The 144179-nt window shown below is 40.4% G+C and overlaps 1 pseudogene; it reads right to left on the reverse strand.

Annotated features, from left to right (window-relative positions):
- Window positions 1-19333: 19333 nt before the first annotated feature.
- LOC132486906 (serine/threonine-protein kinase MARK2-like) lies at window positions 19334-95989 on the reverse strand (annotated as a pseudogene).
- Between the last annotated feature and the right edge of the window lie 48190 nt (window positions 95990-144179).

Below are 144179 nucleotides of genomic sequence, written 5' to 3' on the forward strand. Positions count from 1 at the left end.
CTCTTTGAATTAGTCTTTTATATTCTTTTATTGTGGTAAAAATATGTATATTATGTAACATTTACAATTTTTAAATGCACAGTTCATCGGTATTAAGTACATTCATATTGTTGTGCAACCATCACCATCATCCACCTCCAGAACTTTTCATCTTCCCAAACTGAAACTTGGTATCCATTCAATCCTTCATTTGTAACAGACAGCAAATTACAGATTTTGAAACCATCCATACCTTATTCACATGAGGAGTTATTGCAGAAATAGCACATCATTTATATTTTCTTATTCATTTACTCAGTTATTCAACAGGTAGTGACTGAGTACTGATGATGAGCCAGTACTATGCTGGGGTTGATGTTGAATAAATCAGATGAAATCTGGCCCTCAGATCTTACAGTCTGTTTTCTTCTTATTGTGGGAGGCGGAATAACGGCCTCCCAAAGATGTCCATGTCCTAATCCCTGGAACCTGTGACTGTGTTACCCTGCATGGCAGAATGGGGCTTTGTGGCATGATTAAATTAAGGATCTTGACATGGGGCGATTATCTTGGATTATTTGGGTGGGCCCAGTGTCATTACAAGCATTCTTATAAGGGAAAGAGGGAGGCAGGAGAGTCAGAAAAAGAGATGATAAAACAGAACAGAGTGATGGGAAGGGGACATGAGCCAGGGAATGTGGGCAGCCTCTAGAAGTTGGAAAAGGCAAGGATTGGATGCTCCCCTAGGGTCTCCAGAAGGAACACAGCCTTCTTGACACCTTGACTTTAGCCTGTAAGGCTCATTTTGGATTTCTGATCTCTAGAACTGTAAGATACTAAATTTGGGTAGTTTTAAGCCATTAAGTTTGTGGTAATTTGTTATAGCAGCAATAGAAAACTAACACACTTGTCTTTTTGCTTAGTCAGTTTTAAGTTAAAGCATTTCTTAACTGTGAGTTTTGCCTGGTTGGTTCAGGAAAGTGTGAAGTTTTTTCAGAACACAGAATTGTGTTTGCTCTAGAAGCCCTGCCTGCCTCATGTCATCAGGCCTGTGCTGGGCCTTAAACAGCTGTAGCTTGTATTTAACTCATCATAATTAATCCATCATATTTCATTCATTAATTCATCATTATTTAAACCATCATAATTCATTCATTTATTCTCACCCCCTGGCACCATGCTGGGTATACTTAATGCCTAGCACTCAATCTAGGAGACATCCTATACTTGGCTTGTGTCCCTTCTGAAACAGGGCAACTTTTAGACATGATGGTCATTCTATTACTTAGTAAATTTTCATATGTGTAACCACTTTGTCTATAGTAAAATGATCACTACCAAATGCTGGTAGTGTAGTCACATGTGCTCATTGCTAAACTATAAGGTATGTGATTTTTCTGAGACTTGGAGAAAAGGCATAAATGTTCTACACAGGAATCTTTCTTACATTAAAAAGAAAATCTTTGACAATTCTGAACTCTCAATGTTTACCTCCTCTGGTGCTTGTTAGAAACAGTAATCCTTATCCTTTTTGCTGGATAATTCTCTCTTGAGAATGAACAATGATATTTTTCACTCTGTGCCCTCCCTCTCCAATCTGCCTGGCAGAGAGATCAGGGCTAAGTGGGTAAATGAGTAAATAACTACTGGTCTTCAGAAGAAAAACACTTGAGCATGAGAATGGGAACTCCATGTTCTCTGTCTTTTTGATGTAAGACCAGGGAAGAACTGATTCTCTCATTATTCTAGATCTTCATAAAAGTGGATCTCTTAAAAACATTTCTGAGGCTAGTTGAACATGTCTCTTTTGCGTTAAAAATAAAATCTAGGGAATAGAAAGTTGAACCTCTTTAAAATGGCTTATAAAGCCCTCCATGACCTGACTGACCCTTTTCCCTACTGGTCCAGCCGTATCTCTCATCATTTTACCTCCTAATATTTCAACCAGTCTGAATGTTTTTAGTTCTTCTAACATTCTGTCTCTCTAGTGTCTTAGCGGTACCTGACTCAGCCTGAACCATGTTTTCTTCTTCCCCATGTTCCCTCCACCTTGGCCTTGCTGACTCCTACACAACCTTCAGCTTAGAGGCTGCATCCCTGGGTTAGCTTTCCCTGATCCCACACTATTCTGAAACACAGCTCTTAGGCATTGTGTTACTGATGCCCATTTACTTGTCTTTCTCCCCTACTAGACTGTGAGCTCCAAGAAGGCATGAATGTTGCATGGGGGCCTGTGTTTTTTTTATTCATTGTTTCCCCCACTCTGCCTGGCACTTTCTTCTAACAGGCTGGCACTCTGCCCACAGGCCAGATCTACCTCAGGCAGCCTTTTATGTGCCACCATTTGTTTTAATTGCACAGTTGTACATGACTGAGCAAACGATGGATGGGTACCTGTAATCAAACAGTCTAGAGATTTTAAGCACTTTCGTTCACTCCTGGAGCGGTCACTGAGCCTTGGCAATAGGCAATTTAAATTCTGGACAACGAGTTTTCAAGCCGCTTCAATGGCTACATTTTGAGAATAGCGGAAAAACTCCAACACTTTGATAATTAGACTGAATCAGTTTTCATATTTCTACTTTATGCACTAGGATAGTTAGCAAACTTCATTATCAGCAGCCTGATGAGAAAGCTTTTAGCTTCTAATATAGATCTTGTGAGTAATTTCGATTTGCAACCAAACTATGGCCACTCTGAACAGCAATGTTTCTTAGACAAGATGACGTATAGTTTCATTATAAATAATTTCAAAGTAGGTGCAGAACAAAGCATACAATTAGCATCTTGTCTATGTATGTTTGATCCAGAGAAAGGACAGCTGACTGCCACAGTTGAAAGCAGCCACCAAAAACCCCTGTAACCCAGAGAAGCCTGTGTTTGCTGAACCTGTAAATTTATATCTTTCTTTTGCTCTGTATGTCTGGAACAGAGCCAGAATCTAAAAGACTGTTACTAATTAAGGGGAATGTATCTTTAAGAAATTCCCAGAAAAGACATTTGACTTATCTGACAAAGCATCCTGGGCTTCCCCTTTTGTAACACTCATGAATTACTCCTTCATTGTCTCTCTTAACCCACAGTAGCCTGAATGCTCCATCAGGGCAGAGATCATTTCTGTCTTGACTACTGAATCCCCAGCACACAAAGTAGACGCTTCATAAATATTCGTTGGATGGACAGATGAATGACGTGGATGAATAAACTTCCATAGTGCTGTACTGCTTTATGTGCATTTTTATCTTTGGCAGCTCTACCTAACTGTTCTGAGTTAGAACTCCATAGCTTATTTGGAAAATTGCTTTGTATTCTATTTCAGTTACTATGACTACACAATAAACAACCCCCAAACTTATGACTTCACCCCTCAACAACATCTAACTTGCTCACAAATCTGCAGTCTGAACAGGGCTCGGTGGAAAAAGCTCATTTCTGCTCTACTTGGTGTGGGCTGGGGCAGCTTGGAGGCTGGAGAGGGGATTCATCTGAGAGCTGCTCCTAGCCTAGGCTAGGAGTCTTAAACAGCTGAGGGCTGGTCAACCAGTGCTCATCAGATACCTTTCTCTATCTCTTTGTTGTCTCTTTATATAACCTCTTCAGCATGGTGCCTTCAGGGTAATTGGACTTTGTGTATGAAGGCTCAGAGCTCCAGAAGTGCATGTTCTAAGGACAGAAGAAAAGCCAAGTAGACAGTGTATTGCTTTTTATTACCTGGTCACATGAATCTCATGGTGTCATGTCTACTGCATTCTATCCCTTTGAAGAAGTCACCAAGGCCAGCCTATCTATAATCAAGGGGAGGTTGAATTAGATTCCACATCTCCTGGGGGAGAAGTGTCAACGAACTTGCAAACATGTTTCAAAACCATCACTCACCCAGTCACTTTTCTGGAAGTTTTGCGACATCAATAAAGTCCAGACTTAACACTTACGCTGAGTGAGACAGAAACTCCTGCAGAGAAGTAAAACTTGAATATCATCATCACTTCTTACATAAAGGGATAAAGATGAGGAGTTTGAATGTGGACCCTTCTCACTCCAATGTAAGGTAAAGGGTTGTAACTCCTCCAAAGGGTAGAATTTTGGGGTGCATTTCTGTTCTTTGAATGGGTGCAAGTGGGACTTTTATAAAGGGAGAGGGAGAGGAAGTATAGCAGTCAATTTCAATGTAGACATTAGTAGACACAAGCTTTTCTGTACCCTCATTGCTTCCTTACTCTGTTCTAGCTTGTCCCCTCAGGCCAGGCTTAAAGGAAGGCTGGTTAGTGATTTTCCCCTGGTCCTCCAGTTACCCTTTCCAGACCTTTTCTTCCCCCGCATCTCCCACAATTGTGCAAAATATCATTTCTATAATAAACTTAGTAGATTTTATATTCCATAATACTGATAGTGGTTCTGTTACCTAATTGAATTCTGACTGGTAGAGAAGAATTCAACATCATATTATTTTATAAAAAATTATTTTTTAAAAAAATGGTATAATTCAGTTTGCCTATTTTTAAAAATTTATTTATTTACGTTTGACTGCGTTGGGTCGTCGTTGCTGTGTGTGGGCTTTCTCTAGTTGTCGCGAGTGGGAAGCTACTCTTCATTGTGGTGCACAGGCTTCTCATTGTGGTGGCTTCTCTCGTTGTGGAGCACAGGTTCCAGGCACGCGGGCTTCAGTAGTTGTGGTGCAAGGGCTCAGTAGTTGTGGCTCGCGGGCTCTAGAGCGCAGGCTCAGTAGTTGTGGCGCACGGGCTTAGTTGCTCCACGGCATGTGCGATCTTCCCGGACCAGGGATCGAACCTGTGTCCCCTGTATTGGCAGGCGGATTCTTAACCACTGCACCACCAGGGAAGTCCCCCAAAATTCTTTTTGAGTAAATATAGCTTAAATAGTTTATTATTTGCAATATGAAGCCTCAACTTCATATAGATGGCAGCTATAAACCATGTATATGGGGCCATTTAAAATCTAATGGTGCTCCCCAGAACACTTTGCATTGACCTCTATTTAAAGCATCACCCAAAGATGGATAGAGTACTGGTTAGTAATATGCAGTACAACATGTATTTTTCTTCTGCTAGACCGAGGGTTGGCAAACTTTTTCTGAATGAGACCAAGTAGTAAACATTCTAGGCTTTGAGAGTCCCTATTGCAAAGACTCAAATGTGCTGATAAGGTGCAAAAACAGCCACAGATAATACATGATTGAATGGGAGTGGCTGTATCCCAATGAAACTTTATTTACAAACACAGGCTGTGGGCAGGATTTGACCTGTGGGTCTTAGTTTGCCAATCAGTGCTCAGAAGCTAGTTGACATTCTGTAAATGGTCTGATAAAGGAAAAATGCTATATAATGGAAATGATTTTCTGGAGGACCAGAGGGGATGAAACAAGCAAATGTGTAAAAGAAACAAGAATTGACTTGCCTCAAGTATTGCAGCCTGTGCAACACGAACGATATCAGAGAACCAAGGGGAGGAAAGAGAGGAAAAGGTTAATGTTAAAGAAATTGAGATTAAAGTAAATTTATTTTCCTTGTGTGCTGATAGGAAATGTGTTGTGGGAAGTATATTTGTTTCATGAAGTGGGGCGCAAGCAATGCCGTGTTTTTACATATCCTAAAAATATTAAGCCTCGCTCAGGCCCCCACTTGTCACGGTTGACTAGGCAGACTAGCAGCGGCTCCCTTTCCTAGCCTGGTTGGAGATTCATGGCTTATACAGTCCAGGAAAAAGGCGAAGGTTTCTGGCCCTCAATTCAAAGTGGTCACCATGGTGCCAAGCCCTACTATGGGACTGTGGCTGAGGTTCCCAAGGTCACAGCACTGGGGACTCAGACCAGTGCCTCAGAGACCGTGAGTGTGAGGAGGGCCAGTTCTTCCTCATCCCCCAGCCACAGGCCTGAGGAATCTCACCTCAGATTACCCTCAATGCACCAAAACATCAAGTGACTACTCCTCTTCACTCTGGAACAACCTAATTGGTTGCAAGCTAGTTACCCCTAGAATGTTTTGCCCAAATCCCCTCTGGCCAACTGGCTGAGTATTTACAGCCCTACTAGAAAAAGTCTGTCTCTCCTGGAGGCCTGACCCTGGGTAGAGCCTTCAGAACTGACAAATATGATTTGGGTTGTAATTAGGGTCCTCCCACCCCCATCCCTTTTAGACAGCTTTCCTTTCTAGCCCTGGAAGAAAGGCCTTCTGGGAAGGAGTAAATACCATTCATTCCTTCCTGATAGATAAGAAGAAATAGACACAGAAAAATATCTCAGTAGATTATCATTCTACAGTAAATTCTCAATAAATTATCATGCTACATATGTGAAATACCTTTTGCTGTTAAAAGAAACTCATGAGAATCAAATGAAATAGTGTGTGGGAAATGTTGGTTTCTTTTTTTTCTTCATTGTTTGTAGGGCATGGAGGTGAAAAGTACATTTCCTGGATGGGGGTGAGGTTCACAGTTAAAACTAGGAGAGAGCAAAAGGGTTTTCAGGATGAGAGGAGTTACAGAAGAAATACTTGTCTCTTGCAGATCTGTGAGGGTTTTTTTTTTCCCCTCTCTGAACTCTAAATATGGTGTGTGTGTTCTGAGTTCCTGAAAATGGGCCAGCTGTTTGCAGAGTATTTAAAGAACTCAAGGGAATATTTCTAAGTTATGATGATCTCCAAAAGGGAGGCAGGGAAGATTAAGGAGCTGCTGAGTTTACATCACGGTTGCATGATTCACTGACCCTTGTTGTTAAAATACCTGATAAGGTAGAGCCTAGAAGAGCTGAGAATACATGACTGGACTAGACCCTGCTACAATCTGCACATTCTTCAAATGTGGGGGTGAAGAATAGGATTTTGGTATTAGAGGAAGTTTTCCTTGTAGCTCTTCTCTTTATTAACTGTGTGAACTTTGTGCCAGGGACTCCCTAAGCCTCAGGCTCCCTGTCTTTAAAATGGTAATAGCAGCATCTACCTCATAGGACTGAGGATAGTGTAGAGTAGTGGTTAAGAGTATGGATGCCAAGTTGGACTCTCCAGGCTCCATCAATTATCAGCTGTGGGTGAGCTTGGGCAAGTCCTTTACCTTTCCAGGCCCACTTTCCCCATATGGAGAATGGAGATACCAGGACCTATCTCTTAGTGTTGTTGTAATATTGGTTTCACCAAAAAGTTCCTTCAGGTTTTTCTGTAAGATATTATGGAAAAACCTGAACAAACTTTTTGGCCAACCCAATACTTTAGTAAGTTAAGAGAAGTAAACTATTTAGGGTGGTGCCTGTCACCTATTAGAGCTCAGGAAGTGTTAGTTCTTCATGATGTTATTAGAAACAGGAAAGAAACTGGGGGAGCCAATGTCAAAAAGCCTATGTGAGCCTCTAGTAGATACCCAGCATCATGGTGGATCCAAAGGAGATGCAAGGTGTAGGACTATCTTACATGCATAAGTTCTTTGCCCAGAAAGGTTCTTTGGATAGATATCTATACTTCACTTATAGACTGATGCTCAGAATCCAATCATTAATGAATAAATTCATTAGCCTAAGACAGTGTATTTTGGTTTCTACTGCTACATAGAAACTACCCCTAAAATTAGTGACTTAAAATAACAGCAACCATTTATTATTTTTCCCGATTCTTTGGGTTGACTGGGCAGTTTTGCTTCACATGGTGTTGGGAGAGGCTGCGGTCATCTGGAGGGCTCAATTGGGTGGGACATCCAAGATGGCTCACTCACCTGGCGCACAGTCAGTGTTGGCTGGGAGCTGAGCTGGGGATACCAAACAGAGCACCTCACTTCTCCTCCATATATCCTTTCCATGTGGCTTTGGCTGCTCATAGCATGTGTCTGGGTTCCAAGCAGTAGAAAGTAGAAGCTGCTAGTTCTCTTAAGAATTGGGCTCAGAAGTTGCAGAATGTCACTTCTGCAGCCTTCTATACTCAAGCCAATCACAGGGCCAGACCAGATTTAAATGGAGGAGAAATAAATTCCATCTCTTGTTATGAGAAGAAGTTATCAGGGATAGGAGGGGGCCGTCTTTGTAGACTAGCTATCTGTAATTTATTGCTATGTAACAAATTATCTCAAAACATAGCAGGTTAAAACAATGAACATTTGGGAATTCCCTGGTGGTCCAGTGGTTAGTTCTCGGTGCTTTCACTGCCGTGGCCGGGTTCAACCCCTGGTTGGAGAACTAAGATCCCACAAGCTTCGCGGTGCGGCCAAAAATAAAAATAGGGGCCTCCCTGGTGGCGCAAGTGGTTGGGAGTCCGCCTGCCGATGCAGGGGATACGGGTTCGTGCCCCGGTCTGGGAGGATCCCATGTGCCGCGGAGCGGCTGGGCCCGTGAGCCATGGCCGCTGAGCCTGCGCGTCCGGAGCCTGCGCTCCGCAACGGGGGAGGCCACAACAGTGAGAGGCCCGCATACCGGAAAAAAAACAAAAAAACAAAAATAAAAATAAAAAAATAAAACAATGAACATTTATTATCCCATGATTTCTGAGGGTCAGGGATCTAGGAATGGCTGAGCTGAGTGGTTCTGATTTCAGTCTCTTATGATGTTGCAGTTTCTGAAGGCGCTGGAGTATCCACTTCTAAGCTCACTCATGTGGCTCTTGGCAGGAGGCTTCAGTTTCTTGCCACAGAGTTCTCTCCATAAGGCTGCTCATCATATGGTTTCCCCCAGTATGAGTGATCTAAGAAAAGATAGACAGCAGGATAGGGAAAGGGAGAAGGACGGGGAGAAGCAAAGTGAGAAGGAGAGGGGGCGGGTTCAGGCGAGAGAATATCAAGGCATGAACTGCGATCCTTTTATAACCTAATATTGGAAGTGGCATACTGTCACTTCTGCTATATGCTATTAGTCATACAGACCAAACCTGGTACAGTGTGGGAGGGGCCTACAAAAACGGTGTAGCTTGGAGATTTCCGGGGGTCATTTTAGAGGCTGCTTACCCCAGTAGTTCATAGTGGTGCTGTGCATGAGAAGTTTCTCACAAGCTTGTTAAGTATGCAGATTTCTTGGCTAAGATTCCAGTGTGAACCATACTTTGGGAAACCTTGACCCTATACCACGGCTTTAATATTATTGACTGTGTGATGTCCAAAGGGCAGTTAATTGTCTGCTGTAAGCACACATTTACACTTTAGTGTGAATAGATGTGGGTTTCTCTTCTGCCTCCCAGAGGTTTTAATGCTTACTAAACATGCAGACCACAGACTTTTAGGTTATTTGGAGCAGATGCCACTGACAGATACATGGTTTTTTGGTTTGGGGTTCTTCAGTGAACTCTGCTTATTTTTTATTTTTCCTGAGCTTCAGATCCCTGCTATTGATTGACATACACGTTCTTTGAAGGTAAGTGTCTATATCAGTGGCTACTTACCTGTAGATACTCAACACATGCATATGTACAATGATGATGTCACTACCACTGGATTTCATGAGCATCCCCAGTAAGACACTAAGTTCCTAATCTTCTAGTTTCACTCTTATCACCATGAGGAAGCCCTCCAAATGTATTTGGATTTCTCCCCCCTCCTTCCCTCCCTTCTTCCTTCTTTCCCTCCCTCCGCTCTAGTCAACAGAATGTCTGTATAGGTGTCACCTTTTGGGCTGTCTCTTAGCTCACAATGATTCTTCCTTCTCTTTTGCTTCCTTTGCAGTGCCCCCACTAGTTGAATTTGAACCACGTAGCCCTGACCATCTAAACTTAGCAAGATGGGTCACTGTGGACACCTGATTCAAGTCAGGCAATCTGATTCCTCCCCTGGAATTTGGAATTGGGACCAAAGCGGAGACAACAAGGGATTCTTTTTATGTGGCTGGACTCTTGCCCTATAGGTACAAAAACTGTGGTGGAACTGAGTCCCTTCACCACCAACCTGCCCTTTTGTTGTGTAGGCTGTTAACAGTAAAGTCAGTCTTAGTGATTAAAGAGCAAAGCAGATGTAGGGACGAATGGGTGATGAAATGTGGGAGAGAGTGACCTTTGGATTCCAGATGGCTTTCCATTTCTTATATCTGTCTCTTCCTGAGTCTTGGCTTGGATTCCATGAGCTTCCCATGTAGGCTTTTAATATGCTCCCCATCTCCCCACCCTTTTAAATTTAAGCTAGCTTCTATAGATTTCTGTTACTTCATTGTTAACACAATCCATCTATGCAGTCACTGTGCCTATACCTATAACCTGGTGAGTTCAGACACTGAAAGAGAAGATTCTTGCTGAAGGCCACCTGTAGAACAAATGTTGCATGGATATAAGGTGGTGGGAACACCCAGGAGGGATTTCTAACTCCACCTGGGAGTACTGGCAAAAGCTTCAGAGAGCAGGTGAAATCTGAGTTGGGCTTTGAAGGGTGATAGGAATTTACTGGGAATGACAAGGGTCTAAGTCCGATGTGGCCAAGCCGGTATGTAAAGGAATAAGGGAGAGCACAGAAACTGGAGATGTCATTTGATGCCAGAAAATTCAAGGGTTTCTTATGCCATGCTAAAAATAACAAGGCATATTTTCAAAAGAGAAATGAAGATAATCTAAAGCATAATTTGGAAACAATTGGTCTGGAATATCTCCTCATTATGGATTCATTTGCTATGCACTGTAATAGAGCTGGTCCTTTTAAATGCATTTGGAATTCAAATGACTCTCACATATACCTTCTATAAGGTTTGGCCTATATTTTAGAGGAAGCTATTGGAAAGCATCCATAATCTTTCATTCTGGTTGTAATATATTTCTGTGGCATGGCAGAGGCATTAAAAAAGAAGACTTTCACACATCACGTTGGCTTAGGCCGACGTTAATTAGAAACAAAGGCAATTTGTGTTTAATTTAATGGTAGTGGGAGATTCATTATAATGTTCTTTGGTCAGACACAGTGCAATGAAGGTAGATTTCTGCGTTATTTTTCTCTCTCTTTCTATTTTCTTTGTCTTTCAAAGCTATGGTTTAATGTATTTCCTGGGAATTCCGACTCTATTCTTTTCATTTTCTCTCCCATTTGATTTTTTTCTATGTTGTCACTATTAAATTCGAAATTCAATTCTTTTCTGCTTCTAAGCTTACATTGGTTTGTTTCTGCATCCTGTAACTACACATTTCTAATCTTCTTTATGGTGGGCAAAGTCAACTGTGGATTATTCAGGGGTTAGTAGCCGGGTTACTGGTCACCTTCTTCTTCCTGTTTATGATTTTATAACCTCTCACTAACACATTTATTGATAATTACCCAGGGATGAAGGAGGAAAAGGAACTCGAACAATTAAAATTTGGTGATTTTGGGGCAAATTTGATGAAAGGTTGGTTGGGGAAGGATTTGAAACTCCTGGCTAAAAGCAAGAACTTTGATTGTCAGTAGAGCTGATATTCCTGGACATACTGACTTTCCTGGATTAGAATAATAGGTTGTGGAGGGAAAGGCTAACAGTATTCTGAGATTAACCCAGTTTTTTATAATACCTGTTTTTTGGAGGTAACTATAAGAGTTCAGGGCCCTCAGGCTCCTTTCTGAAGTTTTAGCAAGCTGGAAGAAAAGGTTTTCTTTTAAGAAGATAACGTCCTCTAGCCTACTCCTTCATGGGATAATTTGCTTCTCATGTGGGAAAGCAGAACAGCCAGAACCCCCACTCACTTTATTGAAAGGTGGATGTAGATAGTGTGGCTTTCAGGCCCATGGATGTGCATTCTAGTCCTTGCTTTGCTGTAATCTAGCCATGTGATAACAACAGAAGCAGTACAAATAATAAACATATCCGTATGGTTTATTGCTATATTGTTTTATGCCAGACATTTCTTCTTATACTTCGTTCTTGCAAAAACCTTATGAAATAGGAAAGGTTAATATCTCTACTTTATATACAGGGAAACCAAGGGGGAGAGAGAGAGGGAGAGAGAGATTATGCAGTTTGCCCGAGGTTACATGGAAGGAGACTGGCAGGAATCTAACTCCGGAGCCTTTGTTCTTAACTGCTACGTTGTACGTTCTTCTAACACTCAATTGCCTAGTCTCTCTGTTTGTTCTTACAAAAGGGAAATTCATGATTTCTCTGACACCCTCTTCCTATGGGGAGGATCAAATGAGAGTGTGAAAGGGAAAATGTTTTGAAGACTATAAAGCAGCAGAAAAACGCAAACAATTATTAAGATGGACAGGCTGAAAGAGAGAAAGAGAGAAGGAAGGCTCCCTGGAGTGAGAATTAGAGTTCGACCTTCAGCAAAAGGGCTGCCATCACTTAGTGACAGCCCAAGCTGGGAGCCTGGGTCCCTTCTTCCACAGCTGTCAGAATGGCAGGGGCAAGGGACAGACGCCAGGCCTGGGCATCCAGGCGTGATTGGCAAGGCCCTCTTCACCAGAGGCTCTGGGCAGATTCACTCAGAGGTTGACCTTTTGAATGTAAAACACTTGTCAGGTTGCCAACTGCCAACCAGCCAGGGGGTGGATTCAGCCAGGAGAAGAATATTCCTGTGGCTGTTCCAGGGATGCTCTCTCTCTGGACCCTGTAACCACAGGGTCTCTTTTGAAGAGAAATGGCCTCTACAGAGCTCAGGGTATACTTGGAAATTGGAACCTCTTTAGTATCAGGTTGGTGTTTCTCAAATTTAAAAACCATGCCTCCATTTTATAAATGTGATACATTCTGTAGTTTGTATTATAAAAATTAGTTATACATATTTTTCATTTTCTAGCTATAGAATTGTGTGGTTTATTTGAGTGTTTTCACCTCAAGTCTGGTAAGTCTCTCTAAGCGAGGTTCAAGGGGAGGGAATGCTTGTTCTCTTGGTAATCATTGATATAAATAGTTTATAGAAATGTCTCAGTTGACCCATTTGCATAAGAGATTGGCATAAGAGAGCTTGTGAAAGCAAAATCATGGATTGTTCTATAAACTTGTTATTGGTGGAAAAGCTTTCCTTTAGGAATAAAAAAAACAGAGAAGTCTAACATGAGAAGTTAGTAATTTATGTATTTGCAGTCACTGACTACCTAGAATATGCATTTATATCATGTTGTTTAAATGTTTACAGTTAGGTAGATTGTAAAATGGCTGCAAATTCCTCCCATTCCAGATTGCATTCCCCTTTGCCATGTGACTTTGCTCATCCTTCTGTCAAGAGATGATAGAGTCTGTTTCTCTACCTCTTGAATGGGGCTTGTCCATATGACCTATTTTGGTCAAAGGAACATTAAGAAATGTGATGCAAGCAGAGGCCTGAAAACTGCTTATGCTTTGGGCTTGCCCTTTCTTACTGCTAGGAGTCTTTCTGCCACCACTGACAAAATCCAGATCAGCATCCTGGAAGATGAAAACACATGCTAGAAAAGACAAGGGGCCAAGAGGAGGCCCCTATCCTGACTGTTCTGCCAAGCACCAGGCATGTAAGTGAACCACTCTGTCTTAGTCTGTTTGGGCTGCTGTAATGAAATACCAGAGACTGAGTGGCTTATAAACAAACAGACATTTATTTCTCACGTTCCTAAAGGCTGAGAAGTCTAAGATCAAGGTGCTAACAGATTCAGCATCTGGTGAGGGCCTGGTTCATAGATGGCCGTCTTCTGGCTATGTCCTCACGTGGTAGAAGGAACAAGGGAGCTCTCTTGTGGTCTTGTGATCTGTAACAAATATATAGTTGATTTTCATCCTGTTCCTGGCACAGAGCTCCTAAGACCCTTGAAATTTCCTAAGTAATGTGAGCATGCTTTTCAACCACACCTGAATTTATGTTATTGAGGTCACTTTTGGATAGCCCTTAAGGTTGGGGGCCGGTTGCCAAGGGAACCATTAAAGCATTAGAGGATTGGAACTTTCTGCCTCCCCTCCCACCCCTCTACCTCTAGGGAAGGGAGAGAGGCTGGAGATTGAGTTCGATCACCAATCATCAATGATTTTTTTTTTTTTCTTTTTTTGCTGTAAGCGGGCCTCTCACTGTTGTGGCCTCTCCCGTTGCGGAGCGCAGGCTCAGCGGCCATGGCCCACGGGCCCAGCCGCTCCACGGCATGTGGGATCTTCCTGGACCGGGGCACGTACCCGTGTCCCCTGCATCGGCAGGTGGACTCTCAACCACTGTGCCACCAGGGAAGCCCAATCATCAATGATTTAATCAATCATGCCTATGTAACAAAGCCTCCATAAAAATCTAAAAGGACGAGGCTCAGAGATTTTCCAGGTTGGTGAACAAGAATGTACCCACATGCCCAGAGGGCAGTGTACCCCACACTCTATGGAGACAAACTCCTGTGCTTGGGACGCTTCTGGCCTTCACCCTATGTATCTCTTCATCTGGCTCTTCATTCACATCCTTAATATTCTTTGTAGTAAACCAGTAGTGTATCGATAGTAAGTAAGCTGTTTTCCTGAGTTCTGTGAGCCACTCTAGCAAATTAATCAAACTTGAGGAGGGGGTCGTGGGAACTTCCGATTTACAGCCATTTTGTCAGAAGTACAGGTAACAACCTGAATTTGAGCTTAGCATCCAAACGAAGTTGGGGGTGGGCAGGGGGCACTTTTGTGGGACTGAGCCCTTTAACACAGAGGATCTGATGCTTACTCCAGGTAGATGGTATTAGAATCGAATTAAACTGTAGGGCACCAGGCTGGTGTCACAGAATTGCTTGGTGTGGGGAAAAGCCCCACACATCTGGTGTTAGATGTGAAGGCAAATGAAGTGTAGCTGTGAGAGAAGAGGAGATACTCAGGAGAGATTTTTCCCTAAAGAGGTTTCTTTTCCTTTCTTTTTTTTTTTTTTTGTTATTCAGTGTTTATTAAGTAGATTCAGTCTTACATATGATATACAGATTCAAAAGAAAAAGGATTCCACATACTTATGAAATCAGTGCATTTAGCAAGTAGTTCCGTGGAGATAACAGCTTGATTAACAGCTCATTGGTCTGTTGTTAAGTGAAGAGAGGGAGTTGGCCTGTGCTAGTCATTCCACAAACAAAACAGAATTTAGTTGCATCACATAGAGAAGACACATTCTTTTATTTTATTGTTATAAATTTATTTATTTTGTTTATTTTGGCTGCATTGGGTCTTTGTTGCTGCGCACGTGCTTTCTCTGGTTGCGGCGAGCAGGGGCTACTCTTCCTTGCAGTGTGTGGGCTTCTCGTTGTGGTGGTGGAGCACAGGCACACGGGCTTCAGTAGCTGCAGCGTGTGGGCTCAGTAGTTGTGGCTCATGGGCTCTAGAGCGCAGGCTCAGTAGTTGTGGCACACGGGCTTAGTTGCTCCATGGCACGTGGGATCTTCCCGGACCAGGGCTCGAACCCATGTCCCCTGCGTTGGCAGGCGGACTCTTAACCATTGTGCTACCAGGGAAGCCCCGAGAAGACACATTCTAAGAATTAAAATATTAAGCCACATTTACTGGAAAAACTCACTATATAGACCACAAATAATTTTTATAGAGCATTGAAGAGGAAGCCCTCACCTGCTTAGAAGAGCCACGTTAAGTTGCATAGGTGCATATCTGTAAAAATATAATTTAGAGGTGAAGCCATTGGTTAAGTAGTAAAGAGTCATCTTTAAAAGTTGGTGCCATCTGCTTTGTCTTAAGTGCCATATGCTTACTGTCTGGAGCCCCCTGCCCCTCCCCAGAGGTGATGCCTCATGAATGAGCTGCCTCCAGGGGACCCTGAAGAAATGCTTATACCGTCTGCATTGGAAAGTCTTAAAAGTCATCTTGGGTAGGGAACTTGTGCTCTTCCCCAAATGTGTCTAAATTATGCCAGGGGATTGGAAACCTCTTGGGTTGTCCCTAAATCTTGGTTGGCTTGACCCTGAAGCTCCCATGAATCGACATGACCTTCCCATTCCCAGGCTGTCAGGAGAAGAGCTATATCCACCCCCGGCTCTGCAGCCAAGTCCTGCTTTCACTTTCCATGAGTCCACGCAGTTTCCCACCTGCAGCCAATAGGAAGTCTCCCTTCTGAGCCCTGCTCCTAAATGGACCACATGACAGAGGCATATAGGCCATCTGCCACACGGAGATTTTTCTGAGATTAGAAAAGTATTTTTCAGCAAATCTGAGTTCTGTGTGGTGTAGGTTTTTTGTTTTTGTTTTTAGGTGGAAACATAGGTAAAAAGTGAGAGGTTTGTATTTTGTGGCTTTGCTAAGCAGATGAGCTTTGAGGTGCACATTCAAGAGGTTTCTTTTTGAAGGGCATTAATCCCATTCATGAGGGTCTACCCTCAAGACCTAGTCACCTCTCAAAGACCTCACCCCCAAATACCATCACATTGGGGATTAGGTTTCAACATATGAATTCTGAGGGAGCACAAACCTTCAGTCTATAATACAGCCTAAAACCTCCAGTCCCAGCCAACCTGCCAGTTGATAACAGAGATTTGCTAAGCTGGCCTAGACCAGAACAACTGCCCAGTTGATCCACAGGATCATGAGAAATAATATTTACTGTTTTAAGCCACCAAGTTTTGGAGTATTTTATCATGTAGCAAAGATGATACAAACTCAAATTTCAACCCCAATCCTTATGAGAAAGATTGGCAAACTAAGGCCATGAGGCTGGCCCCTCATTTTGTAATTAAAGTTTTATTGGAGCACTGTTAATTTGCAATTCATTTTTTCCAGCTTCATTGCGATATAATTGATATACAACATTGTGTAAGTTTAAGGTGTACAATGTGATAATTTGATACATGTATATATTGCAAAATTATTACAGTAGGGTAAGTTCACATCATCTCTATCACCTCATCTAATGTACTGAATGGTGACTGTTAACAATATTGTATTATAAACCTGAAAGTTGCTGAGAGAGTAAATCTTAAATTTTTTTATCACACCAAAAAAAAAAAAAAGTAATTATGTTATGTATTTTCTATGGCTGCTTTTGAAAAATAATGGCTGAGTAGTTGTGACAGAGGCCAGATAGTCCTCAAAGACTAAAGTATTTACAATCTGATCCTTTATGAAAAAGTGTGCTGACCCCTACAATGAATTGTTTGTACTTTTCTAATTGCTGTAAAGGAGGTTTTCTTGATGCTGATTCTTTGTTAGTTGCATGTACTGGGAATATTTGCTCCAAGTTTGTAACTTATTTCACATACTTTAAGGGGTCTTTTGATAACTAATAAGTTCTTAATTTTAAACAGTCAAATTGATAAATCTTTTTTTTTCATAGTCAATGCTTTTTATGTCCTGATTAGAAATCATTCCCTACCTCAAGGTTTAAAAAAATCCACTTAGGGCTTCCCTGGTGGCGCAGTGGTTGAGAGTCCGCCTGCCGATGCAGGAGACACGGGTTCGTGCCCTGGTCCGGGAAGATCCCACATGCTGCGGAGCAGCTGGGCCTGTGAGCCATGGCCACTGAGCCTGCGCGTCCAGAGCCTGTGCTCCGCAACAGGAGAGGCTACAACAGTGAGAGGCCCACGTACCGCAAAAAAAAAAAAAATCCACTTAATGTTTTCTTTTTAAAAATAAAGGTTTTGTTAATTCCATACTCCTAATTTGTCCCTCCTCCCCCTCTGGAATTAGCAGATTGTATCTGTGATTAATAGATACAAACAACTATACGTAAAATAGATAAGCAACAAGGATTTACTGTAGAGCACAGGGAGTTATATTCATTACCTTGTAATAGCCTATAATGGAATATAATCTGCAAAAAAAAAAAAAAAAAACAAACCTGAATCACTGTGCTGTACACCTAAAACTAACATAATATTGTAAATCAACTATACTTCAATAAAAAATAATAAAAATAAAAATTTTGTTTTCATATTTATGCCCTTAATACAGTAGAATTGATTTTTGGTTATAATGTGAGGCAGGGATCCAATTTCTTCCTTTTCTACATGGATTGCAATTTTTTTTTACAGCTGTATTTAATGAACAGTTACTCCTTTCCCTACTGATGTGTCCCCTCTGTCATCTATCAATATTACATAAGTGTGTGGGTTTGTTTCTGAGCATTCTATTCTATTCTATTCTATTCTATTCTATCCTATCCTATCCTATCCTATCCTATCCTATCCTTTTCTATATTTGTAACTCTTTTTCCATGGAGAAACCTGGTTTTCATTATCCTTGATGTATTTAACTATTTGCTCAATTTCCTCTGTATGTAACCAAATTTTTTCTGTGTAGGCCAAAATGCAAGAGGGGGAGGAGGAGGGGCAAGGAAAGGAAGAAGGAGGAAACAGGGAGGAGGAAGGAGGAAGAGTTTTGTTTTTTATCTTTATTTTACAGAACAATCTGCCCTCTCTCACAAACAAGGAAGAAAAGACCCAGAAGGGCAGGGGAGGGGATAAGTGCCCCAGGGGAAACAGACCAGTCCAGTCACTGCCTTTGGGGTGGGGCTAGGTGGCAGGCTGGCAGATGGAGCCAGCTGGCCCGTCTTTCTGTCTCCTAGGTGGTTCCTGGCAGCCTTTTGAAAAAACACCTTTTTTTTTAAAGAACAGTTTTAGGTTCACAGGAAAATTAAGAGGAAGATAGAGATTTAATATACTCCCTGTCCCCACACATGCATAGCCTCTCCCACTGTCAACATCCCCCACCAGGTTGGTACATTTGTTATAACTGATGAACCTTACATTGACATGTCATTATTATCCAAGGTCCATAGTCTACATTAGGATTTACTCCTGGTGTTGTACATTCTATGTTTCTGGACAGATGAATGTACAAGTATATGAATCTATGGTTAAGAGTATCATATAGAGTAGTTTCACTGCCCTGAAAATCTGGCAGCCTTTTAAAGCTTCAACTCCTTGGTTATTTTAGAGGCAATGCTTTTGAGGGCCATGGAGGTGCTGGCTGTGTGTTTAAATGACCCTGTTGAGGGACCATTGTGGGAGTTTGCACACCTCCGCCTCCCACTGCTGGAAGCCTTCTTGGCCCTGGGGTGCCATGCATGCACATTAGCACCATTTCTTATTCAGCTCATACTGGCAGCTTTTGTGTTGAGCACCTTGCTGAATTTTCATGCCATGTTAAAGTACTCCGTGGAGTTTGTGATCTTCATACTCCATGTAAAGTGCAGTGTGTGGCTTGGCCTCCCTAACTTTGAGTATCTCCATATGCTGTTTGCTTGCAGGTTTATGCAGGTTCCTTCTGGCACACCTGAAATAAGCATACCTTCATATAAACTTGAGGGAGAACTTGCTAAAGAAGCCGCCAGTGGCCCAGTGCTAGCTGTGGTTATTGCCCGAGGGAGAGGCTGGGATCACACTGGGGCAAAAATCTGCTGATCCCAAATGTACCGCCCAGTGTGTAGGGAATTTCCTTTGGATAAGCTGTGGAGGAAATTTGCTCCATCTGGGGTCCCAGCATCGCTGCTGAAGTTTTGGGTGGAGGAAGAGGCCGTAGGGACACACTGGAGGTTGTGCTCGGCTGCAGTGTTTGGCAATTAACCTAAGTGAGTCCTAGGATCCCTTTCTGTGTGTAACCTATGGATGCATCAGCTCAGTCTGCAGGGTCCTGTAGTTAGAGAGTGGCTCTACATAAAGCTTTAGCTTCTCATCTTCATGACCCACATTCGTTCATGAATCCTCCATGATTTACTCTAAAGTATCTCTCTTGCTGGGATTGAAAATGAAAGATTTCTGGAGCAGGTTTTCATATTCCATGCACAAGTCTAAGAGAATATGGCATATTCTGTCCAGTACTCCCTCTCATATCTCTTTGAAGTTCTGCCCATCAAAGGCAGGGATCCACTGACCAATATAAAGGATGACTCCTAAGCTCCACATAGCAATGGAGGCTCCATCATACTTTTGGCCCTGGGAGAGTTCCAGGGCAGCATAACAGGGGACTGCCACAGAGGGAATCCAGCTTATTGCTAAAGGTGAATTTGATGCAGAAGCCAAGGTCTGCAATCTTGGTGGTCATGTCAGCATCCAGGATAATAAACTTCTGGGGCTGGTACTTTATAGCAGACTCTATCTGGCAGAATTTGACTTGGATCTCTTTTTCTTGCAAACTGCCAAGAGCCACTAGGTACTCTCTTCCAGTAGCATATTCCATGACAAGGAGTCTTGTCCTCAGCCTCCATCACTTCAAATAACCTCACTGTATTGGGATGATGCAAAACCTTCATGAATTTTACTTTGTGGGATAGTCCCTGGAGACTGGAGGAATCCTGTTGACTTTTGTCAATGATTTTCACAGCTACCTCCTTCCCAGTCAGGATGTGTCAGGCCAACTTCACCTTGGCAAAGGTACCCTTGCTGTTGGTCTTGAGGAGCCGGTTGTTGCCAGCATGGGTCTCCTCCTCAGCAGAGATGGTGGAAAGCCCTGCAGCATGTTAGATTTGCTGCGGGGGTTGAAGGCAAGGTGTCCCAAGATCAGCTTAAACCTGGGAAAAGCTGGTGAGATTGGCCCAGGTCACCTCAAGAGAAAATCACTTTTCACACTACCTGATGAACTGATCTTTATAATGGAACCAAAACACAGTGGCAGGGACTTCCCTGGTGGCGCAGTAGTTAAGAATCCGCCTGCCAATGCAGGGAACATGGGTTTGAGCCCTGGTCCAGGAAGATCCCGCATGCCATGGAGCAACTAAGCCCATGCGCCACAACTACTGAGCCTGCGCTCTAGACTCTGCGAGCCACAACTACTGAAGCCTGTGCGCCTAGAGCCCGTGCTCTGCAACAATGAGAAACCTGCGCACTGCAACAAAGAGTAACCCCCGCTCACCGCAACTAGAGAAAGCCTGTGCACAGCAATGAAGGCCCAATGCAGCCAAAAAAAAAAAAAAAAAAAACCCACAATGACAGACTAAAATAAAAATACACTAAGTAAAAAAGAAATGAGAAAAAATAATAAGTAAAAAAGAAAAAAATGAGGGAAAGAAAAAAGAGAAAACTATTAAGTAAAAAAAAAAGAGAAAAAAGGAAAACAGTGAGAAAAATTAAAAAGAGAAAAAAATAAAATGAAAAAGTGAGAAAACAAAACAAACAACAACAAAAAAATAATAACAAATGGAATATACAGACAGCCTACAATGTAAAGGAGAAAACAAGCTAACTTTGGTCAAAGTTCCTCAGGTCACTGAAAAGCAGCTTCCCAAGCTAGAAGGACCACAAATCTAGGCCAACCAGGAACTTGTATAGGTTCTTAAAATTCCATAACAATGGCTCCTTATGAGGACATAGCAAGAAAGGGACCTATTACGGTTAGTGGTACTCCACAGTGGTTTCCTCATTTTTTTTTTTTTGAAAATCCCAAACAGCTTTTCATTTATATGGATATAGTTATCAATATTTATATTATTAAAATTTAAAACCTGTATGATGTTTCAATGGCTTTTTTATTTCTAGTTTGAAAAGTTGTAATAATTTTTGACTCAGTGTATTTTTGAATGTCCAAATATGTGGGGATTTTTAATTTGTCTCTTTATTAACTTCTTTTTTCATTTTATTCATTTTTTAGTTTGTATCTATAAAATAAAAATACTCTCTATAAGAAATATAACTTAAATGCCATTCTAAAAATAATGATTCCTCAATACCATCATCTAGTCAGTGTTAAAATATGTCTTATGCATTTTGAAAATTTTGGTTTTTCAGATTATCTGCTTGAATTAGGATCCAAAAATCATTTATAATTTGTGATTGATTCATATGAATTTAAACCTCTTTCAGTCTGTCACTTTCTACTCCATCTCCTTCCTTCCCTGTCTTGTTATTTATTTTTGATGAATTCATGTTGTTAATTTCCTACTGTTTGGATTTTCCTGATTGTATTCCTGTGGTGTACATTAACAAGTTCCTCTGTACTTCCTATAAATTGATAGTTAAAATTGCAAGGCTGATGAGATTTAGATGTGATCTTTTTGGTGAGACTCCTTCATGCATGGTGGTGTGTTCTTTTATCAGGAGGCTGATGGTCTTTCTTTTTGTGAGGTTAGTAGGCTTCCATGCTCATTACTGAGCAAATGTCCATTAAATCATGACAAGTAGCAAAATACTAAATCTATCATCCCTTCATTTATTAGCTGGAATACTTCTGCAAGAGAAATGTCTCCCAATTAGCTCAATTACCTTGTGTTCATAGATGATGGTCTTTATGATTCCTTTTCCTGAAATTTGTTGGAGGCTTTTTTATTGGGCTAACATGCATACTTTTTTTCAATTGTTTTTCATATAGGGCTTCCAGGTGAAATTTCAGTTGAGCAAATGTTTCTTCAGCAAAAAAGTTAGTTTGAAAGGTTCTGAACTAAGCCAAAGAAATAATGGCCAAGTGAGGAATTTTGGCATCAGAAACATCATTTTGGATATTTGAGGTCCTGCCTGAGAATATTTGAGATCTTGTTAGGGCTGAAAAAAAATATAAAGCCAACCATCTACAGCACTACCCACAGCCCTTACCAATGTGCCCAACATGCAATATATGGTCAATGTATGGTAGCCATTGCTAATATAGCATAATCTAACCATCTAATTTTATATGTGGGAAACTGGGGCTCATTCATTAGTTTGTTCATTCATCAAATGTTTCCTGGGCCCTTATGCTCTGAGGAGGCACTATTCTGGTTGCTGGATAAACTTCAGAAGAAAGTCCCTGAGTTTCCTGTGCTTTGTTGTGGGTTGGGGAAAACAACAAGTTAAATTAACAGTGGTATTGAGAGGATGATGAATGACATGAAGGAAATAAACATGGTGATGTGCTAGTGCTACTGGGTAGGACATTACTTTAGATGGGTACTAACATTTCATATGAAATTTCCTTGACAGGAAGGGACAAGATCTACGAAAAGGACTCTCCGAGCAGAGGGTACCACAAGGCAAAAGGCTCTGAGGAAACAAGCTTGGAATAATTGAATTGCAGAAAGTCAATCAGTGTGGCTGACATAGTGAGCAGGCAGAAGTGTGGAGGAAGGAGAGTCAAGAGAGGCAGGCGGTGGCAGAGACCAGAATCTAGCTTTTCCGGTCGATTCTGTCCTGATACATTTTGTGTTTCATTTTGCATGATTCTGGGGCACTGTAGCTGTGTTTCTTCAGCATAACACGTGCAGCTGCAGAATAGAATGTTTTAGAAATCACTTCTCTCTCCCTGTCTGCCCCTGCTCCCGTCTAGACCTGTCCCTTAGGTAGCCAATTCTGAAGGAAATCTGGTCCCTTGCTGCAGCCTGGGTTTTGTTTCTGGTGACTGCAGTCTCGGTGTTCCCAGGGACTGAGTTGTGAGCTGCTGATTTGAGCAGGGTTGAAGAGCCAGCTCCTGGACCATTCCTGCTTTGTGCTCTGCCCTGACCTCTGGTGGACTCAGCCTGCTAAGACATTGACCAAGCTAGAAGCCGGAAGCCTTTGCCTTCTATCCCTACCTGCCTGAATTTGGTTCGGAGTGTGCACTCTATTATGAAGGCTTTGTGAAGAGACAGAATTTCAGACACTGCCATGGGGTGGCCAGATGGCTTTTGACCATCCAACACCTCTTACGCTGGTATGACAACCATTCTTTAGAGTTTGGATGGCATCTATCCTGCCAGTACCCCAGGCACAATGCGTGGGCATAGGATCCAGCCTGACCAATGGGAGCATTTATTCCTTTGGCCTGAAGGATTGGTTCAGAAAGAGCACATGGTCCAAACTGGGCAAATCAGGTCTTCTTTGTGGCCAATTTTGTTTCATCTCTACTCCCAGTACTTTCCCTTCTCTATAGATTAAAAAAACAAACAACTAACTTTGAGATAATTTTAAACTTAAGGAAAATTGCTAGTATAGAGAATACCCAAATACTCTTTACCCAAATTCACTGATTTTTGACATTTTGCCACATTTGCTTTATCATTCTCTCTCGTTTTCTCTGTGTGTGTGTATGTGTACACATATACAAAAAATTTTTAATTTTTTGGACCATATGACAGGAGGCTGCATGGCTGAGGCCCCTTTATTTCATCATACCTCAGTGCCCGTTTCCTAAGAACGAAGATATTTTCTTACATAGCCACAGTAGAGTTATTAAATTTAGAAGTTAATTAATACAGTACTTTTATCTAGGGTTCATATTCCAGTTTTGTCAATTGTTCCAATAATGTTTTTTATAACATTTTTTTTGCCTCTAGCCCAAGATCTAGTCCAGGATCACATATAGCATTGAGTGGTCATGTCTCTTTGGTCTCCTTTAATCTGGAACTGTGTGTTTAGCCTTTCTTTGCCTTTCATGACTGACATTTTGGAATAAAGGCCAATTATTTTATAGAATGTTACTCAATTTGGGTTTATTTGTTGCTTTTTTTGACTATGCTCAGATTACATATTCCTTGGTGATGTCATATCTGTCTTAGCATATCACATCTGGAGGTACACAATGACCATTGGTAACGCTAATTTTCATCATTGGGTTAGTGTATTGTTGTTTCTCTATTGTATGACCTACTTAAAAAAATTTAGCTACATATACTAGTTTTATTTACGAAGCAAGAAAAGATAGACCCACAGCATCATCACTGTCACTGAAGGTTTGTTATTATGTCAGGTGCTATGCTAAATTCTTTACCTGCTTTAATTCTCACAACCACTCTCTGAATAAAAGTAAAGCGTGGCTGAGAGAGTTTAACCTGCCAAAGGCTGAGTGGAGCTTCAGACCTGGCTGGCTGACTCCAGAGCCTGTGTTCTTAGTCATGTACTACTGTTTATTTATCCAATTCTCTAACTTTGTGTGTTTTAATTATTTCTCAGTCTTAACTTTTTAAAAACAATGCTGCCATGAATATCTCAGAATAAACATTTTTATGAGTCCTCAAGATCTCAGCCCTTAGACCCCTAGATTTATTTCTTTATTCACAAGGAAGATATTAAATAAACTAGAAAATATACTCAGCAGCAGGTCTTCCTGTAAAACTATGTCAGCTGAGAGTTGGAAGGGAGTCTTTTGACTGATTTTTCTGTTCTGGGCAAGAATCTTCTCTAACAATGACCTAGTAACAGACGTGATTAGTAATACCATCCCTGAACACCTCGATATATTGCAACTACTGGGTCACGCCTTTTTCCTTTGTGATTTTCTTAGTCTTTACAATAACCCTGTAAGGTAGGTGTTATCCCTCTATGTTCAGATAAGAGCAAACTTCCTGTGGCATCCCTGACAGATGGGTACAGCCTCTGTTTACCCATATCTGTCAATGGGGAACTCTGTTTTGCAAAGCAGACCAGACCACTTATGAATCCCTGTCATTGCTTACTTACTACTGTAAGTAAGAATTCACTTAAAATCACTGTAGAATTCACTAAATCTCTTTTCACACAATAGAGCTTGTTTAAATATTTACAATGAACACAGCTGCCATTTGTTGGGCACTTGCAAGGGACCAGCATTTGTTCTCAGTGTACTTCTCACAGGTATTACCTCACTTATGCACAGTGACCTTGTGAGGGGGGTATGTTATTGTTTCCATTTTATATATGAGGTGACTGAGGCCTGTGGCTATTAAGTAGTGAGGCCAAGACTGTTCCATCTCACCTGAATGTACTTACCTGGTGGCTTTAGAACCTGACCTCCACAGAAAGCTGCCCAAGGGCAGGAAAGTAAAGCTGGTTACTGGGGTCAGCACAGAAGAATGTCAATTTAGAAAGACAGAAAACAGTTGGCCAAGTTCCTTCCCAAAACTTTCCAAAGTTTTCAGAGTTTCATACAGTATGCATGTGGGTTGGAACAAGGAAAATTTAGATGGAAGTCTAGCAAACATTAATTATCACATCAACAAACATATCTATAACATCTGTTGATGTTATAAGGGCTTACTGTAAAACCTAATGGTGGACACCTTGCTGTGTGCAAATTTACTTTAGAATCTATTTTGCTTATTCCTCTATATGGGTTGAATTGTGTGCACCGAAAAGATAAGTTTTAACTCTAGGTATATGTGAATGTGACCTTATTTGGAAGTAGGACCTTTGCAGATATAATCAAGTTAAGATGTAATTATTATTATTTTTTTATTAGTTTCTGCTTTATAACAAAGTGAATCAGTCATACATATACATCCGTTCCCACATCCCTTCCCTCATGCATCTCCCTCCCTCCCACCCTCCCCATCCCACCCCTCCAGGCAGTCACAAAGCACCGAGCTGATCTCCCTGTGCTCTGCGGCTGCTTCCCACTATCTATCTACCTTACGTTTGGTAGTGTATGTATGTCCATGCCTCTCTTTCGCTTTGTCACAGCTTACCCTTCCCCCTCCCCATATCCATCCTCAAGTCCATTCTCAAGTAGGTCTGTGTCTTTATTCCCGTTTTACCCCTAGGTTCTTCATGACATTTTTAAAAAAATTCCATATATATGTGTTAGCATACGGTATTTGTCTTTCTCTTTCTGACTTACTTCACTCTGTATGACAGACTCTAGGTCTATCCACCTCATTATAAATAGCTCAGTTTCGTTTCTTTTTATGGCTGAGTAATATTCCATTGTATATATGTGCCCCATCTTCTTTATCCATTCATCCGATGATGGACACTTAGGTTGTTTCCAGCTCCGGGCTATTGTGAATAGAGCTGCAATGAACATTTTGGTACATGTCTCTTTTTGAATTATGGTTTTCTCAGGGTATATGCCTAGTAGTGGGATTGCTGGGTCATATGGTAGTTCTGTTTTTAGTTTTTTAAGGAACCTCCATACTGTTCTCCATAGTGGCTGTACCAATTCACATTCCCACCAGCAGTGCAAGAGTGTTCCCTTTTCTCCACACCCTCTCCAGCATTTATTGTTTCTACATTTCTTGATGATGGCCATTCTGACTGGTGTGAGATGATATCTCATTGTAGTTTTGATTTGCATTTCTCTAATGATTAATGATGTTGAGCATTCTTTCATGTGTTTGTTGGCAGTCTGTATATCTTCTTTGGAGAAATGTCTGTTTAGGTGTTCTGCCCATTTTTGGATTGGGTTGTTTGTTTTTATGCTCTTGAGCTGCATGAGCTGCTTATAAATTTTGGAGATTAATCCTTTGTCAGTTGCTTCATTTGCAAATATTTTCTCCCATTCTGAGGGTTGTCTTTTGGTCTTGTTTATGGTTTCCTTTGCTGTGCAAAAGCTTTGAAGTTTCATTAGGTCCCATTTGTTTATCTTTGTTTTTATTTCCATTTCTCTAGGAGGTGGGTCCAAAAGGATCTTGCTGTGATTTATGTCATAGAGTGTTCTGCCTATGTTTTCCTCTAAAAGTTTGATACTTTCTGGCCTTACATTTAGGTCTTTAATCGATTTTGAGCTTATTTTTGTGTATGGTGTTAGGGAATGATCTAATCTCATACTTTTACATGTCCCTGTCCAGTTTTCCCAGCACCACTTATTGAAGAGGCTGTCCTTTCTCCACTGTACATTCCTGCCTCCTTTATCAAAGATAAGTTGACCATATGTGCGTGGGTTTATCTCTGGGCTTTCTATCCTGTTCCATTGATCTATCTTTCTGTTTTTGTGCCAGTACCACACTGTCTTGATTACTGTAGCTTTGTAGTATAGTCTGAAGTCAGGGAGCCTGATTCCTCCAACTCCGTTTTTCGTTCTCAAGATTGCTTTGGCTATTCAGGGTCTTTTGTTTTTCCAAACAAATTTTGAAATATTTTGTTCTAGTTCTGTGAAAAATGCCAATGGTTGTTTGATAGGGATTGCACTGAATCTGTAGATTGCTTTGGGTAGTAGAGTCATTTTCACAATGTTGATTCTTCCAATCCAAGAACATGGTACATCTCTCCATCTATTTGTATCATCTTTAATTTCTTTCATCAGTGTCTTATAATTTTCTGCATACAGGTCTTTTGTCTCCTTAGGTAGGTTTATTCCTAGATATTTTATTCTTTTTGTTGCAATGGTAAATGGGAGTGTTTTCTTGATTTCATTTTCAGATTTTTCATCATTAGTGTACAGGAATGCCAGAGATTTCTGTGCATTAATTTTGTATCCTGCTACTTTACCAAATTCATTGATTAGCTCTAGTAGTTTTCTGGTAGCATCTTTAGGATGCTCTATGTATAGTATCATGTCATCTGCAAACAGTGACAGCTTTACTTCTTCTTTTCCAATTTGGATTCCTTTTATTTCCTTTTCTTCTCTGATTGCTGTGGCTAAAACTTCCAAAACTAGGTTGAATAAGAGTGGTGAGAGTGGGCAGCCTTGTCTTGTTCCTGATCTTAGTGGAAATGGTTTCAGTTTTTCACCATTGAGGACAATGTTGGCTGTGGGTTTGTCATATATGGCCTTTATTATGTTGAGGAAAGTTCCCTCTATGCTTACTTTCTGGAGGGTTTTTATCATAAATGGGTGTTGAATTTTGTCGAAAGCTTTCTCTGCATCTATTGAGATGATCATATGGTTTTTCTCCTTCAATTTGTTAATATGGTGTATCACATTGATTGATTTGCATATATTGAAGAATCCTTGCATTCCTGGAATAAACCCCACTTGATCATGGTGTATGATCCCCTTAATGTGCTGTTGGATTCTGTTTGCTAGTATTTTGTTGAGGATTTTTGCATCTATGTTCATCAGTGATATTGGCCTGTAGTTTTCTTTCTTTGTGACATCCTTGCCTGGTTTTGGTATCAAGGTGATGGTGGCCTCGTAGAATGAGTTTGGGAGTGTTCCTTCCTCTGAAATTGTCTGGAAGAGTTTGAGAAGGATGGGTGTTAGCTCTTCTCTAAATGTTTGATAGAATTCGCCTGTGGAGCCATCTGGTCCTGGGCTTTTGTTTGTTGGAAGATTTTTAATCACAGTTTCAATTTCAGTGCTTGTGATTGGTCTGTTCATATTTTCTATTTCTTCCTGATTCAGTCTTGGCAGGTTGTGCATTTCTAAGAATTTGTCCATTTCTTCCAGGTTGTCCATTTTATTGGCATAGAGTTGCTTGTAGTAATCTCTCATGATCTTTTGTATTTCTGCAATGTCAGCTGTTACTTCTCCTTTTTCATTTCTAATTCTATTGATTTGAGTCTTCTCCCTTTTTTTCTTGATGAGTCTGGCTAATGGTTTGTCAATTTTGTTTATCTTCTCAAAGAACCAGCTTTTACTTTTATTGATCTTTGCTATCATTTCCTTCATTTCTTTTTCATTTATTTCTGATCTGATCTTTATGATTTCTTTCCTTCTGCTAACTTTGGGGGTTTTTTGTTCTTCTTTCTCTAATTGCTTTAGGTGCAGGGTCAGGTTGTTTACTCGAGATGTTTCCTGTTTCTTAAGGTGGGATTGTATTGCTATAAACTTCCCCCTTAGAACTGCTTTTGCTGCATCCCATAGGTTTTGGATCGTCGTGTCTCCATTGTCATTTGTTTCTAGGTATTTTTTTATTTCCTCTTTGATTTCTCCAGTGATCACTTCGTTATTGAGTAGTGTATTGTTTAGCCTCCATGTGTTTGTATTTTTTACAGATCTTTTCCTGTAATTGATGTCTAGTCTCATAGCATGGTGGTTGGAAAAGATACTTGATACAATTTCAATTTTCTTAAATTTACCAAGGCTTGATTTGTGACCCAAGATATGATCTATCCTGGAGAATGTTCCATGAGCACTTGAGAAAAATGTGTATTCTGTCATTTTTGGATGGAATGTCCTATAAATATCAATTAAGTCCATCTTGTTTAATGTATCATTTAAAGCTTGTGTTTCCTTATTTATTTTCATTTTGGATGATCTGTCCATTGGTGAAAGTGAGGTGTTAAAGTCCCCTACTATGAGTGTGTTACTGTCGATTTCCCCTTTTATGTCTGTTAGTATTTGCCTTATGTATTGAGGTGCTCCTATGTTGGGTGCATAAATATTTACAATTGTTATATCTTCTTCTTGGATCCATCCCTTTATCATTATGTAGTGTCCTTCTTTGTCTCTTCTAATAGTCTTTATTTTAAAGTCTATTTTGTCTGATATAAGAATTGCTACTCCAGCTTTCTTTTGATTTCCATTTGCATGGAATATCTTTTTCCATCCCCTTACTTTCAATCTGTATGTGTCTCTAGGTCTGAAGTGGGTCTCTTGTAGACAGCATATATATGGGTCTTGTTTTTGTATCCATTCAGCAAGTCTATGTCTTTTGGTGGGAGCATTTAATCCATTTACATTTAAGGTAATTATTGATATGTATGTTCCTATTCCCATTTCCTTAATTGCTTTGGGTTTGTTATTGTAGGTATATTCCTTCTGTTGTGTTTCTTGCCTAGAGAAGTTCCTTTAGCATTTGTTGTAAAGCTGGTTTGGTGGTGCTGAACTCTCTCAGCTTTTGCTTGTCTGTAAAGGTTTTAATTTCTCCATCAAATCTGAATGAGATCCTTGCTGGGTAGAGTAATCTTGGTTGCAGGTTTCTGTCCTTCATCACTTTAAGTATGTCCTGCCACTCCCTTCTGGCTTGTAGAGGTTCTGCTGAGAAATCAGCTGTTAACCTGATGGGGATTCCCTTGTGTGTTATTTGTTTTTTTTCCCTTGCTGCTTTTAATATGATTTCTTTGTGTTTAATTTTTGACAGTTTGATTAATATGTGTCTTGGCGTATTTCTCCTTGGATTTATTCTGTATGGGACTCTCTGTGCCTCCTGGACTTGATTAACTATTTCCTTTCCCATATTAGGGAAGTTTTCAACTATAATCTCTTCAAATATTTTCTCAGTCCCTTTCTTTTTGTCTTCTTCTTCTGGAACCCCTATAATTCGAATGTTGGTGCGTTTAATGTTGTCCCAGAGGCCTCTGAGGCTGTCCTCTGTTCTTTTCATTCTTTTTTCTTTATTTTGCTCTGCATCAGTTATTTCCACTATTTTATCTTCCACCTCACTTATCCGTTCTTCTGCCTCAGTTATTCTGCTATTGATCCCATCTAGAGTATTTTTCATTTCATTTATTGTGTTTTTAATCGATGCTTGATTCATCTTTAGTTCTTCTAGGTCCTTGTTAACTGTTTCTTGCATTTTGTCTATTCTATTTCCAAGATTTTGGATCTTGGAAATAGAATCTTTGATCATCTTTACTATCATTATTCTGAATTCTTTTTCAGGTAGACTGCCTATTACCTCTTCATTTGTTAGGTCTGGTAGATTTTTATCTTGCTCCTTCACCTGCTGTGTGTTTTTCTGTCTTCTCATTTTGCTTATCTTACTGTGTTTGGGGTCTCCTTTTTGCAGGCTGCAGATTCGTAGTTCCCGTTGTTTTTGGTGTCTGTCCCCAGTGGCTAAGGTTGTTTCAGTAGGTTGTGTAGGCTTCCTCGTGGGGGGGACTAGTGCCTGTGTTCTGGTGGTTGAGGCTCGATCTTGTCTTTCTGGTGGACAGGTCCACATCTGGTGGTGTGTTTTGGGGTGCCTGTGGCCTTATTATGTTTTTAGGCAGCCTCTCTGCTAATGGGTGTGGTTGTGTTCCTGTCTTGCTAGTTGCTTGGCATAGGGTGACCAGCACTGTAGCTTGCTGGTCGTTGACTGAAGCTGGGTGCTGTTGTTGAGATGCAGATCTCTGGGCGATTTTCGCTGCTTGATATTATGTGGAGCTGGGAGGTCTCTTGTGGACCCATGTCCTGAAGTTGGCCCTCCCACTTCAGAGGCACAGCACTGACTCCTGGCTGCAGCACCAAGAGCCTTTCATCTACCTGGCTCAGAATAAAAGGGAGAAAAAGTAGAAAGAAAGAATTAGTAGAAGAAAGAAAGAGAGAGAGAAAGAAAGGAAGAAGGAAAGAAAGGAAGGAAGGAAGGAAGAAAGGAGGGAGGGAGGGAGGAAGGACGGAAAGAAAGAAAGAAATAAAGGAGGGAGGGAGGGAGGAAGGAAAGAAAAAGAACGAGTGAAAGGAAGAAGGGAGGGAGGGAGGAAGGAAAGAAAGAGAGAAAGAAGGAAAGGGGCGGAGGGAGGGAGGGAGGGAAGGTAGGAAAAAAAGAAAGAGCAGGTAAAGTAAAATAGAATAAAGTATGAAATACAGTAGCGTTATTAAAATTAAAAAGTAATTATTGAAAAAAAAAACGGACAGATAGAACCCTGGGACATATGGTGGAAGCAAAGCTATACAGAGAGAATCTTACACAGAAGAATACACATACACATTCACAAAAAGAGAGCAGGGGGAAAAATCAAAAATCTTGCTCTCCAAGTCCACCTCCTTAATTTGGGATAGTTCGTTATAAAAAGAGGAAAAGGGGGGAAAGTCTTAAATCTTTTCCTCAAAGTCCACTTCCTCAATTCGGGATGATTCGCTGTCCATTCATGCACTCCACAGACGCAGGGCACATCAAGTGGACCGTGGAGCTTTAATCCGCTGCCTCCGAGGCTGCACAGAGAGATTTCCCTGTCTCTTCTCTGCTCTCACAGCTCCCGGGTCTCAGCCTTGGACCGGGCCCCGCCTCTGCGCGTAGGTCGCCGGAGGGCGTCCGTTCTTCGCTCGGACAGGACGGGTTTAAAGGAGCCGCTGATTCGGGGGCTCTGGCTCACTCAGGCAGAGGAGAGGGAGGGGCGCGCAGTGTGGGGCGGGCCTGCGGCGGCAGAGGCCGGCGTGACGTTGCAGCAGCCCGAGGCGCTCCGTGCGCTTTCCCGGGAAAGCCGTCCCCGGGTCCCGGGACCCCGGCAGTGGCAGGGTGCACAGGCCCCCCGGAAGGCGGGGCGGACAGTGACCCGCGCTCGCACCCAGGCCCCGCGGCGGCGGCAGCAGCAGCCCCAGCGTCCCACGTCCGTCTCCGGGGTCCGCGCCTTTAGCCGCGGCACGCGCCCGTCTCCGGCGCTTCCCCAAGCAGCCCTCTTAAAGCCCTCTCCTCGCGCACCAGGAAACAAAAAGAAAGAAAAAGTCTCTTGCCTCTTTGGCAGCTCCAGACTTTTTCCCCGGTCTCCCTCCGGGCTAGTCGTGGTGCACTAACCCCTTCAGGCTCTCTTCCTGCCGCCAGCCCCAGTCCTCTCCCTGCGCTCCGACTGAAACCCGATAACCGAGCCTCAGCTCCCAGCCCCGCCCGCCCCGGCGGCCGAGCAGACAAGCCTCTCGGGCTGGTGTGTGCCTGAGGGCACCGATCCTCTGTGCTGGAATCGCTCCGCTTTGCCCTCCACACCCCTGTTGCTGTGCTCTCGTCCGCTACTCCGAAGCTTTCCCCCTCCGCCACCCGCAGTCTCCGCCCGCGAAGGGGCTTCTAGTGTGTGGAAACCTTTCCTCCTTCACGGCTCCCTCCCACTGGTGCAGGTCCCGTCCCTATCCTTCTGTCTCTGTTTATTCTTTTTTCTTTTGTCCTACCCAGGTATGTGGGGAGTTTCTTGCCTTTTGGGGGGTCTGAGGTCTTCTGTCAGCGTTCAGTAGGTGTTCTGTAGGAGTTGTTCCACGTGTAGATGAATTTCTGATGTATCTGTGGGGAGGAAGGTGATCTCCGTGTCTTACTCTTCCGCCATCTTCCTCCGGGGCTCAAGATGTAATTATTAGAGTGGGCCTTAATCCAATATGACTAGTGTCCTTGTAAGAAAAGGAAAGTGCCATGTGAAGACAGAGACACATAGGGAGAATGTCACATGACAACAGAAGCAGAGATTTGAGTGATGCAGCTGCAGGCTGTTGGCCTAAAACAAATAGACTGCCAGTTATTTCTCCAGCAAAAACGACTTTATTCAGGATCACGAAAGAATTGCAGTTTTGGGTCTACAACCATGGCAAGCCATGTGCAAGTCCCACCACAGCAAGGGAAGGACAGCTTTTTTATAGAGGGGAAAAGGAAGTCTGGGGGGCTATAGTAAACAAAGAGTGCAGAAAAACAAAGAGCTTTTCATTGGCTGAGTTGTTGCCAGGAGAGAAGAGGAGGTCTTTCTTCTTCCTTTTGGGCTCTGCTATCATCCCAGGGCACGAGAGCTCCCCCTTCTGGTCTCCTGACTCTATTTAATTGAGGTTTCTGTTTATTAATTTTTTACAAGGCCAAGGAACACCAAGGATTGATGCCACTATAAGAAACTAGGAAAATGCAAGGAAGAAGTCCATCCAAAGTCTCAGAGAGAGTGTGGTCCTGCTGACATGTTGATTTCAGATGTCAAGCATCTGTATAGAATTGTGGGGGAAATACATTTCTGTTGTTTTAAGCCCTCTAGTCTGTGGTATTTTGTTACAACAGCCCTAGGAAACTAATACAGCCTCCCATTCACTTCTTGAGTTGATAAATTATCCTAAAGATTTGAAGCCCATTCAGTTACATAAATACTTTCCTTTTGTTTGTTCCCTCTGAGGTTTTCAATCTTCAGTGTGTATAAACAAAAGTATATGTATATATATATATATATATATAATATATGTATTCTATAGGTGGTTTAGAGGATTTTTTAAAATTGAAGTATAGTTGACTTACAATATTGTGTTCATTTCAGGTGTACAGCAAAGTGATTCGGTTACAGTGCAATACATATATATATATATATATGTATACATCTATATTCTTTTAAAAATTCTTTTCCATTGTAGTTTATTATAAGATATTGAATATAGTTCCTGTGCTATACAGTAAATTCTTGTTGTTTGTGTGGATTTTTTCAATAGATAATTTTCACTGTAATTTTTTTTATTTCTTATTTGTTCATTTAGAATGTGACCCCTAAGCTTCTTTGTATTGTATTTCTCCTTGCTTTCTCTCCCCTAGGCAATATACCTCCAGTTTTTGTTGGAATATTTTCCTAGACCATTTGCCAACCAAATGTGTTCTCCTTTGAATATATTATAGTAGATCAGTGTCTCTCTTAAAATGTGAAACTCGGAACAGTGATTATAGTGGGACTGTTAGTTTCCTTTCTTAGGATATGGGCACTGTACTTCTATCAGTGAAATCTAACTTTGCTTCTTTTTTTAAGCAGCCACACAGCAGTTCTTTAATTGAAACCCCACATCTTTGTTTTTTTGCGGTACGCGGGCCTCTCACTGTTGTGGCCTCTCCCATTTCGGAGCACAGGCTCCGGACGCGCAGGCTCAGCGGCCATGGCTCACGGGCCCAGCTGCTCCGCGGCATGTGGGATCTTCCCGGGCTGGGGCACGAACCCGTGTCCCCTGCATCGGCAGGCGGACTCTCAACCACTGCGCCACCAGGGAAGCCCCCCCCCCTTTTTTTTAAATGGATATCTCCTAAGTCCGATTTTATACCTTTTTAAAAACACCAAATTATAGGTGTTTTAAGACACCTAAATAATAGGGTGTCACATTGCTCCTATTAATTCTTTATTGTGTGCAACTAATAGATAACTAAGTCCTGGAGACCTAATATACAGGACAGTGATTATAGACACAAAACTCTATTATTAACTAAAAAAAAAATTAAAGTTGCCAAGAGATGAGATCTCAATTGTTCCCAGCACTAGGAGAGATGATAATTATTTGACTGGGTAGAGGTGTTAGCTAACGCTACACTGGTAATTATAATGCAATATAAATATATCAAATCAATATGTTGTACTTTAAACTTACAAAACGTTGTATGTCAAATATATCTCAATAAGAAAAAAATGAAAAAAATGTATTTTCTCTTAAGCTCTCTCTCTCTCTTTTTCTCCTCCAGCTTGTTGGTCCCATGAGAGTGGTCTCCCCATTTACAGGTATCATCTCCAGATTCAGTAAGTAAGTTTGCCTTTTAAAAATATTCATGAATATCGACTTTCTTCCTTTAGGTCTGTGCCATGTTTTTGCATTTAAGTTTGACTGGGTATTCCGTCTTCCATCTATTTGTGTGGCTCTTGCGGGAGTTTTGCATGTTATTAAATACATTGTTTTCTTTAGATGCTGCCTTCTCTTTCTGTCTCTTGAGGAGAATCTGTGAATTTTTTTTTTTAGTCAGAATATTATTAAGACAGAGTTAATGCCTCTGGATTGTACCAATCTTTTAAGAATAACAATGTAATAATAATATATTTATATGAAGGGAGCTGGTAATAAAATTTCCTAATAATAATAATTTTTTAGATGTTGGGGGTAGGAGTTTATTAATTAATTAATTTATTTTTGCTGTGTTGGGTCTTCGTTTCTGTGCGAGGGCTTTCTCTAGTTGTGGCAAGCAGGGGCCACTCTTTATCGCGGTGCGCAGGCCTCTCACTATCGTGGCCTCTCTTGTTGTGGAGCACAGGCTCCAGACGCACAGGCTCAGTAGTTGTGGCTCATGGGCCTAGTTGCTCTGCGGCATGTGGGATCCTCCCAGACCAGGGCTCGAACCCGTGTCCTCTGCATTAGCAGGCAGATTCTCAACCACTGCGCCACCAGGGAAGCCCCCCTAATAATTATTGGGTTTCTTCCTATGTACTAGGCATTCTCATTTATGAAAAATAATTTATTGAGATGGAAGTCACATATCATAAAATTAACCATTTTAAAGCAAACAATTCAGTGACAGCAAGTACATTCATAATGTGCCACTGCCAGCTCTGTCTAGTTAAACATTTTCATCACTCTGAAGTAAGACCGCCTACCCATTGAGCATTTTCTCCCTCCTCCTTCCCCTCACTCCCTGGCAACCATCAATCTGCGTTTTGTCTCTATGGCTTTATCTATTCTGGATATTTCATATAAATGAGATCATACAGTATGTGACTTTTGTTTGGCTTCTTTCTGTCAGCATGGTTTGGAGGATCATGTTGTAGCATGTTTCAGTACTTTATTCCTTTTTATGACTGCATAATGTTCCACCGTGTATTTGTCCATTCATTTGTTGATGGTCATTTGTGCTGTTTTCACCTTTTGGCTACTGTGAATAATGCTGCTATAAACATGCCTGTGTATGTACTTGCCTTAGCATTATCTTATAAACTGTGCCTTTTAGGATTTGGAAAACACGATCACTCTTTTTCTAGAAAACCCTTATTTGGGTGACTGTATAATTTGTAAATAGAATGATGCCACCACAGAAGTTTCTTGCATTTTGTAGGGCTTGCTCTCCCCTGGATTATGTTCACATTTCTGGGACATATTTCAAGCTGAGTGAGTACATCACCATCATCATCTCCCTCCTGATGTTGGTGATGGTAGCTATCACTTGAGAGCCTATCATATAATAGATACCATTATTATCCCTATTTCACAGATGGAGAAATGGAGGCTTATGAAACTTAAGCACCTTTCCCAAGCGATAGACTAGTGATAGAGCTAGGACTAAAACCCAGGTCTTTGTGACTCTAAAACTTGAGGTATGTGACAATTATGTCTGAGTTTCCTATCTTTCATGAAGTTGACTTTTTCCCCCTAATTATCGTGGTTAGCTACTGACCATCAATAATAATAAACTTTCAATCAGTCAGTCCTGAAATCAATTTAGTGGGTCAAAAACCTCATTAAAAATGGAAATGGATGGAATAAGATGGAAAATATCATGTAGTAAGGGTATTATTTTATGAAACTTTAATTTGCCATGTGTGTGTGTCACGTATATGTGTGTCTGCATGGGATCATGACATAAAATGTATCTCTTATTGTGGGTTGCAGTAAAAAAAGTTTGAAAAAATGCTCTAAGCCACTCAGGTTCATTCCCCCCCTGAACATTTGAACTTTTATGCACCTAAGCAGTTTTTGCTGTTTTCTTCACTCTCAAACATCCTCTTATCCTCCAAATTCACAAATGACTGAAGTACGACATTTTTTTACCCCTTCATAGCCATCAATGACTGATCCTACATGTAATTTTACAAAATTGCAGTGTGCATGCCTTTGAAGTTCCATTCCCCTTTGTAATTAAATAACACACACGTAAAAAAGTGCACATTTAATAAGTGCTTTAATAAGTGATAGCCCACATCGATCCCATTCAACACAAACAGACCATTTCTGCTCGTTTGTCACTTACTGAGGCCCACATCAGACGGGCAAGACACAGAAGAAGACATCTTCCCTGCTGTTTGTCACATAGTGTAAATGCAGTTCAGGGGCGCTGGTCCCCAGACAGCCTCCGGGAAGGGCTCCTGGGGATATACAGATGATAATTCCACATGGTAAATATTTGGTTTTCTTCACGTCAGTAGCAATTCATAGCAGTTCTCTGGGGACCCTTTCAAAAGCCAGTTTGAAAATTTGTTCCTTAAAAGAACAGTTTTAAAAAAACTAATAATGAGAACATATTAAAAATGCCACGTTATTGGTGGGAAAGCCCCATAGCAGTCTTTTAATAAATTGGAGTGAATTATAACTTAAATCCTACAAAATAGAATTAGGGTTTTACATTTTTATTTGTTTCATTGCAAGAATTCAGTCTCTCATTGAAACGTAAAAAAAAAGTCATGCGGAAAGTTCAACGGATTCTTGATCAGGTAGGGACGGTTGTGGAGAATGATCATTGAGTATATGTTGTTGAAACACCCTTTGCATGTAAAACACGGTACCGAGTGTTGAGAAAAGGGAAAAGTTATGATATAGCAAGCTGCTTCAGGAAGCTAGCCAACAGAAAACTCCTACGTGTGTTCGTAGGATACATTTAAAGGAAATTCATCAAGATCTTGCATGTAATTAATGGTAGAAAAGTAGAACCGTAATGTCTGTTAAAAAGGGAATAAATACATTTTGGCAGAATCATGTAATGGATAGCAGAAAGCTATTAAAAAGAAAGAGGTAGATCTTTAAGAAGACTGAGAAGAAAACTTTATTGTGAGGAGACCATGCTTCTGAAGAACCTGTTTCATTCACTTGTTCTTCCAGCTCTAGAACAGTCCCTGGCATATAGTAAGTGTTTGGTAAATATTTATTGAATGAATGAATGAATGAATGATAATATGATAGTATTTTAATAAAAATAAATGAGGGGTATCCACATACATGGGTAGACATCAAACTGTCAAGAGTGGTTAACCTGAGGAGTGGGCTTGGGGTCAGGGAAAGGCAAGTTTTGGGAGAGCAGAGATCATATCTCAATTGGGTCCCAGTACCTTTAAGAGCACCTAGCATGTTATTTGCTTACCATGGAGAATAGAGAAATAGTAGTAATAGCTAACACTGACTATTTACTTACTGAGTGCTATACTCCATGCTGAGCGCTTTATGTGTGTCTCCTCATTTTATGCTCACAGCAATCCTTTAAGGTCAGTATTATTATTACCCCCATTTTACAGTTGAGGAAGCTGAAGCTGCAGGGTTTGTAAGTGACTCATCTACTGACAAACAGCTAGTACGTAAGGGAACCAGGTTGAACTGTGGCAGTCTGGATCCAGTATCTGTGTATCTAACCACTGGGCTCATAACCTGTAGTTGCCTAACTCATTTTTATATTCTAAACAGGGACTACAAGGATGCCTTGAACATGGTGCTTGTATCAAACACTGTTAGCTGCTTAGCTTACATAGCAGCTGTTTCTTACTTCTTCCTAAGTTTACAGACCACCCCCAATTTTGTTCAGGCTACAACATACTCTGGAAATAATGAACCACTCCAGAGTCCAGGGTCTAAACCTACTTTGGTAATTCCTATTTGCTAGGGAGGTTTAGATGTGGCCATGTGACCAAGCTGTGGCTAATTAGGTATAAGGAGAAGTCTCCTGGGAGGGCTTTTGCTTCTGAATAAAAAGAGATGGTAAGGAGATCAGCTCCTTTCCTCTGGTCTTAAATTTGGTTGTGTGAAGATGTGATGTTTGCAGCTAAATCAGCCACATTGCTTGAAAAAGGAAGGCCAAATATAAAAAGATAACATGGTAAGGACCGCAGATCAGAAAGGTAGAGAGAGTCTGGGTACCGGTTGGTATTGGTAAACCTCTGCGTCAGTCCTGAAATTGCCAGAAACAGAATTAAATTGTGAGATTGTGCAAGCCATATCCACTGCTCCCATCTGACTCAGAGTAAAAGCTAAAGCTTTTATTTAACTTTAATTTTTAATTTTATTTAAAGTAAAAGGCTTTACTTAATTCATACCCTTATTACGTGGCTGACTTTATTTCCTTTTACTTTTCTACTTGATCATTCTGCTCCATAAATTTCCTCTCTTTTCCTCAAAATGCCAGTCATACTTGGAATGCTCCTCTCTCAGAAATCTGCATGTCTCACTCGCCGCTTAGCTACAAGTCTTTCTCAATTAAGACTTCCTTTGACCTTCCCACTTAAAATTGCAAACCCTTCCCTGTTGCCCCCAATACTCCTCTCTGTTCCGTTATTTTCCATAGCACTTATCAGCATCTAACATACTATATGACTTACTATTATGTTTATTGATTATTGTCTGTCTCCCCTGAGAAGAATGCAAACTCCATGAAAGCAGGTAGTTTTGTCTGTTTTGTTCACTGATGTACCTATGGCACTTAGAACCCTGCTTAAGCACACAGAAGATGGTCAATGACTATTGTAGAATGAATAAATGAATTAAAAGAATCTGTATTTCTCATTGTTCTTCTCTGATGCTGCCATTATTATTATTATTAACTGTTTTTGCCTGGTAGGGGGAAATATAGGTTCAAAATGTGGATTTTCCTGGAGACTCAAAGCAAACAGTGGGTAAAGGAGATATGTTTGAACTCCTCCAGGCATCCTCACATCAGAACAGGTACACACATGCCTACCATGCTTACTTTTGACATCTGCCTGAAAGGAAGGTGGTCCTGCTTGTGTATGACAGAGAGAAAGGGAACTCTCTTACCCGTGCTTGTTTCATGACTGCAGTTCTCATTCTCCACACTCCTTGGTCTGTGACACTAACTAGAATATAGGAATAGGTGATATCAAAATTATTTAAGTCAGAAAGAGAAAAACAAATACCATATGCTAACACATATATATGGAATTAAAAAAAATGGTTATGGGGCTTCCCTGGTGGCGCAGTGGTTGAGAGTCCGCCTGCCGATGCAGGGGATACGGGTTCGTGCCCCGGTCTGGGAAGATCCCACATGCCGCGGAGAGGCTGGGCCCGTGAGCCATGGCCGCTGGGCCTGTGCGTCTGGAGCCTGTGCTCCGCAATGGGAGAGGCCACAACAGTGAGAGGCCCACGTACAGCAAAAAAAAAAAAAAAAAAAAAATGGTTATGAAGAACCTAGGGGCAGGACGGGAATAAAGACGCAGACCTACCAGAGAATGGACTTAAGGACACGGGGAGGGGGAAGGGTAAGCTGGGATGAAGTGAGAGAGTGGCATGGACATATATACGCTACCAAATGTAAAATAGATAGCTAGTGGGAAGCAGCCACTAGCCACTAGTGCTAGCTAGTGGGAAGCAGCACAGGGAGATCAGCTCGGTGCTTTGTGATCACCTAGAGGGTGGGATAGGGAGGGTGGGAGGGAGGGAGACTCAAGAGGGAAGAGATATGGGGATATATGTATATGTATAGCTGATTCACTTTGTTATAAAGCAGAAACTAACACTAACACGTTGTAAAGCAATTATACTCCAATAAAGATGTTAAAAAATAATAATAATTTGTCAGAGTCAACACATTGTCTAGGTGACTCTGTCTCAGAATTTATGGGCAAGAGGTCCTGTAACACATTAAAAAAAATTAAAACATGGGGCTTCCCTGGTGCTGCAGTGGTTGAGAGTCCGCCTGCCAATGCAGGGGACACAGGTTCGTGCCCCAGTCTGGGAAGATCCCACATGCTGCGGAGCGGCTGGGCCCGTGAGCCATGGCTGCTGGGCCTGCGCGTCCAGAGCCTGTGCTCCTCAACAGGAGAGGCCACAACAGCGAGAGGCCCACGTACTGCAAAAAAAAAAAAAAAAAAAATTAAAACATTACTTCCTTTCTTAACCTTCTCTGCTAGGTTCATCCTAGCCAAATTGTAGGAACTGGCCCTCCATCATTAGGAAGCTTCTGTTTTCTCATACCCTGGCGAGGTAGAGCAGAGCTTCTCAGACTTTAATGTGCATGTATATCACCTGTGTGTCTGTTAAAATGAAGAACCCGATTCATTAGGTCTAGGTAAGGCCTGAGAATCTGCATTCTATCAAGCTCTCAGATGATGCCATTCCTGCTATTCTGTGGACCACACTGAGTAGCAAGGCTAGGACTTTGTTTAAAATCTCTGCCTTGGGCTTTTTCTTCTCAATTTCCTTAGAAGCCGAGCTTGAATGGGGAGGACTCCCACCATCAGTCATATCCACTGCATCAAACTTTGGGATAATTTTCTATTGTCTTTTTCTTCTCATTTTATATATGGCTTATGTTTTTGGTTCTTTCTTTTCTCCTGTTGTTTCTCTGGCTGTCATGAGCTGGGAAGGTGCCACTGAAAAAAGGTGGCACATGTAATTCATTGTGATAGTGCACTCTTTTATTGTAATGCAATTAGCAGTGGACATGTCTGGTTTTACTCTGGGATAGCAGCATGGAGGGAGCTATTTAAATTAGTGAAAAAGGGGGCTTCCCTGGTGGTGCAGTCGTTGAGAGTCCACCTGCCAATGCAGGGGACACGGGTTCGTGCCCCAGTCCGGGAAGATCCCACATGCCGTGGAGCGGCTGGGCCCGTGAGCCATGGCCACTGGGCCTGCGCGTCCAGAGCCTGTGCTCCGCAACGGGAGAGGCCACAACAGTGAGAGGCCCGCGTAATGCAAAAAACAAACAAACAAACAAACAAATAAATTAGTGAAAAAGTGTTAATGGTGAAAAATGCAATTAATACAAGGCTGCTGTGTTGAATAAAATCCCATTGTGTGTGGCACACATGTGCTTGTGTGTGTTATGCCAGACAATGGTAACTGTAACAACTGTTCCCAGTGTTGATTTGCTGGCTGTCCCCTGTGCTGATTTCTGTCTGCTGGTGACGTGGGTGTGAGAGGGGGAGTAATGAGAATCATTATATTCCTCAAAGATCCACTTTTCTATAGTGCAGAGAAGGGTCTTAGAGGTCCAAGCAACGATAGCAGCTAAACATAGTAGCTAGGGACCTTGAGTTGACCATCAGAGCCCCCATTAGTGCAAGAGGTGGAACTTTTCTAATAGAAATTACTGTAAATGGATATAGGAGTCATGGGGGTAATCGACTAACCAAGGCTCAAGCATGTTTGCAGAAAGCAAAAGCCACAAAACAGTATGCCTTCCCCCATTATCCCCTAAACAGAAGTGAGGGACAATTGCTGGCAATCCATCTCGGATGAAGAAAAGAGCTCTTTAGGATGTCAAGTTACATGGAAATTGTAATGAGGATACTGATGCTCACTGAATCTGGTAGATTATGTCTTTTATATGAGTTGGGTTATTTTCCAAGAAATCATATTTTACCTATTTTAAACCTTCTGTAGTTGAGCTGTATTGACGATACATCTTGGTAGGATGCTGTATTCTAGAGCTTCTTGGAGAAAGCTCTGCTATTCTTTCTGCTTCTGGGTTTGAAATGTGGCTTTGCTTTACTATCTGAAATTTTAAAGTGTAAGCAATAGTGCCACCCAATGGTGTCTCAGCAGCCTTTTGATGGAGAAGAAAATGGAATTTACTTTTAGGCGATCAATTTCATGAAGCTCTATGTTCGAATGTGGTTCCCAGGACCCATGGATTATGTCTGTCTCTCAGTGGAGATCCAGGTTCTCTAATTGTTGTCTTCATTGGGAAAAGTGACCTTGGTGGAATTCTCTAGTCTTGTCAATCCGGAGTCACATGCCTCCTGAAAATGGGGAAATTATGCCTGCTATGTTCTCCTAACTTTCAGGATTAGACACTTTAATTTTTGGAAAGTATAAACCTGGTTTTGAATAAAAAGCACTGATTTGGTATTGTCCCATCAAAGCACTGTAGTTTGAGTACATTCACCACCATTAAAAATCCCATCTCCACGACAGACAAGGGCTTAATCTCCAAAATATACAAACAGCTCATACAACTCAACAACAAAAAAACAAATGACCCAATTGAAAAACGGGGAGAAGACCTTAATAGACATTTCTCCAAAGAAGACATACAGATGGCCAGTAGGCACATGAAAAGATGCTCAACATCACTAATTATTAGAGAAATGCAGGTAAAAACTACAATGAGGTACCACCTCACACCTGTTAGAATGGGCATCATCAAAAAGTCTACAAATAACAAATGCTGGAGAGGGTGTGAGAAAAAGGAACCCTGCCACACTGTTGGTGGGAATGTAAGTTGGTGCAGCCACTATGAAAAACAGTGTGGAGGTTTCTCAGAAAACTAAAAACAGAATTACCATATGATCCAGTGATCCCACTCCTGGGCATATACCTGGATAAAACTATAATTCAAAAAGATACATGCACCCCTATGTTCATGGCAGCACTATTTACAATAGCCAAGTCATCGAAACAACTTAAATGTCCATCAGCAGATGAATGGATAAAGAAGATGTGGTACATATATACAATGGAATACTACTCAACCATAAAAAAGAACAAAATAATGCCATTCACAGCAACATGGATGCAAGTAGAGATTATCATACTAAGTGAAGTAAGTCAGAAGGAGAAAGACAACTACTATATGATATCACTTATATGTGGAATCTAAAATATGGCACAAATGAACTTATCTTCGAAACAGAAACAGACTCATAGACATAGAGAACAGACTTGTAGTTGCCAAGGGGGAGGAGGAGTGGGGGAGGGAAGGATTGGAGTGTGGGATTAGCAGATGTAAACTATTATATATAGAACTGATAAACAACAAGGTCCTACTGTATAGTACAGGGAACTATTTTCAATATCCTGTGATAAACCATAAAGGAAAAGAATATATAAAAAAGGAACGTCTGTATGTGTATACCTGAGTCACTTTGTTGTACAGCAGAGATCGGCACATTGTAAATCAACTATATTTCAATAAAAGAAATAAAATTAAAAAAAAATCCCATCTCCAAACCTAATGCTGCATTATTCAGCAGGCTCCATGCATTGGGCCTTGTACAGCTCCAGTTCTTTAAGTATTTGTAATTGGAAGTGAGGTGTGGTAGACTGACTGCTGTTGATGACTGGTGCTCATGCTATTCCCTAAGGTCTTTGGTGAACCTCCAGTAGCAGGACACATTAAGAAAAATGGACTTTTACTGAAGATTTCATGGGGAAATAGCGAAGATGATTTGCATCAGAGACCACACATTAGAGAACTAATAAAACCCTCATCCCTATTCTGTCCTCTGCCAGTGACATTGTCCTTCCCCCCTCTTACTCCAAACAGCCTCTGAAGACTCTTTTATTATCCAGCCTATTCAGCTTGTGTCCCCAATTTATAGACCCTTGCCAGCAAAACCAAACCCTGGAATTAGCCCCAGAGTGATCATCAAGCACCTCCTGGAGGCCTCCTTCCTCATCAAAGCTTCTAATTTAGTTATTCATCCAAGTAAACAATTTTGGTGGTGGGTGGGTTCTCCTGGTAAGTAGATTTTTCTCTATATGGTTGCATAAGGTATACCACACCTACTTCCAAAAATGATTGTGAACCATTAAGAGGTTCAGATATATCTGGAAATATACATGAGTAGCTGATTACATAGACCAATAGCAGACATCATTCAGTTTGTTACTGATTGTCCTGTTGCCTTCTGGTACCTCCTTCAAGAATGTCCTTCGGTCTCTCCAAGTAGAAGTATGTGATCAGTTCACCTTTCTTCAATCTCTTGGCAACCCCCTTCCCATATTCCTGCTGAGGCCACCAGTTAGCCCTTTCTTCCTGGAAGCACCCTTAGGTTCTCTCCCTCTCCAGGATTTCTTAGACTTCCCAGTTGCTGTTACACTTGAAAGGTGATAATGAATGACAATGATATAATGTGTCATGGCTGCAGGGATATTTGCATTTAAATGGGGACTCTAACATTTACACAAGTCTGTGTATTTTTAATTAATTAATTTATTTATTTATTTTTGGCCGTGCTGGGAGGCTTGTGGGATCTTAGTTCCCCAACCAGGGAGTGAACCTGGGCCCCCAGCAGTGGAAGCGTGGAGTCCTAACCACTGGATCACCAGGGAATTCCCCACATTTACACAAGTCTGAACCCTAAGGGATGACTTCTTGAGGAGAATTTCAGTCTCGGGGGAGGGCCAATGAGGCAAGCGTTTGGCTGCACATAACCAACATTGTACGTGGATGCCCCTACTCCTGGGTGAGGGCTAGATTCACTTCTCAAGATGTCTGGGTGAGTGAGAACGCAAGTGTAAGCTGAAAAAAACACATGTGACATTACAAAATCTATACTTGATGCTTGCATGAGCCACAACAAGGGTTACAAACGTAGTCACATCTCTTTGACTACCTTGTTCACTGTTGTATCCCTAGGGTTTTTTAAAACCACTTTATTGAAGTGTGATCGTTATACAGAAAGCTGTACATATTTAATGTGTACAACTTGATGAGTTTGGAGATAAATATACACCTGTGAAACCATTCCCACAATCAATGTCATAAACATATCCATGTTTCCTCCCACCCTCTTTACTTACTTATTTATTTTTGTGATAAAAACACTTAACGTAAGAGCTACCCTTTTGGCACATTTTGAAGTGTGCAATACATTGTTGTTAACTATAGGCCAGCAGTCCACAACCTTTTTTGGCACCAGGGACTGGTTTTGTGGAAGACTTTTTCCACGGCCTGGGGGTGAGAGTGGGGGTCGGGGGATGATTCAGGCGGTAATGCGAGCGATGGGGAGGGATGGGGAGCGGCAGGTGAAGCTTCACTGGCTCTCCCACTGCTGACCTCCTGCTGTGTGGCCTGGTTCCTAACAGGCCTCGGGCCTGGTATGGGTCTGCGGCCCGGGGGTTGGGCACCCCTGCTATAGGCACTGTGGTGTACAGTTGATCTCTACGACTTATTCATCTTGCGTAACTGAAACTTGGTACCCTAGACCAGTACTTCCCTGATTCTCCCTCCTCCCCTAGATTTTGAACAGGGCCTGGCATATAGTAAGTCCTCAATAATTATTTGTAAAATGAATGGATGGATGCATAGGTGGATGAATTCTTTTTCTAATATTGCTTAAACTCTTCCTCATATGCAGGGACTCCAGATATCTTTCTCTTGAGACTTCCGTAACTTGAAAATGTCTATAAATTCCAGGATTTTTTCTTAGTTTCAAAAGACAGGTGGGGCAGCCAGTCCTCTCTTGACACTGGGCGGGGGGGCATCTCTACATTGTTTCAGCTGTTTCTTTCTTGTTGCCTGAGTGTGTCACTGGAGAAGCTGAGTTCTGTGCAGTCTCAAGAGGTTGGTTCACCAGAGAGGGCCACAGAGATCCTCTAGGGAGGACACCCCACTCCTTCAGGACCAGGGTGAGTGCATGTGCAGAACTCTGAAGGACTGAGCCTCTCCTTGTGTTCATGGACACAACCACAAAAGCAAAACCAAAACCAAAACCAAAAAAATCCGTTCAATCCTACTGAAGTGCAACATGAATATATCAATTCTTAAATCCTCTTTAGAGAAAAGGCTGGAAAAGTATTCCAGGCCCAGCCCATTCTTCAAATCAAAATCTAATTCTTCCTCCTGTGCCTGTAATCTGAGGTTGTTTTAGAACAGAGTCAAGTCTTTGGGGACAAAATTCGATGATTTCTTTCTCCTGAAGGGTAGGGGCACTTAGGAGAAAAGTCTTGAAGAGCACCTTCAAATTTTTGCCTTCTGAAGGACCAGTGAGATAGCCCTAAACAACAAAAGTGTATGGTGCTTCTCAGCCTATAAAAATAGTGTCCCTTTCAGGAAAGCAAAAAAAAAAAAAAAAAAAAAAAAAAAAAAAAAAAATCCCACCACCAGTTCTGTCTCAGTGATGCTGATATGCTCTGGGGAATCATATCCCTTTTAAGAGGAGCTTCATTTTCTCTGGATCTTCCTCAACCAAGGTGATTGTCTTGAACTTTACTGTCAGGAATTTGTCTTAGGAAAGTAGTAAGTTTCCTTTCATTTTCTAAATGCAGTGAATTAACACTAGTGATAAAACTTGGATCGGTTGCTTGTTTTTTCTAAGAAGAATCCCCGTAAGGTTGTAAAGAATAAGGTATAAAGAGTTTGCTCAGTGCTTGGCTCATAGAAAGCATTCAGTAAGTATTAACTAGTATTATTATTGTTGTTATTGCTGCTACAACTACGATGATTATTAGTGGTGGTGGTCCCTGCCCTGGCATCCAATCCTAGCTGTGGGTATTTACTATGGGAAGGAAATGGAGTTTAGTGACATATAATGCATGTAAAGTGCTTATAGTATAGTCTCTGGTACAAAGTAAGCATATAGTAAATTTAAGAAAATTAATCAAATATGAACATATTAGGGTAGATTTGGCTGCTGAAATAGAGAACAAAATTTAACGGCTCAAAGCAACATAAATTCATTTTTCACTCATGTTATTGTACCAGGTGAGTGTTCCAAGTGTTAAAGAAAAGTTTTCAGACAATTTAGCTGTGAGCATGTATCAAAATTTTATTACTATCAGGCACAGCAGGGAAATGGACCCTAGAAGACCACTTCCCAAATTTACTTTTGGCAGGGACATTTGATAGGAAAAGAGTTCAGTTAGGTAATCATTGTTAGACTAGACACAGAAAGAAAAGAAAGTCTGGTAAAGGTCACTAGACCCTTGATTGACAGTTGGCAACTGAGTGTGTGGGTAATTGGGCATGTGGGTAATTGGTTTCCTAGGGCAAACCTTAATCCCATTAAAGTTCACAGAAAATTGCTTAAGCATTTTATCAGGAATGCTAACTTCTCAGAAGGAGGTTGTGAAGCAAAAAGTTCTGCCCCTCAGACCATGTTTGGAACAATTTCTCTTATGTGTGGGACCATGGGCCAGCTCTGTCCCTTCTAGTCATTCAGGCAGTCTGGTTGAAGGCAGCTCTGCCAGTTTCAGTATTTTCAGTGTATGGCTTTAATACCATTCTGGTCATTGTCCACAGCCAGTGAGAAAGGGGAAAAGAACAGAGATTTCTTTTTAAGAAATCTTGCCTAAGCAAATGAGCCAGAGGTAGACACAGAGCTTTTGCTCCCACATCATTGAGAGCTTAGTTACATGGCCATCAAGCTCCCAGTAGGGCTGAGAAATGCCATCACTGACTGGGCATCCAAGTCCTGCCTGTACATCTTTTACTATGGGGAAGAAATGGAGTTTGGGGACAGGAGTGGCCTCTGCTGCAATGAAGGTGTGCCCAGCTTTTCTGCACCTACTGCCTTCTGGAGCAGGAATTGGCAAACGATGGGCTGCAGGCTAAATCCTACCCACAGCTGTTTGTATAAATAAAGTTTTATTGGAAAGCCATGCTCATTCATTTATGCAATGTGAATGGCCGATTTCACACTACACCAACAAGGTTGAGTAGTTGAGACAGAGACCACATGGCCCAAAGCTTAAAATATTTACTTTTGGGCCTTTTTAGAAAAAAAAAATTGCCGACCCCTATTCTAGAGAGAGTTCTGAACTGCCCACAAAAGGGGACTTGCTGGATCAAAGGAAATGTGCATTGAAAATTTCAGTAGATGCTTCGCTTCATACTTTCACTAGCAGTGAATGAGATTGCCTGCTCCCCAGTATCTCCACCAACACAGAGTAATATCACATTTTTCCATGTGGCCAGTTTGAAGGTGAAAATGGTATTTCACTATAGTTTTAATTGTACTTACCTTATTAGTAGTAAGATTTAGTATTAGAGAGTAGGTATATAATAAAATATATATTTGGTCTTTGTCCCTCATTCCTGGCATAAAACTTCTAAAACCAGTGGAATTTCCAGAGTGATAGGAGTGTCTTTTGATATTCATAACAAAACCCTTTCAACCACACCTGAGTTTGTGTTAATTAGGTGACCTTTGGAAAGCCTCTAAGGAAGGGGCTGGTTGCCAGGGGAACCAACCAGAATTAGAGGATTAGAACTTTCAGTCTCTTCCACCATCCTCCTACCCCCTTGGAGGGGAGAGGGCATTGAGGTTGAATCAATTAATCATGCCTAGAGAATGAAGCTTCAGTAAAATTGAAAGAATGGGGTTTGGAGAGCTTCTGGATTGGTGAACACAGGGAAGTGCTGGGTGGGACAGCATGGAGGCTTTGTACCCCTTTCCCCATACCTTGCCCTTCGCATCTCTTCCATGTGGCTGTTCCTGAGTTAGATCCTTTTATAACAAACTGGTAATCTAGTAAGTGAACAGTTTTGCTGAATTCTGTGAGCTGCTCTAGTAAGTTAATAGAACCCAAGGAGGGGCTCTTGGGACCCTCTGATTTTATAGCCAGTGGGTCAGAAGTACAGGCGACACTGGCATCAGAAATGATGAAGTGGTGTCTGAAGTCTTGTAGGACTCAGCCCTTAACCTGTAGGATTTGACACTATCTCTAGGTAGATAGTGTCAGAATTGAGTCTATGTTGTAAGACACTCAACTGGAGTGGAAGAATTGCTTAATGTTTGGAAAACACACACATTTGGTGTCAGAAGTGAGGTACAGTACAGTAGTGTGAGAGTCATATAGGAGTGTGTTTCTTTCCTTTAGACTTATTGTGATTGAAACTAATCATATTTTAAGAATATTTGTACTTTTTTTCCTGTGAACTATCTACTTGTCCTTTGCACATCTGTTGGCAAATATTGAGTAACAACTCAATTTTTTATAATAATTTTTAGGGGCTTTTTATATGCTCGGGAACAAAGCATTTATAATATGAATTGCACAAATCTACCCCATTTTTTTTTCTACCCCATTTTAAAATGTATTCTTTTTACTTCGCTTATGGAGGTTTTTGCTGTGCAAATTAAAGAAATTTTTGTGTAGTCAAATTGAGCAGTCTTCTGATTCACGGATTTATATATTATGCTTAGGGGGCCTTTCCACTCCAAGACTGTACAGAAATTTCTTCTCTTTTTTCCTAATAATTTTGTGGTTTTCGGTTTTTGTATTTAAATGTTCGCTCCATCTGTAATTTATTTTGTTTTAAGGTTAGAGGAATGGATTCAATTTTTTTGCTAAATGGCTATCCATTCGGTGAACACCATTACTTTAATAATACATCTTTATCATATATTAATTTCCTGTATTGTTTTGGGTCTATTACTTGAATAGTCCATGTTTATTTATGGGTCAGTATTATGTTGCTTTAATTAATGTACCTTTATATCATATTTTAATATCTGGCAAGGCTAATTTGTCCTCATTATTTTTTTAATATAAGTCCTTTTTTAATAAGACTTCTCTGGCTAGTTTTACTTGTTTATTTTTCCGTATGAAAATAGTTCAAAAATACTGCTGATAATTTTTATTTGGAGTGTATTAAATTTATATATTGACTTGGCAGAACTGTTATCTTTACTATGTCAATGTTGAGTTCTAAAGCATGGGCGTAGTGTACCTTTCCCTTTGAAGAACTTGTGTTGTTTTTAAGTTACCTTTTTGGTTATTGACTGAGGTTTCCTGACTGTGACAGATTTCTGAGACTGACCACCTGGTTCATTTCTTAAACTGGCTTAAACTATTGTTTTTATTCCTGGAATAAAACCTGTTCCACAGGTACAGAAGGTCTAGGAGCTAACCACTTACTTGTGTTATGATATTCACAGAGCAAACACACCTTACTGTAGGGAATGATAAATTTGTGAATTTTGTCACTGCCTTGCCATCCTTAAGTGTTTGTGGTGATTGCTTCATAGAATAGGACAAGGAGACTATGACCCAGAGGGAGCATAGATTTGAAGAAAGTGTTGTTTCAAACTCTTATATCTGGAATATTCTTTTCTTAGGTTGAGTTTTTAAGAAGCACGCCCTGAACTAGGATGTGTGAGTCTTAGAGGCACGGACACTAGAGTGGAGAAGTGAGACAAGGAAGGGGGGAAGCCAGTACAGACAGTTGTTACTGAGCAGCTTATCTCTGTGGGCGACTGTGGCTGTCATACTCTGGACCTCTGGGATAAAGGGTAGAATGTGCCTCAGGCTTATCCAACCTAAGGGCCAGAGCATCTGGGGTATTTACCAACTCCCATTTGTTGTTGATTGAATGCTGCTTCTGGTGCCATCAACTCCCAGGCACCTCTGGCTTGCCTTGAGCATGCATCTATGACTGCAAAAGCCCAATCAGAGAGTCACAGATGCTGGTGCATGGGAGTGGTCGGCCTTCACAGGAACAATGAGGCAGAGGCTCTGATAAAACTGTCTTAGAAAGACTTAAATTTCTGCATCCTTAGCCACCAGCTGCCTGCCCTTGTTGGGAGAGGATTAGGGCAGTTAATATTTTGGGTTGTTTGTACCATCTACACTGATTTCTTAGGAAATTCTGCCTTCACCTTCTCCCCAATGGGCAGGTCTGTGCTTTACCTTGGAACTCACTCCTTCCATTCTCATTCCTACCACACTATTGGACCAGAGTCAATCAAAGTGTGCATTGTTTTGGGGCTTGCCAATTACCTATGACTTGTTATTAGAGATTGTCCCAATTCAAACAAGCAGGGCAGATCCAGTTCCTCTTCTGGGGATATGGAATTGAGAAACAAAGAGCCACTTGCCAGTTAGCAGTAGGAGCTAGAATTAAAATATTAATGTAGGAAGAGAAAAACATGATAGCTATGTTCAAGCAGAAACCATGCACAAGCTGGTTGCTAGAGAGAGGAATGTGGAGAAAGAAGAAGAAGAGAGAGAGAGAAAGAGAGAGGGGAAGAGGGAGAGAGAGAGAGAGAGAATAGGGAACACATGTTAAGAGGTCACCCCCCGCCCCCCACAAAGCTACCGTATTTCTTGCCTTTCCTGATTCCTGGTTGTTCACATTCTCCTGCCTTCCCATGACACATTTCTTTATCCTTACAGTAACTACCTCCACTCTTTATTACTGTTATTATGAGTCAGTTACTATTAATTGTCTTGACCAAAAACACACTGGCAGAAAATTGGAGGATGGTCCCCTAAAAGTGACTCATGCTCTCCATTTCTGCTGTTCCTTCCCCCTCCACTGTGTCTGGAGGCAGCTAACCTGCCAGTCCTCTCCCTATGGCTATTGCCAGCTGCTGTGAAAGGCTCTGAGAAAATAAAAGCTAGAGAAAATGCCAGTCATTAGGTGGAGTACGCTTGTTCTTCCCAGAACAGGCAGTGATAACATCATACAGCTTACTCTATACAGAAGCTAAATTTTTATCCTCTCAGGAAAAGAGGAAACCTGATTAACTTCTTTATAGTAGAAACCCTGTGCTTTATAAATGGGTCCTGACAGTAAAGAGGTTAGAGGGAGGAAGTTTTAGCAAATTTCCTTTAATGAAACTGGATCAGATCCTCTCACCTGAGTTTTTACTGACTTAAGCTTCTTTGAGGAGCAGCTTCACCTACCATCAAGAGAAGAAGCTCAGTTGACCAAGTAAAAACAGGCAAAAACAAACCAGGAGGCCTAACTCAATCCATTCATACTAATCAAATATGACCCACAATCCAGTTGCATTAAAGATAACTTTAACAACACACATAACAGATATTCACTGGACATCTTCTGTGTTCAGGCTTTGTGCTAAGGGCTGGCAGCATGGAAGTGAGTAAGACATACATGTTCCTGCACTTACAATGTAGAGTCTATGGGGAAGATGGACATGGAACACATGTTTATAAGCAAGAGTGTTACCAAGGGGAAGGGCACAAGAGTCAGGGAAGGCCTCCCTATCACACTTTTTTTTTGTTTTAAAGCTGAGTCCTGAAGAATGAGCAGGGGGAGAGCCCTCTAGGAATAAGACTACTGTTTGAGGAAGGGGGAAGCCTCCTGCTTGCTGTGCTTTGTATGATTTCCTTGTGCCTCTAAAACTCCACCTCCAACTCTGCACGGGGCTTTTTCAAGAGTAAGTCACTCATTTTTTGGAGTTGTGGTGGTTTTTGATCACCTATTTGTTCTCTGAAGCATATGCTTTTGGTGGTGGTACATCAGCCTGCTGTGGGACACCTGCAGACAGTTGCCTTACAGGCTGTGTGACCTTGGGCAGGAAACTTCCATTCTCTGTGCCTCAGTTTCCTTAACTATAAAGTGGCAAGTTGGGACTAAGTGGTCTTCTTCAGAGTCAATGTTCTTGGTGCTCTCTGAATATATTTCATTGAGTTCTGGTGGGGAAGCTCTGTTCCGAAGGCCTCCTTCCAGGTCAGCCAGGGGCAGGGGAAGGAAGGAAAAGTAGGATGGGCTTTCATTTATTCATCAAGTAGTTCTTGAAGCGTGCTGGGTGCCAGATGCTGTTCCAGGCGATGAAGATAGAGGTGAACAAGGCAGAGTGTCAGCTGCCCACTCTGATTCAATCAAAAGGACCTTGAGTGAAGAGAGGGTTTGGGGGTTAAAAAAAGGAGAAAACAAGTCTCCTCCTCACTTCGTTATCCAGTTGGCACCTACTGATATATGAAAGCAGGGTTTTTCGTTTGTTTGTTTGTTTGTTTTAAAATTAGATTATCCATTTGCTCTCTAGCAAGAAACAGAGCCCTATGGGAAAATGATATCAGGAAAGGGATATTTTAATGAGAAAAACTTGGGACTAAGGGTGCCACTCTGGAGAGTGAGAATAGGATGGGTAATTAGCAGGGCCCTAGGGCAGTCCAAGGATGTGAATGCCTGGCTGTGGACAGGAAGAAGGGTCAGTTCAGAGGTGGAGGAAGGGCCCCAGTTTTGCCAATGGCTCTTCCTAAAGTTACCAATTAGGTCACAATGCTTTTTCTATAAATGGGGGATGGAGGTGGGGAGGGGATGAAAATAGAAATAATTTATCGTCCTAAAGCAACAAATCTGGGCATAGGCCCAGGGCTACTGAAAGGGTCTTTTTAATGATGCGTGGGCAACTCTCTCTGCTTCCTAAGTCATCAGAGAGGCGATTGGAATGACTTTTAAACATGGACTCCATCAAGTGATGCAAATCTCCCATGATTTACAACCCAAAGAAGTTTATCTTGCTCTGGGAAAAAAGAAGACCTTGGAACCAAAGCCTCACATTTAGAAGCCAACACAAACATCTTAAAATAACGCCCCCTCCTCCCTCCTGCTCCATAATGAGAAATGAGAGATTAAGCAAGAGGTGGAGGGCTGTGGGTAGGACCATCGCAATCACCAGTGATTGAGCTTCAAGGTCCAAGGCCTTTGTTGTGGGCACTGGAACCCTAATGATTTATAATTAACTCCAACAAGAAAAACCAAATGCCGTGCACTTTCCTAACAGAGCTACAAAAATAACCACATTCACAGTGTTTGTAAAATTGGAAACAAATGTCCCAAGGAACATAAGAGCTCCATGCTGTCCTACCCAAGCTTTGGAGGAAGAAAAATATTGGCACTCAGTCATGACCACAAATGATGAGCCAATATCGTTTGTCATGGGAAATTCATCTAGGCAAAATTGAATTGCACCATTAGCTCTCAGTGACTCTGAGAAATAACCATACTGAAATGCCTCAAATTAAAATCAGTCAAGGGCTGGGTCTAACATTATCTCTCCTCCTAGCTGCTGAGTTTAGTTTCTTTATCCTCTCTCTTTACATGGAAGAGCTGAGAAGGGGAGAGTAATGCCTAATTGTACTCTTGTTCCCGAAATGGCTTAGACCCATGTGGTTCTTTTTTTAAAGTGGGTATGGATAAGGGTAATAACCATGAAAAGTACGAGGGGGGGCTATGAGGTAGTACAGAATGGCATGGTGACCTTAGTTTACTGTTGAAGGATGATGGGGAGGAGGCGCTGGTGATTGGCAACTGGATTAATAACGTATAACCTTAGTTTTCAAAAAAGAAATTTTTTTTAGGGTATATGAATTCTACTCCGTAAATAATCTTAGTTCTTCTGCTGATGTGGAACATGAAAAGTTTGGTTATGGAAGTTTACTAAAGAGAAATTTTCTATTTGTATGGTCCCCTTTGATGCTATTAAACATCAAAATCATCAGCAAAGGATAGAGTTATTGATTCTAAAACAATAATGAACTAAGTCTAGGCCTTACAGTTAACACTTTACAGACATCTCCTTTAATTTGTACAACCCTATGAGCCAGTCATAATTCCCATTTTACAGGTGGGAAAATAAAGCATCTGAAAGGTTCAATAACTTGCCATATTTCCATTAGCAAAAAGCAGAGCTAGGATAAGGACCCATTACTATTCGACTCCAAAGCCCACACTCTAACTCACTCTTAGAGGGTTTCTGTGCATTTCCCCCATTTAGGTCACTGTTTTCCAAACTGTGGTTTGTCAGCTCTGAGGGGCCAAAGGAAAATTTCAGATGACTTTGCTGATATGTCCCTAATTCTGTATGTCAGAGAGGTAGAGAACAAAACTCTTTCAACTCTACCATCTCATAATCTTACCTCTGAATCTGTGAATTAAGTAATGTGCCTCCTGTCTGGGGACCCAAAACAGTAATATTAGCCGAGTGAAAAGAATATAGATGAACTTTCCAACTGACTAACTTGAAGGTAGCAGGAATAAAATGTCAACTTGAACAGTGCCTGAGAATCATCTGTACAGACGTGGTCAGTTTATGTAAACGTTGTGCAGTGAATATGCAAATGTCCTACATATTTTTGTGCTTATACACTTCTAACAGACCTGGATGTGGCCTCTTGGGAGAATGCTAGTTTAAGCCTTTCTGCAAAAGTCACCTATGAAACTGAGAATTTCCACTGTCTCTGTCCAAAACATGGGATCAATTGAAGAAATTCTCACTTCTTGTTTTTTTTTTTTTTTTTTTGCTTCAGAGAAATTAATTCTTCCTATGAGAAATTTTTTTAATGCCCTAAACTGATCTGAACTTCAGGAACTTGAGCCTTACATTGTAGCTGCCTTCTGCCTCTATGGAATATAATCTATTCAAGCTGTTAAACTGTTGTGAACACCAATAATAGAACATTTTTATAGTGTTCAGGATATGAAGCTAAAGCATATTTGACTGCTGTGTGTATGTATATTTGCCCACATTTAAAAACTAGCTAAATGCCTGGAGGGGTGGGATAAGGAGGGTGGGAGGGAAGGAGACGCAAGAGGGAAGGGATATGGGAACAGATGTATATGTATAACTGATTCACTTTGTTATAAAGCAGAAACTAATAAAAAAAATCTAGCTAAACATTTCAAACCTCTTTTGATTTATACAGAGTTATTTATTACAAGGCTCCTGAACTTTCTAGAGGCAGCAATCTTCCGGTGATCTTTATCAAGCTGTTCTCTGTCCTCCTACTTGGCTACTTGTTTGGTTCTTTCTTTTTTTTTTCCTCTCTTTTTTCTTGAGCTTAGTCTTAACAGGGAAATAAAATGTCAAATACATCAGGAAAAAAAACCTCCAGTGGTAAAATTTGCAAATGGGAATACAATTTGAAGGCAGCACCAAAGTTAAGCAGCCAGGTTTTATTGTTTTTTTCTCTCTGCTAATTAGGCTGCACATTTTAAATCTTAAACATGTGCAGAGTTGTGAGGGATCTTGCGTGTAGAGAGAGGCTTAATTCCAGCAGCTCTTGATAGCTGAGTGTTCAGTGTTTCAATGCTCACAATAGACACCATCAACAACTCATATTTTTGGGTGCCTTCTGCACAAATGGTGGTATGGAAGGAAGAATCAGAGAAATTTAGAGCTTGCCTGAATTCCCAGTGGTTTCCAATTATTTTTTTTTAGGCCAGAAAATAAAGATGATCTTACCTTGAAGCCTGATATGTAAAGCAGGTAATCTTGAGCGGCTGTGCATGTGAATGTGGGTGCATGTGTGCCTCACATTCATTCCTCTGTTAGGACAGAACATTTGTCAGCTGGGAGCAGGTACACAAAACTCTTAGGATTATAGTTTGAAAGTTACAGGTCTTGGACCCCCTGTTTTATTGAGGGAAAACCCAAGTTCCAGAAAGCTGCACTGAGTTGTTCAAGGTCACACCCCTAGAAAGAGGTGGAGCAAGCTCTTGAATGAGATCTTATGTTTCTAAGCACTCTGCTCTTTTTTTTTTCACCTGCTGAATTTATTATACATTTTTTACTTCACATTGTCATGTCTATTTTAACAAATAAGTCCACACTTGCCTTCCTGTTAGTTTCTTTGGAAACCACACATTTCAGTTTAATTATATTTTCTTCTCATTCTAAGGAAGAGCTGCAAGGGTACTGTTTGTGTGCTTGCATGATTGTCTGTTTTTTCAGTTTTATTGAGATTTAATTGACATATAACTACCCTTTCTTTTTCCATGTACTATTTCATGGAATGCAGAGAAAGTATCCATGTTTGCTAGTGAGAAATCCAACGAGATATATGTATAAAAATAAAGTTAGTGTATTTGTGAGGATAAGGTTGGATGGATACTTTGTAAAGGGTCATTAATGTGATCATTAAAACTATATATATTGCTGTTGAATTTGGAGTGTAAGAGATAGCTGCAAAAGATTGGTGTAACGATGTTGTAAAAACCAAGAAGGATTCTTTGTAAATGTATTTAAGATCTCATCACTCTTTAAGGAAACCTAAACTGGAGATTGTAGACATCACATTATGAGTTTAGTTTATGGAAAAAAAGAAAATGACCAATTTCAACCAACAGACCTATTCTCAATGAATGAGAATGTATGAAGGAATAAATGAATGTACACTTAACATGTCTAAAGTTAAAAAAAAATGTTGTTATCTAAATACTATTATTTGCAATTATTTATTATTAACTGACTTAAAAAATTGGTCAACTACCAGTCTCAATCATATGAAAATGAGGACCTTTTTCTTTACCATAGCCCTGCTATATGCCCATATTCAGTGATACCAATGTAAATTTTCTGGACATTTGAATTATAATTTTCTCAAAGTTAATAGCATATTACTGAAAACCCAGAATATGTACTTTCCTACTGGATTCTTGTATATAATATGCTGTATTTATAAAACAAAACAATATTTTCCTCTGTAATTACAATTTAGAGTTACTTTTAACTCCTATGTGATAATATAATTAAAATTTTTTCCCTTGGAGAATCTCTATCCAAAATATCCAAAGTATCTCTGCAACTTCTGTGCCAGCAAATACAGTAGTTTCTGCCTTCATGGAACTCACTATTGAAAATCACTTCTTATATTATCACCATTTGGTTGGAATTTTGTGTTTTCTTTGTCAAGAAGAAACATTTATCATGTGGATATATGGGTGGTTTTGGAGTTGTCCTGGGTTTTCTGCCGAGCGACTACCTGAGGTTTGGGCAGGTTCCAGTCCAGTAGGGGATGGAGTAGGCAGGGAGTATAGGTAGCCCAGAATTCAAGAAATCAAGTTGTTGGCAAGAGCAGCACAGTGGAGATCTATACTCTGCCCTATTTAATCCCTTTTGCTGAGGTGATGGTGGGGGTCTTATTTCTTTAGGCAGAAAGGAATCACAAGTGATGCTAGGCTGGGCAGATCCTTCCCATGGTTAAGCCAGGGGCAGAGATGTGAGGATTTCCTTACTACCGCCAACCTAAGTCATCTTTGCAATGGACTGACCAATACTATAAAGCCAAAGCATTCATTCGTAAGTAGGATTTGGTTCCTTTTCTTAAATTGTCCTTTTTTCTTCTTCTTTTTTTTGGAGCTAGGGGAACAGTGAGAAACTAGGCTTCAGAGCTTGGGTGGTCCAATTACCAACCCTTTGTTAAAAGTACTGCAGCATGCTAGCAATAGCCAAGAAGTCCCAGCAATCATGCACACCTCGCCAGGCCTTAGAGAACATGAGATTTCAGTACGCAGGTCCAAAGCCACACACTTTTCCACTTCCTCTGTTACCCTTGCAAAATAAGGATGAAAGTTCATCCTAGACAAAGGGAATTGGTAGGGTGTGGCCTTTGAGCATTTGATAGGTTCGAAGAAGCTGCCCCCTCCACACTAACAGTAAATACCACTCTTTTTTTCTGTCATCTCAGGCCTATATTTTTGTTATTAAAGATTCATTGCCTCTCTGATTCTAAAAAAAAAAAGCATTTGGTTTTCTTCAAATGTGGAGAAATCATGCTTTAACTGGATTACCACCTTCATGGGAATTACTTCATTTCTTTGATTCTAAGATGCATTTTCTCCCACATTTAAACATTTCTGAAATGCTGAATTAGTGTACAATGTATGTGCTTAATGTGATGTTGCATTTTTATTTCTTGGGAGGTTATTATTAAATTGATGATTCATGTAAAAGGGATGACATCGTAGAATCAGAATACCATAGCTTTTTAAGTTAATTTCTAGTTTTGACTCTGAAATTGTGTAATCACAAGATCATGGTGGTGGTGACTGAAGAGGGTGAAATGTGAAGAGATGGGGGACAGATTCTTGAATTGGGAGAAGGACTGTGCTAGAGAAAATTTGCTGTCATTTTTACTTGGGATTATGACCTCCATTCAGCTGCCTTTAACTGGGCATTTCCCCCACTGACTAGAGTGAGAACATTTGGATCCGCTTCATCATTACTATCAAGAGCCATTTATTTACTGTTTGCTATGTAAAATTACAACAGATATAAAGCACAGCCTTTGAACCTCAGGATGTGTTGATTATGGGAAATTGAGAGATTTTTGTGACTTCACTGGTGGGGAAAGCCTTCCATTAAATGTTATTTTTTGATAGCATCTTTATTATAATATAATTCACATACCATACAATTCACCCATTTAAAGTATATAATTCAATGGATTTTAGTGCAGCCACACAGTTGGGCAAACATCACCACAGTCAATTTTAGAACATTTTCATCACCCCAAAAGAAATTCCATACCCTTTAGCAGTCACATCTCATCCCTCCCATCTTCCTCAACTCTAGACACCACTAACCACTTACATTTGAAGACCAAAAATACAGCATGGTAGAGGGACTAGACTAGAGCAATGAACTAGGAGTTAGAAGTTTCAAGAAGATTCCAAATTTTGGCATTGCTTCTTAGAAATTATTTGGCTTCTTTGAGCTGCTTTTCTTCATTTGTAAAATTAGTATAATGACACCCACATCACAGATAGTTACTATTAATGTGGCGGTTGTGAGGATTAAGTAAGATAACATATATGAAAGCACCAGTATAGGGCACGTCACATAGTAGGTTCAGAATGTTATTTTCTTCTTCCTTTCATCTCTTTTCAAGATGGGCCCTGAGCTGAACTGCTGAAGGATGATTGATCTCTCTTCTTTTACCTGAAGACTGAATCCTCTGTAGGTGCCAGCTCAATGTCCCCTCCCAGAAATTCCCTCTTGGAGGTGGTTAAAGCTCCATAGTGTTGCTGGGGACACCTCAACTCAGTAGTTGAACTGATAATACAAAACAGAGGGTCTGATTTCTGTCTTCTTAGAAAAGAGGGAAAAGTCACATTATCCACTTTATTCAGGTAATGGGAAGTCAGCCTAAACTCTCAAAATTTCTACTGACTGAATGGTTTTCAGATAAATGCAGAGTCCAATGAACCAAAGTGGTCAACAAGGGTGATGGATGTAAAACAAAAACTATGATCCTCTCAGTGCCCCCACGTGAACCTCCATGTAGTATAAGGAAAAAGAGATGAGGGTCACTGGACTCCAAAAACCCATCCCATTGGCTTTTGGCTCTGGAAGAGCCCATTGAACAGTGCCAAGACTGTTTTGAAAATCTCAGAGAGGTCTGGCTTGTCTTTATTTGTCCATCATTGAGGAGTTAAAGAGGTGAGAGGTGTTTCTATCTTAATGTGATGGATGGTGAAATTGAAGTGTTGGGTAATTTCTGTGGTCTGAGGACCTGAAGTTTTCCAAGGAGAACATTTATGATGATCTTCTCATGAGTCTGAACTCTCTGGTCCTGCTTCTGCCAGAATCAGGATGCTCCTGAGAGCTTTTGGTTCTCCTTATGTGTCTATTGACTTCTGCCAAACAAGCTCCAGGTTATTAGACTGAAAATAATTTAGTAAAAAATAAGTTGATTGACATAACTATTTGGTAAAAGAAAAAAAAATAAAACAAATGTTCTTCAGATGCTATTCTTTGATAATTTTGGTCCATGATTTTGGCTACTCTGCACTCTTTATTCATCTTTAAAGATTTTTGTTTGTTTAAAATTTAACTTTAAATTTTTTCCCCTATATATTTACTATTACTTTTCAAATTCATTTCAAGCCCATTATTCTTATTCTTTGATGTTTGTTGAAATGGAAAGTTAGGATAATAGGATTTAGTTGAAATATCCAGAATATCCAAAAATTCTTAGTGTGATAAAATAAACACACAAGTTCAAACAGTATGTATGGTGTAAACCTATATTTATAGAATAAGTCATTTATAGAAAAGTATTTGAACAACTGTACATCAAGGTTTGAACAGTGTTTGCCTGGGTGGAATTATTTTGCTTAGTTGTATTTTTTTAATCCATTCAATACAATTTTATTAAGGCCCTACTAAATGTAAGCCATGTTCTCTATGTTGGGGATAAAGCAGTAAAGAAAAAAGACAAGAAAAGTTTGCCCTCCTGAAGGTACATACCAGCGGGGAGAAAGAGTAGCCAAATAAATTAAGTAAAATAAATAATAGGTTAGACAGTGAAAAGTACTACAGAGAAAAATGAAGCAGGGAAGAGGCACAGAGAGTTGGGGAGGGCTCTCAATCGTAAATAAGGCCATCAGGGAAGGTTTGACTGTGAAGGTACCTTTTGAGTAAAAACTTAAAGGAGATAAGGGTGTTAGCCGGGTGGATGTCCGGGGAAAAGCATGCTAGTCAAAGGAACAGCAAGTGAAAAAGGCCTACCAGGGGAGCATGCTGTGTGTGTGTGGGGGGGTGTGGGGGGTATGAGATAAAGAGAGTAGTCATGAGTGCATTGAAATGGGGAGGGCTGCAGGCTGATGAGGTTTGGGAAGTGTGATCAGGAGCTCGGTTTTAGACAGGTTAAATTTGATATGCTTATTAATCATCCAAGATGTTTCTCTAATGAGAATGCATTGTTTTGAAATTTGGAAAAAAACAATAAATGACATTTTAAAAGATAGTCTACTGTGGGACTAGGTTGTTCCAAGGAATTCTCTATTATTGCCCTATATTGTTCAGTTGACTAAATTTCTGTGACCAAATTGTTTTTAGTCAAACCATTTGGACCTGGTGTATGCAGGAGGCAACCTTGGGTAACCACCAGCACACTTGCTCTTTGGACCACCCTGTTTAGAAGAAAGTTGAAAGCAGACTCAGCAATGCTTTGCTGTCTTGGCTTTCAGGCCGTCGACTCAGATGACTTCCTAGATGCTTGTTTTAACTCGCCAGTCCCATAAGCTCTGCCTGACTTCCTGGACCTTTGACTCTTTCATCAGCTTTGCTGATTTCAGATGCTTACTTGAAGTTTCAAGGATCTGGGGCACCTGGATCCTTAGTTCTTCCTGTCCTCTGATGGTCTTTGCCTAATCACACTGGTCCTGTGACCAACATGCTCTCATAAAGCAATTCACACAACATTTCGTGAACACCTGTTTTATGTAAAGCACTGTATTAGGCATTTGGGGGATGATAATGAAGTTGAGATGTGGCACTGACAAGTAGGAGGTTCCAGTGTTGTGGAGGAGGTAAGTATATATAATGAGGTGATGATGACCAGCATGTAATAGTCTGGAGGGGAATCAAGGGCTCTGATTCTTGTAGTAATGACCTACTTGGTCCCACTAGCTCTGGTCTAGCATTTTATAGATTTTTTTTTCTCAGAGGCTTTTTTGCACTTTTCAATATTTAACCTTTGTTGTTTGTTTTCTGATTATGAAGTAACAGATATTTATTGTAGAAAACATGGGAAAAACATGAAGAAGAAGAAGAAAAAAATTACTCGTAATCTTATCATCCAGAGATAGAATGTTTCTGTTAAGAGACAGAAGGTTTCTGTTAATGTTTCTTTTCATTCTTTAAAGAAAAGTTTTATTGTTGGCATTTTCCCACGTCAATATTCTTTGGAAGAATGTTTTTTAAATAGCTGAATGGAATTGATGTTTCACCATTTATTTACTGGCCTTCTAATATTGAGTCTTTTTATGTTTTCATAACTAAGTTCCTCCTTGCTTGGGCAATATAGGCCTGGAGTTGAGGCTGTCCTAGGATACCTGGGGTAGGGTAGAGTCTCAAAAAAATGGAGCTGTGCCCACATTGGGTGCACTTGGCTGAGAGGGGTGCAACCCCTGGGGCGTGAATAACAGCACTTAATTAATCCATGCTCCTCCCCAAGCTTGCACACGCATGAGCATAGTAGATACCACAGCTGAAAAGTCAGTGGGGGCCCTTGTTATATATTTGAAAAGCTGCTTATCATTGGTAGACCAAGGAACTCTGAAATCATGTGATTTTAATATATAGTACATCTTTTTTTATGATAAACATCAGTAGTTACATTTGTCAGAAGAGCCATAAAATAGAAATGACACAGTACCCTTCTTTGAAAAAGTAGAGGATTATCAAAGCAAGATGGAAGAAAGTGGCATGCTGGGTCCTCTTGTAATGTAGATAATATTCCTGCTTCGGTGAGATTCCTTCAGGAGAGTGAGCTTAGGAGCAGAGGAAAGAAATAGTAATAAATTAGAAAGACAGTGTTATGTTGTTTTAGACTTTGAAAACTGATAATGCTTTCCAAGTCTGGTATGTGAAACTTGCCCTTTTCTTTTGGCTATTCTAGCCACAGATGAATGTTTTCTTGCCAATTAGAACATTTTTGAGGTGTTTTCCTTTTCTTCACGTGATGTTGGTTGTGATTCCATGCTTGCCGTTATTTATAAATTAATTTCTGACATTGTAGTAAATTCTAGGAAAACCAATAAAACCACAAGTGTGCAGTTAAATCCTTCTGTATTTTTTCTACTTATTTATTTACTTTTGTTTAAAATTTTTTTTTCCTGTGGGAAAGACATGAAAGTTAAAAACAAAGTTACCATAAGTGGATGGGTGGTTTACAGGATACATTTCTAATCTCCATTATTCTTTAGTCTTTTCATTGATGTGTACATATTCTCACATTTGCTTAAGGCTATTTGATTACCTTTCTTGATAGGAATAGTAAAGAAATTAATCATGAGGATCTAGGCTGATGGAAAGAAATTGGTGGAGTGTCTTTTTCTTTTGACAAGAAGTGCCAAAGCTGATAATCAGTACTTCCTTAAATATAGCCAAACCAGGAAGCCAAGTAGAGAACTGGTGACACCAGTAAAATAGTCATATATGAAGGGTATTGAGATGACATAAAATTGTCAGAGAGACACAATTCTTTTTAAAGTTCACTTTCAGCCTTTTCTGAGAAAGATTTTCTCAAGAATTTTGTAGGAAGTACTTGTGAATGCTGTAGAACAGCATCTCCCCAAATGAGTTCTACAGAATGTCAAAGAGTTGAGTGGGGACCTGCTATTTGTACCTGCCCTGAAGGTAATTCTGGTACACCCTGATTTGCCTTTGAGGAACTACTCCTCCCCACTGTTGGCCCATGTGGTTTGGGTGTGATTGAGTCCAGAGTGTGGGACTCGTAGCCTAGGACTGTTCAATCAGTACATTCTATCTTAACTGTCTTGGGAATCGGTACAGGGATGACCATGTGACCAAAGATAGTCCAGTGAGATTCATCCTGGATATTTTTTGGAACTGTGGGGAAGGAGAAGCCCTTTTTTGGGATTGCTCGAAAGAGAGGATGTGAGCTCAATGCTGGTGGTCATCTTTCTGCCTTGTGGGAAGAGCCTGCTTTAATGAAGCCAATACAAAAGAATGTAGAGCCCAGAAATGGACACAGAGCCATGACATTGTCCAAGATCCTGAGTCCTGCCAGGCCTAAAGCCAGCCTATCTCTGGACTTAAATAAATTATTTTTTTTGTTTTAGCCAGTTTGTGCTGGGCATTTCACATCCACCACCGAGAGTTTTGGCTAATTTAAGAAGTGTTATGTGAAGACTGAGCTGTCATCAAACAGGTGTGGGAAATCCTGGGCACATTAGTTTGGTTCTCCAGAAGTAGACTCTGCAATAGGATTTGTGTCCAGGTAGTTTATTTGGGAAGTGGGGAGTGGGGAAGTAAGACAGTGAAGGGAAGTCATCTAATACATGGTACCTTGTCAAGCCAGCGAGCACTGTGGATGACTAGAGTTTAATCCCATGGGGAAGCTATGGGAGACAGTGTAAAGCACATACCTCAGAATTATCCCAACGAAGCAGCAAGGGAGCTGGGATAGTTACATCCTAAATCCCATCAGTTATTGGATGAGGGCTGCTTTTTGGGGTGTGTGTAAATTTCTTGGTACTTTAGTCCTGCTCTGCAAGCAGGCAGAATAGCCTTCTGAGAGGAGAGAGAGAGAGAGAGAGAGAGAGAGAGAGAGAGAGAGAGAGAGAGAGAGAGAGAAATCAGCCCAGACAAAGAGGTGTAGATACTGACACTTGGAAGTCAGCTGGACCCTAGGGATATGGGCTAAACAAAGCAAAGGTTTCTTTACTTTAGGACTTCTTAGAGTCTTTAATATACTAATTTAGATACTGAATATCCAAAAGTGAGGTCATGGTATGCCGTGTTTTCAAAATTTATTTTAACATAGAATCTTTGTGGATTATCTTTGGAAAGTGCAGTCTACAGCACATGCTTTGGGTAATGCTGTCTCAGAATATCCTAGATTTAAGGTGTAACCTAGCTATAAAAACTTGCAGGACTCAATAGCATCCACCTCAAAAATTGGAAGGAATCAATGGGTAAAACTGTTAAACCTTTGGTCAATGTTATGGACTGGATGTTTATGTTCCCCTCAAAATTCATATGTTGAAATCCTACTCCCAATGTGATTGTATTAGGAGGTGGGGATTTTGGAAGGTGATTAGATCATGTCAGTGGAATGTACATGAATGGAATCAGAGTTCTTATGAGAAGAGACATGAGAGAGTTTGCCTGTTTCATTCTTTGCTCTCTGCCATGTGAGAACACAGTGGAAAGACAGCCATCTATAAGCCAGGAAATGGGCTCTCACCAGACTTCAGATCTGTCAGCATCTTGATCTTGGACTTCTCAGCCTCCAGAAATGTGGGAAATAAAGTTCTGTTGTTTATAAGCCACTTGGTCTATGGGTCTATGGTGTTTTTGTTATAGCAACCTGACCTAAGACAACCAACAAGTGTAATTGTTATTTCTTTTAAGTTAGCAAATGACTACTATAGATGATTCTACAGTTTCATCATCGTTTAAATGGCGAGGCAACAAAGGCCTAGAGAGTTTCAGTCACTTGCTTATGGTTGTTAACTACAATAGTTTGTGCAGAGTCAGGACTAGAGGCTAAACTTAGGGTTTTTCTCTCTGTGGATCATGCATTTTAAGTTAAGGCTACGTTGGAACCATATTCTAGTCCTCTAATCCCCCAAGTAGGCTGCCAATCTTCTTTAAGCACTTTCCTTTGTCTCTAAGTATTTGCTTTAACAGGTAGCAGAATCTGGGGTAGTTTTTCAGATCAGTTTTGCAAATAAAGGCCTTGGGCCCTGTGTATCATCTCCCTGGGGCTGCCTGGCAGGCAGCCTTCATTGTTTGTAGACCTGGGATTTGTTTTGGCTTTGTAAAGAAGACTGTGTTTCCTTGTACTTGCATTTCTAGATCATAGTCATAAATGTACCTAAGCTCATGGATACCAATGAATCAGAGAGACTAGTTAGGTCAAGAACTGCAGTCATGACCAGCTTGTGTATGATTCCTTGTGCTATTACTGAGTGTGACTGGAAGCAGTAGTTCTAATATGTAGCTGTATCTATTCTGTAGTAATAACATTCTCAAGGTCTTGGCAAATGTGCACAAAACAGGCATATACCCACACAAAGGCTTAGCAGGCAGACTTTTGATTGCCTGGGATGGTTTGCCAAAGTAAGTGGGTTTTTGCGTCTAGGGACATGGCCTTGGTTTCTCAAACTGAGAGAAGTGATGGGGAGGTATTTTTGCAGAATACAAAGAACATGGAGTTATTATTTGTTCTTATCCAGTGTTCCTGGGTGATAAATGGCAATGATCAGGGTTTTCTGCTGGCTGTTTTGGACCATGAACATTTTGATGCTGTCATCTATCTTTTATGTTCTTACATGTTGATGCTTACATATTTGAGGTGAATCACTGGAGATCTGTATGGTAAAGACACTACTAAAAGATCTTCCAATAATTTGTAATATCATTGCCAAGCAAGGCCTCTTTTTGTTTTTAACGTCTTTATTGGAGTATAATTACTTTACAATGGTGTGTTAGTTTCTGCTTTATAACAAAGTGAATCAGTTATACATATACATATGTTCCCATATCTCTTCCCTCTTGCGTCTCCCTCCCTCCCGCCCTCCCTATCCCACCCCTCTAGGTGGTCACAAACCACCGAGCTGATCTCCCTGTGCTATGCGGCTGCTTCCCACTAGCTATCTATTTTACGTTTGGTAGTGAATATACGTCCATGCCATTCTCTCACTTTGTCACAGCTTACCCTCCCCCCTCCCCATATCTCAAGTTCATTCTCTAGTAGGTCTGTGTCTTTATTCCTGTCTTGCCCCTAGGTTCTTCCTGACCTTTTCTTTTTTTTTCTTAGATTCCATATATATGCGTTAGCATACGGTATTTGTTTTTCTCTTTCTGACTTACTTCACTCTGTATGACAGATTCTATGTCCATCTGCCTCACTACAAATAACTCAATTTCGTTTCTCTTTATGGCTGAGTAATATTCCATTGTATATATGTGCCACATCTTCTTTATCCATTCATCTGTTGATGGACACTTAGGTTGCTTCCATGTCCTGGCTATTGTAAATAGAGCTGCAATGAACATTTTGGTACATGACTCTTTCTGAATTATGGTTTTCTCAGAGTATATGCCCAGTAGTGGGATTGCTGGGTCCTATGGTAGTTCTATTTTTAGTTTAAGGAACCTCCATACTGTTCTCCATAATGGCTGTATCAATTTACATTCCCACCAACAGTGCAAGAGTGTTCCCTTTTCTCCATACCCTCTCCAGCACTTATTCTTTGTAGATTTTTTGATGATCGTGGTGTGAGATGATATCTCATTAAGGTTTTGATTTACATTTCTCTAATGATTTATGATGTTGAGCATTCTTTCATGTGTTTGTTGGCAATCTGTATATCTTCTTTGGAGAAATGTCTATTTAGGCCTTCTGCCCATTTTGGATTGGGTTGTTTGTTTTTTTGATATTGAGCTGCATGAGCTGCTTGTAAATTTTGGAGATTAATCCTTTGTCAGTTGCTTCATTTGCAAATATTTTCTCCCATTCTGAGGGTTGTCTTTTCGTCTTGTTTATGGTTTCCTTTGCTGTGCAAAAGCTTTTAAGTTTCATTAGGTCCCATTTGTTTATTTTTATTTCCATTTCTCTAGGAGGTGGGTCTAAAAGGATCTTGCTGTGATTTATATCATAGAGTGTTTTCCTATGTTTTCCTCTGAGAGTTTGATAGTGTCTGGCCTTACATTTAGGTCTTTAATCCATTTTGAGTTTATTTTTGTGTATGGTGTTAGGGAGTGTTCTAATTTCATACTTTTACATGTCCCTGTCCAGTTTTCCCAGCACCACTTATTGAAGAGGCCGTCTTTTCTCCACTGTATATTCTTGCCTCCTTTATCAAAGATAAGGTGACCATATGTGCATGGGTTTATCTCTGGGCTTTCTATCCTGTTCCATTGATCTATCTTTCTGTTTTTGTGCCAGTACCATACTGTCTTGATTACTGTAGCTTTGTAGTATAGTCTGAAGTCAGGGAGCCTGATTCCTCCAGCTCCATGTTTCTTTCTCAAGATTGCTTTGGCTATTCGGGGTCATTTGTGTTTCCATACAAATTGTGAAATTTTTTGTTCTAGTTCTGTGAAAAATGCCAGTGGTCGTTTGATAGGGATTATATTGAATCTGTAGATTGCTTTGGGTAATAGAGTCATTTTCAAAATATTGATTCTTCCAATCCAAGAACATGGTATATCTCTCCATCTATTTGTATCATCTTTAATTTCTTTCATCAGTGTCTTATAATTTTCTGCATACAGGTCTTTTGTCTCCTTAGGTAGGTTTATTCCTAGATATTTTATTCTTTTTGTTGCAGTGGTAAATGGGAGTGTTTTCATAATTTCACTTTCAGATTTTTCATCATTAGTGTATAGGAATGCTAGAGATTTCTGTGCATTAATTTTGTATCCTGCTACTTTACCAAATTCACTGATTATCTCTAGTAGTTTTCTGGTAGCATCTTTAGGATTCTCTATGTATAGTGTCATGTCCTCTGCAAACAGTGACAGCTTTACTTCTTCTTTTCCAACTTGGATTCCTTTTATTTCTTCTTCTCTGATTGCTGTGGCTAAAACTTCCAAAAATATGTTGAGTAATAGTGGTGAGAGTGGGCAACCTTGTCTTGTTCCTGATCTTAGTGGAAATGGTTTCAGTTTTTCACCATTGAGGATGATGTTGGCTGTGAGTTTGTCATATATGGCCTTTATTATGTTGAAGAAAGTTCCCTCTATGCCTACTTTCTGGAGGGCTTTTAGCATAAATGGGTGTTGAATTTTGTTGAAAGCTTTCTCTGCATCTATTGAGATGATCATATGGTTTTTCTCCTTCAATTTGTTAATATGGTGTATCACATTGATTTGCATATATTGAAGAATCCCTGCATTCCTAGGATAAACCCCACTTGATCATGGTGTATGATCCTTTTAATGTGCTGTTGGATTATATTTGCTAGTATTTTGTTGAGTATTTTTGCATCTATGTTCATCAGCGATATTGGCCTGTAGTTTTCTTTCTTTGTGACATCTTTGTCTGGTTTTGGTATCAGGGTGGTGGTGGCCTCATAGAATGAGTTTGGGAGTGTTCTTCCCTCTGCTATATTTTGGAAGAGTTTGAGAAGGATAGGTGTTCGCTCTTCTCTGAATGTTTGATAGAATTCACCTGTGAATCCATCTGGTCCTGGGCTTTTGTTTGTTGAAAGATTTTTAATCACAGTTTCAATTTCAGTGCTTGTGATAGGACTGTTCGTATTTTCTATCTCTACCTGGTTCAGTCTCGGAAGGTTGTGCATTTCTAAGAATTTGTCCATTTCTTCCAGGTTGTCCATTTTATTGGCATATAGTTCCTTGTAGTAATCTCTCATGATCCTTTGAATTTCTGCAGTGTCAGTTGTTACTTCTCTGTTTTCATTTCTAATTCTATTGATTTGAGTCTTCTCCCTTTTTTTCTTGATGAGTCTGGCTAATGGTTTATCAATTTTGTTTATCTTCTCAAAGACCAGCTTTTAGTTTTATTGATCTTTGCTATCATTTCCTTCATTTGTTTTTCATTTTTTTCTGATCTGATCTTTATGATTTCTTTCCTTCTACTGACTTTGGGTTTTTTTGTTCTTCTTTCTCTAATTGCTTTCAGTGTAAGGTTAGGTTGTTTATTTAAGATGTTTCTTGTTTCTTGAGGTAGGATTGTATTGCTATAAACTTCCCTGTTAGAACTGCTTTTGCTGCATCCCATTGGTTTTGGGTCATTGTGTTTTCATTGTCATTTGTTTCTAGGTATTTTTTGATTTCCTCTTTGATTTCTTCAGTGGTCTCTTGGTTATTCAGTAGTGTATTGTTTAGCCTCCATGTGTTTATTTTTTACAGATTTTTCCTGTAATTGATATCTAGTCTCATAACGTTGTGGTCGGAAAAGATACTTGACACAATTTCAATTTTCTTAAATTTACCAAGGCTTGATTTGTGACCCAAGATATGATCTATCCTGGAGAATGTTCCATGAGCACTTGAGAAAAATGTGTATTCTGTCGTTTTTGGATGGAATGTCCTATAAATATCAATTAAGTCCGTCTTGTTTAATGTATCATTTAAAGCTTGTGTTTCCTTATTTATTTTCATTTTGGATGATCTGTCCATTGGTGAAAGTGGGGTGTTAAAGCCCCCTACTATGATTGTGTTACTGTCAATTTCCTCTTTTATGGCTGTTAGTATTTGCCTTATGTATTGAGGTGCTCCTATGTTGGGTGCATAAATATTTACAATTGTTATATCTTCTTCTTGGATTGATCCCTTGATCATTATGTAGTGTCCTTCTTTGTCTCTTCTAGTAGTCTTTATTTTAAAGTCTATTTTGTCTGATATGAGAATCGCTCCTTTAGCTTTCTTTTGCTTTCCATTTGCGTGCAGTATCTTTTTCCATCCCCTCACTTTCAGTCTCTATGTGTCCCTAGGTCTGAAGTGGGTCTCTTGTAGACAGCATATATACCGGTCTTGTTTTTATATCCATTCAGCCAGTCTATGTCTTTTGGTTGGAGCATTTAATCCATTTACATTTAAGGTAATTATCGATATGTATGTTCCTATTCCCATTTATGGAATTGTTTTGGGTTTGTTATTGTAGGTCTTTTCCTTCTCTTGTGTTTCCTGCCTAGAGAAGTTCCTTGAGCATTTGTTGTAAAGCTGGTTTGGTGGTGTTGAATTCTCTCAGCTTTTGCTTGTTTGTAAAGGTTTTAATTTCTCCATCAAATCTGAATGAGATCCTTGCTGAGTAGAGTAATATTGGTTGTAGGTTTTTCTCCTTCATCACTTTAAATATGTCCTGCCACTCCCTTCTGGCTTGCAGAGTTTCTGCTGAAAGATCAGCTGTTAACCTTATGGGGATTCCCTTGTGTGTTATTTGTTGTTTTTCCCTTGCTGCTTTTAATATTTTTTTTTTGTATTTAATTTTTGATAGTTTGATTAATATGTGCCTTGGAGTGTTTCTCCTTGGATTTATCCTGTATGGGACTCTCTGTGCTTCCTGGCTTTGATTAACTATTTCCTTTCCCATATTAGGGAAATTTTCAACTATAATCTCTTCAAATATTTTCTCAGTCCGTTTCATTTTGTCTTCTTCTTCTGGGATCCCTATAGTTTGAATATTCGTGCATTTAATGTTGTCCCAGAGGTCTCTGAGACTGTCCTCTATTCTTCTCATTCTTTTTTTCTTTATTCTGCTCTGCAGTAGTTATTTCCACTATTTTATCTTCTAGGTCACTTATCCATTCTTCTGCCTCAGTTATTCTGCTATTGATTCCTTCTAGAGAATTTTTAATTTCACTTATTGTGGTGTTCATCACTGTTTGTTTGCTCTTTAGTTCTTCTAGGTCCTTGTTAAACGTTTCTTGTATTTTCTCTCTTCTATTTCCAAGATTTTGGATCATCTTTACTATCATTATTCTGAATTCTTTTTCTGGTAGACTGCCTATTTTGTCTTCATTTGTTTGATTTGGTGGGTTTTTGCCTTGCTCCTTCATGTGCTGTGTGTTGCTCTGTGTTCTCATTTTGCTTAACTTACTGTGTCTGGGGTCTCCTTTTCGCAGGCTGCAGGTTCATAGTTCCCATTGTTTTTGGTGTCTGCCCCTAGTGGCTAAGGTTGGTTCAGTGGGTTGTGTAGGCTTCCTGGTGGAGGGGACTAGTGCCTGTGTTGTGGTGGATGAGGCTGGATCTTGTCTTTCTGGTGGGCAGGTTCACGTCTGGTGGTGTGTTCTGGGGTTTCTGTGGCCTTATTATGATTTTAGGCAGCCTCTCTGCTAATGGGTGGTGTTGTGTTCCTGTCTTGCTTGTTATTTGGCATAGGGTGTCCAGCACTGTAGCTTGCTGGTCGTTGAGTGAACCTGGGTCTTGGCGTTGAGATGGAGATCTCTGGGAGATTTTTGCCGTTTGGTATTACATGGAGCTGGGAGGTCTCTTGTGGACCAGTGTCCTGAACTTGCCTCTCCCACTTCAGAGACACAGCCCTGACGCCTGGCTGGAGCACCAAGAGCCTTTCATCCACATGGCTCAGAATAAAAGGGAGAAAAGAAAGAAAGAAGATAAAATAAAATAAATTAAAGTAAAATAAAATAAAGTTGTTAAGAAAAAATAAAAATTAATTATTAAGAAAAAATTTTTTTAAAGTAATAAAAAAATACAAAAACGGACAGAGAGAACCCTAGGACAAATGGTAAAAGCAAAGCTATAAAGACAAAATCACACATAGAAGCATACACATACACACTCACACAAAGAGAAAAAGGGAAAAATATATATATATCTTTGCTCCCAAAGTCCACCTCCTCAATTTGGGATGATTTGTTTTCTATTCAGGTATTCCACAGATGCAGGGTACATCAAGTTGATTGTGGTGATTTAATCCGCTGCTCCTGAGGCTGCTGGGAGAAATTTCCCTTTCTCTTCTTTGTTCACACAGCTCCCGGGGTTCAGCTTTGGATTTGGACCCGCCTCTGCGTGTAGGTCGCCTGAGGGCATCTGTACTTCGCTCAGACAGGACGGGGTTAAAGGAGGCGCTGATTCGCGGGCTCTGGCTCACTGAGGCCTGGTGGAAGGAGGGGTACGGATGCGGGGTGAGCCTGCGGTGGCAGAGGCTGGCATGACGTTGCACCAGTGTGAGGCGCGCCGCACGTTCTCCTGGGGAAGTTGTCCCTGGAACACGGGACCCTGGCAGTAGCGGGCTGCACAGTCTCCCGGGAGGGGAGGTGTGGATAGTGACCTGTGCTCGCACACAGGCTTCTTGGTGGTTGCAGTAGCAGCCTTAGCGTCTCATGCCCGTCTCTGGAGTCCACGCTGATAGCCGCGGCTCACGCCCGTCTCTGGAGCTCCTTTAAGCAGCGCTGTTAATCTCTCCTCGCACACCAGGAAACAGAGGCAAGTAAAAAGTCTCTTGCCTCTTCGGCAGGTCCAGACTTTTCCCCAGACTCCCTCGCGGCCAGCCGTGGTGCACTAGCCCCTTCAGGCTGTGTTCATGCTGCCCGTCCTCTCCCTGCGATCCGACTGAAGCCCGAACCTCAGCTCCCAGCCCCGCCCGCCCCGGCGGGTGAGCAGACAAGCCTCTCGGGCTGTTGAGTGCCGGTCGGCACCTATCCTCTGTGCAGGAATCTCTCCTCTTTGCCCTCCACACCCCTTTTGCTGTGCTCTCCTCCGTGGCTCCGAAGCTTCCCCTCTCCGCCACCCGCAGTCTCCGCCCGCGAAGGGGCTTCCTAGTGTGTGGAAACCTTTCCTCCTTCACAGCTCCCTCCCACTGGTACAGGTCCCCTCCCTATTCTTTTGTGTCTGTTTATTCTTTTTTCTTTTGCCCTACCCAGGTATACGGGGAGTTTCTTGCCTTTTGGGATGTCTGAGGTCTTCTGCCAGCATTCAGTAGGTGTTCTGTAGGAGCTTTTCCACATGTAGATGTATTTCTGATGCATTTGTGGAGAGGAAGGTGATCTCCACGTCTTACTATTCTGCCATCTCGAAGCTCCTCAAGCATGGTCTCTTCTATCCATTTCTGCTCATCCTCCAAGATAAAGGAAAAGATAAGTACAGTTCATTAGGTAACTAAGTTGTGAAATACTTCCATTTTTCTTCGAACAGTAGTACATATCTAGAGGCTTATTTTCATTAAAATTGCTAGGTGGAAATGTCTGCAATGTATATTTATTATGATTGATTAACGTGCACTGTGTATATATACCAAATACCCAACAAGCCATGTCTATCTCTCATTTCTGGGATTTCAAAATTTAGTAGTAGATATTATCTACACAAATATAGTAAAACTGTCTTTTAAACATGCATCTTTCTTATGTGGCTCTGGCTATACAATATTTGACCTGGGTCAGATTATGTATGCTGAAATATAACTCTGTAGAAGAAAACCTCAACACAATGTGATAAGCTCATCAATCGTTAGTTTATTATACAATATTAGTATTTTATTGGAATGGCTATTACTATTAGAAGAATTATCTTTCAAGTTTTAGTAATCTCATCTGGACCCAGAATGGTGCTCATCTTATGGTGGATACAAAAGTAAAAGGAAGACATGGTCTCTATTTTCTAGAAGTCAAATGACTAGACATGTATTTGTGAAATGTAGAGGATAGAAAGTCCCAGATATCGTCAGGCACTAGATTGTGAGAGACTGTGAGAGAAATATACATTCACAGGAAGGAAGAACCATTATGGGATGAGGAGGTTGGAAATGACTTCCTGGAGTGAGAAGGGACACTGTCCAGTATCTCATGCCTCTGGGCCTTGAAATTTATTGCTGAATTTACTGTTTGTTCAACATTTGTGGGTCTTCCAGTCCCATATATATGTTCCCAAAAGTGGACACGATGGAGCTGTTTACAATAGAACATTCTATTCTCCCTACCAAAGGAAAGACTGTTTCAACATAACTGTTCAGACAGTATTTTATATCATCTATCTTTTCTTTTCATATTACTTTGTGACTCTACTAAAGAGTATGAAGATATGCTTCGAATTTAATTTTTTGGTTCAGTCCACTCTCTTGAAATGAAAGGGCATTCTCTGAGTGCTTTGTAAGACAGAGTAGTGTGATGTAGTAGAGCGATGAGATTGGGAGTTAGGAGACCTAGATTTAAGCCCTGGTCCCAACATTTTCTGAGAGATGTTGACCACATAACCTAACTTCTCTTAACATCAGTTTTCTCACCTCTAAAAGGGAAAAATATGACATGCTGTACCTACCTCCTATGTTGTAAGGATCAAATGCGATAACACAAGTAATAATGTTTTTTATAATCTGTAGTATTTGATACAAATATGAGGTATTATTAATGCAGCCTTAAACAAATGTGTCAATTTACCCATCTGTTAAATGGAGGCAGGAATTGTATCTACCTCATTGGATTATTTTCAGGAGCAAATGGAATAAAACATGTAAAGCCTTTTAAAATAGTTTGTGGCAAATAAGTACTCAATAAATCTAAAGATTACAGGATAACTCTACTTATGAAATTAAAAAAAAACCTGTTGCATCTTAAAGCCAAAAAAGCATTTTTCCTTGTAACATATTCACTAGTCAACATTTGCTTTTACCTTCAATGTTAAAAATGTCATCTTTGAGTGAGGTTGATCATTGACAAAATAATAGTTTCCTCCTTTGATCAGTGCTGCTCAGATGGAATGAGCAAACTAGCCATGTGGTTCTGCCTGGATGGGGCCAGCTGGGAGCAGGAATCAATTATATTAGAGATTCTCAAAGTGTGGTCCGAGGTCTGGTCTCTTCTATTATTTATGCTGTGAGATGACAGCATACATGCTTTTGTTTCTGGCATAAATTAATAATTTGATATTGAATTAATAATTATTCTATTGAATACAAACCAGACGTCACCTCATTGATGTCTCATTGAAAGCAGTGAATATCCCCCTGGGCACTTGGAAGGTTTTCTGAGGATGAAGTGGATGGACTTGGACCATCAGTGGTGAATGCCTTGAAAAAGTGATCCTTGGATCAAAGAATCTTTACAAGCCTTGAATTAGTCCTCCTTTGACTGTGGTTTTCTGTGAAGTGGCCAACCAAACAGAAATGCTGTAGGCCCTCAGTAGACAAACCCCTTCAAACTCAAGGGGTGGGGTTTTCAGAGGCCTATATATCTTATACTTGTGTATTGTTCTCAGACCTTATGTATCCATGGATATGTTTTTGGGGAGTGGAGCAGAAAACTCCTAAAGGGAAAATTGTATTTTTTCTGGAAAGGTGAAAGATCCTGGAAGGTGTATAATTTTTTTCAAATTGAAAGTAACTTTTCCAGAAGAATACATCATAACTGAGAGTACCAACTTTATCTCCCTAAAAGTCATACTTCTAGTCTGTTAAAGAAAAAAAATTTAATGATACTTGTTAAAGATGGTAAGGCAGACTTTATTTTTCTGATTTAATTTTTATTTTATATTGGGGTGTAGTTGATTTACAATGCTGCATTATTTTCAGGTGTATAGCAAAGTGATTCAGTTATACATATACATATATCCATTCTTTTTCAGATTATTTTCCCATATAGGTTATTACAGAATATTGAGTAGAGTTCTCTGTGCTATACAGTAGGTCCTTGTTGATTATTTTATATATAGTAGTATGTATATGTTAATCCCAAACTCCCAATTTATCCCTCCCCCCCACCTTTCTCCTTTGGTAACCATAAGTTTGTTTTCGAAGTCTGTGGGTCTGCTTCTGTTTTGTAAATAAGTTCATTTGTATCATCTTTTTAGATTCCACATATAAGTGATATCATATGATATTTATCTTTCTCTGTCTGACTTACTTCACTTAGTATGATAACCTCTAGGTCCATCCATGTCCCTGCAAATGGCATTATTTCATTCTTTTTTATGGTCGAGTAATATTCCATTGATACCATATCTTCTTTATCCATTCCTCTGTCGATGGACATTTAGGTTACTTCTATGTCTTATCTATTGTAAATAGTGTTGCAATGAACATTGGGATGCACGTATCTTTTTGAATTATCGTTTTCTCTGGATATATGCCCAAGAGTGGGATTGCTGGATCATATGATAGTTCTATTTTTAGTTTTTTTTTTTTTTTTTTTTTGCAGTACGTGGGCCTCTCACTGTTGTGGCCTCTCCCATTGCGGAGCACAGGCTCCGCTCGCGCAGGCTCAGCGGCCATGGCTCACGGGCCCAGCCGCTCTGCGGCATGTGGGATCTTCCCAGACCGGGGCACGAACCCGTGTCCCCTGCATCGGCAGGCGGACTCTCAACCACTGCGCCACCAGGGAAGCCCTATTTTTAGTTTTTTAAGGAACCTCCATACTATTCTCCATAGTGGTTGTACCAATTTACATTCCCACAACAGTGTAGGAGGGTTGCCTTTTCTCCACACCCTCTTCAGTATTTATTGTTTATAGATTTTTTGATGATGACCATTCTGACTGGTGTGAGGTGTTCCTTATTGTAGTTTTGATTTGCATTTCTCTAGTAATTAGTGTGTTGAACATCTTTTCATGTGTTTTTGGCCATCTGTATGTCTTCTTTAGAGAAATGTCTATTTAGATCTTCTAAAGATGGTAAGGCAGTCTTTATTCAGGACCATTGTGATAGTATAGGGACCACTGAAATAGGATTTTATAGTCAGGGAGAGAGATTGGGCTCAACTTTGAATACAGCATGGGCAAATGGGAATTTATAGCCAAGGAGTAGGGTAGAGGGTCAGTGGGTGGAAAATTGCTAAGAGGAAACGTCAGGGATAAGGGGGATTCTGGCTAAACTGATCTAATAGGATTCTTGCTGAAGACAGGCCAGGGTGATCAGACATCACCTGGGGGATAGTGGAGGATGAGGAACCTGATCCGGTATTGAAGGTGATCAGATATCACAGATGAGGGTTCTGGTTAAACTGACTTAGTAGTGCTCTTACTAAAACTAGATTTTATAAGGAAGTGCACAGATGGGCCTTGGAGAAGGTTCAGGAGCCTGAATAAAGTTGGGTGGAGCAAAGAACCTTTGTGAATCTCAGAAACTGAAACCCACAGGAGAAGCTGTTAGGAAAGACTCACGTCTGGCCAGATGCAGTCATCTGTAGCTGCGGGTCAGTAATAGGCCTGCGTGGAGTAGGTATAGAGTTATCAGCCTTCTAGGTTTTGGGGTGTGGCAGATACTGCTCACTATACTCTTACTTTGTTTTCATGCACACAACTAAACTACATTTCCCGGCCTCCTCTGCAGTTTGATGGGCAGGTGACTGAATTCTGGCCAATGGCATGTGGGTTGAAGTAATGTTGCCACTTCCAAGCCTGGCTCCAAGACCTTCTGTGACTCCAATTCCCTTCTTCTGTGTGCCCTTGGCTCAGAGGTGAAGTCCAGAGAACTATGGATAGCAGGTGGCAGGGCCCCAAATAGAAGGAGCCTGGGTTTTTTAATTGTTATTTGGAAGAGAGCTGCTTGAATTTTATGTTAAACAAATGTTTTATGTTAAACAAATCTTTACTGTTTTAAGGCTTTGGGATTTTGGTGTTTTTGTTACTATGGTTAATCCACCTGTTGAATATGCAGAGGAAGGTGGCCATTGTCAAGCAGACTGTCTTCGTCCTTCCTTAAGGGAAATGAATGTCTAGACTCAATTGAACAGTGCTTTCTAGAACTGACATAGTCATCAGCTTGTAGCCAACATCAGGTGAGCACTGGAGTCTTCTGGAACAGGATTGTTAACACGTGAGTTGTTTCACAAAAGCATCTCATGTAACTCAGGAGGTGACCAGCCCTACAAATAAGTAAATTCCGATGACCTGCCAGGTCTGCTTTTAGGACTAGTTCCCCAACCTCCTTCACAAGTTTCCGAGGGTATTTAAAAATCTTCATTATTAGAATCCTTAATTAGATGGCTAGAATATTATCTCAGAAGGTTCCTGTAAAAATGCATCTGGTTTACCTAGGAGAGGTACCAGATTAACCCATTCATCCCCACTAAGAGTATCTAGCTTCCCAGATTTTGAGCAGAGCACCTGATATTAAAGAGATGACACACTGGTTAGATGAAATTTTGATGGGGGCAGAGTGGGTGGGGAGAATTAGAATGAGGAGTGCTTAACTGAGGGTAAGGAAGGTCTGGTTAGGAGACTACAATTCAGGGACCGCTGAGTGCCTGGGAGGGTTGCAAAAAGAGCAAGGAGGGCTCGGGAGGTAAGGTGGTGGGGAGTGAGAATGAGAAGGAAGTAGGCAGACAAACTTTGCCCCCATCATCAAATTTGGCTCAGTAAAAAAAAGTTCAGAACACTTTTTATGAAAGATCTTTTGGACTTTGTTCCAGAGTAGAGGTGAAGTGCTAACCTTTCTGTTACTTACTAACAGCAAAGAAGAGTTCTTTTTTTCTTTTCTTTATAGATGGGACAAGTAAGGTATATATTTTCTCCACTCTTAAATTGATCATATCTTTTCCTGAAGGAATTCAGAGATACTTTACATTTTCTGTTTTGGGTCAGGCCTAAAAGTAACTGATGACATTGGTTGACTAATCTCAGCTCAGTCAGAAAATGGTGGAACAGAAAAAATTATCACATAAAAATTTTTTCCAAAATAACATCCATGTCATAGCCAAATATTCCTCCTCATCTTTCTCCTCTTCCTCTGGCTCCTCCAACTTTGGCAGCTTTAGAAGTTCAAAAATCAAGCTTTAGCTGTGGAAAAACTTCTGTCTCAGCTAAAGATTAAAGTAACAATCTATTCCCTTAACGTAGAACTGCTGATTTCAGGCACGTATGTTGGTTGGGAGCCAGTCAGTGATATGTTTCGCAGTTTTGAGTTTGGTGAATACATGTACGTATCTGTCTCACTTACCTAATGATTGAAGCTTCTATTTTTACATTAGCCTCTCCAGAAAACCCACAATCACCCTTCATTAGGAATCTATAGACTGTGAGCTCCTGGAAGACAGGGGCACCTTCAGCTCTTCTGTTGTCCTGACAACAGTACTTAAACACATGACAGGCAGTGAGTAAATATTTATTTAGTGAGCCAATCAGTTATGAGGCCTCACCTTTTATTTTTTTCTCCACCCTGAGAAACCCAAGCAACCACCTTCACTAAATGCTTTTCCCCCACAAATAGACTTACCTGAAAGACAAAGTCAGTGAAGCTGAGAGTTGAGATTGATCATAACACATTCCTCCCAACTTCATTTCCATCAGGTATGCCAGGTGATTTTCACTAGATGCACTCTGATTTTTTTTTTTGAGGGCTTTAGCATAGATAAGTGTTTATTTTTCTGGCTAACGTACATATTCCTTTGGCATTTGCCATGGAAAAGACCCCACCTAATCTTATTTATTTATTTATTTATTTATTAAAATTTTTTTTTGAATTTTATTTTATTTTTTTTAATACAGCAGGTTCTTATTAGTTATCTATTTTATACATATTGATGTATATATGTTAATCCCAATCTTGCAATTCATCCCCCCACCACCCCGCTTTCCCCCCTTGGTGTCCATACGTTTGTTCTCTACATCTGTGTCTCTGTTTCTGCCTTGCAAACCAGTTCATCTGTACCATTTTTCTAGATTCCACATATATGCGTTAATATACAATATTTGTTTTTCTCTTTCTGACTTACTTCACTCTGTATGACAGTCTCTAGGTCCAGCCACATCTCTACAAATGACCCAATTTCATTCCTTTTTATGGCTGAGTAATATTCCATTGTATTTATATACCGCATCTTCTTTAACCATTCGTCTGTCAATGGGCATTTAGGTTGCTTCCATGACCTGGCTATTGTAAATAGTGCTGCAATGAACATTGGGGTGCATGTGTCTTTCTGAATTATGGTTTTCTCTGGATATATGCCCAGTAGTGGGATTGCTGAAGACCCCACCTAATCTTTAGGGTACAAGGAATCATTCAGTTGTCTAGAACTCACTTAAATGTTCTCTGCATTTTCTAAACCTTGTATTTTTCAGCTTCTGTGATGATTCTGTCCTCACTTTCTTCTCTGTGAGCCTTTCTTTACCCATGTTTCTTGAGGTGGGCTAGAGGAGTCTATCGAATTGAATGTTGTCAGCTGTAAGTAAAAAGAAACCCAGTGAGGTGTGGTGTAAACAACCTGGGCGTTTTTATGATGTCAAATAAGAAGATAGGGAAGTTGCAGGCTTGGTTCCTTTGGAGGCTCAACCAAGTGAAATCCTAGGTCATTTCCATCTTTCTGCTCTGCTGTCCTTGGCATATTTGTTCTTAGACTGACATCTATTCATGATTGCAACAAGGCTACAGCAGTTTCAGGCATCACCTCTTCACCAGCCATGCTGAGAGGGGAAAAATGGCTTCTATCATCTTGCACATTTGATTATAGGAGCAAAAAAACATATCTCAGAAATCCCTCTACAGATCTCCCCTCAATCTTATTGTCTTGAACTGGGTCATATGCCCACTCTTAAACTAATCATTGGAAGAGAATTGGAATTACCATGACTAGTTTAGACTAATTAAGATTTACCTTTGGGAATGGGGAGGAGCCCTATCTTCTTTGAAGCATAAAATTAGAGTCATGCCCATAATGGAGAAGGGAGAAAAGAACTGCCCCAAGAAGTAAAGGGGACATGATTTCAGTCTCCCTAGGAAAGCTTTGACTTCACGAATGAAGTGGTGATCATTCAGCTGAAGGCTCTCTGGGCAGCTCCCAGTGGGACCCCCAAGCCTTATCCCACCATGGTAACTTCTCTGCCTTGGACCCAGTGATACTGTGCTCTTGTTTGGAGGATGACTTGTCTCACCAGTGTATTAACTCTCACCCTGACCCTCAGGATTTCCTGGTGGGCAATTATAAGATTTTTTTTGACCAAACTTTATTAAATATTTTTAAAAGAAACAGAAATTCTAAAATTGGAAATGAAAGAGTCTTGTCCTTCCCCTAGGCCAGTCCCACTCCTAAGAGGTGCCACTGATAAAGTCTTATGTCTATTCTTTAAGACTTTATATTGTCAGGTTTTAAAAGATACACAGTCAGAACATGTTTAAGGAGAGAAGTGACCAATGTCTTTGTAATTAAAGCCACAGCCTGGGCCCTTCTGAGCGATATTTCTCTGGATTCTGTAATGCCACACTGTGCAAGCTACCCAGGACCAGTCTATACACCTTGGGGATGCCCAGAGCTGGACCAGAGGGCATCTCTCTTGGATGTGGCATAGTGGCTACTCAACTTCAAAGCACCAAACAATGATGATTCTTTCCAGGATATTGCACCCACTTTTAAAAATAGAACATATTACTGTTGTTATAAATCAATGAACATGGTTCATAATAGCAATAATGCCCTTGAAACCTGTTAATTCTGCCATCAGAGAATGGTATGCCAGAGCATTCGCTGCTCTTGGCTTCACCTTCAGCTATTAACTAACATATTAGCTGGTGGTAATGACCAATTTTCAAGAAATGATTGCTTAAATATTACCCACCTTGAAAAGAAAATTATTACTCAACTGAGAACTGAACTCTTATTTTCAACTCAGTAGAGCTAATGATCTTATCTCACTCCACAGTGTCTCCCTCCCCCAGTGCCTCCCCCTGCCCGACCCCCTCGCCTCACCTGCTCTCCTCCTGGCTATGAGGTGTGCGGAGATCATATGGTTACATAACTGCTTCCCTCTCGGCCTCAGTGACTTGAGTCCAGGAAAAGTTCCATATTTAATATTTATTCACCAAGTGGCAGTGGATGAAGACAGATGGTAATGAAATGAGTCTTGCTGAAAGTGACCACAATGATAATAGATTCTTTATCATGTCCAGGAATTCTGGCCTCTTAGTCTCTGCTTAAATGCATGTTGGCGCCAACTCTGTCATCTTAGCTTTACTATTCTTGTCATCCTCCTGACCTCTCCTTAGACCAGAGCAGGCAGTCTGTGCTAAAGGCATCAATCTGTCTTTCTCCTCATATAAATGCTTTAAACACCTATAGCCACAAATGACTCACCAGCAGAGATTTTTCCAAAGAGGAAAAATGAGAAGATAAAGTAAAGGAGCCCCTTCAGAGTTGGTGGAATGGCTGCTTTTGCTGGAACTCATGTCCGGGCAGGTTTTGCTTGTGCTGCCCATTGCCTGGAGCTGCTTTTTCCTAACACCCAGGTTACCCAGCTGGGCTTGTTGGGGATTTCAGAATTTTTGCAAACTGGGAGAGAGATTGGGGCAAGGGGGATCAAGGGGGAAAAGAAGATATGTAAAACAAAGCTAAGTTGGCAAAGAGTTGGTGCTTCTGTCAAATGAGTAAACTCAGATTGCTGATTGCGCTGGAGATACCAATATCCTGGGTCAGGCAGAGCTTTTTAAAGCAATCTGGCAGCCCTTTTTAGTAGTAAGAGGTAAATCATTCTGACGTCCCTTGCTATTCAAAGCATTAATCATGTTGAATTCCTTTGTTATTCTGGGGTCTGGATCAAGTGTAATTCTATAGGAATTCCATTGTAATCTCGTATTAATTAATCTCTGTTTTATGGTGCCAAAAACCTTTCTCTGAATTTGTTTGCTTGTACATCAGTGATTAGCTTTTTTAGTACCTAACTCTAGCTGTGGAACTGTAACTTCCCCCCCTGCCCCCCGCCCCACGCTCTCATGTTCTTTTTCATCTCAATCTTGGAAATTGTCATTTTCCTTGCGTAGGAACTAGGGCAGCTCACATATTTGTTAAACTGAAGTGTTTTGAGAGGTGGGAGGTGAGGAGGATGAGAGGGCTGGTTGCAGTTTCTTTGGGAAACCAATAAAAACTGGGGCTCAAACTCTAGCTCTGCCACTTACTAACGGTGTTACTTTTGAGCACATTAAATAACCTCAGTTTCCCTTTCTGTGAAATGGACATTAAAATGGTCCCTGTTTCCCAGGATTGCTATGAAAATTAAACAACAACCAGTTCTCTCTCCAGTGATGACAAAGGCAACTCAGGGAGGGGATAAATTCCCCACCCTTACCCCGTATTGTCCTCAGTCAGTGACAACACAGGAGGGGTCTTTCCTCCAGGATGTAGGATGTTGGGGTAGATCATTGCTCGTGTCAGTTCCAACTTGAAAATTTGGAGTGTTTGCATAGAAACCATGTGTTACTGGCCCCAGTAAACACCTGCCTGCCTCTCGGCTCTTCCCAGAATATGCCTAAGCAACAGTGGAGGGTCAGAGGCTGAGATTCTTGGCTTTCCAGTGGTAAATAATGAATGTTGCACCAGCTGCCCGCAGACTCTGAAACCTTCTGTTTTAAGATACAGAAGGAGAGAAAAAGAATACCTAATATGCATTTATCTGGTCCATCATCTTTAAATAGCTCTCTTCAGATTTCAAAAAAGGTAACTCTATCCTCTTTCCTGGCTGGCTTTCTGCATCCTGCCACAAAACAGGACTACTGGCCCTAGATTTTGACCTGGTATAAAAAGCAGTATATTTTTGACCTGGTAACAGTCACATTTCTACACCATAAAATATTAAAGCAGGCATGACAGTGCCTTTAAGATCTTTGAGGCAGGTGCTATCAAAATGTGCCCCTTTATTATTTATTTATTTGACTCTTTCTGTATAGTGAAGTTTAAATGCTTTTCAGGCCAGATAATTAAATTCCATTATGGAAAGTGGGGATTGTTGGTAAAATGAGCTCACTCTGGCTATTAGACCCGTGAGTCCCCAGGGGGACACCATGGAGGGGAATATAAAATCTGGCTTATGTTTACATGTAAGATATGCAGTATGGCCTATATTGGGCTTGTAGGAGTGATGCTACATAGGAAACTAAACAGGGAGGGGGCTGTTAGAGATCCTGCTCTTGTAGCCAGCATCCTCTTAGAGCAGGGGTCTGCAAACTGTGGCCCTCGGGTGAAACGCTGCCTGTTTTTGTACATCCTATGGGCTGAGAATGGTTTTTACATTTGTAAATGGTTGAAAAAAATCAAAAGAAGAATATTTTGTGGCATGGAAAAAATTATATGAAATTAAAATCTTATTGTCCATAAAATCTGTGTGTGTGGGACACAGCCACAACCATTTGTTTACATATCATTTATGGCAGTTTTTGCATTCTACAAGTTGAGTGGTTGCAACACAGACTGTGTGGCTGCAAAGCTGAAAATACTTACTCTCTGGGCATTAATAGGAAAAATATATTGACCTCTGTCCTGGAGGAATTTGGACTTGGGCTCTGGAAAGGTTAACATTGGTAGTAGAAGAGTTTAAAGTTGTTTATACTGTTGACACATTTGGATATTGACTCTTGGTGTTGGTGAACTTGATTATTTCCTGAAATGGACAGATAGGCAGGTTAAGGGAAGAAAACAGGGATTAAAAAAAGGAGTTTTTGGATCCCATGACTGTCTTCCCCAAATGCAGCTCCCAGGGTTGCATATTGGGTGACATCCTTTCCCTCCCTTTCCAGTGTCTCCTTATGTCTTCCACTCATCACATCCAGTCCTTCCACCTGAGTCTAAGCCATGACCATCCTCCTTGGTCTTTGAGGAAAACCCCCTTAACTAGTCTATTTCCATACTTGTTCCATAACAGTTCACCCTTCACATAGCTGCTATAGTGATTTTTAAAAGACCGAAATCAATTCATATACCTTCCCTCAGGTTTTTGCATGAATATATTCCCTACTTCATTCAAGTCTCTGCTCCAGTGACACCCCCTGCAAAAGGCTTTTCTACTCTTTCCAGAGTAGCCTCCATCTCACCCCATCACCATTTATTTTATTACCTCTTTTTATTGCTCTCTTAGCATTTGTCACTGTCTTACGTAATCTGAGTGCGTTTATTGGGTTATGCTTGGTTTCTCCCACCAGAATGGAAGCTTTCTGAGACTAGGTATGTTGACTACCTTCTTCATTAGAGTATTTCTAATACACATGTATTTCTCACATGAGTATTAAAGAAAAGTTTGTTGAGTGAATAAGTGGATCAGTCCTCCTGGAAGAAACTCCATGCAGCGTTGGCATCACATTCTGCCTGCCTACTTCTGCAGGGGCATGATGAGTTTGTTAATTTCTTTCATTGTCTCTTGCCTATCAGCATATCATAAAGCAACATATTGACTGGAGAACTGCACTGAGGGCCAGTTTATGAGAGTTTAGTCCTGTGTTTTGTACCTTAGATTGCTTGAACAATCTGATGTCTTTCTGGATCCTTTTCATCATCAGGGGCATAATGAAGGTGGTCAGAATGTCCAAATGTTGACATTAGCTTCACCATTAAGAGCCTGGGCCATGGAGTTAGACTGACTGGGCTTAAATCCTTGATTGCTCTTTGACCCTGGGCCAGTCATTCAAGCTGTCTGTGCCTCTGTGTCCTTATCTCTAAAGGAGCCTTAATAATAGCACCAACATTTTAGTTTGTTGTGAGGTTCAGATGAGACTATAAATATAACTGTCTATATTACAGTCTATAATACAGGTGCTGAGCATGGTACCTGCCATATGGCAAATACTCCTTAAATATCACTGTTGCCATTATTATCAGTTGAGGATTTCCTGCTTGATTATTCTTTCATTTATCTAACAAAAATTTTTTAAAAGAATTAATTGTTTGCTGGGACTGTGTTAGATTCTGAGGATGAAATGGGCAAAACAGACATGTCCCTGTCCTCAAGGAGACAAAAACAAAAAATTACTCAAATTTTGGTTTTTCAGTATCTAGTTCTGGGATAGTATCCAGAGCTTGAGTGATGCAAGGCACATGTAATGCATACTTCTTTCCTCTGAGGCACTGCCATAACTGAATGCATGTGTCCCCCACAAATTCATATGTTGAAGTCTAATCCCCAATGTGATGGTAGTTGGAGGTGGGACTCTGGGAGATGATTAAGTTTTAAGAGTGGAACCCTCATGAATGGGATTAATGCCCTTATAAAAGAGACCCCAGAGATGACCTGAATGGGAAGGAAATCCCCCCAAAAAGGGGATATATGTATACGTATAGCTGATTCACTTTGCTGTACAGTAGAAACTAACACAACATTGTAAAGCAACTATATTCCAATAAAAATTAAAAAAAAAAAAGAAAAAGAAACTGAGGAGGACAGTCATCAGATGAGATACAGAAATTGACAAACAATAGCACGGCACTTATAAGGAATCTTTTAAAATTAATTTTTATTGGAGTATAGTTGATTTACAGTGTTGTTCAGTTTTTTAAAGCACATACAAAATGCTAGTGCTAAAACAATGTAACAGGTTTAAGCAAGCTATTAATAGTAGTGGCATATACACATCTACCTACTATAAAAAATTTTGGTGCTATAGAATATGAATAAGTTTTTCTTACATGTGTTAACGTTGTAGATAATAGTTTCTTTTCTCTTATCAGCTTTAGATAAGTTCTGTGCCACTTATATCAAACAAAAGTTAAACATTTTGTCAATTTTATCTGAAAATTTAAAGGCTTTTGTAAATTCTTGGATAGCCAACTCCAGTTTTAAGAAGACGGAAAATGAATTAATTTGTTTATATTCACAATAGCCACAAATCTGTATTGAAATCAAGATTACAATGTAAGTGTTGATCAAAAAAAAAGTAAGAAAAAGAGACCCCAGAGAGCTCTCTCACCCCTTCTGCCATGTGAGGACACAGAGAGAAGACAACTGCCTATGAACCAGGAAGTGGGTTCTCATCAGATGCCAAATCTGTGGGCATTTTGATCTTGGACTTCCCAGCCTCCAGAACTGTGAAAAACAAATATTTGTTGTTTAAGTTACCCAGTCTACGGTATTTTTGTTATAGCAGTCTGATCGAACCCAGATAGGCATTTACCATCTGTTTGGGCAGGTCAGATCAATACAGGTGGGAACAGTCAGTGCCATCACTGGGTAGAACTGACCATAAGGTTACACAGGCGAGAGTGTGAACATCACAGAGGAATCAGGACCTAAACTGGGTCTTAAAGCCTTGGATAGGTGGAGGAGTAGCAAAGGACATTTCTAGAAGCAATAATGATATGAGCAGTGGCAAGGAAAGGTCTCTTAGACCTTGGTACAAGGTAGTCTACCAGAAGGGCTAAAGAAAAGGGTGAGAGGAAGCATAATAGACTCTCACTAAAATTAACTCTGATTTCATCTTAAAATAGTATCGTTGCTTCCTCATCATGTTTCTCCCCTATAATGTTGACATAATTCCTTTCATTGATTCACTGAAACAATTTTCTCAAAAGCCATACAGCTATGTATGGAATTTTATTTTTTGTCTTCAATATTAGCTTCAAATTATTTTAGAACACTTTTTATTTGAAAAGCACTTTACAATTATTTTTGTGAGAGCCTCCAAATATACACGTGGACCAGGACAGTTAGCCTCATTTTATGGATGATGTATCAAAGGTGAAGTGACAAAAAGACAGAGGGACTCACACAGGAAGACTGGCTTGAGAAAGATGAGAAACAAAGGCCCCCACAGAGTGGGGATAATGACGAAGACTGGGGCATGGCATTAGGCTGCTAAAGCTTGGCTCCTGGCTTTAAACTTTACTGTGAGACCAAGGCAACCTGTTGAACCTATCCGAGCCTCAGTTACATCATCTGGAAAGTGGAGATAAAAATACTCATCAAGGTCCCTATAGAAATCAAATCAAACAGTATTTATAAAGTGCATGCTGCAGTGCTTGGCATAGGTTAATTGCTCAATACCTGGTAGTTGTAAATGTTATCACCAAGTTTCTTGGTTGCCTTTTGATAGTCATGAGCCTCCCTTACTGGACATATTTTTATTTCATCTAATTTTTGAGTGCAAGAATTGTTAAATTGTGAAATTGACACTAGAGCAAGAAGGAACCTCCATTTCCCAAACATTAGTGTCCTGAGAGAAGACTCTAGATATCTGGCCCTAAAGAGGCTTGTGGTCAAGTAAATAATAGAGTTCAACAGTTAAATAAGTTTCTAAAGGCAGGACTTTTAGTATGTTAGTGTGGATTTCCAAGAGGAAGCTGCAGTGTTCCCTAAACTTTGTGTCTGCAGAACCCTTTGCCACGAACACCTATTAATAGCTCATGAAACCCCAGTGTTTCTTGCAGTAGGCTTTGGAAAGTCCTAACCTGGTCAACCCTCATTTTACCAAAGAGGAAGCTGAGTTGAGGAGAGGGAAAATGGCTTATCCCGAGCCACAGTGAGTTTACTGGGGCCAGGACTAGAACCCCATCTTGATCTAGCGCCCTTCCCTCTGGTCTTTATCTTCTCCCTCCTTTGCACTGCTCAGTAGCCGTTTCCACAGATGTACGTGTGGTCTGTTGGGATGTCTCCACGTCCTTCCGCCTCCCTCCGCCCTCCACCCTCCGCCCTCTGCCCTCCGCCACTGCATCCTCTCCTTTAGCTCCCAAGTGTTCTTGCCTGCAACCTGCCCCCCGCCCTGACCCCCCGCCACTGAGCCCTACTTCCTTTTACCCAGGAGTATCTCCTCACTTCTTGTCACTTAACTTTCCTGCCATCTGCACCCTTCCTCCTGGAGCCTGTTCTCTTATCAGGTAGCCATTTTGCCCTAAACTACTGAAGGCTGGGAAAAGCTTCATGTGTGTAGCAGATGCTGTCATGCCCCACCAGATCCCCTTAGATCTTTTTCACATACTTGCCCCTGGGAGCTTTTTCTTTTATGACCTGCCCTTGTGACACTGTGTCTTGGAAGGACACTCTTGTGCTACAGGGGTGGCTTCACCCAAATTCTCAGAGCGATAGAACGGCCTGGGGTTTACTTGCCTAGGCTGCTCTTGGCCAACAACTGACATGTGCAGGAGTGTGAAAGCCCAGCTTTCTTGCCTCAAATTGAAACAAACTCTGAGGTATGTGACCTACATTCCAGGGTTCCCTGTGGGATCGGGATGAATCTACTCTTCATGCGGATTGGCCAGAAATCAAACCTTGGCTTCGCCTCTCCCTCTTCCCATCCTGCTTCTCCCTTGTTGATTTCCCCTGGAAACATCTAACAAAACACTTGCGTGTGAACCCTCCTCCCAAGGTCTGCTTCTGAGGAGCCCCACCTAACACACTATGTTTCCACATCTTAGAGAAAGACTTACACATTTAATATGAAGAAAGGATACAATGGAAATATCAGCCACTGTGGCAAAGTCAGGGTTTAATACATTTTTGGGGTGGGTAGGTGATATGGGGGATAAGTCAGGAGGACTTTTTTTTTTTTTTTTTTCTTTTTGCTGTATGCGGGCCTCTCACTGTTGTGGCCTCTCCCGTTGCGGAGCACAGGCTCCGGACGCGCAGGCCCAGCGGCCATGGCTCACGGGCCCAGCCTCTCCGCGGCATATGGGATCCTCCCAGACCGGGGCACGAACCCGTATCCCCTGCATCGGCAGGCGGACTCTTAACCACTGCGCCACCAGGGAGGCCCAGGAGGACTTTAATGAGCCCTGCAAACTGAGCCATGTAGGTGACTTACATTTTGATGTGTTAGGCTTATACTTAGTAAAGGAAGGAGAAGACAAAGCTGGGAATGCCCTTATTTGGGCAAATATATGTTAGCATATATTTGGTTTTATGGGCCAGAGCAGGGGTCATGAAGGGCAAAAGGATGATTTTGCATTTAGTTCTACTGAAGTTCTATTTCGAGGTTCATTCTGACAGATGTGCTAAGTTCTCCTGTAGCCATCACCAACATGCCACCAATCCTTTTTTATCCTGCACACACTGGCAGCTTATTTAAAATCACCACGCCCCAAATGACATGGTTTTTGTCCTCCACCAGATGGTTCAATTAGTCAAGATTCTGAAAAAGCCAAATGGGACATTTTTTTAGCCCCATCTATTCAAGTCAGCCAACCCTTCCAAGCTGGGTGGTGATTCTGAGAGCAGCAGATTTATGCAGCTCCAAGGCGTCAGGGTTATTACTTTTTGATGAGCTCCCGGAGGTATGGAGGAGGCTGCCAATATGGTCTACATACTGGATAATGTCAACACCAAAAGAAAATGGAAAGAAGAGCTTTCTTTCTCTTGGACTGTTTTGGAATGAACATGCTAAGGAGCTGTGATGAAAGAACCCATTTTCTGTTCTCCTGCCATGACACACTCAAAGTCAATGCAATCATGCTGATTTCAGTCCTCTAGTATCTTGGTGCTACCTGGATGCCCTTACTTGAAAGATACATGGAATTATTAGTTCCACATTTCTTCCCTCACAATTAGCATATTAATGTGGCAGATTGATAATGCTAGAAGGATGGATGCTTGAACACACAGGCTGCCTTATTCTGAGTGCTCCAGCTAGCAGCCTCTTTTTTTCAGAGTGAACCCCAGCACATTGGCACCAAGTCACAGGATTTAAAATGTGAAAGGCATCATCTAGTTCAAACTCTGCCTTTTACCCCGAGGAAAACTAATAAATGACATGATCTGATTCAAGGGAAGCTTGTTGGGCCCATAAGCTAGAAACTGGTTGAATGAAACAATTTTCCATTGCAATCACTTGTTTTAAGGAGGCAACTTGGTGGTGATGGGAAAAATGAGAAGAATCTCTGTTGTGTAGTCAACGGACCTGGGTTCAAATCTTGCATTCACTACTAGGTGTAACTTGGGTAAAAAGACTTAAATTCCCTGAGTTTTAGCTTTTTTACTTTTAAAACCAGGACAGAAATAGCTTCTTGGCAGGGGAATTAAATTGAAAAGAATCGTTAGAATGTGTTTAATCCAGAGTTGGCCTGTAGCAAGGGCTACACCAATGTTCTCATTGCCTTTCTTTTCCTCCCAAGACACAAAGCTGATGCATGGCAAATCTGGCCTTCACTTCCTCTGACTTCTGGTTTGGTATTCCTTCTACCCTACTTCATTCATTCCTTGTCTCTTACTTAGTCTGAATGATTTTCTTCTTGTGACTGAGTTGGTGAATAGCTTTATCTAACTGTAAATTTTAAAAAATTAGCAACTGTAAGATGGGGGTTAAAAATTACTGCAAAACAAGACTCATAGAATGGAATGGTTTATTCCAGATACAGAGTAGCAAGAATGGTTGATAATGGAGGAAGTGATATTGATTGATTAATTAGTGAATTCAATAAATATTTATGGAGCACATGCAATGATTTATAACTCAGAGGTGAATGAAGCAGATACGTGGTCCGTGTGCTCACCAAGTCACTCAGGGTAGGGTCTAGAAGGATTTGTTCTTTAAGTAGATCCTGACTGAAATTTACTCCCTTTGAGCTTGTGAAAGATACAGCAAAATATAGGTTAAATAAAAGGACTCTGTAATAGACACAGCTTGTGATCAGGGTGTGGAACTCACAAGAGATAGTAAAAGCTGAAAATGTAGGTTTAAAAAATATTTACGAAAAAACAGATGAAAGATGGATAACTTGTTGTAAGGGGAAAGAAAGACATTTTGGAAATATTCCAACCTTTGAGATTGATGCAGAGAAGACAGAACTGTTTCCATATCTCATTCTTTTAGCAATAAGATGTAGTTATGATAGCTTCCACCAGTGAGCATTTGTTAAGCACCAGGCATTGTGCTGGGTGCTTTAAATGCATTATCTCACGTAATCTTCATAGAATGGGCTAGCAGGTTTTAATATTATCCTCATTTTTATAGATAAGGGAATTGGGATACTAGGAGAGGTTTATGAAATGACCCAAGGTCAGACTCATGGTTCAGAGTCAGGCATTCCGACTCTGGAGCCCAGGGCATTAAACCACTTCTTGGCCCAGCTTTGGAGTGAGGCACATCTGGCATGCTCAGCTTTGCAGTTCACAACCCTGCGCACTTGAGCAATTACTGAATATCTCTGCGATTCAGTTTCCTCATCTGTAAAATAGGTTCTGTCCCAGGGTTGTGCTAACAATCAAGTGAGATAATATTAGTGAAAGTGTGTGGTTAATCTGCCAGACAGATAGGTGACTAACTGTCCTAGTTTTATTGGGATTTTCCCACTTTGAGCACTGAAAGTCTGCATCCTTGGAAATCTCTCAGTTCCAGGCAAATTGAGACAGTTGATCACCTCCATGAAAGTCCCAGTCCAACCTGCAGACTATTTGGACAAAGTACTAATAGATTTGGGGGAACAGGAAGCAGCTCAAAGAGGCAGATGAATTTCAGCTGATGTTCATTAAACCACTGTCAACTCTTGTGGGCTGAAAGGCTTCTGGGAAAGTCTTCCTGATAAAGCCTATGAGAAAAGTGGGGGAGTTAGAGCAGGGTTTGGGAAACAGGATGCTCGCCAAGCTATGGTGCTAATGCTTCAAATCTGTCAGCCTCCTATACACAGCCTGTCAAGTGTTCAGAGCCCAAGGGTAAGTAACTGATTACAAAGGTGATGGGGGTTGAGGGGGCGAGTTCAGGTGGCAAACTCAGCTACCTTTGGCCTCTCCAGGTACAGCTTTCTCCCTTCCCTCTTTCACAGAACATGGATCTTGGTGGACTTGAATCTAACTTTGCCCTTGACTAACTGTGTGACATTGGACAAGCTATTTCATCTCTTTGATCCTTAATTACTGCATCCATAAAATGGAAATGATGATAATCCTAACCTCCTGCGATGTGGTTAGGATGGAATAAGAAATTGTGCCTGACATGAAGGAAGCACTCAATAATTGTTGGTTACTGCTATTGCTATTACTATTCCTATTTATACTATTATTATTAGTTATTCTATTAGGGTAGGGTTGCCAGACTTTGCAAATAAAAATATAGGATGCCCAGGCAAATCTGAATTTCATGTAATAATAAATAATTCTCAGGACATACTTATACCAAAAAAATTCATTGTTTACCTGAAATTCAAATTTAATTGGGCATTCTCCATTTTGTCTGGCAACTCTATATTAGAGTGACCAACCATCCTGGTTTTCCCAGGTCTGAGGGATTTCCCAGGACACATGACTTTTAATCTAAAATCGGGACTTGGGCATGATTAGCCATCCCATTAGTGTAGCAGTCTGGCTGTTTTTTAGAAGGTCATATTTGACACTCAAATGTTTACAGGCACTCTTCCTCTAAAACACACACACATCCACATGAATGCAATGTTTTGCATGTATTTTCAGGAATTTCTTGGATCCTTTGAAGCCTGTCCATGAATTCCTGGTTGAGAGTATAGGCTCAGAAAAATCATTCAGGTTCCAAGCTTCTTTCCTTATTCTTCTTTCGGCAAAAATTGCGAAGATCTTTTTTTTTTTTTTTTTTAAATAAATAAATAAATAAATTTATTTTTAAAAATCCATTAAAAAAAAACATCTTGAAATAAAGAAAATCTCTCCAACCCAACAATCTATATACATCCATGTTCATTGTGTGCATTATTCTCCACGTGTATAGGGTTGTGATATGACACAAGCAATTTTCAAATACCAAGCATGTTTCTAAGCTTCCTTGACCACGTCTCCTTCAACTTTTCTGTGGAAGCAAAAGCCTCCTAAATTCCTAGCCAGTCAGATAATCACTATGAACACTGTTTCACTTCCATCTTATCCTTTTAAATACATGTATTTTTGTTGTGAAATACTTCAAACATACATGAAAGTACAGGAAATATCAGAACCCATGTATCCACCAAGATTTCACTAAAGAGGACATTGTGCCCTATTTTTTGCTGAAAAGAATTTTTAATAAACAAAATGTTACAAATGCACACCATCCTCCCGACCCCTTTTTTCCTATTCCAAAGTAACCACTATCCTAGAGTTGATGGGTACGATTTCCAGGCAGGTCTGTGCACTTTTCTCTACATAAGTGTCCAGAAAGTCCATGCAAACATTGTGTTTCATTATATACAATAAACATACAATTCCTTTCTTTTCTCACTGGCTTTTAAAACCCTTTTATATTGAAACAGAGCGTGCTTACGGAGAAGCAAACATCTCAAAACTGTTCAGCTCAATGAATTTACATATCAGGGTAACAGCACCTGGATAAAGGAGGGTACTCCTCACGCTCCCTTCTCCCCAAGGGAGAGACTTCTAAAGCCACAGGTTGCCTCTGCCTGATTCTTTATTGACACCATACACGCGGACTCAAACCCTGAGTTCCTCTGTTTCTGACTTCTTCCACTCATGGTGTGTACAACCCCTCTGCGTGGCTCATGGGGTGCAGACGGTCCATTTTCTTGCTGTGGATCCTGCTGTGTGATCAGCCGGGGCCTATTACTCATTCTGCGGCCGCACAGCATCTGGGCAGCCTCACACGCCGCTGCTACAAACACGCCAGCACCCGCACGTTGGTGGACGCATGTACGCATTTCTGTTCGGTACATTCCTGAGAGTGAAATTACTGGATCCTGGGGTTTCGTATGTGCAGCTCAGTAAATTCCAATTCTCCAAGTAACTGAGCCAGTTTACACTCCCAGCAGCAGGGGTTCCAGCTGCCTCCCATGCTGGCCGACACCCACTCTTTTCCTTCCGGTTTTCCTCGCGTAGGCCCTTGACGCTTGAATACAGTCGCAATTCATCTTCCATTTTACCTTGATTTCTTTCCTTTTACAACACTGTTCCATATTTTCGAAGTTATTAATACTATTACCTGCCGCCGGCGGGTCCGCCTCCTCGTCCGCCTCCGGCTCAGCCGCTGCAGCTGCTGGCGCCGCGGGTAGCCGCAAAGATCTTTTGAGGAGACTCAGGAAATAGGTGTTGAGTGAGCTGTGGCACTCTAGCCACTCCCACAGTGAGTTTTCAGTAGATGAGTACATTGATCGATAGAATGAAGACTAGTACATATGTGTATGTAGCATGAAATGAGGTAGTCTGTCTGTTGAAATTCATCCACTTAGTTATTCCAAATCTTTCCTCTAAATCCACTTTGAGGTCACAGTGATCTGTTCTGATGGTCCATATTGACTGAGTTGATTGAAGTTTCTTTTTTATTATTTCACTATAGGAATGAAGCAGGTCATGGTCTCATCATAATTGGGAGATATCATATAGCAAATATGAAAAAGGCATATACTCGCCTAGCTCTTGCTCCTTTTTCTTTGTAGCACTTATTAGTTTTTTACTCTTTTAGAAAATATAGTGAAATATACACATACATGGCTGCATATAACAAGAAGGACAGTATAAAGAGTGATGATATACAACCACTTACCCACCATTCAGCCTAATAAGTAGAACATCATCAATCATTTGATGACACCTGTGTGCCCTTCATTTTCACTGTTGTGCAGTGTTCCAGTGAATAAATATATTTCAACCTATTTATCCATGCTGCTTTTTGGGAGCATTTGGGTTGTTTCAAGTTTTGTTTTTATTTTCCTGTTACAGACAATGCTGTCAACAGTTCTCACATATGTCTTCCCGGTATACAAGGACAAGTTTTTCTCTAGTGTGTACATTTCAGAGCAGAATTGTTGGGTTAGAGAATGGATGTACCTTCTACTTTATGCTGATTGTTTTCCCAGGTGTTCATAGAAGTTGTAGTCCCACCAGCAGTGTATGGGAGATCCCCCCGCCCCGCCACTTGGTGTTGTCAGACTTGTTAGTTTTTGCCTATCTGGTAGTTGTGAAATAGTAGCTTATTGAAATTAACACGTTGTTTTCTTATTACTTATAAGGCTGAACATCTTCTTATATATTTATTGCTATTCATTGTTTCCTTTCGTGTGAAATGCCTGTTCATGTCTTCTGCTAATTTTCTATTTTTATTGCTTAGATTTGTTGCTTATACATGTTGCAAATATCTCTTCCCAGTGGTTTTCTTGCCACTGTCTCTGAAGAGTGGTTTGTCACCTTGTCATGTTTAGAATTACTTGTTCAGTGCCTGCCCCTCTGATTAGGCTGTAAGCTCCAGGAGGCCAGGCATTGAGTCTGCTGTCTCTGTCTCCAACACTGACATAGCACCTGACCTACATATATAAATACACCTACTGTATAATATGAATATGTTGTTGTTGTTGCTACTTTTAAACTGCTTTTTACAGAGGAGGGCAGAGCAGGTTAGGTGGAAAATCTTTGCCATCGAACCATGGTTAAGAACATGGGTTCTGGATGCAACTGCCACTTACTAGCTTGGTGGCCGATTAAACTTTCTGTGTATCAGGTCCTTCATCTGTAAAATGCTCTCTATCTTATGGGATTGTTCAGTTAATAGGTATAAGGTACTTTGCATGGTGACTGGCACACAGTGCATACTCCATAAGTGTTGGCTGTTATTATTTTTCTGTTGGGTGAAAACCCAGGTTAAAGGTTTCTGATTATAAGTTTGTTAGTCAGGGAGTGTGGGCTTATTCTGCATGGTAAGGGGGAGAATATTTGAAATTACAGGGGCAACTGGGTGTTGGGTAGAGAAAGGACTAGGTAGGGGACACCCAGTACTTTGAAAATATCATTGTCAACTGTGAATTTTGAAGACTTGCAAAAGTCCTCTAATCTGACATGACAGGAGCAGTTGCACAGTTAAGTAAAAAATGGTTAAATGAGGGTATCATTAAAAACACATTTATACATTTTATCTTAAGACATGTAATATATTCATTGACTCATCATTTGATGTCTGACCAAGGTCTTTGTTTTCTAGCCAAGTGGCTACTTTTGGACATCCTTGCTTTTCTTGCACCAGGCACTCCAAATGCATCATTTGTGAATTCTAGTTTTTTTATTTTTTTAAAATTGGATCATCAACTTAAAAGAAACTTGGGAAGTAATCTCAGCACAGAGTCCTTCCAGAGGTTTACTATTATTCCCCATCTTGTATAGTGCTCTTTTTCCTCAGAGGTTGAACATGACACTAATTTCTCTATAAGTGCACCTTTGTGAAGTCTATACAAAACATTTAACTTAGTTTTTTTTTTTTTTTTTTTTTTTTTGCTGTATGCGGGCCTCTCACTGTTGTGGCCTCTCCCGTTGCGGAGCACAGGCTCCGGATGCGCAGGCCCAGCGGCCATGGCTCACGGGCCCAGCTGCTCCGTGGCATATGGGATCCTCCCAGACCGGGGCACGAACCCGTATCCCCTGCATCGGCAGGCGGACTCTCAACCACTGCGCCACCAGGGAGGCCCTTAACTTAGTTTTAATACAAACAAGAGCTGTATTTTCATAGTTACATTTTGTGTTTGTTTATATTGAATTAAGTTACATAATTACAATAACAGTACTACTGACACAAACAAGGTTGGGGATAACAATGTTTGGGCATCAGTTATGAGTTATACAAAGGTCATGGGAAGCTTGGATACATCCAGTGGACAGTCAGGTAGAGGTCATTTAATGTGGTTTCTAATGTACCTCACTGGAGGCCATGTGCTGTCTTTTTTCCTAAAGTCTTGTGAAAAATCTCATTGTTCACCCTTAGCTCTCTGTGGGTGGATCATTGGAGGCAACCCGAGGAGGGGTTGAACTTCACATCGGGGTCTCTTCAGTGGAAAGCAGAGATGGTTCCCTGGACAGGAGAGTCAGGGAGAAAGGGGCAACTGAGAATGATTGAGGAAATTATGGGTCTCTTAGAGAGATGTAGGTCTTCCCCCATACTGCAGAATTGGAATTTTGAGGCAATCCTATTTAGATTTCAAGGGACTGAGAAGATCCAGATGACGTAATAAAGAAATAAATGCGTGGAACTTCCCTGGCAGTCCAGTGGTTAAGACTCCGTGCTTCCACTGCACGGGGCACGAGTTCGATCCCTGGTCAGGGAACTAAGATCCCGCATGTCGCAAGGCACGGCCAAAAAGAAAGAAAGAAGTGTGTTCAGGAGCTCAGATGTTAATTCAAAAGGAAATTCTCCTATATCTTTTCATAGATGCTTGCATGTTTTGAGAGCATCAGAAAGGTGATTTTACAAGTGGCTGTTTCTGTGGGCCACAAATTCACTCCACAAGATGATCTGGATGTTAAGCCACCTATGCCTTCCTATCAGTCTCTGTTTGCCTGGGGCTCCGCCTGGCTGAGAGATTGAGATGAGAGAAAGGAAGTAGGAGGCTTTGCCTACGCGGAGCCAAGAGGTATCACCTTCCTGCCTTGGTATAAGAAATAGTCCCTCTCTCAGGAAAGCTCATCCCTTGTCATGTCTATGGAGCACCTCATAGTTCATAACTGAACAGTAATTCTAGCCCTGTCTGCTCCACACCATGTCTTAGTTACTCTTGGGGTAGACCTAATGCTTGCTCTTGGCATATTAAAAGCGTGGTAAAAATGCAGACTTTGGACTTCCCTGGTGGTGCAGTGGTTAAGAATCTGCCTGACAATGCAGGGGACACAGGTTCGAGCCCTGGTCCGGGAAGATCCCACATGCCACGGAGCAAGGAAGCCCGTACGCTACAGCTACTGAGCCTGCGCTCTAGAGCCCACAGGCCACAACTCTTGAGCCTGCGAGCCACAGCTACTGAAGCCCTCGCGCCTAGAGCCCATGCTCCTCAACAAGAGAAGCTACCGCAATGAGAAGCCCGCACACTGCAATGAAGAGTAGCCCCTGCTCGCCACAACTAGAGAAAGCCCGTGCACAGCAACGAAGACCCAATGCAGCCAAAAATAAATAAATGAAAAAAAAAAGAGCACACGTGTGTTTGTGTGTTTTCCTTTAAAAAAATGCAGATTTCATAAAATTGGTAATGAAGAAACATTATATTAGTTTCGTGTGTACAACATAATGGTTCAATATTTGTAATATGTACTATGAAATGATCACCACAATAAGTCTAGTTAACATCCATCACCATAAATAATTACAGAATTTTTTCTTGTTTTTTTTCACTTAAATATAGCATGTATTGAGCACTTACTATTTGCCAGTCCCTCTGCTCAGCATCTGCATTCATTATTTCACTTAAGAATTTTTCTCTTGTGATGAGAACTTTTAAGATCTATTCCCTTAGCAACTTTCAAAAATATATTATTTTAATAGCTAACCCTAAGTTGAGTTCTTACTGTGAACAGTAAGAACTGTTGAACTAGACACTTTCTATGTGTTACCTCATTGAGCCTTCCCAACAAAACTGTGAGACGAGTACTATTATTTTGAGGAAACGGAGGTTGCCTGAGGAAAATCAAAAAAGCTGTTAAGTGGCAGAGCCAGGACTTGAACTTGGTTTGTCTGACTTTAAAGCTGGTGCTCTTAAGGACCATGTGGAATTATTGCCTCCTGAACAACCAGAGAAAGCTCCACTTTTTCTCTCTAGAGAGACCACAGGGAGTGTCTTGTCACCCCATTCTGCAGACTTGCCTGAGCTGAACTCTATTGTCAGCTGAGAAGCTATCCACTGGGCTTCTTTCAGTATGTTAGGAATCTGGAAATTGCTGCTCCATCTCAGGACCACAGTGTCCAGGTCAGAGCAACAGAGAGAAACTTCCAAACATCCTGATACTAAAGACACTATAAAACCCAGGTATTTGTAGGCCAAGGCTACAGCAGCCCTCAGAACAGGGCAAATAGGAATGGCCATCTGAGAAACCCACCAAGATGTATGAAAAAAAACAGCAAAACTGAGGGAGAAAGAATTTGGAGGTGTGTGTTTGTGACTTCCTGGAACCCTTGGAAATTGTAGCAATTCTCAATTTCATGTGCTCAAGAAATATTGCACTTTTTTCTCCCTTAAAACAACCTAGGTTCTCATTCCCTGGTGGGCTAGAAATTTAACCTTGCTTAGTCCTGAGGACATCTCTTGGGAAGGGCCCTAGATCATTGGCCATCAGTGTGCCTTAATTGCTGAGAACTATGAACCCAGTCCACGAGGTATGGTTCTTGCCCTGCTGCTTTTAATCCACAAATGGAACAAGAACATCTTTGCCAAAGCAGAGAACTACACAGCCATTCCTTACTGAAGTCTTGCTACTTTTCCAGAACATTACCAGTTAGCCCTCTCGGGTCTCTGTTGCTCACTGAGAGAATGCAGCCCTTTGTCTTACTCCTCAACTTTTGAAAATCTCTTTAATCTGTAGAGAAATTATTTTTCTTCTTGCTCCGATCAGAGGAATTCCCTTTTGTCTCCAACCCTATTTTCCCATCTCTTCAGGACTCCTGGCATACTGTCCTCAGTAGATCTAGGCCAGGAATTGCAAACTCAAATGACTGCAGAGGCCAGATAGGATTCGAAGTGTAAAGTAGCTTGGCAGGGGTTTGGTACGTGGTCTGGCTAGAGGGGGCTGCTGCCTAGTTCTGGCTTGCTGTCATCACTCAAGTCGCCCTGTGTTGCTGGATCTTCTGATCTTCAAGAAAAGCTAGAAATCTAGACTTTTATGAGCAGTCTCCTTCGTGTCAAATGTTGGCTCAAGCATTTAAAATTATTCTGTGTAGGCCAAAGTAAAATGTCCATGGGCCACCAGGTTGCCATGGCCACTGCAGGCTTTTGAGAACAAAAGCCAGGGAAGAAAGGTATTTTATAGTTACAGACCTTCCCTGGGGCAGGGAAGCATAGAGCTTGGTACCTGATTGGACACAGGGAAAAGGAAGGATGAAAAGACATAAATGAATTTCTCCAGTGATTGTCCAACTACAAAAAATGCTGCTTTTACTCACAGTGTCTGCTTTCCTGAAAAGGAAGCTTATTTGAGATTTAGGCTTTGTTTTTCTCAAATCAGTTACTTGGGAATTAATAACTTCACTCGCTTTTGGTTCAGCCTAAGCTTAACTTACTTCTGGCACACACAAGTCTGGGTTTTGAGTGATCTTGCTTTAAGAACATAGAAAGTGTTTATAACTGTTGGATGGAAAAGCCAGCATTATGTTTTGCGTTGTTAGAGTCAAGGTTTAGTGAAATTTATTTGGTTCATTCCTAGTTTTTGATGCAGATTTTGCTCATTTTATTTTTTCGAAAACATTCCTAACTCTGGAGAGACATTTCACAAGGATGTGCCAATGATTCAAAGTATGAGAAGTGTGAAAGAGTATATATAGTCAATTTCCACTCTTCTACTACTGTTAATGAATGAATTTATATTTATGGTGCCCTCTATCAGTCCAGATTAATTTGGCTGAAAGTGACAAATACCCAGTTCAAACTGGCTTAAGGAGAGAAGGGATTTCCATAGAAGAGTGAAAAATTCTCTGTCTCTAGTGTATGCTTTGGGAGTTACATGGCTCAAGGGCTCCACTGATGTCATGAGGACTTGGTTTCTCTCCATTTCTCAGCTCTGCCTCGTGCCATGTTGGCTTCATTCCCAGGTTTCCCGTGATGGCCCTGGAAGCTCCAGACTCAGATTCTCCTTACTGCTAGCAGACCCAGGGGAAAACATGATGCCTTTCTCCCATTAGTCCCGTGAAAATCCTCTCTGGCTCTAATTAAGCTACGAGCCCCCCTACACCTCCCCCAACCCACCAAAGCAATTGCTTGGCTTGGAGAACTCAGCTTTTTGATTGGCTAAGCATGAGGTAACATCAGTCCCACCCCTATCCCCCAACCAATGCCTGTTGGAGCCTGGAGTGGATTCAACTCTCCCCAAAGCACAAGGACTGAGAGCTGGAGATGGGGCCTCCAGAGGAAGGTTAGGATGCTATTACCTGAAGAAGGATCTATGGATGTTAGGTGGAAAAATAATAGATGTCTATGCTGAGTACTTAGAGTAGTAAGTATATGCTTTTCATCATCATATCTCCAATACATTAGATCATCTTCGGAATTCCTAACAAATGTGCCAGTGGTGAATAATGATAACTTCATGTAATGGAGATATGATTTGGGAAAGTCAGATATGAGGGGGAAAGTTGAATATCATATGTGGAGGACTCCGGTTATATCTGGGAGGATTTGGAGATGGGAGCAATAATTCATCAGGTGCCTGTGTCTTATTTAAACAATAAAACTAAAAGCTCTATGAAGGTGGGATTCATGGCTTACCCTGCTTGGTTTTTTTTCTCACAGGCCCTGGCTTCATAAAGGTAAGCAGATAAGAAATAATGGTTTGAATCATTGAGAAATCGATGATATGAAAGGAAATAACAGCTACCACTTATAGCACATTATTTCCTAGGCTGTGTAAGACTTGATTTAAAATCCCAACTATGCCAGCAAGTGACTCAGTTATCTCAGACACCATCTATAAAATGGGACTAACAGCAATACTTATTCTGAATTATCGTGAGGCATAGATACGACACAGAAGGTCCTTGGCCTGGTCAGCACTCGTTAAGTGCTGGCTTTTATTATTTTTATATTAGTTTTTTAATGAGTAACACTTTATATTATCATGTTTTATTCTTCAAAAAAAACCTATAAGGTAAATACTATTTTTATCTCCATTTTACCCACGAGAAAACAGGCTCGGAAAGTTTAAGCTACTCAGTCAGGGTCATATGTAAGGAAGGGGTGGAGCTGAAATTTGAAAGCAGTTTTGCCTGACTCCAGATGCCATGTCTTAAATTACTATTCTGCCCTGCCTTCCTATCCTTTAGCACACCAGCTAAGTTACTCAATCCCTGGATTCCTGTTTCTTTGTGGGTGGGTGAGGCAAACCACTGGTAATGTGGAAAGAAACCAAATAACCTTTTGTCTTATTTAATAATTAATTTTTTTTCCACAGAGGGTAGTTCTGCAGAGTCCCCACACTGAAGCTTCTGTAACAAATGCAAATGAGTGTGCAACATAAGACCCTTCAGTTAGGCTAGAGCCTTTGATAAATGCTGTGGCCTCAGACATCTAGATGGCAACCTGCGCACGGTTCATCTCAAAGCTGTGATTGTTGTTGCAAGGGTGACATTGGCTGCCAAACACCCTTCCTCTTGGTCATGGACAGCCAGCATGAGATTTCACTGAACAGTAAAGAAGTATTTACACAGTTCTGGGCACTGTTCTGAGCACTTTAAAAATATTATCTCATTGAACCTTCTGAAGGACTCCTTGAAGTAAACCATCACCTGCACTTTCATTCTGAATCCAAAATAGAGTGCTTACGTGGTGCCAGACACTGTTCTAACTACTTCATATATACTGGATTACCTTGTTTAATCCTCACAAACTACCCTATGAGGTAAGATACTATTATTATCTCCCCTATTCTACAGTTAAGGAAATGAATTATGGGAAGACGAAATCTGCCCCAGGTCACACAGTTGGTAATTAGTGGCTCTGGGATTTGAACCCAAGAAGTGTGGCCTCAGAAAACACACTTACCTTCTAATTATCCTGGACAGTCACCTCCCATTCCCCTATTGCTTAAAAATAGTTAACTTTTTTTTTTTGCCCCTGAAAATTTAAGCAAATAAAGAGAGCAGCTCTGCCTAATGTGAACATTGTTGATCCTCAACTTAAACCCGCTGACTGAATTTTTTAGCATATTTAGCTTAGATAATTAGAAAAGTAGGAAGCCGTGAAGGGTATTGGCCTTGAACTTAGATGTGAGCCATTTATTGACTGTATGGCCTTGGACAAGTTACTTTACTCCTTAGAACTTCAGTTTATTCATCAGTAATATGGGGTAATAGTATGCCTGCCTCATGGGGTGTAGTCAGGATTCTATGAGGAAATCATATAAAGACCTCATATAGTGCCCCAAATGAGGAAAGACTCCAATAAGTAGTAGATATTTTTATGGTTATAGACAAATATTTTGCCATCATAGGGATTGACTTAGTGTAGGTACCCTATTAAACATGCCCTATGAATGCCACGTAAAAAAAGCTTCATTTTGTAACTAATCACTTGTGTTATCTGATGAATGTCAGTCTCTTTTCCTGAGATATAAACTCCACTAGACTGTAAACTCCATGCATGTGTTCATGTTGTCCAGTCTTGATGCATGGCCTTATTGGGGACCTGGGCATACAGAAGGAATATTTTGTGTCAGTCACTTGAACAAGGTTTGGACGTTTTAGATTAAAGCATTTAAAGGGTAGCTCTGGACATAGGGACATTAGTTTACAAAACCCAACTGAGGATTAATTCTGTGCCATTTGGGACAGAACTAATCCGAGTTTTCTGGGCAGTTTTCTATTCCAAGTTTGGTTCAAGACTGACTCTATACAGGTTTTGGTTTAAGTCAGTGTCCCCTGGAACACATCTTCTGTCTATTTGCACTGACGTTTCTCTTTGTCTGGGACCTTCCACTGTAGCACCCTACCTAAAATGTTCCCCCCCAAAGCGGCCCATCCTTTGTTTCTGTACTTGGAGGGAAAAACACTTAAGTGTTGACAGTGGTTCTCTGAGGATATAAATACATAGCATAGATCTTGGCATAGTTTTTATTAAAGAGAAAGAACAAAGAAAAAGAGAAGAAAGCTAAAGAAGGAGCTAGACTTTTACTTAAAACTGAAAAGATATCCTCTCCCACTCTTGCCCTCATAAACATTATATATATGTATATTTTATAGTGACATTTTTAGCCCATTCTGAAGTCTATTGATTTGTTTCCTGTGAGTCATTGTTTCTTCTATGTTAAAAAAACATATTAAATATCAATGTGATGATATAAATATATATGTGTGGGTGGATGGGAGGTTGAAGGGAATTTTCTTTTAAATTCTAAGAAGGGAAATAGCTTTCTCCTAGGTTCCCACATCATCAATCAACTCATAACATCCTCAGTCTACTTCATTTTCCCCCTCAAAACAAAACTGAGTAATCACGTCTGGTATTAAAGCTTGAGAAAAAAATTTCAGAAAGTTCTGAGATGACCCATTATTTGGGGGAACTGTAGACTTTTTTGTAGCCCTGATTCTGGATTGAAGGGATGTTCAGCGGCTATTTCCATTTTGGGCAGTAGAGGGCAGACGTCTCTAGTCCTGCCTACCCAAGATTACCCTGGCGACATTATGTTTATGCAAACAGCCTTTGACATAATAGCTTTGAAACAGCTGAAAATTGAATTGTGCCTTGAGGCCAAACATCTAGACCACCACCTTTGTTATATTCATCTGCCACAGTAAATTGGGTTCACCATTGGCTCCGTGAGCCGCTTTTTCCTAGATTCCAGCCTCACAATAACTTTGCGTGGGAGAAAGACAAATGTGACTTCCTTACACAAAACGTTGGCAGGCCTTCATTTCACAAACTCTTATCTGAGGGACTGGAGATTGCAGTGTGGATTTCTCCAGCCATCTGAAGAAAAGAAAATAAAAGGAAAACTGGAAAACTAAACCAAATCCATCTAATTCTGGAATCTCTCTGTGTGTTTCCATAGCTTTTTAGCTTCTCCACTTAATCTAATTAGGGCTTTGACTCCCGAAATAAATACCTAATAAAGAATGAACCTATTAAAGGACTAAATTTACTACACACCCGTTTGTGCAAACCCTCTGCATGTTTCCTTGAAGCCGTAATGCCAGTGAAATTGAATGTTGTTTGACTGGATAATGGTCTCCCGCTGTAAGACTGATTATAGAAAATAAACGTCGAGGGGGGGGGAAGCCAGTTGCTTTATTGAATTCCATTGATGATAATGCCATCACCTGAAATAGCTGCCTGAAAAGAGTGTAAATGGTAGTGAAGCAGCAGCATCCAGAGCCAATTTGCAACGGGAACAGTTCATTTTCTTGGAAGTAATTTTATTCTGTTTTGGGTTCACTGCCCTGGTTTGGGGAGTTGACAAAAAGTAGATTTTTAAAAGAAATCTGTGGGTATCACGAATGCTTTTCATAGGAGAGCATTTAGGCATTAACTAATTGACTGATTCATTCATTTATCAATGAATATTTAATGAGGACCTGTTGTGTGCTAGGCACTATTTGGGAGCTGAGATATGAAAATGAGCAAAACAGATGTGTCATTGCTCTCATGAAACTTACAGTCTAGTGGAGGATGTTCATTCATTAGCAAATATTTATTAAACACCTACTTTGTGGCAAGGCCATAATCACAAAATAACTACAAAATTTCAACCCAGATGAGTAATGTGAAGGCAAGGCAGTGAGGATGCTAGACCAGGATGTATGCCATTATTTTGAAGAACAATTTTAAGACGTATCATGTGGTATCTAAAAGATCCCCAGGGGCTTCCCTGGTGGTGCAGTGGTTGGGAGTCCGCCTGCCGATGCAGGGGACACAGGTTCATGCCCCGGTCCGGGAGGATCCCGCGTGCCGTGGAGAGGCTGGGCCCGTGAGCCATGGTCGCTGGGCCTGCGCATCCGGAGCCTGTGCTCCGCAACGGGAGAGGCCACAACAATGAGACCCACGTAGCGCAAAAAAAAAAAAAAAATTAAAAGACCCCCAGGTCAGTATGGAGACTGGCCTGTGAGAGAGTTTGTTAACATGCTTGTGAGTTCAATTAATGGGTTCAAACCCACTCACCAGACTTTTCTGGGATTCATGTTCCCTTTCCTTGATAGAAATCTACAGTAATTCCTGTCCAATTTGCCTTGTAGGATGGATGTTTGAGTAAAATAAGAGAATATGCCCCAAAGTGCTTTGTAGTTAATGAAAATAATAGGGATTTTATTATGGGCTGGTGTTTTCCTGGGGCTTACCCACATGGGTCTTGCAGAATTCTTGGGTAGGCAAAAGGAATGTAGGTTGATCAACAGTGAGCAATTCAAACAGTTTATGGATAAGTGATAAAGTATATGGCACAAGTGGTATGATATATTGGGATGAGGTCAGGGAAAAGGTAAGCCTTGAAGAATGAATGGGATTCCTCATGTCTCACCTGGCTATGCCATATTGTCTACCACTCCTCCTCCAAGCCTTCCCTGCTCCTCCAGGACCCTGCTTTCCAAAGGTGTGGCTGGCTGTTACTTAATTAGTGCTAAGACACTGATGGGAGAGCATGGGAACATTCACATTTTATTTCACTTTCCTGAAAAGACAATGTTTAAAACCAGGCTTCTTAAACATGTGTAATGTATGAACCCCTTTTAAAGGAGAAAAATTCTCTCAACTGTAGAGAAAACACCCCCAATTTGGGAAATACTGACTTAGTAAACTTTCAACTGCAAATTGTCACTGCTTAAGAGAAGTTTTGGTCTTGTAGTTGGTAGACCTTTTTTTTTTCTTTTGAAATTATCACTGAAATGAAAACACACAATTGAAAAATGTTTTTGAAACCCTTAGGCCCTTGAGAAAATGGGCCTTTCATTGCCCATTAAATTAAGCACTGCAGGGGACTCCCTACACCCCCAGGGTCTCAGTGCCCCAGTCACTTCCCCCATTTTTTCATTATGTGTCTTCAGACAGCCAAGTGGCATTTCTTTGATGATTAATGATGCTGGGGTTTCTTAATAGTCCCCTACTCTCTCCTTGTGAGGACCTGAGAAGGACCAGTTCCCTGAACTGGTGTTGAAAAGCACCATTGTGTTCAGGGCCAGTTGCACGGGCCAGTTCCACATATAGCTGAAGGAGAACTAGCCCTCTCTAGAAGATTCCTGTGAAGTCTCAGAGGTTCAGCTTCATCATCTCCCTCAGTGTTAATGTCTTCTCCAGCTTTGTGGAGAAATTTGGCCAGAAGAGGAAGGCATTTTGAGAAAATTTCTTAGATTATGGGGCATGGTTTTGGTAAGCTCAAGAGAGCATCTTCATCTTTTAGGGCCAATGGGATTATGCCAAATAATCCTTGCTTGTGCCTTTGTTATGTCTATATCTTGGGCAGGAGGAAAGTAAAAAGAGATAGGAAAAAACAAAGGCAAAGGTAGAGCATAAGAAACAAAGAAGGATTTGAGGGACGAAAAAGAGAAAAGAAAGATGTTTCCACACAGTAGCATCAAAAAAGACATTAGGGACTTCCCTGATGGCTCAGTGGTTAAGAATCCGCCTGCCAATACAGGGGACACGGGTTCGAGCCCTGGTCCGGGAAGATCCCACATGCCGTGGAGCAACTAAGCCTGTGTGCCACAACTACTGAACCTGTGCTCTAGAGCCTGTGAGCCACAACTGCTGAGCCCACCTGCCACAACTACTGAAGCCCCCCCGCCTAGAGCCCGTGCTCCACAACAAGAGAAGCCATTGCAATGAGAAGCCCGGACACGGCAACGAAGAGTAGCCCCGGCTCACTGCAACCAGAGAAAAGCTTGCGTGCAGCAACAAAGACCCAATGCGGCCATAAATAAATAAATAAATTTATTTTTTAAAAAAATTAGGCAGTGGGACTAATGTATTGAGTGTCTACTATACACCAGCTGATTTACAATGCATCCCGTTATATAGTGTGGAGAAATCTCCACCCAGAAAATCAGCTATGTGATAAATCAACTTAAATCCAACTATAATCCCTGCATCCTGATGACTGGAGGGAAATCCAGCTTCAGTCGCTATGGGAGTTCCTTTAAACCTTCCCTGCTGCTCCCTCACCGCACCGAGGCATTTGCCAAGGTCGTAGGCTTTACCTTAATGCCAGGTAGGGGTGGCCCCATTGGCCTCCATAGGTTAGCTCTCACTGCTTCCACAGGCCCTTTAGTTGCTGGTTCTTGGGGTTTAGGACCCTTTGATAAGCCTGGGACCCTCTTTGCCCACCAAATAGCCATCCCTAGGAGCTTTACTGTTCATGCTGCCTGAACTTAACCTCTTTCTGATTCTAGAAACTTTCTTCTTCCCTCTCTTCTCCTATTATCCTCAAAAGCACCTCTTCCCTCCCCTTTGGGGTCTACCGCCATAATCCCTTCAAAGTGCTGGGGCTTTTACAAAAGATGGAAGAATCATTGACCTAAACAGCTTCTGTTTTCTACCCTGGTGAACTCCCTAAGGCAAGGAATTATTAAGGATCTGAATACATGTTTGGAAAAGGGGAGGAAGGAAAAATAAAGCAGAACACTAATATCTTTTAGAAATTTCTCACCTGATGATAATACTGAAATCATGCAGGTAAAGACCTGCCTAGAATATGATGAGAGGGTTTGGATATTTGTTTAATTTTCTTGCAGCTCTTTAAAAAATATCTTTTGAATAGGTAGTACTTGCCCATGGTTCAGAATTCAAAAGATACAAAAAAAATATATCTTAAAGAGTCACTCTCTCACCCTTATTCCCCAACCACCCAGTTCTCCCCAGAGGCAACCACTGTTACCTGTCTGTTTTGTTTCCTGCTAGAAATATTCTGTGCATGTATAATATATGAATACAATGTTATTTGACACCTTTTTTGCTTAATATATATTTTGATTTATGCACATAATTATACAAAGTTACCTCTTTAATTTTAGTAGCATCATAGTATGTTCTACTTTATGTATTTACCATAATTCCTTTTACCAGCCCTGTGTTGATGAACATTCAGGATGTTTCAATCTTTTGCTAATATAAACAATGATATAATAACAATTCTGGTTATTGTGCACAAGTTTAGGTAAATTTCAAGATGAATCATTAGAACTTTAATTATTGAGTTGAAGTTTAAAATTTTGGTAAACATTACCAAATTGTCTTTCTCAGAGGTTAAGTCAGTCCACGTTCCCATCGATAAGGTGTTAAAAGCATTTATTTTCCTACCTTCAATACAAGTAGCTGTAATTTTTTTTTTGCTTTTTGTCAGTCTGATAGGTGAAAGATGGTATCTCAGTATGGTTTTTAGTGTTCATTTCTCTTATTATGGGGAAGTTGTATAAATTTAATATGCTTGCAAATCATTTTAGCTTATTTTCTATGAAGTGTATATGTCTTTCCCTATTTTTCCTTTGGTAGTTGGATTTTTCTGATTGATTTCTAAGGACTCTTTGTATATTAATGAAAATATCTATTGGTTTATGATATGCATTGTGACCTAGTTTTCCTCCAGTTTGTTATTTATCTTTGACTTTTCCCCCCGATATTTTCTTTCATGCAGAATTTTTGGAGTGAAAATCATCTATACATCATTTTGGCATCTGAATTTTATACAGAAATTAAAATTATAACATTAATTATAACATTTCCCCCAGTGTTTTCTTCTAGAATCTTTATGGTTTCATATTTTGCACTTTAATCTTTGGTTCATCTGGAATCTTTGGTTCATCTTTTGTTTTAGGGAGTGATTTAGGAATCAAAAATCATTCATTTTCCTAGCTGATCATTCTGTTTTCCCAATAAAATTTTACTCATTTTGCAATTCATTTAAAAATAAATAAGAATTCTTTGGAATATATGCAGTTTCTGAATTCTGCTTCCAGGATCTGACTGGGAATAGCTGGCAGGTAGTTTGATACCCCAGGTACACAAGTAATGAATGACTGCCATTGAAAAGTCAGGAAATGAGTCCCAGAGGCAGGAGTGGGGGAGAAGTCTATCTTTATTTCTTAACCCCTTTCAGGGACATTTACAGCCTTGAGAAGAAAGGGTTAGCTTTACTGTTAACACTCTTGGGGCCAAACCTTGGCAACAAATGAAAACCTAGTTAGAATTAATAGTAAATAAGGTATAATGAACCCATGTTAAAGATATACTTTGCTATCATGTAGGAAGGCCATTTGGTTTATAATGGCTTTTTTTCCTACTATAAATTATTTCCTAATATTTCTAAGGAAATTGTTTTTTTTCACAAAAATATCTTAAGAGAGGTGATTTTTATCTCTAGAGGTACTTATTCTGAACTGTTTCCTTTTGTTTTTCCCCATAGAGTGATTTACTGTACTGGTTGCATTTTTTCCGTAGTCAACTCTGTTATATCGAAATTCTTTGTCCTATGTCACAGTCACAAATCATTTATCTTGGTTATTTTGGGGTACAGATACTTTCCAATAAGATATAGTCATTCCATCATGTATTCCCCACCCCCCCAACTGTCCTTGTCTCTCTCTGGGCCTATGTCTCCATGAGACTCTGGGATCATCAATCAGTTTTTGACTGGCCAATTCATTGAAGCAAAGCTTTATCTGGTATCTTTGGTTGGCTTGATAGGACATTTGCCATTGTACGTGCACAGTAAAAGTGTTTCTCAACAGAAAATACTCAAATCTTCAGTGAGAATGCATTGATCTTAAAGTCTTTAAATGGAAAATATGTGTGACAAGGGAGCCATCTGAGACAAATATTTACTAGGAATTCTCACTTGGGAAAAGAGTATATTCTCTAGGTCAGTTCTAAAAATTAGTGGGTATAAAAAGTACCTGGGGAGTTTGTTAACCATGCAGATTCCTGGACACCCCCGCTAGGGTTCATGACTTCTTAAGTCTGAGATGATTCCTGGGAATTTTTATGTTAACAAACTCTTCAGGTGATTCTGATGTAAGTTGCCCACAGACAACTCTGAGGTTCTTAACCAAAATACAGTTGACCCTTGAACAACATGGGGGATTAGGGGTGCTGACATTCCACACAGTCGAAAATCTATGTATAACTTATAGTTGGTCCACCCTATAGGTGGTTTTCCCCAGCTGTGGTTCTTCTGTATCTGAGGTTCCACATCTGTGGATTCAACCATCTGTGGATCGTGCAGTATTTACTATTGAAAAAAATTCACTTATAAGCAGACCCAACAGATCAAACTTATGTGGTTCAAGGGTCAACTGTCCATTTATTAGGCAGTGCCGGTTTCCAGCAAAGTAGGTGGGAGACCAGTTTGACTTTGGACTTCTCCTTCGTGTTCTTTCCATGCTCTTCTCCTCTTAGTCTGCACTCTTCTGTCTGTCACCTTCAATTCCACCCTGCCCAAGCACCCTAGGCCACTACTTGGCAGTTGGTCTTTGGGTCTCATCTGCTTGTCATGGCCCTTCTCCTTATGAAAGTAGACTGTCTTGTTTTCCATCACCTGAGATTCCTGAGAGGAAACCGAATGGCTAGTTGTAGTGAACTCATCACTTCGGGTCAACCAACATCCTTTTTAGGAATTCCCAACATGTGTTAATTCAGTCAACATTTTCCAAGTGCCTGTCCTTTGAAAGATGCTGGGGATAAGAAGATGAAGCACATAGCCACTACCTTCAAGGAGGTCATGGTCTAGAGCAGGAGTTAGCCTTTTTTTTTTTTTCTGCAAAAGCCCAAATAATAAATACTTTAGGCTTTGTGTGCCATATGGGCTCTGTTACAACTACTCAACTCTGCCATTGTAGTGTGATAGCAACAATGGACAATATGTAAACAAATGAGTGTGTCTGTGTTCTAATAAAATTTTGTTTACAAAAATAGGTAGTGAGTCTCTGGTCTTTAGGGTATGGGCAAGCAATCGATTACAAACATTGTGATAATACTAGAATAAAGGCTAGAGCCAGGGATAGCCGTTGAGCTTCATCTCAGGAGCCAGCTCTGATCAGTTGGTAGTGGCTGCCTAGAGCACTCTGTTCACTCATTCATGCACTCAACAAATATTTACTTATTTAGTGCCCTATGTTCCAGGTTTAGTGGAACAAACTACTATTTGTTAACTGTGTTTTCCATGGATAGGGAGTTGCAACACTGGGACTGTGTATTTGTCATCCATGAGCTATGTCTTAAGGATACAGAAATGAATAAGGAATATTCCAGTGTATAAACCCATATGCTCAATGAAATCACAGTTGCACTAACATAGTAAAGTAGGTACTATTATGCCCCTTTTAGAGATGTTAAAGGGATGTTAAGAAATGTACTAAAGATCACTCAGCTAGTGAGGTATGGAACAGCATTTTAGCCCATGTCTCCTGCTCATAAATCCAGGACCTTTTTTAACTACACCAACCTGTTTTTAATAATAATGATTTAGAGTACAGAGTTCATGGTTTGAACTGTAGTGTAAACCAGAGGTCAATGACCTTTAAAAAGTGGCTTGCCAAAATTCCAGTCTCTTTTCTCCTGACATGCCTAGACAAGGTCAGCATTGGAGCAGGTCTTGACCACCTTGTTCCCAAGGGGTGTGAGAAACAGGGTTGTTAAGCTTTTGCCATTTCTCTATGTGTCTGTGTTTGTGAGTGTGTGTAACCCTACTAAACCAGGGTCCAGTCTCAGAGTTGTGTTGCAAAGAAGTTAGTTAAAAAGACAGACAGAAAGATCAATCCCAAATAATTCAAGTTCTTTATTTAAATTGCTCAGACATTAAGAAGGGGATACATGTACCCCAAAAGCTCTTTTAAAAATACCCTTTTATCTAATCATCTAATTGCCTCATACCTTTTGGCTTCTCCTTTTTCTATAATTTTATAAAATTCCCAGAAAAGCTTCACCTCCAGTTCTAGCCTCTGTGCACTTTGTCCATCTACCCTTACCCACTCCTATCACAAAATCTAAAGAACTAGTCTGACGGTAGCAGAACATGTCTCAAAGATCTGGGGAGTAAAAGAAACCAAGTGAGCAAAGCCAGAAACATTTTTGGGAGCAAAGGGGATAGAAAAGCCTGGAAATACTAGAACATATATGTATACCTATATTGATACCTGTGTATATTTCTATTCCTTTCTATCATCTATATTTCTACTGATCTTGATCTCTGTCTCTCTCTCTCTCTCTCTCTCTCTCTCTCTCTCTATCCCTTTCTGTCTCTGTCTCTGTCTCTACTGAGGAGGACAGGGCTTGAGAATCAAAGGAAAACAGAGCTGGAGCCCTGATGGTGTCATACCCAAATCCTGCATTACTTCTGAATTTCCACCTGTGTTAGCCAGTAAAATTTCTTATTGTTTCAGCCAGTTTGAGTCAGATGTGTGTTACTTGCAGCTAAAAAGATTCTAAGTATTCTAAACTATAATCAAATGTCAGGTCTGGCCTTTCACTTCTTTTCTCTACCCATCTTTCTCAGTCTTTCTCCCTATTTGTGACTCTCCTGTGGTTGTCGCCTTCCTTCTCTCTCTGCAATATCTTCTTTTCTGGACTTGCTTTCTTCGTATTTTTAGAAACTGCCTTCATCTGAGAAAAAATGTAATATGTGGATTCAATGAACATTTTTATAACTGGCATGGAATGTCTTTCTTCTCATATTTCAATACAGCTGGTTTATTCTCACCAGGCAGGTCTACAGAAAGCCTTCTTGAGCACCCTATGTAAAGTTGTACTTACCCCAAGTCTTCCTATTCCATTACTTTGTTTTCTTCATAGCCAATTACTTTTTCATCGTTAACCAATTACGGCACCAGTTAGTTTGTTTACATGTCTATTGTTCATCTCTCTGACATTCCTCTCCTACACAGTAGACTCTGAGGTCAAAGAGAGCTGACTTGTTTACCCTATTGCCTAGAATAAAATACGTGCTCAGTAAATATATGTTGGAAAAATGAGTGAAAAAATGGAAGAAACTTACAGTGTTATATTTCTCAGGGATGCTTGTAGTTTTATAGGTAATGATGCCTTGATACAAAGGAATTCCTAATCATGAGAGGTGCCAGAATCAGGCCTGTGTGGAAGATATTTTTGGGACCTTCTTGGTGTTCCTTTAATCAAACAGGCAGACGGGTGGAGGTATTGTTAGTGGTGTTCCATGGACATTAGTATTAGGGTTTGTTGTACCTCTGCAAATCTAAGGAGGCTTTGGACCACGCTGCAGTTGTGTACAGCTACTTCATGTATGTGCTGTCCCTTGGAGGAAGGTCCACAGGTTTCATCAGATACTTAGTGGGATTCACAATCTTCTGCATATTAAGAACCGCATCTTTCCAGAATTCTTACACTTGTATCTAGGATCCTTTATTAACATTCTGCAGGACTCCAACCTTTCTGCGTTTTCAGAGGAGTCAGAACAAGGATAGTTGAAGTGGTAGGAGGATGCCTCTTTTCTTCCCTCTTTGTCTGTTTTTGCAAGTTGTTTATCATATACTCATGGTGCTTATGTCTCAGTTTTTTCAAAAGGAAAATCTTTAGAAATATCTATAATAATGATATATATATCTGTTAGTAAATAAAACCCTGCAGTGTTGCAAGTATATATTGAAATTCTCCTAATCCCATACTTCAGAGATTTACTCCTAGTACTTTGGTGAATATCCTTTCCAACACTGACTATAAATGTTAATAAACTTGTATTACAATTTTTATAATGGAGAATAATAAAAACTAAATGAAAGTATGCTCTTTTTTTTTTTTTTTAAGAATGCTTATTTTTATGGTCACTTCTGGTTTCCAGTTCCAAGTGCATTTAGCCAGGGTCATGGCAGCTACGACAACTGCAACAACAGGTGACATTGGGTGCTTATTGACATTGTACTCAGTGTTTTACATGCCTTATTTTAAGCCTTACACAAGAACCCTGTGATTCTATTATAATTTTTTAAATTTAAATTTCTATTATTTAAAAATTTTAATTTTTTTTATTGAGGTGTAGTTGATGTTCTTTTTTTTTTTTTTTTTTTTAACAGATCAGGAAACCGAGGTTCAGAGAAATGATGAACTTGCTTGAGTTAAGCGGCAGATTCAAGGCTTGCTGGCAGCAGGGCCCACCTTCTTAGTTTTTCATCCCAGCTCTTGCAGGGTATCAAGAAAATATAGGAATAGTGTTTGAGGAGAAAAAGGCAGTATTTGGCTCTCCCTGAATTCTTTCCTGCTGTGAGGTCATGCAGTATAGTCCTCTTAACCTCTGCCCTTGTCCCTATGCCCTGTAATTTGAGGAAGGAATGGTTTGAACTCAATGCAAATGATATTAATCCAGCTTCCTCAAAACGATGGTCCAGAAAAACCCAGAAGGGGGTATAAAAATTGAACTGTGCATCTCTGAAATTCTCATATCAAATTAAAATAGCTATGTTAATGCCTTCCATGGCACAGGAGCTTTCCAAGCAGGAGTGGGACCTGTAGCTAGGTCGGGGAGAAGGAAGTTAATGATGTGATATGGTAGCCAGTGGAAGCTGGGACTTCTATCCTGGTTATTAATGATAGTAATAATGATGAATGATGGTGATAAATTAAGTATATTTTTTTGATTTCAGCAAAGTCTTAATTACAAGAGGAACACAAAGGAAGACATCCTCTTTGTAACAAAGCCGTTAGTGTATGAACGGTGATCACTGAATACCTATCCATTGACTACACTCTGGTCTGAGTAAACAGAGGCAGCTTCTCGATTCTGCTCTGGGAAGGCTGGTGAGCAGGTCAGTTCTAGGTTGAGAAGCCTACAGATAAGAAGTACTGTTTCAAAATGCCACTCTTAGGCAGCTAAAGTCCTGGGCATTCAAGTGTCATGAATTTGAGAATTTTATAACACGTAGAATCCTTGGAAAGTGTGTTGTCCAGGTCCTTTGTTTACAGATAAGTAATCTGAGGCCAAAAGGGAAGAAAAAGTCACTTGCCCAAGCTCATATAGTTGCAGGGTCAAGACTCCAAATTTCCAGACCTATCCAGTGCTGCCTCCCTAGGATTTGGACTATAAATTCTCTTGTTTCAATGGAAAACTACTTTACATTGTTCAGAGCACACCCTTCCAAGCTGTTTGATTCTAGCCTTTCACTGCCCTTGAACTATTTATTACCTTGAAAATTATAGATAACAGCGAAGCAAAATAATTGTTTTCTTGATATGCAAATGATATCTGTCCAGCAGAGAGATAACCCTCTCCCCCATCCAACACCTCATTCAAAAATCAGTTTTGTGTCCATTTCTACATTCACTCTTTCTCTTAAGTCATACAAATTTGTGCTTCTTCAAATTTTCCTTTGAACTGGTTATATTATCTGCCTGGTTTGCTCACTTAAGTAATGAGTTAAATAATAAATAATATTTAACATGTGTTATTTTATGTGTATATGAGTCATAATTTTACTTTTTTGCTGGAAATTATCTGTTAATACTACCATCTTCATAGTTTGGGACACATCTAAGAACTATCTTTTATGAAATACCTTTCTTGAAATTAATTCACCTTAAAATAATTAATCTATTTTAGAAGGACATTTGGTATCCATGCTCTAAATGGAAACCATTTGACATAAATAAAAGTATAAAAATTAGTACAATTAAAATGAAACAAAAGTATTGAATTTTAATTAGAGACTGTGGTTTGTGGAAGACTCTGAACCCAAACCCTCTTTTATCTCTGTTATGAAGGGATATTAGTAAGAATTAAGGACAGACTAGCATCAAAGTGAGTCCTTCCCCTTATGTTGGCTTTGTTAGGAGAATTGAAAGAAATTGGAAAATGAAATAAACTTTCTTTCAATGACAGTCAACGGTATTTAGTGCCATGTTTACGTACCATCTAAAATGATCTCCCACATCACCTAAAAGCATTTCGAGTCCATAGGGAGGGCTATGTGTTTACTTTCTAGGAAACACTGCTTTAGATAATTAGCTTTTTTGCTAATCTTATAGATGGAGACAAAGAATGCTTGTTTCATCCACAGAAGCATATGATAAAAAAGTTGCTTATAGTTAAGAACTAGAATGCATTTTATAGTAACATCCTTTTGTCTAAAATGTTATCTACAAGAACATATCCATAAAAATGAAAGTGGAAAAGGTCTCTGAGTTACTGTGGCAGACTCATTATTTTATTTTGCAGAACTAGTTACATTCATGCTTTTACACAGATACAGCAAATGTAAAATAAAGGCATATTAAAAGCAGGTTCCATTGACATCAGGGTGACAACTAAAATCAAAGGGAGAAGCCCTGTGAAAGCAGAGTGGACTGGACCATTGAGTGCAGGAGCAGACAACACTATACACATCAACTAATTCCTTAGATCCTCTGTATGTTAACAGATGTGACTGTCCAGAATGACTCACAAATCTTTAGCTCCAGTTCAGAGGTCTTTGCTCAGCTCCTGCTCTACATTTTCCATAACCTGGAGACATCCTCACTGTGAGTACCCCATAGATGTCTAAAACCCAAGAGGTTTAGAAACCAGCTATTTATTTTCTATCCTAATCATGTTCTTCCTCTGAATTCCTTAGTGAATGGCATGTCTGTCTTTCCAGTTCCTCGAGCCAGGCAACTGAGGTCATTTTCTGACCCCCACTCCCCTTTTATCATATTCAGTTGATTATCAGGTTCTTTGGAGCCCATTGCTTTAAAATTCTACAACTTCTTTCTATTCCTATGGCCATTATTTATGTTAATAAGTATCTTCTCCCATCTAGACATCTTCAACATCTTCCTAACTGGTCTCTCTGCCTTTGGGTTCCCTTGTCCACCTCAAATCTATTCTACATATTCCTGGGAATAAGTTTTATAAAGTGAAAATCTGCCTAAAAGTTTAATGTTGCTGTACATTGTACTCAGAATGAGGTCTGGACCACTTATGGAAGTTTACATGGTCTGGCCCTGCTTCCTTCTTTAGACTTTATTTATTGATAACTCCTCTCCCCAGCACCTATATGTTACCCCATCCACCAGCATCTGCATCGCTATACTCAGTCTTGGGTCTGTTATAATACATGAGTTACTCATGCTTCTATCTAAAGCTAATCCCTTCACTTGTGCCCTAACCCTACCCGCTCTTTCCTACTCAGGGACATTATTTCAGCAATTTCCCCTTCTCTTACCTACAGCCTCAATCTCTTCCTCTTTACTGGATCATTCCCATCAGCTTTTAAATATGCTGTTATTTTTCACATCTTAAAAAATCCTTTTCTTGATTCCACCTTTCATGCTAATTGTGACCCCATTTCTTTGCTCCTTCGTGCTGTCTTCATTTTCTCCTCTCCTTTTCTCTCTTAAGCCCACCCCAGTCAAAGCTCTTGCACCCTATCTCTCCATCAAAATGGTTTCTGTTAAGGTATCCAAGTGACCTAATTTGGATACCTTAACAGAAGGTAATTATTGCTTAATTTAGTGGTCATTTTTCAGAACTCATATTATGTGACCTATCAGCTTTCTTTATTAATAGATCTTTATTTGAGTATAATTGCTTCACAATACTGTGTTAGTTTCTGTTGTACACCAAAGTGAATCAGCCATATGCTTACATATATTCCCATATCCCCTTCCTCTTGAGCCTCCCTCCCGCCCTCCCTATCCCACCCCTCTAGGTGGTCACAAAGCACCAAACTGATCTCCCTGTGCTATGTGGCTGCTTCCCACTAGCTATCTATTTTACATTTGGTAGTGGATAGATGTCGATGCTACTCTCACTTCAACCCAGCTTTCCCCTGCCCCTGCTCCGTGTCCTCAAGTCCATCCTCTATGTCTATGTCTTTATTCCTGCCCTGCCACTAGGTTCATCAGTACCACTTTTTTTTCTTTTAGATTCCATATATATGCATTAGCATACGGTATTTGCTTTTTCTCTTTCTGACTTACTGCACCCTGTATGACAGACTCTAGGTCCATCCACCTCACTACAACTAACTCAATTTCATTTCTTTTTATGACTGAGTAATATTCCATTGCATATATGTGCCACATCTTCTTTATCCATTTATCTGTCAATGGACATTTAGGTTGCTTCCATGTCCTGGCAATTGTAAATAGTGCTGCAGTGAACCTTGTGGTACATGACTCTTTTTGAATTATGGTTTTCCTATCAGCAGCTTTTGATACAGCTGAATGCTTCCTCCTTGATATAACTGAACACCTCCCCCTTCTTGATACACTTCCTTTGGCTTCCAGAGCACCACACACTTGCTTGGTTCTCCTCCCACCTCACTGGCTGCTGCTTCCAAATCTCCTTTCCTCTTTCTCCTCTTCCTGACCTCTGAATGTTGGAGTGGCCCCAGGGCTTTGTCCTTAGTCTTCCTTCTTTTTTTTTTTCTATCTTCATTTGCTCACTTGGAGAGTTTTGCTAGTTGCCTGGCTTTAAATGCCATCTCTATGCTGATGACTTTCAAATTTATATCTTCAGCCAGAGTTCTCTCCTGAACCTCAGACTCATATATTCTACAGGCTATTCAGCTTCTTCATTTGGTTATCTGATAGGCATCTCAAGCTCAACTTGTCCCAAACCAAATTCCTGATCTTCCTTTCTGCCTCCACCCCAAACCTGCTTTATCCACAGCCTTTTCCTTCTCAGTTGATAGTGTCTCCATCCTTCCATGTGCTCAAACCCAAAGCTTGGAGACAAGCTTGAATACTTGGTCTCTCACATCCCACAGTGAATTCTGTCAGGAAATACTGTGGACTTGGCCTTCAAAATATATCCGGAATTCAACCACTTGTCACTACCTCCATTGCTGCCACTCCAGCCACTACAGTCTGTAGCTTGGATACTGCAGTAACTTCCTAACAGGTCTCTCTCTCCACTCCCCTTGGGGCCTTTGCAGCATGCTGTTCACTCTGCCTGGAATACCTGTTGTTCAGATATCAACATGGCAATGTGCTTTGTCTCCTTTAGGTCTTTGCTCAGATGTCACCTTCTCAATGCGGCTCATCCTGACCACACTAGTTAAAGCTGTAATTTCTTCCCCTCCTTCACCTTCACAGGCAGCACTCTCTATCCCATTTAATTTACTCTATTTCCTTTTCCTTAGCACTTAGCACCTTTGTACATATTATACATTAATTCATCTATTATATTTATTTTTTATTCTTAACCTCCCCCCATCAGGGGGAATCGCCCATAATGGGGCACCGTGCAGGATATGCATGCCCTCCCTGTGATCGCCCTGACCCACGGACGGGGTGCCGTGCTCAAGTGGACAGTGGATAGTGGCCTTGGGCTTATATTCCTCTTACCTTCCAGACCATGGTCCCAGGATTGTGGGAGTGCTAGATCCCTGAAAGTGGGTCAGGATAGTAAGGCAAGGAATCCGTGTTCTTGGACACAAGTCCTCGGACAAATTCCTTGACTTCTCAGGCCTTGTTTTTACAGCTTAAGAATTCTCTTCTTTAGGTAAGTCTTCCTAAACTTTGCAAGCCTAAATGTTCCTTCAGTTCTTATGTTGATAAACAAATTGAAGAAATATAGCATACAAAGAAGTATATGTAGCATAGCAGATAGAAGTGTAGGTTCTGGTACTTGGCTACTTGGCTTCTAATCCTGATACTACCACTTATAAGTTGTGTGACATTGAACTTCATCCCTTCTGTCCAGTTTTCCTACCTGTAAAATAAGCCCAATAACAATACCTATTGCCAGAGATAGATCATCTTAATTTGGTGTGGAGGGATTAGGAGTGGAAGGGTATGGGTGGAGAAGACCCCAAGAAAGGTCCCTTTCCTGACCAGAAGAGTCTGTATCTGTGGGAAAGTAAGAAGAGCAACTGCCATCTATTGATTAAATGAGTTAGTTTGGGATTGACTAATTGGTGGACCTGCTCAGTAAATGCTACTTGAATAAATAAATGAATGAACATATCTGGAAAATAATTCTGTACCTGCATCCTAGGACCCTGTGAAGTTGAATTAGATATCTAGGTAGGATGGCAATTTGAATTTATGTAGCCCTTTCTCTCTGAGTATATCAAAGTACATATAGTCAATTTTGGTTTATATGTGTGTGGTTAGCTATGGTAGATTTTAAATATCCTGCTGTCTTGGCTGTGCATGTCAGTTTGGTTTTGGGCTACCTTCTTTGTTCTCAGGTTGGGTGTAGGGGTGAAGACACAGTAAAGCAATGCAAACTCATTTTAGTAGCAGTTTAGAAATAATGATGAAGATAAAACAGGGTATGAAAATGTATCCTGAGTGTTCCAAAGCAGAATGAAAATGCGTTTTGTATTATCTGTTCTTTTACATTGTTTACATACTACTTCCCTTCCCACAGCGTGAATAATTACTGAGGGGAAGTGGAAGGAACATGGGTTTTAGACTTGGGATACATCTAGGTTTGAGCTGAAGTTCCTCTACTTTATAGTTGTATGCTCTTAGCAAGTCCATTAACTTCTCAGCACCTCAGTTTCCTTATCTTTAAGTATAGATATTATGGACTGAAATTCATGGGTTGAAGCTCTAACCCTTAATAGGACTGTATTTAAAGATAGGACCTTTTAGTATGTAATTAAGGTTAAATGAGGTCATAAGGATGGGGACCTTATCCAAGAGCACTGGTGTCCTTATTAGAAGAGAAAGAGATATCAAGGTGTGCACACACTAAGGAAAGGCCATGCGAGGAATTTTACTTGTGTTATGTAAAATTGCAGAAGGCTGCTATCTGTGAGCCAAGGAAAGAGACCTCACCAGAAACCAACTCTGCTGGCACCTTGAATCTTGAATTCAGAGCCTACAGAACTGTAAGAAAATAAATTTCTGTCGTTTAAGCCACCAAATCTGTTTTATTCTGTCATGGCAGCCTAATCAAACTAACGCAATAGGTAATAATACTGCTGCTGCTGCTGATGATTGTGATGTGTCATAATAATACCACCACTATCAGGGGAAGCATAGTGTAAGGATTGAGTGAAGCTTCTCAAGGCATGCTTAGCTGGACTCACCATAGCTCTGCCCCTTACTGGCTCTGTAATTAGATTTTCAACCCATCTGAACCTCAGTTTCCTTATCCATAAAATAAGCATCATAATAATAACATCGATCTCAGAGAGATGCCATGAGACATCATTGAATGAGTTATTGTATATAAAAGGTTTAGCACACTGTGTATGCCATGAGGCAGCATATATGCTTCATATATACTAGTATTTAAAAATCACACTTGTACTACTCACTTTACAGAGTTTTTGAGATGATGAAGTCAGACATTGCATGTGAAGGTGCCATGTAAAATTAAGTAGTTTTATTGTTACAATCGAGACATGACAATTTTGAACACATTGTAAAAAGAATTATTCATTTAACAAATAATTAATGTGTTTATATTATATATAAACTTTCGTTAATTAACTTTCAATCTATGGCATTTATCTTCAAGCTTCTCAGATGAGTACAAGTGTTTTTGAATAGTTATGTGGCTGTGTTGTTGATCAGAGCTACAGCAACCTTGGAGCCATATCCTTTGATTGGCTTTCAGCAGACAAAAGGTTAAAACTGCATGCTATTGTTCTCCATGACCCAAGGCTGGAAAGATCTGGTTGTTAATGAAGCAAAATCATTATTTTTGAGTAGAGAATTCACCAAGAATAAAAATTAATGACAGAAGGGTATTCAAATCCGTAATCCCTGTAGGGTATTATGCATTTAAGCTTCAGGGTATTTGATGCTTTTCCATCATGCCTGGGTTTATTTAAAAGATTTTTTAAAATATAGGTCTTGATCTTTTTTTGTTAAGTTATTCTTAGGAATTTTACATTTTTATTCTATGTAAATGGCATCTTTATTCAATACGAAATTTTCCAATGGATAATAGCAGGTGTACACGAAAGCTATTAATTTTTGTTTATTTGTCTTACATCTTACCTCACGTTGAACTCCTTTACTAGTTTAGTTTTTCAGTTAATTCCCTTGGATTTTCTAGGAAGATAGTTATGATGGTAAATAATAAAAATTTTGTCTTTTCCTTTACAGTGTTTATTCAACATTCTTTTTCTTATTTTACTGCATTTGCTAAGACCTCCAGAACAAATCTCAATAATTGTGATAGCAACACTTTTTGCTTGTTCCTAATTTTAATAGAGCCAGCCTTATTATGTCACCATTATGCATTATACATGTTTGCTGTCAGTGTCTGATATATACTTAAAATATTAAGAAAGTTTCCTTTGATTCCTTGTTTAGTTAAATGTTTATAGTGTGATTTGTTCATCGTTCCCTTTAGTAAAAGTCACTGTTCTCATTTACTCAGACTGGGGCCATCTTCCCATTCCCCCCTGAGCCCGTAAACCCAGGCCTAGGAAGGAGTAGTTGGGAGGTTTGGATGAATCCTAAACAACCACAATACCTCATTGTATAGATTCTTCTGGGTTAGGCCATCTACAGAAACTTGAACTGATTAAATGAATCACTGAAAAAATGAATACTAATTTTTTGAACTCTCAAACCAAACCCAAATGTTATTTTTTAATAGAGTGATGAGTCAAAGAAAAGGCCTTTTTTCTCTTTTTTAAAAACTCCCTAGGAAGTTAGTTCAAAGCAGCACCAAAGCTTTATATTTTTGAATACTGTTGAAATGGAACAAAGGGAGGACTTCAAATGTCTCTAAATTCAATCTGGTAGGGACAAAGCCTTCATCCATGCAAAGTCCCTGGTAACATGAGGCAAAATGCTGGGGGGCTGGGTTTGGGATGGGGGTAGCCAGACCCCAGAAGTGGCAGTAGGACTTTAGCTCCTGCTTCTAATGTTGCAGTGCCCTGGTGATCCCTCGCCCCAGCATCGCCCCAGGACTTGAGCAGAGTATGAACCCTGGTTGACCTGATACTAGGAATCCAGCTCAAGCCATCACTTCCCAGGATATGTACTCTGAGGAGGAATAAACACATATGTGCAATCCATCCACAATCCCCCCGTCACTATGACAAAGCAAATGGCATTAGCTGCTCTTCCTTTTCCATGTAGGTGCTTTCCTATGGAAAAGTTGTGAAATAGGCAAAATTTGTCTTCAGTTCTACAGTTTTGCATTTCTCTCCTGTTCTGTGTTTTCAAGAAGGGGCAGGTCTTATTCACCTCTGCACTCTGAGGACCCAGCTAAGTAATGAGTACTAAAATGGTCCCACAGTTTAAAATTTTAATTTTTCAGGGAAAACTTCTTTGACTGATGACCTGCCCCAATTTAGGTCAGTTTGAACCTTCTGATCTGTTCATATTACACACTGTATTCACAATTACTATCACAACTGAAATGAAATCATTTCTATGTTTTTGTTCATTTCTTGGCTTAATGTCTGTCTTCACAGCTAGAGAGTAAATGTCATGAGGGCACTTATTTGGAACGTGACTTGCCCATAGTATGTTCCCGATGTATATTGAATTGATGAATGGTTGGATGTATGGCCTGGAGGACCTGAGTGGGAGAACTCTAATATTGCCTTTGCTATAACAATGGTTGCTAGCCTTTTGGAATATGACCATAACCAGCACTCTCTCTTTTTTAATATTCCTCAATTTATGATGTCCTCCCATGACTATAATTATAACCATGCTGGACATACTTTTGGGTTATGTACACCTTGTGATTAATCTGCAGTGCCAACTGTTGAGATCAATTGGTCTAACAATGAAATGAAACTCTTTTGAAAAATTTCAGTTCAAGCTCCACCAACAGTTTGCTTTCACTTTTACGTCTCACTGTTTCCCTGAGGTAAGAACACACTTTGTACTTCCCACCCAAGTTGTTTTTCTCTAAAAAGTTCTATGTTTCCTCAACTATGTAATACTAACAGTTATTCCAGACTGAGTTTCAAATCCTTCTTCAGAATCCTTCTCTTATGACTCAATTGCTCTCTGTTTCTAAAGAGTCTCTTTAGCACTTACTCTCTGGCACTCTTACTTGGTAGATAGCATCCATAGTGTTGAATTTAGCTCTATCACGGTTGCATTCTCTGGGAAGCAGACTCTGAGATGGAGTTGAGTGGGATAGGATGTTTATTAGGCAGTGCCCTTTGGACCAACGTCTGTGGAAGGGAGAAAACAAAGGAGGAGCGGGGAGAGGGAGAAGCTGGCCTGAGATGTAGACCTTACTAGAACTTCCACTGATGAGGGAAGCTGTGGCCCGTCAGAGTAGTCTGGCATTGACTGAAGTGGCCAGGCTCTTACACCCATATGGAGATCAGTCATCAGATGTCACCTCCCTGGGCAGAGAGTGAGCTTGGGTGAAGCAGCTTTCTGCAGCTGATGTAATCCCTGGAGCAGCAGACAGCTAAAGGCTCTCTGCAGACAGCCCTCCCAGCTGGTGGACAAATTATTTCTTGAAAGACAATCTGTGTCTACCACAAGCTTCTTGAGGTATAGACCCTGTCTTATTTATCTGTAAAGGCTCCATTGTGCCTAGCCCTGTGCTTGACACATAATCAATGCTCAGTGCATCAATAGATGCTAAATGAATTGCCAGTTGTTTTCAGTCTAAATGCTCATTTCTGACCGTATAATGAGTCCTCTGAGGTCAAGAACATTTTGCTCCTCCAGGACTTATGATATGGCTGCCTCGTAGAGCCAATGCACAGGTATGTGTTTCATAGGTGATATGTATTGGTTTGGGGTTGGTTTTATATATCTAGGCACCCATGTCATGGTGGGTGTATGTGTGTTGTGGTTGGTGTGGGTCATGGCTGAGGAAATCGGGGTATGCATGTAATAAAGCTGAATGTAGCAGGCTGTGTATTCTGAGTTTCTGTAGTGCCTGTCTTAGTTGGTGCATGTCTTGTCATGACTTGGTATACATATACTGTGGTTAGTGTTTGTGGATAATGGAGTAGTATGGATGTTTGTGGTGGTTGAACTTGGGCAAGATAATTGAGGCATGAGGGAGATGAAGTTGTGTGTGCATGTGTGCGCACGTGAGTGTGTATGTCCATGCTTGGGTATGAGCATGTGGTGGCCAGAGTGTACCTGCCCCCGGCTGGGGTGTGGTGCCTGGTGTCTGTGGTTGGCAGTGGTTGCGATCGCAGACTCAGAGTCGTAGGCCCCTCTCCTCTGGCCTTGCAAAGGCTGAGCAGGTCCCATCTCCAGTTCTAGCAGCGTGAAGTCCCTCCACTTTCAACAGACAGCCGTATCAGCCATAATTAAAGCTAATTATTCCACGGTGCTCTGCGTGCGTGTTGGCCTCCAAAGTACCCTGCAATGAGCAGGGAGGCAGCAAGGATGTTTTTCTTCATAAAAACTTATGAGGAGCTCTGAGCAGATTAACAGCTTTAATGACAAAAATTACCGCTTACAACACTGACTTCAAATCAAAGAACAATATCCGCAGACAGATATTTTCATGGTTTTCATAACAATTCATTATAGGTGGCACCAAGGGATTACATTTTTATTTCCCCTGTGTCGTCTTTCTCAGACTCAGGTTCATTTCTCTTAATGAGGTGGCAGAAGATAAAGGGCAGAGACAGTGCCTCCATGGTAGCTGCCTCGAAAGAGGCATTTAGGGTCACAGAGCCGTCAGAACTCAGAAGGGAGAGGCTGAGGAGGGAGAGTGATGGGAGCAAGAGGCTTCCTGCCATAATGAACCAAAATTAAGACATAAATTCTCCCACCTTTGTTCCGACAGCCCCAACTCGGGGATTCAGCTTTTTAATGAGGAATGGATCAGAAGCAAAAATTATTAGCTAATTAATTGTACAGAGGAAAAAAAACTTGCAGGAAGGATTGGGAATGGGGAGCTGTCCCATAGCATCAGCCCTTCCAAAGCAGGACCAAAGGGAAAGTTCTCCTGTTGGCGCACTGGTGTTGGGAATGGGGATGGGTGTGTGTGGGGCTGGTTCCTTTTTGCCAGGCCTGGCTTGGTTAAGATGGAACATGGTGAAGAGCCCAAGGCCTTACTGGGAGGAGCCCCTCATAATCCCTGCTGGCTGCCTTCCTTGAGACTCTTCACAAAGTGGCAAATGGCCAAATGGAGCAGAACCATTTGAAGAATCTGGCACAGTGTGCCTTACGGTGTGGCTTCTGACCCCTGACCATTGGCTCTCAGTGCACTCAAATTTAGGTGTTCATAAGAATCACCTGGAAGCCTGGAAAAGTGCAGCTTCCTGAGTCTGATTTGCCAGGTCCGGGCTGGGGTCTAGGAATCTGCATTTAAAACAAGAGTGCCAGGTGGTTTTCCTGTCCACGGAAGGTTAAGAGCCACTGGTCTGTCTTCAGAATCAGGAATTCTATTCCCTTTCCTGTTCTCCTTAGATTCTGCATGTGACTTTGGACTGTTTACGTCTCCATTCTGTGTCTTGGTTTCCTTGTCAATGCACCGAGGACAATAATACCAGTTGAGAAATTACTTTGAGATGAATGCCTCATTTGCTTTCACTGCTTGTAAAAACCAAATTAAATCTCAAAATCCTGGCATAGTCTTTACAATTCGTTCGGATCTCTAACAGGTTTATGAATAAAATAATTAAAATAGAAAAATATATTGCTTGTCATCAGCTTTTCATTTTGAATTTGGTCTCCGCTTTCTTTGTTGTTATTTTTCTGGGTATTGGTAGGGTAAAGATTTAAACAATTTTTTATTGTGGGACTCCAGAAATAGAGCTAACAAGATGGTTGCGGCAGGAATATGAGAAAAGGCAGATGGGTGTACAGTGCACTTAGAGGGCAGCAGACAACATCTGAGTGTCTTGATTAAAATTGGTCAGACTATACATCTCCTATCAATTTCAGTACGTCAAGGGACATTAACATTGCAACTGTCTTTGAAGGGCTTATGAAACTGCACATGATTATCTTTGTGTATTAGGCAACAAAGGGTTCCTGCATCAAAGAATTCGGATTTCAACTTGTGTGCTGGACATTGTGCTAGGTATTGATATTATGGAGATAAATAAAACACATTGCCAGTAAGAAGCTCATAGTCTAGAGGAAAATAGGTAGAGGAGCAGATAATTAAAACATCGTGTGGTCATACATGCTGGGTACCTTGGGGTACAGAGGAATGACACATCACTCTTGGTGGGAGGCAGAGAGAGGCAATGTGGAGGGTTTGGGAGAATGTCACAGCATTGGAAGGCAATGAAAGGAAATTCTTACTGGCAAAAACAACACTTGGCACAATAGTCAAATGGATAAAGACTATCTCTGGCACATCCTCCATCTCTGAGTTCAATGATTTTCTCTCCACTTCATGTGTCTCCTGACCCCAGGGCAACCCAATGACTCAGATACCCAGGGATTCCTCTGCGGCTCAACACAACTAGAACATGACCTTCTCAACACTCCCATTTGCAATGAACATTTCCTAAGCACCAACCCTTCACTGTGCTGTGCTCTAATCTCTTGTCTTTCCCACATGATGCTTCAGAACCACTTTAGCTCTTCTCTTTTTCTTTTGCCCATGATGTTAAACAGTCCCTAAGACCCATTGCTTCTATCTCTGAAATGTCTCTCGATGCCCTCCTCTCTTCCTCTTGAATTTTTCATCACCCTCTCTTAAATTCTCATCATCTCTCACCTGGATTCTTAATAACAACCTTAAGGTAGCCTTTTTGCCTCTAATTTTTCTGCCATTTGGTACATTCTCCACGTGGCCACATATAATGTTATTTCAAAATAGAAATATGAAAAGTTATCCCTTTTCTTACATTTGTTGGATAAATGTAATCACTTCCACATGGCCCTAGAGGCCCTGCATATTTTGACTTAATTTCAGTCTTCCTCGGGTCATCTTCTTCTGCTAGTTTCTGGTTTCAACAATGTGAAAGTCTCCAGTATCATCTCCAGTGAGCCATTTGTCATCCTTTGAGCACACAGTATAGTTCCATGTTTGGCTAATATTATTCCCTCCACCTGGAGTGCCTTTCAGAGAAATTTATACCCCAACCCCTTCCTAGAAGAGTTAGAAATAAGATTGGATAATTGAAATGATTGGACAATTGAAATAATGAGTGTCTCCTCTATCATGAGTTCATGTGATAGATGAAGGGAAGTCGATATGGCTTGGTGTAGTCCTTGGTCTTCATATTTCAACACATCAAGCAAAGTTTCACTACTTTATTCCAACCATTTTCCCCTGATCCCATGCTCAAATAATATATTGAGAAATGTTGAATATTTACAGTTGATTTTGTGAAGTATTTGATTCCTTTTGGGCCTTTTCTGTAATGATGTTGGAATTTAATGAGTTTTTAAAAAAACTTTAGTGCTCAGCTTCATTTTTCACCTGTTATGAATTATAATGATAAACATTAAGTACTTCTAATGTGCCAGGCATAGTTCTAAATTACTTACATCAAATCAACTCAAGAAATTCTCGTATTAGTCCTATATGGTAGGTTTTATTTTTATCACCATTTTAATGATGAAGAAATTAGACCCATAGAGAGGTTAAATAATTTGTCTAGGAAGTAGTAGTGACCCTCTGGCTCCAGAACCTACATTCATATATGCTGAGCTAGTAATAATGTACAAGTGGATAGAGAACAGTCGAGTGGAGATATCAGTAGGTAGGCATCCAAATTCTGTCTCTTCTCAGCGACTCCCCCCTAATCCCAACAAGGTTCCCAAAAGATAAGTGCCCCTAAAAAGGCCAGATAAAAGGACACTTTATTATGAGCTTGGGTTTTAGCCCTCTACCTTAATGTAGAACTCTCTGGGTCACATGGAGGACACATTTTTCCTAAAACAGAAGGAGACCCAGTCTTAGAGTCTAAGATGACTAAGTGGCCTCCTTTGCTTCCTTGTCTGAGCCCTTGGTTCTCTTTATCTTATCACTATTGGTGGGCAAATGTTAGTTATGGGAGGAACAAGTCAGATAGCAAAAATAGCAAGAACAAGCATTAGTCTTGCTCCTAGAGTAGAGCTGATTGGGGCCACTTGGAGATGGGAACATCCAGAGAGCATCTGTGTATAGCACAGTGCATATTCTTATTCTTAAAGATATTAATATGTACATCATATCTGTCTTTGGTATCGCAGTAGACTAGAGAACAATGCTGTGTTCATGAGAAGTCTCAATAAATTTTTATAGAAGTGAATTCAAGATTCTGTAAGTAGAGAAACACAGTGAAGGCTTTATGCATAATGTTCTTTCAAGCCATTAATAAAATTTTCTAAAATATTCCATATATTCATAATTAGGTAATGTTTATATAAATTATGGCTTACTCATATAGTAGAATGTTTTGCAGTCATTAAATTTTTTTTTTAATTTTTGCAAGTCATTTTAAATGAAGTAAGAATTTTTAATGATGTAATATTAAGTAAAAAAGCAGGGTGTAAGATTATTATACAAAGTGGTCTCAGCTAGCTATGTAAAAATAATAGTCATTAAAAAAGATTATCTATACTTGCTTCTTCAGGATATATTGTTAAATGATAAAGCAAGGAGCAGAATAGGGTCTATAGAATGATACCATTTTATGTAAAAAATATATATATATATATATATATAAATCTTGAAGTCTACACAAAAAAACAATTACTCTGGGGAGTAAATCTGAGGGTGGTAGTGGCTAGAGTAGAGAAGTAACTTAATTTTTATTATACCAATTTTTATGTCTTGCATTTTTTTAACCATGTCCATACATTTTTCAATAATAAAGCTTTCCTTTTTATAGTTTTATATATATTTATGTATATATACGTATACCAGTTAGCAATAATAGGAGTATGTGTGGGCAATTTAATTTTTCTTCTTTTTATCTTTTTTTTGAGTTTCTAAATGTTCTACAATGAATATATCTTATTTTTTATAATTAAAAAAATATTAAACATGATTTGGGAGAAGCTGAAACCTGGAATGGAGACCAGGGACAGAATTATGAGAAGTATCTGTGTTTTCTTATGGAAAACTCAAGCATTTTTTAGGCATCTGCTCAGAGATTGCCCCCTCAGAGAGACCTTGTCCTGAGTACTTGATACTAGGTGAGTCTGTCCTATTATTCTCTCCATAGCACCCTGTTTGGTTTCCTTCATTGCATTTTCACAATCATTTTATTTGTTGGTGTGCTTTCCTGTTTAATATTTGTGTCTCATTCTGGGATTTGGTTCACACCTGGTGTTTCATTGTACTCTAGCACACAGCCCAGTGCCTGTTACTAAATGAATAAATGGACACTCATCCTCTTCATGACCCTTATATCACAGAACCCAGTGACAAAAGCCTGTAGATAAGAGGATAAACATCCACAATGGATTTATGCTTTAGCATGCTGGTTAACATGGTCCCAACAGCATAACAGGAGGGCAAGGATAGGCTGCAAAAATAGAGTGGGAAGAAAAGAGGGATGCCCTGTACTTAGGACAGCTATGTGTGATGCTGGAAAATGGGCGTTCTCATGGGTGGCAGGTGTCAGCTTGTCAGATTTGTGGTGAATGCTCCCCCGTTGTCACATGGGCACATGCATTGGGAACGAGGGATGGAAGGTGGAATACCAACTGCACCATTAATCCTGGTGAAAGATGACACCACAAAATGGTAGCAGGGAATTTGGAGAGCTGGATTTTTCTAGACTTGGCTGGGCTGGGACCTGGCTGTGTGTCTTTGTTGTAGTCACTTCACCTCTGAGTCTTGTTTTTTTATTTGTGAAAGGAGGGCACTGAGTGATGATCTCTGAGGGTCCTTGGGGGTGTACCATTGAATGATTATGTGAAATAAGGAGTTTTTAAGGGCTTGGGTGGAGAAAATTTTCAATATGATTTACAGTCACTTCAGTAGGTCCCTACTGAAGGCATGACACAAGTGTGGGAGGTGAGTCTGGTCGTGGATTAAGGGCTAATGTAATGTGATAAAAGGTCATCCCAACATCTCTTCCTAGAAAAGAATTGAAGTCTTCAGTGACTACAGTAAGATGCATGAAATGGATCATGTATGTGCATAGATAAATTTTGGCTCTGCCTTTGACCTTGGGCAAATTTCTAAGACCCAGTTTTCTATAAAATGAGGATAATAATAATACTTATTATTGTAAGGGTTAATCTAAGGATCAAATGAGAGGATGCTTGAAAAACATCTAGAGTGGTTCCTGGTCCATAGTACTGCTCAATAACCAAAAGCTTTTTATAATTTAATGCAATATCAGCTACAATTAGAGAGTACAGAACATGTGCAAGGGTTGCATTGGTTCTACATGGTTCTGTTTAAACCTTGTGTAAAGAAAACAGGGTTTTCTTTTTGGGACTGCTATCATGGTAAAGTGTTTCCTCCTCTAGAAAAGGGCCCCTACTCAAGGATGAACATATTATAAAAAGCCACCATTTTCACCCTCCAGGGACGTGATCGACATCAGCTTCTTTAGGTCTCACAGCAAGTCTTGTGAGATCAGCCTTCCTCTCTCTCATGTGGCGGAGTTTTAGGGAGGTTACTTACCTGAGTGAGGGTCAATGTGGGGTTGAGAACCAAGGTATCTCTGGCTCCAAAGCCCGTGCATTGAACCCTTGGGCTATACAGCCTTCAGCCACTGTTCTTTGTGCTTTCTCTGGACTTTGCTTTCCTGCAGCCAAAGGTCTTGTCATTCCTCCTCTCCTGTTGCAGGCTCATGGTTCACAGTGGGTGGAGTCAGTCTTCTACATTTCCTATGGGTTCCCTGGACCCATATATTCCAGCACTAGCTGCAAACCTTGTGCAGGGTCTTCAACCCTAGGTCCTCCTGATGCTTCCAGATGAGAGAAGGTGACCCTGAGCTCAGGCCAACCTGGGCTGTCCACAAAGCATGGGAAAATTATCAGCAGAGACCAAAAAAAAATGTTCTCCCTCAAGAACTGTTTTTGTAGGGCTGTATTTTCTGATGTGAAGAGCACATTTTTTGTTAATCTGCTCTCAGTGGCAGAATCAGGGAGAGTGGGAACAGGGCTATTTTATCTACCCAAAACAATTCATCAAACAAACTCAGGGGATCCGAGATAGTCTCTGACAAATAAAAGTCAACAGTGCTCCCTTTGTCTCGGGCCACACACAAAAACCATTTCTTTGAAAGGTAGAGGAGGTCATCTTGATGTTCTATGGATGTCTGCAGGCAACACATGCTTTCCTTTACTTCTTTCTGGCCCCCAGGGTGACTGTAGATCTTAAAGGCTGTTTGGGGAGGAGAGTGGGAAAGAAATGAGTGGCAAGGAAAGGCAGAACTTGGTTGTGGTAGAGAGTTTGGGCTTCTGTGGGGAAGAACTGGCTAAGCCTCTGGGAAGACACTGAAAGTCAGAGACACACTTGCCCTTGTGGGAGGCCCCTCTCCAGAACATGGTAGCTTTCCCTCTGCTTTGGGACAGGAAAGATAATAATAATGATTCCAGCTAATGTTCTCTGAGCACTTTCAGAGTGCTAGGCATGAAGCTAAAGGCCTATGCACACTATCTCATCTCATCTTCATAGCAGTCCAGGGAGGGAAAATTATTATTCTGTTTCTGAATTAACAACTGAGGTTCAGAGAGGTTAAGTCACTTGCCTAAAGTCACACAGATTTTCAGCCGGTGGAGCAGAATTTGGACATGGGTAAGTTGATTCTAGTCCCATACTCTCAGGCCCACAGAAGCTGTGACTTGCTCACAATCTCAAGCTAGTTGGGGGACAACTAGGATTAGAACTTAGGCCTTCTGATTTTCATTTTTCCAACCATATCACTCTGCTTTTTGATTTAAACTGTCATAGGAACGATATTTCAAAGGAGCAAATTCAAGACAGCATTCAGTTCATTCAAATTAGTCTCACAAATGAGTGAACAAGCTTGGTGGTCTTCCTTAAAGATTGTTAAAGAACAATCGAGGTGATTTTTTAAAAAATTAAATTCTCTTAAAATTATTTCTTTTCTGAGTGTAAAAGTAATTCAAGCCAATTGCAGAAAATTTGGAAAATATAATAAAGTAAAATTTAAAAAATGACTTATAATCCTACCACCCAGAGATAACCTTAGCATTTTTAAAAAACATGATTGATTTCATGATATATATGTGTATATATATAAAATTATGTCCAACTTAAAATTGTATTGATGATGACAAATAGATTTTAAATCTTGTGCCCATCAGATTGATTGGTATTTTGAAGGGTTCTGAGGCCTCATATGGGTCCATATATATATATGGAATCTAAAAAAAAAATGGGTACTGGTGAACCTAGTTGAAGGGCAGGAATAAAGAGGTAGACAAAGAGAATGTTGATTTGTTTTTAAACTCTATGGCATTATATTTTTATAAGGAGAAAAAGACATTGATGAATGGATTTAGTGTCTTACAAAAATGATGTACTTACAGAGAAGAGCATTGTTGAGTCATTTACATTTTATGTCTTGTTTCTTCCAGTTATCTATGTCTACTGTGACTGGTTTCTAAACCAAAAATTAGGTCATGTGGTCAGACAAAGAGTTATGAATTATTTGACTTGTGAATTTATTTTTAACCAAGGTATTATAAAGGTTTAAAAAGAAAATCATGCTTAGTTATTCAGTGATTTATTTATTGAAGAAGAACTGTTTTAAGGTTTTTACATGACTTTTCTCCTTTAGTTTCTCCACAATCCTGTTAGGTAAGTATTAGGAATATGTTTATTCTATAAGATGAGAAAAGCAAGGCTTAGAGAAATTAATAGACTTAACCGGGGTCAAAGCTTATAAATGACATGTCTTTCTGACTCACAAATCTGTTAACTTAGTCACTATATCATTCTATTTCACAGTTCATGTTTGCATATACATTGGGAATTAGTTGATTTATTGAAAATAATAGAACTACATGAAATCAAATAAATCTGGGTATGAAGTCACCATCCCCATGACTGAAGGTATTTGATTATTTGTCCTGATTTACTGGCACCTGGTGGTGGGTCCCCCAAAGTCAGGTTTACCTGCGTTTTAGTGGGAAATCTTGATGCCACTTAGTTCTATTGTACTGAACTGACTCAGGTTGACATTTGAGCTTTCTAGTGTTCAGACTGTCTTATCCAAACCACAGTCTCCATTCGGTGACAGTGGGCTTTGGAATTGGCTGAATTCATAGAGGAGAAAGGGCAAAGTTTACAGGGGATGGGGCTAACCTATTTTGAAGTCCTGCTTATGAGTTTGGGACCGTGTTCCTCTTGAGGTCCTGGCTTTCTCTCATCAAAGCCCCGGTAACTTAATTATTAAAATGCATTCACTCACCCTTTAAAAGACAGAAGTTTCATCACATTACTTTTAAGGCTGTCTCTACTTGGTGACTGAATGTCTGGGTTGTGTCATAATAAGGCCAATTAAAAAGAAAAAAAGTGCACAAAGTCAAGGCACATCCCCTACCCTCTGAATCAGGTTCATATTCCTCTCACGATTTGTAAAGCCCCTGCTCTTTTGGAGCTCAGGGCTGCTCCTCTGGAGCCAGTTGTGCAGTTTTATGGCCTGCACTGACCTCATGATGTCACTGGGTCATCAGAGATGGTGGTATGGGGTTAAGAAAGGCTAGCTCCTAACAAGCAGGCCCAAAGCTGAGAAGGGTGGGTGCATCCTAGAAACAGCCCCAGGAAGCCAGGGAAAGGAACCAGGGAGGTAGCCTAAGGCAGGATTTCCACTGCCTGCAGCGAGGAGACCCTGCTCGCTCCACTTGGGCAGGTGGACATGGCAGCTATCCCTCAGCCATCTGTTTGCACCTGAGCATGAGATCTAGCTCCAAGGCAATCCAAAGCTATGGAAAAAAAAGATCCAAACAAACATAGAAGCAGCTATGCTGGCCAATAGATTGTTAAAAACAATACTTAACCAATATTGACTCCCATTTTGCTGCATGAAGCATATAGGTCTCATTGGTATACATAACACAGGGCCTGGACAGATGACACTAAGGGCTATCTCTGGTTCTGACAATGCTGGGAAATTTATTTGGCCTAAGGCCTTGTTTATCATTATCAAGGCAGCTTTTTTTTTTTTTTAAAAAGACTTCTTTAAAAAAAATAAATACTAATACTAAAAAGAAATCTATCAAGCCCATTTTCCAAGGGAGTTTGGAGTTCTGGAGGGTTTGGAATTTGGAATTCTGGAGGGTTAGGAAAGAGATGTTTGTCTTGGCCAGGAACACTATTAGTAAAATGATTGTCTACGGAAAGAGCACTGGATTGAGAGTCTGAACACCTGAGTACTTAAGTCTGGCTCAGCATCTATTTGTGGGGGCCATTGGACAGATCCATTTCCCTCCCTAAAAGTGGAGTTTGGGCTAGCTAATTCTTCGAGTTCCATGTAGCTTGCAAATACCAAGCATTGATTTCTTTAGCCTCTTTATGATATAATTAAATAACCCTTTCCAGCTCTTGAGACTACTGGGAAACACTCCGAAAATATGTATTTATCCAGCCCCAAACTCATGGAATCATTGTAAGCTGGACTGAAAAGACTCCGGGGGTCACTGGGAACCATGTTTTCAGATTAGCATCAATATAGAGATCCAGAGGCAGAAAGGAATTAGGGTAAGAGTAACAACAAATAGTAAAGCAGGCTGGAAGCCAGTGAGACTTGAATCATTTGTTGATAATAGATGGACCTTTTCCAACCACCTAATCCTCATGATATTTTCATCTATAGATAGTTATTTATTTTTTTTATAAATGGAACCTGGCCAAAGTTTGTTGACAACAAAGTTTGTTTAACATATTTTTTTAACCTTAAAATCATCCCCCAAACAACAACTGAAAAACTACAGATGATATAGACAGAGAGGGGGAGTGCTTTCGGTGAGTGCTGCCTTCACTTGCAAATGTACTGAAACATCTTTAAGCTAGACAACCAAGCCAAAAGAAAATAAAACCAACCACAACCAAATAAAAACAACAAAAAAGTCTTTAACTCTGCCTGCCTCCCATATCACTGCTCTGTTTCTCACCTTTGTTTGCACATGCTCTTCGGAAGAATAGATGTTAAATGTGAGCTTTCTTTCAGTCTTGCTGTGCTTCCAGGATTGACTTCTGTCACTACCGGGCCGTTTGCTGCAGCTCCGTGTCTCATGTTCACAGTTAGCCCTGACCCTACTTGCCTTCTCTAAAGCCTCCTACATTATTGAGAAAATTGCCCCTTTATACTGCTTCCCTTCATGCAACTTTAAAGGCTTTAAAAAATTTATTACTAAAAACATAATCTTGCTTCAGTTTAGAAAATTTACTAACTGAAAGACAGCAACAAGAAATATAGGAATTACCGATAAACCAATGACCCCAAGAGAGCTGTTATTAAAATGTTAGTATATGTTTTGGCTTTGGTGGGTGGAGAGAAGAGAGTGAGGAGAAAAGAGTGCAAGACGAGGCTAGTGAGAGGGGTACCAGACACACAAGGCCTTGTAGCCAGTGCCAGGGATTTGGAACTTTATTCTGAGTGCAACGAGAAAATGAGGAATTTCAGTAGGATCAAGAGAAGATCATATATGTGTTTTAGAAAGATTACTACGACTACAGTGTGGAGACCAGACTGAGGACAAGAGACCAGTTAGGAAGCCATGTAGGAACGTTTGTGCTGTTCTCAGTACCTCATCTTATGTCATTTCCCTCTTCTGGAGTGTTCTCCTTTCTTCCTAGGTCCATCTGAACTCTACCTCTCCTTCAAACAACTTGAAGTACCCAGCTATTCAAACCTTCCCTGACTTCCCTCTCCTCCAAAGTTTAACCACCTGTTCCATAGGGTATAACCCACAGTTGCACTGAAGCAGGGCAGTCTTGTGGAGCTGGGCGTAAAGCTTTTCATTCTTCACTTTCCCATCATCCTTATTTGCATTATCTCTTGAAGAATCCTATCAGACCTGATAAATTAATTAATACTAAAATGTAAATGAATCAGACCTTTTTATCCTTCCTGGGGCAATAGCTTTTTAAAAACTTCAAGCCTATACAAAAGTGGGGGGGAAGGGTATATTTAGCTCCAGAATGCCACCAGCCAACCTCCACAGTGATCAACTGAAGGCAAATCTTGTTTCTTTTGTACTCCCAACTACTCCATCCTACCTCAGACATCTTATGTGGCCAGTTGCATTGTAATAGACAAATTAACCCAAAAGGATGCATCTTTAAGGGGGAACTCCTGGTAATTTATCATATAGTTAGGGAAGAACAATTCCCATAGGTGCCCCTTTGAGCCATCATGTAGCATATAAAGAATTTAGTTCTTACACTGAGTGTCTGGGACACTCAATGTGTATATATTTATAAAGGAACATGAAACACATAATACTTTTGGGAAGAAAAATGTTGCCATATAGTCTAGCACAATTTTCTGGGGGATTTGAAATAGCATGTTAAATAGAGATCAAACTACCCTTTTAGGAGAGGTGCCTGGCAAAGGAAAGTGTGCCAAACAGAATGAACTTTCACCCTTAAAGATATCTGAAGCCAAGAAATGTACTGGAGGAGTCAGCTTCCTGAAGAACCTGGGTACCCAAAAATCTTAGAGTGGTGCTGGAGAGTAGTGCTCGAAAAGGCAATCTTTTAAAAAAATTTTATTTAGGTAACATAATTAAATGATAATAGTACCATGTAGCACAGTTTTATGAATCAATAATCCAGTTCCCAAATGGGTAAACTATAAACTATAACTCTGATGGCCAAGTCACTTATCCCAATGAGGGAGCCCGATTATTGCGAGGGAAAGCAGGGGATCGCCCTGTTATAAGGATTTTGCTACATGAGTTTAAATAGGTCTAAGACACTTGATGTAGATTATTCTCCTGGATTGGGAAGCCAAAGCTTTAAATCTGGGAGAAAGATGAAGGCAAGTGGGAGTGGGCTCGGGGCTGGGGGATGTCTTTGTAGAGAGCTTAGAGAGTGGTGAGATGCTGCAAAGGAAGCAGTTAGAATGAGTGGGTGAATTCAGTAAACTTAGAGCTTCAGAAAAAAATCAGACCACTATTCCTTACACTGAACAATTCCTTGTTCAGAAAGCAAGAAACTGTTTCCCTCCCCCCCCCAAAAAAAAGAAATGGAGAAGGGAAAGGAACTATTAATTTTGGGGCTCCAACCATATGCCAGCATTTTTACAGATCTTATCTCATTTAATCCTCACTGCAAGCCTATGAAGTAAGGATTATCCTCCCTATTCTATAACTGAGGAGAATGAAGCTCAGAGAAGATAAGTCATTTGCCCAGGAACACAGAACTCATGGGTTGAAGCAGGATTCAAGCCTGCTCCTTTGACCACTGTAGTTTGTCTCACCAGGAGAGTTAGAAGGAAGAGCCATCACTGAAATCTGACCTGGTACTGGATGGATGCTCTCCAGGGTCCACTTAGTGGTTCCTGATTACAAAATGTTCTTATACTCCAGGCAGTAAAGAAAGAATGCTGAATACATTTTTTCCTAATGGGATCTTTGGAGCCAGGAAGGCAGCCTCTTGTTCCTCACAGAGCCCAGATCTGTCCTCTTCCCTGGCCATTTAATTTTCCTCTACAAAGTACTTATTTTAGTCTGCCAAGCACCCAGCAGATTGCCAGACACATGATAAGACATCAATAAATATTGTGCAGTAAATATACAAATGAACAGAAACATCAGCTATATGTGTATCCCTGCACAAATAGCAGTATTTTATTGGATTGCCATATCCTTTAGGGTTAGGTTCAAATGTTCACTTCTCTTTACTTCTCCATCCTTCTAAAGTCCACAGTTATTTTTCCATCTAGAGCACCTATTGTTCATACCATTCATGTTGCCAAGAATTCATATACTGTAGTTTCTGTTCTTGGTTTGGTATACAAGAATCTTGCCTCACCTCGTAGGGTAAAGCAACTTAAGGATATGGATTGCATCATTTTATTCTTGTGTCCCTCAGAGCACCTACCACAGCATTCCATTAGAAGGTGCCTGGTGAGTGTTAGTTGATTTGAAGCATCTAGAGGGAAACCAAACTGTAGTAGAAATCTGGCTCGCTATTTGCTAGCCTTGAAAAAATTCTCTCTCTGAATGTCACCTTCCTCATCTGTGGATTTCAGTGGTAGCTGCTTATATGTTGGATGTTAAGGTTAAATGAGACAGAGCATGGCAAGTACTAAGCACAGTGCTTGGCATATGCTTGATGCTCCAATAAGTGGTAGGAAAAAGAAAAAGGAAAATGTAGACAGTAGGAGAGATGACATCAGTTTTCTTACAACAGAAAGGGGTATGACTATGGAGGAGAGGGTACCCGGAGTCACTTAACTAGATCCAACAGTGATAATGCCCAGACGTGTGGATCACTTGCAAAAGGCAACTGGTCTTAGAGGGTATAGCCATTGTAATTGACTCTCTTCCTGTGACTTTGAGATGCTATGTCACCTCTGGCTTCTGTCCCTCATTTGGGAATAATGGGTCAGACCTACACCTGGTTCATCTCTGCTGCTTTCAAGTCTCTGAGAAACTACAACTAATTCTTCCTCAAGATTAAGAAATCCCATCTAAAAATATCCACCCCCCACCCCTGCAAAGCGAGAAGGACACAGGTTAGCAGGAAAAAAGGGAAACCAACATTTATTGAGTGCCTCCCATACACCAAGCATTTATTGAAAATGTACTATATTGCATTTTGTGAACAAAAGTGGGACAAAAGCAGGCAATAGAGATATAAATAGTATATTTAATGTCAGGTAGATAATTACTATGAAGTGGAAAATAAAGTAGGGCGAGGGAACAGTAAGTGATAAAAGTACTGCTTTAGATAATGCGGTCAGGGGAGGCCTCTGTAATAAGGTGACATTTGAGCAGAGGCATGAGGTCCTGAGGGAGTGAGTTGCACCAATATCCAGAAGAAGGACATTCCAGTTGGAGGAGACCGAAAATCCTCTGAGGTGTTCAACGTGGGTGTTGTGGTCAAGGAACTGCAAGAAGGCAAATCTCATTGAATCATGCTGAGGAAGAGAGTGACAGGAGAAGGGGTGGAAAGGTACCCAGGAGCCAGATCATATAGGACCTTGTAAGCAGTATTACCCTCACTCCCAGGCGAGAGCATTAGAGGGTCCTGAACACCACAGTCACAGAAAGCAAAACTTACTAACAAACACATAGGCCTCTATTCCTTGTGATTCAGCACTCAGTGTTAACACAGAGCGGCTCAGACCCTCAACATCCACCCTTGTAACTAACACCATTCAGGCCCCTGAGGAACACTCACCCTTGTCCTCAAAGTAAAAGGTCACTACATCCAAAAGCTGTAAACGTTTGATTGAAGGTGGTGCTGTTACTGACCTTGGAAACAGACACTGATTTGGAGTTTGGAAAGGATTTGAGTAAATGAAGTATTTAAGTAAAAGACAAACTGATTTGATCAATTCTTCCTCCAAGACATTTCAGATATCAAAAAATTTTTGCATAATGAAGAGCAAAATTATTTCCCAGTAGTGTCAAGCATCTATTTTCTTGCTTCTCTTCATATTCCAAAATGTGCTTCTGAAAGTACTCCTGAATGCAGTTGCATATGGTGGCTGAAGAATGTTTTGCAGTGTAAAAAATTCATATTACTCTTAAATTTGTATATATAACTTTATATACATCTAGTGGTAAAAAGTGAAGTGTGATGTGATACTGAATCTTTACATTGGCATCTAGATGAACCTTCAGTCTAGAATTACAAATAGTTTAATTTTTATAAAAATATTTAATAAGATTAAATTTTGAAAAAGTAAATAAATTTCAGCTTTATTTAAATAATTTGATTTAAAATATTGACATTCATTAATATAAATAACCTCTTGCCTTTTAATGTTAGTAGATAATTTGGAATAGTTTACAATAAAAATAGCATTTTTGAAAACATGAAAATAATCTTAAGCATGTTGATTTTATATTTATATTTACTAAAAATTTTCATGAAAGTTTATTCAAACTTTTTCTTTACTTTGAATAAAATTACATTTTAATACTTTAGATCATTTCTGTTAATAGAACATAAATTATATGAGAATCGATTATAATAATACAATTATTAATTTTGCTGAAATTAAGACAAGAAAAAAACTTATGGAATGAATGGATAATAATATTTCAATTATTTACATATTTATTTATTATTCATCCAAACATAGCTAGTCCATCAAGAAAACACCCAAAATGCATAATAATAATGAGAATGAACAGTTTTTTAATATTTTGCCGATTTTCAGGTATTTAAAAACCATAGATTTATACTTTTAGTCATTTAAAAATAGATTTACACATATTTTTAGGTTTCACTATTTCATATATTGATCAAGTAGATAAACAGAAAAGATTTCTTAAACAGTTTGTTATCTTGATTTAAAATTTAAGAAAAATTTAGAACGTGGTATGTGAATCTTCCTTTGAATTCTTGCCCTGCACCCTGCAAATGCTAGCAGAGGCTGACCTGTAAGCTATGGTTGAAAATGGGTTTTATTCTGTGTGTGATCAACAGTTGTTGGAGAGATTTTCGCAGGGAAAAGATATGACCTGACTTATGTTCTTAAAGTAGTTGCTCTGTCTGCTGGTGGGGAACAGATGAGACTGGGGGCCAAGGTTAGCAGGCTGCTGCAGTGGTCCAGAC

The sequence above is a fragment of the Mesoplodon densirostris genome, chromosome 3 (genome assembly GCF_025265405.1).
Source record: "Mesoplodon densirostris isolate mMesDen1 chromosome 3, mMesDen1 primary haplotype, whole genome shotgun sequence".
Classification (NCBI taxonomy): Eukaryota; Metazoa; Chordata; class Mammalia; order Artiodactyla; family Ziphiidae; genus Mesoplodon; species Mesoplodon densirostris.